The sequence below is a fragment of the Hypanus sabinus genome, chromosome 15, assembly GCF_030144855.1.
Source record: "Hypanus sabinus isolate sHypSab1 chromosome 15, sHypSab1.hap1, whole genome shotgun sequence".
Taxonomy (NCBI): Eukaryota; Metazoa; Chordata; class Chondrichthyes; order Myliobatiformes; family Dasyatidae; genus Hypanus; species Hypanus sabinus.
In genome coordinates this window covers 68,456,166-68,600,344 of record NC_082720.1, presented here as the reverse complement: position 1 = coordinate 68,600,344, position 144,179 = coordinate 68,456,166, and the positions used below count along the sequence as shown (strand labels likewise).

Here is a 144,179-nt window from a genome sequence, read left to right as displayed (position 1 = left end):
GTTAAATGTAAGCTCTGAAATACGCATCTGTGGGACCCCAAGCTACTGATCACTACTGCACACTGCTCTTTGAGATCTAAGAGTCAGCCAGATATGCAATATGTCCCTCACTTTCTTTAAAGCTATATAAGGCTATACAGGGGCAGCAAGTTAGCGAGGCAGTTTGTACAATCACTTTACAGCGTCGGCAGTCACCAATGGGGATTTGATTTCTGCCGCTGCCTGTAAGGAATTTGTATATAGTTTTCTTCTGAGTACTCTGTTTCCCCCCCCATGTTCCGAAAGCCGGCAGATTGGGGTTAGTGAGTCGTGGGCGTGCCATGCTGGCACCTGAAGTGCGGTGACACATGGGGGCTGCCCCTAACACAGTCCTCGATCTGCATTGATTGTTGACACAAAGCAATGCATACCACCGGACATTTTGATCTTTCGATGTACATGTTACAAATAATGCTCATCTTTCATCTTTAATCCTGAATCTTTTAACCCAGTAGAAATAAATACCACATCTATTGCTTTACTATTTGCATTTTCTTTGCCAATCCCCAACTGGCAAGACATCCCATTCATGAGCCCACAAAGCTATCTTTAATGTACTTATGTACAATTAGAGTTTAAATAACCTTACCCAAAATGAACACTTAAATCAATGGCTGGAGTTATTTTCCCCCTACTTTAAAAATAGCAGTACCATCTGTCTTTCTGCAGTCCCCAGACAACTCTCTGGTATTCAGTGGTTCTGGAAGATCCGTGCCAGAGTCCTTGGAATTTCCTCTCTTATTTCCTTAAGGATCCTCAGATGCATCTTATCCGGCCAGTGAGATTTATTTACCTTAAGGTTGCAAAACTGTTCAGCAAACACATTGGGTAGTGATGTGAATAGTGCCACAACCTACTTCTGCAAAACCCCTTAGTTCCCTTTCCAGATCAAATAGGTTGCCTTTGCCCTTGGTAAAAGCTGAAGTAAAGACCTTCTTTAGTGCTTTCACAGCCTGTTGCATTATTTATCATTGCACTCAGCTTTTCTCACCTCAGGATTCTGAGTCAAACCTTCAGTTTTTCTTTTTGTTGTATAAACATAAAGCAAAAGTAGTGGTAATCCCATCCTGTGGCGGTGAGGGTTGTCAGATGAATGGGAGGTAACTACATCATGCGGAAGGTAGCAAATTGTTGGAGTTCCCCATTCACAAGACGTGTGGAGGTTCAGTGACTGAGTACACCAGGGTGGATGGGAAACAGAAATGTGTGGTTGTGCGCAAGTCCTTGAGTTTAAGTAAGGGGTGTAAATTGTGCACAAGCTCATGTGTATGTGTGCATGTATGTGTGTACGGGGATTTGCACTTAGTGCGTGTGTGTTTTTGTGTTAGTATATGCGTATGTGAATGTTTGTGCATGATGTTTTGTGTGTGTGTGTGTGTGTGTGTGTGTAAGTAACCAGGGTGTGCCTGTCTGAATGTGTGTGTCCACGTGTAGAATGTAATGTCCAAGCTTATCAAGCCTCACCCTCGCAACACACACAGAACGCTGGAGGAGCTCAGCAGGTCAGGCAGCATCTACGGAGAAGAGTTATGGGCTGAGACTCTGCATCATGAGTCTAGGCCTGTTTGTTCTTCTTTGCATCTCCTTCCCCTTCCACCAAGTTCAACGGTCTCTGCGAGTTAAGGGAATTCATACACAAGCCCCTTCCATCCCTCAGAAATGGAGATATTATCCTTGACCCCAATGCACTGCCCATGAACACAAAGCAGTTCTGGCCTTTGGTACAAGTCACAATGACAACAGACATGCTTTGTATATACTGAACACCCCAGGACGATTCACAAGGGCATTATCAAAACCAATTGTTGCCAAGCCACAGTGGGAGATTTCCTGAGCCTGCGATCCTGGACTCTACACATCTGCCTATGTCTCCTCAGCAATATGTTCCAAAGCATGGCACCATTTCCATAGGAATACTCTTAACTTTCAGAGTTACCTCACTATCTACTCTCTCAGGCAAACATCTATAGAGGGAAATAAACAGTTGATGTTTCAGGCCAAAATCCTTCGTGAAGAAGGGTCCTGATGAAGGGTTTTGGCCCAAAGTGTCAAATGCTTCTTCCTCTCCATAGATGCTGTCTGACCTGATGAGTTTCTCCAGCATTTTGTGTGTATTGCTTGGAATCTAAATTGCAAGGTGGGTGGAAGGGAGGAAAAGGGCCTGTTTTGCTGCTTGTTGTGCTCTGTTTTAACACTTTAGTACATGGGAGCAGAATAAGGCCATTCAGCCCATCGAGTCTGCTCTGCTACTCAATCAACTCTCTCAACCCCATTCTCCTGCCTTCTCCATGTAACTTTTGACACCTTGATTAATCATGAACCAATCAACCTTTGCTTCAAATAAACCCAATGACTTGGCCTGCACAGGTGCCTGTCACAATGAATTCCACAGATTCACCACCCTTTGGCAAAAGAAATTTCTCCTCATCTCTGTTCTAAATGGATGCCTCACAATTCTGAGTCTGTGCCTTTTGGTCCTGGACTCTCCAGCTATAGGGAATATCGACTATATCCAGACCTTTCAATATTTGATAGGTTTCAATGAGATCCCCCCTTATTCTTCTAAACTCCAGTGAGTATGGACCAAGGGCTATCAAAGGCTCCCCACATGTTAACTCTTTCATTCCTGGGATCATTCTCATGAACCTCCTCTGGACTCTTTCCAATGCCAGCACACCTATTCTTTAGATAAAGGACTCAAAACTGCTCATAATAGTCCAAGCGAGGGATGATGAGAGCCTAATAAGGCTGAAGTTTTTATTCTAGTCCTCTCAAAGTGAATGCTAACATTGCATCTGCCTTCCTCACCACCAACTTATCCTGCAAATTAACCTTTGCAGGAATCCTGCATGAAAACTCCTAAGTCTGTTCGCACCACTGAAATTAGAATTTTGTCCCAGTTTAGAAAATAGTCTACACCTTTATTCCTTGTGCCAAATTGTATAACCGTCCGCTTCCCAACGTTATATTCCATTTGCCTCTTCTTTGTCCATTCTCTCAATCTCTCTAAGTCCTGCAGACAACCTACTTCTCACCACTGCCTGCCTCTCCGCCTATTTTTATATTGTCCACAAACCTGGTCACAAAATCATCAATTCCTTCATCCAAATCATTGACATACAACATAAAAAGAAGTGGTTCCAACACTGACCCCTGAGGAACACCACTGGTTATTGGCAGCCAACCAGAAAAGGTCCCCTTTATTCCTGTTCTTCGCCTCATGCCAGTCAGCCAATCTTCTATCCATGCTAGTACCTTTCCTGCAATACCATGGGTTATTTTGTTAAAAAGCCTCATGTCAAAGACCTTATGAAAATCCAAATAAACAACATCCACCCTTTGTCTACCCTGCTTGTTATTTCCTCAAAGAATTCCATCAGAGTTGTCAGGAAAGGTTTCCCTTTTAGTAAACCATACTGACTTTGGCCAGTTTTATCATGTGCCTCCTAATACCCCAAAACCTCATCCTCAATAGTAGACTCCAACATCTTTCCGATCACTGATGTCAGGCTAGCTGGCTTCTGCCTCTTTCAACTCTCTTCTGCCTCTCTCTCTTCTTAAAGAGTGGAGTAACATTTGCAATTTTTCCATTACCCAGGAACCATTTCAAAATCTAGTGATTCTTGAAAGATCATTACTAATGCCTCCACAATCTCTTGAGCTGCTTCTTTCAGAACCCTGGGATGTAGTCCATCTGGTCTAGGTGACTTACCATGGTTGCCTGTTGCTTCCTTTAGAATATTTCATCTTTGGGATGCATCAATCCTGCACCATCCAAATTGTCGCAGAAATTCCAGCCATTAGTCTTCTGCTGTTTTTGCTGCGAGTGTCCCCTTCCAATCAACTTTGCCCAACTTCTCTCTCATGCCTCTGCAGTTCCCTTTACTCCACTGTAATAATGATGCATCTGATTTTAGCTTCTCCTTCTCAAACTGTAGGGTGAATCCTATCATATTATGATCATTGCCTTCTAAGGGTTCCTTTACCTTAAGCTTCCTAATCAGACGCAGGTCATTACATAACACCCAATGAAGAATTATTGTTCTCTTAGTGGGGTCAACCACAAACTGCTCTAAAAGTTCATGCCATAGGTATTCTACAAATTCCCTCTCTTGGGATCTATCTGCATATTGAAGTTCCCCCATGATCATTGCATCACTGCCCTTTTTACTTGCCTCTCCTAAACAAATAATTTGAAACCCACGTCCTCACTACTGTATAAAACTCCCATCAGGGTCTTTTTACCCTTGCAGTTTCTTAACTCTACCCACAGGGGTTCTACATCTTCCAATCCTACATCACCTCTTTCTGATGATTTAATTTTTTAGCAACAGAGCCACTCACCGCCTACCTGCCTGTCCTTGCAATACTATGTGTATCCATAGATGTTCCCAACTATGATCTTCCTTCAACCATGACTCAGTGATGCCCACGATGTCATGCCTGCCAATCTCTAACTGCACCACAAGATCATCTACCTTATTCCACGTACTGTGTGCATTCAAATATAACAGCATCAGTCCTGTATTCATTGCCAGTTTTTTTATCTTGATCTCGTTACACTTTATCTCATCCCAGTGACTTCAGTTTTGCCCTATTATTTGCCTCCTTCCTGACAGTCTCACTACACACTGCATCTACTTGTATAACAACTGCTCCATCCTCAGCTCTATTACTCCAGTTCCCATCCCCTTGACAAAACCTTCCCTTACAGCTCTAGCAGACCTGCCCACAAGGGTATTGGTCCCCCTCTGGTTTAGGTGTACCCAATCCTTTATGTACAGGTCATACCTTCCCCAGAAGAGATCCCAATGATCCAGAAATCTGAAACCCTGTCTTCTGCACCAATTTGTCAGCCTCACATTCATCCCCCAAATCATCCTAGTCTTGCCCTCACTGGCACGTAGCATAGGCAGTAGTCCAGAGATTATTACCCTGAAGGTCCTGCTTTTCAGCTTTCTGCCTAACTCCCTATATTCTCTCCTCAGGACCTTCTCCTGTTTCCTACCTATGTCACTGGTACCATTATGCACCACAACTGTTCACCCTCACCCTTTGGAATGCTGTGACTTGACCTCTGACCCTGGCACCTGGGATTCCACATACTTTCAAGGTGTGTCTTTTGCATCCACGGAATCTGCTTTCTGCTCCTCTAATTATGGAATCCCTTATCACTATTGACTCCTCTTTTCTCTGCATCCCTTCAGAGCCAAACTCAGTGCCAGAGATCTGGTTGCTGTGGCTTCCCGCTGAGAAATCATCTCCCCCAACAGTATGCAAAGCAATACACTTATTAAGGGGAATGGCACAGTACTCTTGTACTAGTGCCGATTCCCTTTCCTTCCCCTGACAGTCAGTAAGGTACCTGTCTCCTGAAACTTAGGGCTGCCCACCTCCCTGTAGCTCCTATGTATCACCACCTTTTTTTCCTGTATGAGCTGAAGGTCATCCAATTGCAGCTCCAGTTCCTTAAGAGCACCCCACGCAGATGTGGTTTTCAGGGAGACTGGATTTCCCACATCTCACACAAGGAACGTTCTCAGTGCACTAGCTATGTACTAACAGGGGAAATAAAACTGATCAGATCCTTCCTTACTTACTTGCTTAGAACCTCTGCCTGAGCCTGCTCAAGCCTGTTGAGCCAAAGGCAGACCACTCCAAAAGTGGACACTTCGCTTACATTTGCATTCCTTTTATTGGCCCTGTGCTCCTCCATGACCTGAACCAACACGCTGACGTCATGTGGAGGCTGGCCTGCTTCAAGCACTCCATCAGGTGATTCCAGCTCAGGACCCCCCATGTTGGAACGGCTGTGGACAAGATGCCAGACAAAGACTGATCCAACCCCGGCTCCCGAACGAACAGACTCGCAACTGCCCCTCCCGGGCCACACTTCATCATAAACCCCAGCTTGCCTCTGTGGTGCCACAACTCAGGACGGTCTCCACCTGGTCCAAACATGCCCTCTCACTGAGGTGCAAGATGGCTTTGCTGCGGTGCACCGAGGTGGCCACAAGCTGGAGGAGCGGCTTGACAAAAACCATCCAGAGAAAAACACCTATCATACGAAACAACATTGGCCCCATTCTAATGTCAACCCACTGACAAGAAGTTGCAAGCTCCCGAGCTCTTATTAAACCTCACATTGCTTCATCAACAAACAACCTCTCATTGATTTTAGCCCGCTGACAAAAAGTTGAAAGCTCTCGAACTCTTTTTAAACCTTGCACTGCATTACCAACGAATGGCCTCTCACACTGATGTCAGTCCATTGACCATTTTTGTTATGTTCTGTGTTTTCTGACGAGAATTATGCATATGCTATGTTGGTGTCGGCAGGCAACACCCAGTACAGACTTGGGAGTGTTGGTTGTTAATGCAAATGGCACATTTTTCTGTGTGTTTCAATGTATATGTGATAAATAAATTTGAATCCAGTATTGGAAGAGGAGAAACGTCCTCTACCAGAATACAGGGAACATCATAGTCATCATCATTGGTGTCTTCTTTCACAACCAAACCATCTTTCTCCCTGGCACCAATCTGAAATTGAACCAGACTGTTCACAATCTTGGTATAATGAGTAACTCAGTTGAATGCTGAACCACATATCATTACTGCTTTCACTAAACCATTATTAATTCCATAATATTGCCTCACTCCACTTCTTCCTCAGGTTAGTTCATATACCTATGGAGTCATACAGTGCAGATCGAGTCCTTTTCCTGTGTACTGCCATCAGATATCAATCTGTACTATTCTCAGTTTTCGACACATAGCCCATGGATTTCTATGCCATGGCATTTCAAGTGGTCATCTAAGTACTCTCAAATGTTGTAAGAATTACATCCTTCTCCACACCCTCAGAAACTGCATTTCATATTTCAGCCACCCTCTGGACAAAATATTTCTTCCTCAAATCCATTCTAATTTCCTACCATTTACCTCTCACCTTAAGCTTATGTCCTTTGGTTATAAACACCTCTTCTCAGGGGAAGTGTTTCTCAATATCTATTTATCTCCCTCAGGGTTTAGGATACTTCAGTAAAATGTTCCCTTATTTGATTGTGTGGGAGGCATTGATCATGTGGATAGTCAGACTTCTTCCCCCAAGGCTGAAATGGCTAACCCAAGAGGGCACAGTATTAAGGTGCTTGGAAGTAGGTACAGAGGAGATGTCAGGGGTAAGATTTTGATGCAGAGAATGGTGAGTGCGTGGAATAGGCTGCCAGTGATGGTGGGGGAGGCGGATACAATAGGGTCTTTTAAGAGACTCTTGGAGTACATAGAGCTTAGAAAAATAGAGGGCTATGGGTAACTACAGGTAATTTCTAAAGTTCGGCACAGTATTGTGGGCTGAAGGGCCTGTATTATGCTGTAGGCTTTCTACGTTTAAATTTCTCCATTCCAAGGAAAATAAAGCCTGCCTATCCAGACTCTTCTTATAGCCGAAATGCTCCAAGACAGCAACTTCCCAGTGGATCTCCTCTGCACTCTTTCCACTCTTTCCTTTGCAAAGTGTGGTGACCAGAACTGTACTCCAACTGTAGCCTAACTAATGTTTGATATAGAATCCCTGCCGTTACATTTCAATGTTCTGGCTAAAAAAAAAGCAAATACCTTCAAAGTCAAGGGAAAGTCAAAGTAAATTTATTATCAAAGTACATCTATGTCACCCTACACCACCTTGAGATTCACTGAACTGTTCCCACAACCTTTGGGCTCACTTTCAATGACTCTTCACCTCATGTTCTTGATATTGATTGCTTATTTATTCATTATTATTATTAATTTCTTTTTATACTTGTACAGTTTCGTTTGGCTCCTTAAAGTCATTATAGCCAGGGATGGTAGTGGGGATAAGTTCCCACTTCCTATTAAATGCTCCCAATTACAAGAATCTCTAATAGCCTCTGACAACCCAGTGCAGATCCTGGCCTTCACATGTGGCTTAGCTACGAAGCCTATTTCTACTGACAGGAGGGGGAGCAAAATCATGCTACTGGTACCTTAAAAGCAGTCACTTGGGGCAATTGGGTTTCGTCAGCAGTGGTCGGCAGCTCATCTAGGAGAAGGATAACTGATCTCAAAACCTCCACTGCCTTGTGGCTATACCCACTCATGGGGAAGGCCTCGCCAGTAATGAATCTCTTGACGTCAGTCCTCCCGCACTTGTGCACGCACCCGGTGCTGGCAAGTAAAGCCGACTCCACCCTCGTGCCCTTTCCCACCAGCCCCTCAGAATGGTTATTTCTGTTATTTCTGTGAGGGAATAGAGAGCTGCTGGCATGTGCCCAACTGAACCCTGTCGGAGGTCAAGAGGGCAGAAGAGGGGGAAGACAAACAACTGAACTGTAAAATACAATTTTATAAAGCTTCTAAATTATATTGGCACTGCAGCATAAAATCTGGCAAATGAGTGACAGTATTTAGTGTCTGAACTCTGAAAACCAGATAACTGGGGAATATTTGGGGCTTGGATCAGGAATTTTCTGTTTAAATATTATGGTTGGAGGAGAAATTTTATACAATGGAAATGAATGGGAAGTGGTCTAGAACATTGCTGTTCCTGGTCCAGGAATGTGCTTGGATTAACTGTGCACTGATTTGGAGCTGTTTCTAATAGTTAAGCAGGATGCTATATTTTTCCTTTCTTTCTGCCATAAGGGACAGATGTTACTTTTGCCTTCCGTTGTCATCCCTTCTAGTCCAAAGGCATGGATTCCTCCCTCTGAAAAGTTGTGCAATGGTCAGCTCCAGTAGCTCACTCATTCTCCCTCAGTCCTCAAGGATGCATGCTTAGCCCACTGCTCTGCACTCTCCACATTTATAACTAACTGTGTGGCTAGGCACAGCTCAAACACCATGTATAAATTCACCAACAATGCAATTGCAGTTGTAGAAACCCAGATGGCATTGAAGTGGTAGACAGGAGTGAGATACTGGTCGAGTGGTGTCACCAGAGCATCAGGAAGACCAAGGAACTGCTAATGCACTTCAGGAAGGGCAAGTTGGGAGAACACATGGTAGTCCTGATTGAGATGACAGCGGGGGAAAAGGTGAGCAGGTTCATGTCCCAGGGCATCAACATCTCAGAGAATCCACCATATTGATGCAATCATGACCAAGGCATGCCAGTGGCTGCACTATATTAGGAGTCTGAGGGGATTTGGTATGTTCCGAAGAATCTAACACATTTCTACAGATCTTCTGTGAAGAGCATTCCGATTGGTTGTATCTGACATGGAGGAGTCAATGCACAGGGTCATACGAGGCTTCTGAAGGTTGTAGACTTAGTCTGTGTCATTAAGGGCATAAGCCTCCCCCACCATCAAGGACATCTTCAAGAGGGGTGCCTCCATCATTATGGATCCTCACTATAGAGGACATGCCCTCTACTCATTGCTACCATCAGGGAGAAGATACAGCAGTCTGAAGTTGCACATTCAACATTGTAGGAATAGCTTCTTCCCCTCCACCATCAGATTACATCATGACCCATGAATGCAACCTCACAATTCCTCTTTTGCACCATTTCTTTTTTATTGAAACTTACAGTAATTTGTTCTGCCTACACTGTATTACTGCTACAAAACAACAAGTTTCACAGCTGATGTCAGTGGCAATAAGCCTACTTCTGATTCCAATTTGATCTGATTCAAGGACTTTACAGTTCATGTTCTCATTATTCATTTTACTTACACAATTTGTCTTCTTTCGCACATTGGTTGTTTGTCCAGTTTTTCTTTATGAACAGCTTTTCATACAGTAAATTCAATTGTATTTCTTTATTTTCCTGTAAATACCTTCAAGAAAAAGAATCTTAAGGCAGGATACTGTGACATACCGTGTCAAAAAAAATTTATTCACCCCTCCCCCCCGGAAGTTTTATTGTTTTATTGTCTTACAACATTGAATCACACTGGATTTAATCTGGCTTTTTTTACATTGATCAACAGAAAAGGACTCTTTTGTGTCAAAGTGAAAACAGTTCTCTACAAAGTGATCTAAATTAATTACAAATATAAAATACTGTACAAAATAATTGATTGCATAAGTATTTGCCTCCTTTAATATGACATACCAACTCATCACTGATGTAGCCAATTGGTTTGAGAAGTCACATAGTCAATTAAATGGAGATCACCACTTCATGAACTTTGCCTCCAACTTCCACCCTGCCCTCAAATTTACCTGGGCCTTTTCCAACATCGCCCTCCCCTATCTCAATCTATCTCTATAATTGATGACTATTATAAATCCACTGACTCTCACAGCTACCTCGATTGCACCTCTTCCCATCCTGCGCCTTGTAAAAATGCTGTCCCCTTCTCTCAATTCCTGTCTTCACCGCATCTGCTCTCAGGATGAGGTTTTTCATTCCAGAATGAAGGGGATGAAAGGGGCTTCCCTTCCTCCACCATGAATGCTGTCCTCAACCACATTTCTTCCATTTCATGCATATCTGCCCTCACCCCATCCTCCCACCACCCCACCAGGTATAGGATTCCTCTTGTTCTCACCTACCACCCCACCAGCCTCTGTGTCCAACACATAATTCTTTGTAACTTCCATCATCTCCAACACCAAGCTCATCTTGCCCTCCTGCTCACTTCCTGCTTTCTACAGGATGGTTCCCTACACAACTCCTTTGTCCATTCATCCCTCCACACTGATTTCCCTCCTGGCACTTTTCCTTACAGGTGGAACAAGTGCTACACCTGCCCCCACACCCCCTGCCTCACTACCATTCAGGGTCCCAATCACCCCTTTCAGGTGAGCTGACACTTCACCCATGAGGGGGTCATCTACTATATCTGGTGCTCTCAGCGTGGCCTCCTGTACATCAGTGAGACCCGACATAGATTGGGAGACTGCTTCGCCAAGCACCTATGCTCCATCCACCAGGAAAAGCGGGATCTCCCAGTGGCCACCCATTTCAATTCTGCTGCCCATTCCCATTCCGATATGTCAATCCATGGCCTCCTCTACTGCCGTTATGAGGTCACACTCTGGCTGTAGGAGCAAGACTCTATATTCCACCTGGGTAGCCTCCAACCTGATAGCATGAGATCGATTTCTCAAGCTTCCAGTAATGGCCACGCCCCCTCCCCCACTCCACACCCCATCATTCCCCATTCCTCTCTCTCACCTTATCTGCTTGCCTCTCTCTGATGCTCTCCCCCGTTTTCTTTCCTCCATGGCCTTCTGTCCTCTCCTATCAGATTCCCCCTTCTCCAGCCCTGTGTCTCTTTCACCAACTTCCCAGCTCTTTACTTCAACGCTCTTGGTTTCACGAATCACCTTGTGCTTCTTCCTCCCCTCCCCCACCTTCTTACTCTGACCCCTCATCTTTCTTCACCAGTCCTGCTGTGTCGACTGTTTACTCTTTTCCACAGATCCTGCCTGGCCAGCTGAGTTCCTCTAGCATCTTGTGTGTGTTGCTGGTATATATACACCTAGGGTGGCTAAGACTTTGCCACAGCATTGTACTGATCTTATGTTTTGCACTTTACCTCTGCCACAAAAAAAAATCATGTCACATATGAGTGATGATAAACCTGATTCTGATATGGACTGAGAGTGGGAAGGTGACAGGGAGAGGGGAATCATGGTTGGGGAAAAAGGGAAGGAAGAGGGAAGAGAGTGGGAAGCACCAGAGAGACATTCTCAAATGACCAATAAACCAATTTTCTGGAATCAAATGACCTTCCCTGGTGTCTCAGGGCTGGGTTTGTCTGTTCCTCACCACCCTTCACCCCAGCAACCCTTTTCTGCCACCTGTTCCACACCCCTCCATCTGTGCTCTACCCTCGCCATTCCCAACATCCTTTGCTCCTGCCAGATTTACAAACTCACTCCCCGCTTCATGTTGACAATTACAGTACTGTGCAAATATCTTAGGTACCCTAGATGTATAAATGTAGCAGAGTACTATATTTGTGAAAGTATAGTGCACAGGTTTAGTTACTAATATAGGGTACATGGAAAAAGCAGGTTAGGTTGTGGCTCAGCCAGAGTGTTTAACGCAAGTAGGATGTTTAGGTTTTGAACTGCGTGAAGATGATGTTTATTGGAATGGAACCAGGCATGAGGCACTTAGTTACAAGGAGGCACTGGAGAAGTGAGGGTTATTCACCTCAAAACAGAAGTGTTTAAGAGGATATTTGATTGAAGTGTTCAAATGATTAATGGGTTTGATAGAAGGACAGATTTAAGGAGCTCAGTTAAAGGTGCAGAAGTGACACAAAGAAACCTTTTTTTCTGTGCAGCTTGTTTATGATCTGGAATTCTGTCCATAACTGTAATGGAAATAGATTCAATGAAGATTATTGATTGATTCTAAATGATATGCAAGATATGGAAATACATGAGGAGAGGTGAGAGTATTTGGAGAGTTTTACCAAAAAGCTGGAAAATGGATGAAGGGCTGAATGTCTTTTGGGCTCAATCGTTTGAGTGAAAATCATTGAATACTTTCAGGAGCAGGAAGCTTAACTAACCTAAGCCTGACTGATAAGGTTCTAACTGCTACCCTCACTGTGACCAGTTGGTTTGGGACAGGTGGGTACATACCTCAGGATTTTACTGATCACAGGGGCTCAGTTCCAAACTAGTGGCTGAACTTGCACTGAACTCCTATCGCATAGATTTTATATAAACAATAATTAATACAAATTATACTCTTTTCATTTATTTATGTGACAGGGCTTGTGCCTGCCATGGCTCAGTGGTAGCACACTTGGAAGGCTGGAGGTGTCAGAGGACCCAGCCTCAGAATAGAAGGCTGTCCCTTTAGAACAGAGATGAGGAGGAATTTCTTTAGCCAGAGGGTGGTGAATCAGTAGCGTTATTTCCACAGACAATTATGTTCGCCAGGTCATTGGGTATTGAAACCCAAAGCTCAATTGGAAGAGTGGAAGTTGAAACCCAGTGGTTGAGGCCTGGAGACTGAAGGCTGGAGGCTGGTCCTGGAGTTAGAGCACTGTCCTTGTGTGGGTCTGGGTGGGAGGAAAGGAAGTTTTGCTGTTGTTGTTTTGTTGCCTGTTGAGTTCTGTTTTGTTTTGTGTAGTTCTGCCAAGCATTGAGGGCATGTTACGTTGGTGCCAGAATTCATAGCGACTCTTGTGGGCTGTCTCCAGCACATCCTTGGGTGCGTTGATTGTTATGCCAAGCAACCCACTTCTCTGTATTTTTTAAAAAATGTGATAAATAAAGCTGAAATGTATGTTTAAAGTGGGGGTTGATAATTAGTGTGGCTGCTGAAGGTTATGAGGAGAAGACAGGAGAATGGGGACAAGAAGGAAAATAAATCAGCCATGGTTGTATGTCAGAGCAGATTTGATGGGCCAAATGGTCTAATTCTGCATCAAGAGATAAGTTGTACATTTGGGGATGTTGGATTTCTGTCAAAGCATTAAATAGAAGCCACTCTCTGCCTTTTCAGTTGAGTTGAAAGTTATTATAAAAATAAGTAGACCATCTACAACCTTGGGATTCATCTTTTGCAGGCAGCCACAAAACAAAGAAACAATAGAATCCACAAAAAAACAAATAGCGAAGACCGCCATAAATCCAACGTGCAAAAGAGGGCAGATCTCGCAAATAGTAAACAAAAGTAAACAAATAACACCTAGAACTTGCTGCAGAGTGCCTGAAAGTGAGACTACAGGTTGCAGAGTCAGTCCAGTGCTGAGGTGGGTGAAGCCAGTCTAAGAGCTCGATGAGCACTGTGCAACAATTGCTCCCTACCCAGCAGCATGGGACCAGAGCCCAAATGCAGCAGCCAGCAGGAAGGAAAAGCGTAGTTCATCTCTCAAAAAAAAATTATCTCAAGATCAGAGGAGTTCATTCCAGTGTCATGGCCAATGTTTATCCCTCAACCAGCATCACCAGAGCAGGTGTTGCAATCATTTATAATAGTCATATACACAGTGGCCACTACATTAAGTACATCATATATCTAATAAAGTGCCAATGAGTGCATGTTCATGGTCTTCTGCTGCTGTAGGCCGTACACTTCAAGGCTCAATGTGTTGTGCATCAGAAATGCTCTTCTGCACACCACTGGTGTGATATGTGGTTATTTGAGTCAGGTTAACCCAGTCTGGTCATTCTCCTCTGATCTCTCTCATTAACACAGCTGTTTCACCCACAGAACTGCTGCTCTCTGGAAGTTTTTTTTCTGTTTTCTTCTTCCTCGGTAAACTCTAGAGACTGTTGTGTGTGGAAAACCCCAGGAGATCTGCAGTTCCTGAGATACTCGAACCACCCCATCTGGCACCAACAATTCTTCCATGGTCAAAGTCACTTAGATCACATTTCTTCTCCATTCTTATGTTTAAACTGAACCACTTGACCACATCTGCATGCTTTTATGCATTGCTGCCTCTTGATTGGTTGATTAGATATTTGCATTGACGAGCAGTTGCACCTAAAGTGGCTATTGATTGTATAGAAGATATGAATGTATATACTGTAAAGGATTACACATCACATGTAGCGCATGTTCCTTAATATTAAAAAAAACAAAAAGATCTGGAAGTACTTAGCAGCTTCGGCAGTATGTGGGGAAAGAGAAATATTTAACCTTTCAGATCCTGGGTATTTTATCTGCATAGCAATGCAACAGAATTTGGTTGTAGCTCATTACTGCAGGCCTTTTACAAGTTCCCGGCTAGTGGACAATGTGTACACGTGAACGAGTGGCTGGGAGACCAGTGAGATGGATCTGCCCATTGCTATGGAGCGGCAGGCATTTTCTGCTGTATGGGAATTCTGTTTGCAGCAGCATATAAGTGAAAAGTCCTGGTTTAACTACACGTTGCTCTAGTTCGGCCCATGTTATTCGTTTCATTGCTGGGCAGACGCATCGCCGACTTGTGAACCGTTCAGGTTACAGGCTGTTATCAGGAATGAAACTCTGTCAAACTGTGGTGACTGACCTGTATATGAGGTTAAATCCTGCACAGAGATCATTCAGACTGTAACAAACAAGATGCTTATTAGATCAAAGTGACATTGCCACCAAGCTGGAACAGAAACACCTGATCGTTAAAGACGGCACCATATTGTGGAGATGAAATGTAATAAAATTCACCTGAGCAGTTTGAAGAGCAATCTGACTGGTTGCATCTCCATCTGGTGTGGAGGGGCCACTGTACAGGATAGGGAAAAGCTGCGGGGCATTGTAAATTCAGCCATCATGGGCACTTGTCTCCTCACCATCAAGTACATCCTCAAAACACAATGCCTCAAAAAGGCAGCATCCATCATTAAGGACCCCTCATCACATAAGATATGCTCTCTTCTTGTTACGGGAGCCTGAAGACACAAATTTAATGTTTTAGGGACAGCTTCTTCCCCACCACCATCAGATTTCTGAACAGGAAATGAACCAACCCATAGTTACTACCTCACTATTTTTGCTATATTTAATTTTTAATGTATATTTTGAAGTGCAATTTATGGTATTTTTATGTCTCGCACTGCTGCCACAAAACAACAAATTTCATGACATAGATCAGTGACATTAAACTGACTCTGATGCTATCAGGCTCCTGAATCAGAGTGCACTTTCAAGGAATCTTTACAACTCATCTTCTCAGTAGCTTTTTTTTCTCAGTCATGGTTTATAGATTTTTTAACATAAAATTCTACTGCATTTATTTTTTCCTTATAATTGCCCACAAGAGAGGTGAATGCCGAAGTAGTATATAGAACATATACAAACTTTGATAATAAATTTGCTTTGAGCTTTGAAGGTGTTTTATGTTCAGATCTGTCCTTGGTGCCTGCCTTATTGTGAAGCAAGTCAATAGAGTTTAAGTACAGTGCAGGTATTAAGTGAGAACTTGCTGGGCCTGTTGAATTAACTATGATGCAGCAATAGCATAAATTCATTACGGCTCTATTGATTTTAAAGTGCTCTGGATGTGCTGTGATCTTAGGCTCAGTGAGATAGGGAGAGATACAGGACAGAAAAGGGCCTCTTGGCCCACAACTTCCTCACCGACCATCTACCACCCACTTACACTAATCCTACACTAATCCCAACGTCTTGAACGGTGGCTTTTCTTTGTTAACTTATTAGTCATTTTACGGCTTGTTCTTGTGCAGCTCAGCTCATGCAGAACGATACTTTTTCCTATAGTCGCAGAGTGAGTTTCATCAAACTTGATCCACTTGATACTGAAATCAGTTCAAAACTGGATTGTGCTGTATCAGTCAGTCATGAGTTGGTAAGCTTTTAAAATGCGTGATTGGGAATGATAGAGATATGTGTTACTCGAAAGCATTTTAGGTTGATAATGAATGTAATAAAAACCAAGAAAAATTAAATCCTAACCATGACCACTTTTATTTTTATCAGGCAAAAAACAAAAATGAGCTAAGGTTTGGAATATTTTAACCTCAAAGTCACTATCAGATTGGAAAAGGGATGTAGAGAGCTGGCCTTCAAAGTGTTAATGTTGTATTGTGACACGCTAAAAGCATTCTTCTATTAGAAGGAGGTTGCTGTGCATTTAATATATGCACAAGTTTGAACAGAGAGACAGCGAGAGAGTTTGTTCCATTGCTTCCCCTGACAGTCCCTCACAGAAGTGTTATCACATTACATGTATTGTATAAATAGGAAGCCTGATTTCCGTTGGCAGATAGAAAATGCAGGTATCTTTTTACAAAGCTTCTACTTCAGTCACCCCTCTTGCCTTTTGCAGTGCCTCCGAAATCCCACACTCTAATCCCCAACTAACAAAGATCTGTTTCTTTGCTTTGCAGAAACCACACTGCAGAGGTTGTGTGCACCTCGGCCTGTAGGCCAGAAGCAGCCTGTTTACAATTTCCCTGTTCCTGTTTTTAATGTTGCTCTAAGAGCAGTCACAAAGGGCCAGTTTTGTCCTTCAGGAACAAGGGAGCTATTAGAGACAGACTGAGGAAGGAAGGAAGGGAGATCCAAGGAGAAAAGCCCTGGAGGGATTAATGTACATTGGCATTCCCTGAGGGGCAGTGTGTTATAGTTTGTTTTCTTACCTATTTTATTCTCTCTTCTAATCACAAATCTATTATTTTTTCCATATGTTATTCTTTGTGGTGTTTTCCTGTCAGTCATTTGTGGAAAATAAACAAGGTTTTCTCACTTTTCATTATCTTTTCCTCTTTGCTTTCTAAGGGCCTTGGATCCTTATTGTCGGACCATCACAGCAGCCCTCCCGGTGCCTCCTATTGTTTATGTGGCAACCCTTGGCAGTGAGGGCAATGCCCTCCTCAACTAACGAAGACATAGGAATTGTACCTCACTCCTCTCTCACTACCACCATTGGGTGAGAGGTACAAGAGCTTTAGGACCCACACTACCAGTTTCAGGAACAGTTCTTACCCTGCAACCAGCAGGCTCTTAAACCACGGTGGATAACAATAACTTCACTCATCTCAACTCTGAATGGATTCTACAAAACTACAGACTCACTTTCAAGGACACTGCTCCTCATGTTCTCAGCATTATTTATAATTTTCTTTGCACAATTTGCCCTCTTTTGTACATTGCTTATCAGTATTTATGTATTGTTTTTCATAAATTCTATTGTAGTTCTTTATTTTCCTGTAAATGCCTGCAAGAAAATGAATAAAGGTTGCTTATGGGGACATACGTAGTTTGATAATAAATTTACATTGAACTTTGACTGTGGGTTTTTTATCTTCCCTTGACAATTACATACTGCATACACTTCCAGCAGGTGTCATCAGATAGTCAGGAAGAGAGGGCGTCTTTGACAGATTTCTCCTTCCTAAACCAGGGGTGCTACAGCCAAAAGGAGGAGCCACTGCCAAAATCAGCTAACTCCCTGGAGAACTGAGTTTGAACTTGGATCCTTTCTGGTCTGGGTGGTTCTTTGCCTACTGGATAAATGTGGCAAGTCCTCAAAGAGGCTAGTCATGTTACTTCGAATCTTGCTCACGGCTGCAAAATTCCAATTTGTCTATTGTGTTTCTATATTTCTTTAACCGTGCCATTATATTTCCTTCTCCAAGAAACCCCCAAAGTTTCTATTTTTTCCCACAGATTTATGTGTGGAAGTTTAAACCATAATGTTCAGAAATCTGGTTGACAGTAGAGGCATCAGTTACTGTATTGATCTGATAACTTCCCACCGAGATTCACTGAGCACTGACAGTCAATAGAAAGCTGGATTGGTATTTACTCAGGAAGAACATGAGGGGGAACTTCTTCATTCAGAGGGTGGTGAGAGTGTGGAACGAGCTGCCAGCAGAAGTGCTGGATGTGGGTTCATTTTCAACACTTGGATAAGTCCATGAATAGGAGGGCGAAGCGGGCCATCGTCCAGATTCAGGTTGATGGGACTAGGCAGAATAATAGTTTGGTGTGGACTAGATGGGCCGAAAGGCCTTTTTTGTGCTGTAGTGTTCTATAGTTCTGACTCTCTACATCCTACAAGGCTAATGGGGTAATTGAAAAAAATTGGCAATCTTCCTGAGTGGCTCATTAATACTTTAAGCTTTAATATTATTTTTCATTTAATATTTATTTTTTTATTTAGAGATACGGTGCTGATCAGACCCTTCCAGCCGAATGAGCTGCACCACTCAGGAACCCACGCTAGCCCAATCACAGGGCAATTTACAATGACCAATTAACCTACGAACCGGTACGTCTTCAGACTGCGGGGGAAACCGAGACACCGAGAGGAACCCCACATGGTCACAGGGAGAATGTACTAACTCCATACAGCTGGAGCCAGAATTAAACTCCAAACTCCGATGCCTCGAGCTGTAATAGTGTCGTGTTGATCACTGGTGTCACAGAGCCCCATTTCTTCATCTTTTTCATCCAACCATGCCTGAGGCCAAAGGTCCAAACAGATATCTCTGTTTAATCCCAGTTTGACAACTCTTCAACAGGGAGAACTCTCTAGAGCCAGACCCCCACACTAGATGTTCTTCCAGTGGGTGTTTGACAGAAAGCCAACACCATTTGGTAAACTCATCCAGACTTTCTGCAATAAAAAACCTTCCTTCCTGCAACCCAGAAACGCTTCAAAGTGGCAAATGAAAATAAGTTATGAACCCTTTTCAGTAATTTTACTGAAATAATCCCCAGATGGATAAATGAACAACATTGTAGGAAGAACAAGTGCAATTAAGTTAGATTTAACTGCAAGTTGTCAGAGATTAGAGTTTGTTTTACTTTATATTCCAGCTATGTACTCTTCTTCATTTAAAAAAAATTCAGAACTAAACTTGTGACACTGCAAATCCAATCAGAGGCCTCTAATAATTTCACTTCCTCTCAAAGATCAATAAATTTGCAGTTGCTGCAGTCTTTTGGGTGATTTCCTAAATTTGCTGTCTCCAGTGTACTCCATTTTAGAACTTAACAATTCTGCCATACCTCTCAGAGCTGTGCCACGAGGAATTTCCCCATTATAAAACCATCTCCTGTTTCCTACATTAGAGCACTGACCGCACTTCAGAAGAACTTCTACAGTCTTGAAGTGCTTTAGGGCTTCCTGAGGTTACAACAAGGTGGAGAGTACAAGCCCTCCCCACCATTGAGCACATCAGCACAGAGCTTTGTCGCAGGAAAGCAGCATCCATCATCAGAGACCCCACCACCCAGACCATGCTCGCTTCTCACTGCTGCCATCAGGAAGCAGGTACAGGACCCTCAGGACCTCCAGATTCAGGAACAGCAATTATCCCTCAACTATCAGACTCTTAAAGCAGAGGGGATAACTTCACTCACCCATCACTGAACTGTTCCCATAACCAGCAGTCCAACTTTCAATGCTCTTCATCTCATATTCTCGATATTTATTGCTTATTTATTTAATATTATTTATTTATTCTTGTATATGTATAGTTTGTTATCTTTTTGTACTTTGGTAGAGCACCAGTTGGTGCGGTATTTCACAGATTCCATTATGGTTATTATTCTAGCAACGCACACAAAATGCTGGTGGAATGCAGCAGGCCAGGCAGCATTTGTAGGGAGAAGCACTGTCGACGTTATTATTCTGTACAAATTTATTGAGTATGCCCGCAAGGAAATGAATCTCAGGGTTGTAAATGGTAACATATGTACTTTGACAATAAATTTACTTTGAACCAGTCTTTCTGTTTAACAGAGACAGAAAAGCCACTAGGCGAAGACTTGTAAACTCTGATACCCACAGGAAAACATCAATATGAGAAACTCACATATATACAGCAGCGTGCAAAAGTCTTAGGCACATTTATACAGTATTATGCAAAAGATGCATATATATATATATATACATACACATGTGTGTATATACAGCTAGGGTGCCCAAGACTTTAGCATGGTACTGTGGTAATTTTATGTGTTGCACTGTACTGCTGGGACAAAAGTAAACAAATTTCATGATGTACCTAATTGACAATAAACCTGATTCTGATATGGGTCTCTATTGAGAGTGGGAAGGGGGCAGGGAGAAAGGAATCATGGTTGGGAAAAAGAGAGGGAGTGGGAAGCACCAGAGAGACATTCTATAATAATCAATAAATCTATTGTTTGGAATCAGGTGACTCTGCCTGGTGACACAGGGCTGGGTGTGTCTGCAACTGTGCCACCCACCGCCCCTGGCACTCTGCCACCCATCCCACACCCCTCCCACAGCACCCACCTTTGCCATTCACAACATCCTTTGCTCCCGCCAGATTTACAAACTTGCTCCCTGCTCTACATTGACAGTGCTGAATTTAAAATAGCTTTATCTTCCAGCCAATGCTCAAATCTCAAACATACACTTTTCAGTAACCTTACACACCTGATCCACTCCGCATCCTCCAACTGTTACCATCTAGTTAGCATCCCGCCCTATGGGGTTAAACTCGTCACCTTTTCTTATCAGATTTCATCATTTGCAACACTCTGATTTGTCTGCTAATCAGCCTCTCTTGCCATCTTAAGCCAAAGTTGCAAGTGGAGTTTATCGCCGGTAAGTAGATACACAGGTGTAATGAAAAACCTTATTCGCAGCAGCATCACGCAGCATCAGATAAACAACATTTGCAAGAAAAATATAAATTAACAGAAATTTTACTCAATTTTTAAATGTAAGAACACAAACAAAAATTCAGAGTGTAGTGTAGTGCAAAATGCTCATACATTTGCTCTACAGTGGCAGTGATTAGAGTTGCACATGTCAGTTCAAGAACTAAATGGTTGAAGTGAAGTTCTTGAACCTGGTGGTGCGGCACTACAGATTTCTACATCCCCTGCCTGCCTGATGGCAGCTGTGAAATGCAATGGCCCAAGTGGTGAGGATCTTTGATGATGGATATTGCTTACTTGGGGCAGCACCTGCTGTAGATAATACCAACGGCAGGGACTAATGCAAACTACTATATGACTTAACGATTAGGATCCTAACTGGACTGATTTCATGTGCTCAAAGTTGTTATAATTAGCCCTGTAGCATTATACATTTCTATACATTATAAATCCTGGAACTATAATTTCTAATACAAATATTTAGGGACTGAGTTGGACAAGTTAATAACTTTCTTATCATGGAATGAGTGGAACAATTGTGGCATGGTACTTACTTCCTGAAGAATTTCAATTCCATCTGGAGTACAGATAATGGAAGGCTTGCTCCCCTTTATGGAATGAGTCAGCTCTAGTATTGTACTGTGAACTCTTTCTGTGCACTGTTTTATTTGCAAATGAGTAGAAACTTGTCATGAATGTTGACTTTCATTAGTCAGAGGTAATGTTGCAGCTCGGTAAAACCCTAATTAGACCACACTTGGCATATTGTGTTCAGTTCTGGTTGCCTTATTATAGAAAAGTAATGGAAGCTTTAGAGAGGCTGAAGAGAATGCTGCCTGGATTAGAGAGAATGCCTGATGAAGATAGGTTGAGTGAGCTAGGGTGTCTCTTTTTGGAGCTAAGGAGGATGAGAGGTAACTTGATAGAAATGTACAAGAGGCAGGAACTTTTTTTTCCCCAGGGTGGAAATGGCTAATGCAAGAGGCCACAATTTTAAGGTGATTGGAGGAAAGTATGGGAGGAATGTCAGAGGTAAGTTTTTTTACAGTTGAATGTCCTGTCTGGGGTGGTAGTTGAGCAAAGATACTAGGGACATTTAGTAAACTCTTTGATAGGCACATGAATGATAGAAGAATGGAGGGCTATGTAGGAGTTAGATTGATTTTAGGGTAGTTCATAAGGTTGACATAGCACTGTGGGCCAAAGGGCCTGAACTATGCTGTAGTATTCTTTGTTCTATGTTATAAATGCAGGCAAATGGAATCAACTTAAAAATTCTGGATGACCATTTGGGCCTTCGGGCCTGTTCTGTGCTGTATGATTAAATATATTGCTGGTACTCATTGTCAGGTCCTCTACTAATGAATTGCCAGAGAGTATTTAGTAGCAATTGACACAAGGGATCAGCTGCCTAGAGAGAAGCTTGAGGCAAATTAGGTTGGTGGCAATTTCAAACTCTGCTGAAATAAGCCTGTTAAAATCAGATGCATTCCAATCCATATTTTCTAGCTATCATACTATCTTTAGATTGTTTTGGGCATACAGTCCGCGGCCACTTCATTAGGTGCATCTGTTAATCTGCTTGTTAATGCAACTAACTAATCAGACATTCATGTGGCAGTAACTCAATGCATAAAAGCATGCGGACATGACATGCTCAGGAGTTCAGTGGATGTCCAGACCAAACATCAGAATGGGGAAGAAATCTATTCTTTGTGACTTAGACCGTGAAATGATCGTTGATGCCGGACAGGGTAGTTTCAGCATCTCAGAAACTGCTGGGTTTTTCCACGTACAACAGTTTCTAGAGTTCACAGAGCATAGTGTGAAAACCAGAAACAAATTAGCCTGTGAACGGTGTTTGGTGGGCGAAGACACCCTGTTAATGAGAGAGGTCAGCGGAGAGTGGGAGGATTGGCTCAAGCCAACGGAAAGATGAGAGTAACCCAAATAACCATGCATGACAACAGTTGTGTGCACATGAGCATCTCTGAACGCACATGTTGGACCTTGAAGTGGATGGTCTACAGCAGCAGCAGACCACAAACATGCACTCAGCAGTTACTTTATTAGGTACAGGAGGAAACTTCTAAAGTGGACACTGTGCGTATGTTCCAAGATTTCATTAACATGAAATTGCTCAAAAAATATTCTAGATGCAGAACTAAATGTGACCATATTCTGAGGCTTAAACACTCATATCAGTTTAGCACAGAATCCTAATGCCATGGTTCTCATTTATATTCAGTGGTAATACAACAGGGAGATTACTGTTCTGTAGTGCATGACGTATTACAGAAATCACCCTGGGTTATACTTAAAATAACAGATAGCGAAGAACGAATTGGAACATTTTAACCTAATCTAGGGCTTTAAGTAACATGGATTGTGTGTTAAATTTATTGTTCTGAAACATTAAGATTAGCTTTTAACCTTGAAATCAAATGCAGCTGTTAGAATATTGAATAATATTCATTAAACACATTCAGTTTTATAATTCATGTTGCTTGCAGTGAAGTTTAATTCTTTATCAGGCTTTGAGTTAAATTGAGGGCAGTACAGTTCCATTACACTGATACAGAACTGTGGAGAGTCCTCTGGGAAGCAGGCGATTAGCACTGGCTCTTCCCAATTTCCTCACAGCTCTTCATTGCAAAGCCAGCTTTTATCCCCTGGTACATCCTGATATATGCTATTACAAAAGGCAATCTGTTCAAGAAACTGTGTTAAGTCCACTTGGAGAGGGGGGCTCAAGTTTCCTGTCCTGTTCAGGCATGTGTGTGGGGAGAAATCAGGGACTTGAATCTAAGTCTTGATTTAACCCTTTTCTACCTAGCGGAATAAAGCATGGTAATGGTTGAAATGTGAAAACTCTGCCTCCCTGACTTTCATTTGAACCCCACAAAGCCTTCCTTTTCCTGGCCCATTCTCACCCATGCAGACTGCCTGGCACCATACTCGGTTTCCTTCCCACAGCCTGGGCAATCAGATGGTAGTCAGGCAAAGTGATGATTAAATGAGGCCTGACCGTCCACTGTGGTCTGCAAATCTCTTGCCTTGGTCGTGGTCTACAACTGCTCATCTTCACAATTCTTGTACTGCAGAGTTTGTTGCTCTCTGCTTCTTCTGAAACCAAGATTAGGGTATTTATGAAGTCATATAACCATATAAACCATATTACAACTACAGCACCGAAACAGGCTATCTCAGCCCTTCTAGTCCATGCCAAACATTTACTCACCCAGTCCCACCGACCTGCACTCAGCCCATAACCCTCCTGCACTCAGCCCATAACCCTCCATTCCTTTCCTGTCCATATACCTATTCAATTTTACTTTAAATGACAATATCGAACCAGCCTCTACTACTTCTACTGGAAGCTCAAGCCCAAAGCTTCCACTCTCTGAGTAAAGAAGTTTCCCCTCGTGTTACTCCTGAACTTCTCCCCCTTAACTCTCAACTCATGTCCTCCTGTTTGAATCTCCCCTACTCTCAATGGAAAAAGCCTATCCATGTCAACCCTATCTATCCCCCTCATAATTTTAAATACCTCTATCAAGTCCCCCCTCAACCTTCTACGCTCTAAAGAATAAAGACCTAACGTTCAACCTTTCTCTATAATTTAGGTGCTGAAACCCAGGCAACATTCTAGTAAGGCAAACACGAGGAGATCTGCAGATGCTGGAAATTCAAGCAACACACATAAAATGCTGATGGAACACAGCAGGTCAGGCAGCATCTATAGGGAGAAGTGCTGTCGACGTTTTGGGCCGAGACCCTTCATCAGGACCGTTCTAGTAAATATAACATTCTAGTAAATCTTCTCTGTACTCTCTCTATTTTGTTGACATCTTTCCTATAATTCGGTGACCAGAACTGTACACAATACTCCAAGTTTGGCCTCACCAATACCTTGTACAATTTTAACATTACATCCCAACTCCTATACTCAATGCTCTGATTTATAAAGGCCGGCATACCAAAAGCTTTCTTCACCACCCTATCCACATGAGATTCCACCTTCAGGGAACTATGCACCATTATTCCTAGATCACTCTGTTCTACTGCATTCTTCAATGCCCTACCATTTACCATGCATGTCCTATTTTGATTAGTCCTACTAAAATGTAGCACCTCACACTTCTCAGCATTAAACTCCATCTGCCATCTTTCAGCCCACTCTTCTAACTGGCCTAAATCTCTCTGCAAGCTTTGAAAGCCTACTTCATTATCCACAACACCACCTACCTTAGTATCATCTGCATATTTACTAATCCAACTTACCACCCCATCATCCAGATCATTAATGTATATGACAAACAACATTGGACACAGTACAGATCTCTGAGGCACACCACTAGTAACCGACCTCCAACCTGACAAAGTTATCCAGCACTGCTCTCTGGCATCTCCCATCCAGCCACTGTTGAAACCATTTTAACTACTTCAATATTAATACCTAATGATCGAACCTTCCTAACTAACCTTCTGTGTGGAACCTTGTCAAAGTCGGTGATGTTTTTTGAGAACTACTAAGAAGTGGGTAATTAATTACAATTTCTATCTGGACTACACTTTATTAGGCAATATTCTACTGTTCAGAGCTAGAAAAATGAGCTTATTGTCAATGAATGGCCTGAGAAAAACTTTCAGGATCAGAATCAGGTTTATTATCATATATACATGCCATGAAATTGGCTATTTTGTGGCAGCGCTGCAGAGTAGGTCACAAAAAAAGTAAACAAATAAATAGTGCAAAATAGGAATAACGAGGTAGTGTTCCAAAATCTGATTGTGGAGGGGAAGAATCTACACCCAAAACACTGAGTGTAGGTTTATACTATGCAGCCTCTTTTGATCCTGCGCATTACAGCCTCAGGGAGGTGATGCAAACCAGTTAAAATGCTCTCCATCATACATCTGTAGAAATTTGCTAGAGTCTTTGGTGACTTACCAAATTCCTAATCAATGAGTTGGGTCTAGGTTAGATCCTCCAAGATTATGACGCTCAGGAACTTGAAGCTGCTCACCCTTTCCACTGGCAACCCCTCAGTGAGGCCTGGTGTGTGTTCTCCTTCCTGACTTCCCCTTCCTGAAGTCCACAATCAGTTTCCTGGTCTTGCTGATGTTGTCTGCAAGGTGGAAGTGCTAATTTAAAGAGTTAACTGTTGTTCTGCTACTGAGCTTAGTTATAAATAATGACTTTAAGGCAACAATCTGATGTGAATGCTGCAGCTTTTGTAGCTAACGACTCCGAAACCATAATGAAATATTGTTCTGCAACTGAGAGATTAGTGACAGCAAGGCAGTAATCATCAACCAGTGTGAACTGCTTCCCATCTCGTAGAAAGCGTGCTCCACAGGAGTGAAGCAGTTAGCATGACGCTTTAACACCCCGGGGCGTCGGAGTTCAGAGTGGAATTTCCGACGTCATCTGTAAGGAGTTTGTATGTCCTCCCTGTGGAGTGCACAGGTTTCCTCCCACATTCGAATGACGTACAGGTTAGTAGGTTAGTTGGTTTTTGCAAATTGTTCTGAGATTACGCTAGGGTTTAGTTGGGGGTTCCTGAGCAGCACGGCTCAAAGTGCTCGAAGAGCCTATTCTACACTGTATCGCAATAAATAAATAAAAATACTTATTGCCGTCATACTGTGACAACATCCTAAATGCTTATCAACCAAGTAATTCTGAAATGTGACAGTGAATTGGTGCATACATGGAATACTGAAGTGAAGGGATAATGTTGCCAGTACTAGGAGCCGATTGAATAACAAACACTGGTCAAGATACTGAGAGCTTTTACCCAAACCATTCCTGAGTAGCACCGTCATGCACACCAGCCTTTGCAGCATCCAGGACATCTTCAAGGACCAATACCCTCTGCTCATTGCTGCCACTGAGGAGGTGGTACAGGAGATTGAAGGTACACACCCAATGATTCAGGAACAGCTCCTTCCACTCTGCCATCAGATTTCTCAATGGACATTGAACCCATGAATGCTACCTCATTACTTTTTCTCCTTTTTTCTCTCTTTTTGCATTACTTATTTAACTTTTTAAAATATATACACACACTTCTTACTTGGGTGACGGGGCAGAGATACAAAGGTTTAAGGCACTCCTTTTCTCTGCTAGCCTGCAGATCACCCTTGGACAAGGTGCAGCACCTGCTTAGCCTCCCTATCAGGGTCTCATGAAGCAATGAGAGCAGGTGGAGGATGATCATATAAGCAGCTGGTGCATATCAATAGTCCTGTTTGCAACACAGATGCCAGGCAGACAATCTCTGAAGATGATGGCTGTGGTCACCAGTCTTGTAAGGACACTGCCCAGAAGACAACAATGGCAAATCATTTCTGTAGAAAAATTGGGCAAGAATAATCACAGTTATGAGACTATGATTATCTACATCATACGACACAAGGCGTAATGATGATGATACTTACTGCAATTTAGTTTTTAATGTTATGTATTACAATGTACTGCTGCCTCATAACAAAAAAATCCTCAGCATATGCCAGTGATATTAAACCTGATTCTGATTCTGAGATCTTTTATACTACCTGAGAGGACAAAGCCTCAGTCTGATGTCTCACCTGAAAGATAGCATTTACAGCAGAATAGCACAGTAATGAAGCACACAGTCTAAATCATCTAGAGTGAAACTTATTTGAACTGAATTTGAACTCACAGCTTCTGACTCAGAAATTAAGAGTGCTAACACACAAACTGACATGTTGTACAGTCACTAGGCATTTTGATGATCCTTGGGATTGAACAATTAGCATTATGGCTTGATTCCGTACATGAGAAATGGCTTGTGGGCTGCATGGAGTCTGAAAGTCTGTTTATCTGAAAAGGCAACCAACTGGGTCTTAACTGCTTGCAGTTCAGTTCAGAATCACAATCAAGTTTATTTATCACTGATGTATGTCATGTTATTTCTTGTATTATTCAAAGTAAATTTATCATCAAAGTACAGATTTCACCATATACAACCCAAAGATTCGTTTTCTTGTGGCATACTTAGTAAATCCAAGAAATATAATAGAATCAATGAAAGAGTGCACCAAACAGGACAAACAAGCAACATGCAGAAGACAACAAACCGTGCAAATATAAAAGAAAAATAAATAAGTAATAATAAATAAGCAATAGAAATTGAGATGAAAACTCCTTGAAAGTGAGTCCATAGATTCATGATTGAACTATGAATCTCTGCTAATTACAGACTATGATAGTTGGCAGCAGTTTAGTGTGAGGCATGAAAATTACAGAAAGTTACAAAAATAAATTAGTATAAAAGATGAATAACTAGGTAGCTGCCAATGATCCATCAAAAAAAAACTGGACTGGTGCTCCATTGTGAGAATTGGGGAATGCTAGATTGTTGCGAGGTTGTCTTTTGCATAAGAAATTAAACTAAAAACCTCTCCATTCTCATGGCTGCACATACAGCACCCAAGACATTCTTTTGGTAAAGAACACTAGAGACAGATTGATCCAAAATGATGCATTTCACCATATATTTGAATGTACATGTGACAAATAAAGCTAATCTTTTCTTATAATAAAGCTAATAAATAAAATAAAATAATAAATAAAGCTAATCTTAGTCCTGACGATGGGTCTTGGCCCGAAACGTCGACAGTGCTTCTCCTTATAGATGCTGCCTGGCCTGCTGTGTTCCACCAGCATTTTGTGTGTGTTGTTTTAATCTTTTCTTTCTTTATCTTTACTTCCCTGGTGTCCTGGCAACATTTATCCCTCAGTTGATGAAAAGGCAATACTTGTTTATTATCACCTTACAAACTGTGGAAGCTGAGCTGGCACTCAATGACCTTAGCTCTGTCTGGATGGCAAATAGCTAATACTTGCCCAGAATCTCAGTGCATCTTAATCAGGTTATCCCTGACCCCAGACCCATCTCCGAGCTAATTTAAAAAATGGTACGAGCAGGTGCCAGACACAAACACAGCGTTGAATGTAGTGTGAGACCATGAGCTCTCAACAAAAGGTGAAACAAGTTTCAGAATGACTCACAGACCAGACACAGGAAAAATGTGCTAATAACCAGAGGTTTTGCATCATTTCTGCTGTTTTTCTCTCATAAAGTAGCGGTGGAGCAGTGTGCTGATTATATATTACCTCATATTTGTTGCCCTCAGCCACTGGACTCTTAAGCCAAGGGGGATCACCTCACTCAGCTTCACTTGCCCCACCCACAACCTATGGACTCTCTTTCAAGGACTCTTCATCTCATGTTCTCAGTATTTATTGCTTTTTCATTTATTATTTCTTTTTTTTAGTATTTGTATAGTTTGTTGTCTTTTGCACACTAGCTGAATGCCCAAGTTGGTGTGGTCTTTCATTGATTCTATTATGGTTATTATTTTATTGTGGATTTATTGAGTATGCCTGCAAGAAAATGAATCTCAGGGTTGTATACAGTGACATATTTGCATGTAGATAATAACCTTACTTTGAACTATGAGTAAGATCTTGGATCAGGGGTGGCAAACCTTTTTGTTAGCATGCGTCCAAATTGGCTTTAAGAAATCTTTAAGAAACTCTCTGATGGCATGGCAATCCTGAGCAGAGATTGTCATCGATTAATGAATAAGTATATGGTGACGTATACATATTGTACATTGGTAATAAATTTATTTTGAAATCTTTCTATTAGTACTAAAAGATAAAACGGCAACTTACGTAAGATTTTACATGCATTAATTTGCTTTCCAATTTCGGGGTATCTATAACTGGGGTAGATGTTCCAGGCTAAATTATGTTAAAATAAATATTTTTAATCACTGATAGAGAAACAAAGTTTCTAAATACTATTGCTTCTCTTTTATTTTATTTTCCTTTTTGTGTTTTAAATATCTAGTAAACTTGCCCTTTGAGATCATTACTCACTTTGTTAAATCTCATCACGATGAGCTGGCAGTAGATTTATGTAAGTTGTGACATCTTCAGAGATGTGACTTCTTCTCATCAGTTAATGTGAAAGATTTCATGACCCTGTCTTGCACTCTGTAAAAGCTATGTAAAGGGTTAACCTGGGGCCTTCATATGTCAGCACTTCCAGTAGGCAAACCTACAATAAAGATTTCATTCATTCATTCATTCACAAATTTCTCCTTCCCCTTCCATTATCCTCCCTGTTGTCTCTGGAATTCCTGTGGGTTTCCAAAATTTCCCTGAAGAGGTGCCAACTATCACCTTACATTCAGCCAAGCAAATTTCTGAAAAGGAAAGAAAGCAGACAAATTGCTTAACGAGCAGGTGAACTGTGCCCTGGGAACACTGGGCTTCTTTAAAATCACCCGGCCACGCCATCCATATGCACCTGGGGCTAGAGCTCACTCACCTCCACTGCTAAAACGTTGGTCTGTGTTTAAGACTCCCCTGCACAGCAGCCAGTCTGTGCTCTATGTGTAGTGAATGGTCACTGTTGCTGTGTTCACTAATTTTAATGGCCCGGTTTGAAGGAATGTTTCTCCACCCGTAACATTAAACTGTCCTTTTCAGGTGCTGAAGGACCTGTTCTGTACTCCTAACGTTTTTCTGTTTGTGTTTCTGGTTTTTGATAGCTTTAAGGTTTCCTACTCATTTCTCCCCTCCTAAAGCTGGCTAGTTATAAGCACATATACATTCACACCTATCAGGTCATCGTTTATACGGGTGTCCTAAGCAGTGGGTGTTGACATAAGTAATGGGGTAGACCACTCAGCCCGTTGAACCTATTGCAGACCATTCAGCTAATCAAGATCTAAAAAAATTATATATATACACATACATATGCTGGAAAGCTTTGTGAAAATGCTCAGCAGATTTGGCAGTATTGTGGTACAATACTAAAGACACTTACACATTTCTATAGATCTACGGTGGAGAGCATTATGATGGGTTGCATCACAGCATGCTACAGGAGCTCAAATGTGCAGGATCACATGAGATTGCAGAGAGTTGTACACAGCCAACTCCATCATGGGCACAACCTGCCCCACCATCAAGGGCATCTTCAAAAGATGGTGCTTCAAGAAGGTGGCATTCATCAGTTAAGAACCATCACCATTGGGACATAGCCTCTTCTCATTACAACTATCCTGAACCAGATATAGAAGCTTGCAAACACACAATCAATGATTCAACCATCAGATCTCTCAATCATCTGGCCATGAGTCTATGGACACTATCTCATTATTCTTTTCTTTTTTTGTTGCACTATTTCTTGATTTTGTAGTTTATAGTAATTTAGGTCTTTGTACTGTATTGCTGCCATTAAACAAATTTCATGTCACATATTGCAAGTCAGTGAAAATAAATCTGATCCTGATCATTAATGAAAAAAGAAACAGCTAATGTTTAATGTCCAGGACCCATCATCAGAACTTAAAATGTAAATAAACTTTAAAATTAAACAAAATTCCTCGGTGTTATTATCTTGGAGGATCCGTCCTGTGCCCAGCTCGCAAGCACAAACATAAAGAAAGCACTTCTACTTGCTTAGAAGTTTATGAACATTCAGTGTAACATCTAAAACTTTGATAAACTTCTAAGTAGAGAGTATACTGGCAGGCTGCATCACAGCCTGGTACGAAAACAGCAATGCCCTGGAACAGAAAATTCTACAAAAAATAGTGGATATGGCCCAATCTGTCATGGGTAAAGCCCATTGAACACATCTACATGTGGCCTCACAGGAAAACAGTGTCCATCACCAGGGACCCCCACTACCTACATCATGCTCTCTTCACATTGCTGCCACCGGAAAGGTGGTACAGGATCCTCAGGACTCACATGAACAAGTTCACGAACAGTTATTATCCCTTAACCATCAGGTAATTGAATCAATGGGGATAACTCCACTTGCCCCTTCACCGAACTGTTCCCACAACTTATGGACTCACTTTCAGGGATTGTTCATCTTAGGTTCTCAATACTTTTTTGCTGATTTATTTATTATTATTTATTTCTCTTTGTATTTGCAGTTTATTGTCTCTTGCACATTGGTTGTCTGCCCTGTTGCCACAGTCTTTCAATGATTCTATTATAGTTATTGAATTTATTGAATATTCCCATATGAAAATGAATCCCATGGTTGTATATGGTAACATATGTACTTTGATAATAAATTTACTTTGAATTTCAGAAAAAGAAAAAAAGCTAGTTTACAGTAGCAGAAGAGGTTGGGGAAGAATGAGTAAGATAAACAGAATTTCTGATCTGATTACTTCCATCATTTTGATAATTAAGAACATACTGATGGGATGTTAACTGACAATTGGATTTGCAAAACTGTCTGTGAATGGGGCAGATCTGGGCAGTTTTTCACTTTACAGATTACTGATATGTACAATGGAACTGGTGACATTATGGCCAAGTTTGCAGGTAACACCATGACAGCTGGAAGAACAGGTAGTGTTGCAGAAGGACCTGGACAGGTTAGAAGTGTGGGTAAAGAAGCAGTGGATGGAATTGGGAAGGGTAGGTTGATGTACTTTGTTTAGAATAAAGGTGTAGACTATTTTCTAAATGGGGTAAGTCATCAGAAATTGGAGGTGCAAATAGATTTGTAAGTCCTAGTTCAGGATTCCCGTAAGGTTAACTTGTGTGCTAAGTCAGCAGAAAAGGTGGTAAATGCAATGTTATATTTTAGTTTGAAAGGTTTAGATAATAAAGGCAAGGATGTAATGCTGAGACTTTAGTTTAAGTGTTGGTCAGACTGCATGAGGAACATAGAGTAATTTTGGGTCCTGTATCTGAAAAACCAAATGCTGCCATTGGCGAGTGTCCAGAAGCAGATTTAAACAAGAATGTTCCCAGAAATGAAAACCTTGACATATGAGGAACATTGGATGTCTCTGGGCCCACTGAATATGCTGCCGTGGGCGGCATGGTAGTGTAGCCATTAATGTGATGCTATTACAGCTCTATGGTGTCAGAGTTTGGAGTTTAATTACTGTACCGCCTGTAAGGAGTCTGCACATCCTCCCTGCGGAATGTGTAGGTATTCTTTAGGTGCTCCAGTTCCCCCCCACCAGTCCAAAAACATACTGGGTATATTAACTGCCCTGTGATTAGGCTAGAATTAATTGGGGTTGATGGGGAATGACAGGATGGTGTTACTCCAAGGGCTGTACCACAAAATAATAAAACAAATAGTTACTGAAAGGCCTTGATAGAGTGAGTGTGGAGAGGAAGTTCCTTTAGAATGGGGATGGAAAGAAAAGTTGGCCATGGTTGAATGGCAGAGCTGTCTCAGTGAGTTCTCTATCTTATGGTCTTAAGCACCTTATGATTGTACACCATTTATTTCATTAGATCACTCTTCATCTTCCACAGTCACAGTGGAATCGAACACTGAGCACAATTAACAAAAATGCCAAATAGACAGAGGACCTGAAAATAACACACACAAATGCTGGAAGAACTCAGAATGACTTTCCATAGATGCTGCCTGACCTGCTGAGTTCCTCCAGCATTTTGAATTATTCTGGATTCCCAGCATCTACTGTTTATGAACTGAGGACCCCAAAATACTAGTTTAAAGTGCAAACAGTCTGCGTCTTCCTCATTATTAATCCCTCGATTTAAACTGTGGTTATTACTTGCTGTTTATGCAAGCTTGAACACAAATTGGCTGCCATGTTCCTCTGCCTTATAACGGCTACACTTTGGTAAAACTTAAATTTGTTGCGAAGCACTTTGAGAAAACATGAGGTTGTGAAAATTTTATACATGTAAGGCATCTTTTAAATCAGTGGTTGTCATACCTACTGAAGGATTATTTGTTCCATTGCCCAAGAGGTCAAGAAAAGGTGGATTAAGAACTACACAGCATTTTTACACAGAACGCAGAATAAATTCAGTCAATACATTATGGATTTCTAAAATTACCTTTCTTGTTATTTGTTGGGGGTCTCTTTGTGCTTGTTTTTGTTCAGTTAGAAGGATTTGTAGCTATCACCATTATTTTCCCAGTGCATTATATCCCATTCCATTACCTTGGGCAAATAGTTAATCTTGTGTGATACAGGTCTGAACTTCAGCAGGACACTTCCCCTAGAAAAACACCACAGCAAATTTTAATGTTCTGAGTAGCAGCACCTCAGGGTAATATTGTTTCCCTTTTGAAATCAGAAACCAAAATGTACTAACAAGAAGAACCATTAGGTCTGGTAATTCAGGATGACCCAAGGTTCCAATGCAGGCCCTTCTTACCCTTTTATTTGCTAGCACCATATTATTAAACGCAAAGATTCATGAAGAAACTAAATACAATACTATTCCTTTTGTCTCTTTAATTAATGCAACTATCATAGTAAACTCCTAGTCTTTATGGTATCATATTCCTGAGAGATGCACTGAGGTGTGATATACCTGGATTAACCATATTTACCTGGGGGATTAGAATTCAATTTGCATACTACAGTTTGGGCTAACTATACTATTGCTTCCATGATTTAGGACACCTTATAGTCTGATGTGAGTCATTAATTATTGATTTACATAAGAGAACGGTTCAAGCCACATCAATTTGAAATGACTTTTTAAACTCTACCCACTTTCTTCCCCTGCAACTCTACTCTTATCAACCTTTCAAGGATGTGTTCCCCAAATTACCACTGTACACATTTTAAGTAGAACATTACAGCACAATATAGGCCTTTCGGCCCATGTTGTACTGACTTTGTAACCTATTCTGACATCCATTTATCCTTCCCTCCCACATAGCCCTCCATATATCTAATAGTCTCTTAAGTGGCCCTAATGTATATGCCTTACCATCACCCCAGGCAGCTTGTTCCATACCCTCCCCGCTATACTTACCTCCAATACGTTAAAGTTATGCCCTATCGTATTAGCTATTTCTACCCTGAGTGCCCACTTGATCTATGCCTTTTACCATCTTTTACATCTCTATCAAGTCATTCTCGCACCTTCACTCCAAAGAGAAAAGCCCTAACTCACTCAACCAATCGCTTTACAATGCCAGTGATCACAGATAGGGGTTCGATTCCTGCCACTGCTGCAAGGAGTTTGTATGTCCACTCATGGATTTCCACTGGGTGTTCAGTTAGGGTGAGTGATTTGTGGGCACGCTATGGTGGCACTGAAAACATGTTGACACTTGAGGGGCACTCAGCACATCTACGATACATTTCACTGTATTTTTTGATGTACATGTGACAAATAAAGCTAATCTTTAAAGTATTTCTTCTTTTAGAGGTCACAAATTCTGGATGCTGACTGACAATGTATTTCAAGGGTAGGACAAATGTTTGGGCTGCAGAGGAACTAGCAGTCATAAGGAATGGTCTGGTAAAAGGAACAGAGGCAAAGGAGAAGCATGCACTACAAACCATATTACCTGCTTCATTTAAAAAAAAAGTTTTTTTTAAATGAGGAAGTTAATGCCGAACAGTGATCATTTTGATCAGATGTCGGGTTAAGTTTTTTTTAAAACAGAGAGTGGTGAGTGTGTGGAATGGGCTGCTGGCAGCAGTGGTGGAGGCGGAAACAATAGGGTCTTTTAAGAGACTCCTGGATGGCTACATGGAGCTTAGAAAAATAGAGAAAAATGGTTCTCCTAAGGTAAGAACATGTTTGGCACAGCTTTGTGGGCCGAAGGGCTTGTATTGTGCTGTAGGTTTTCCGTGTTTCTGTTAACTTCAAGACAAAGTAAGCCGAGCAGAGCTTGTTCTTAAACATTTTTCATTTGTCATATTCAAATTTGGGGAGCCAAGTATTAAATGCCCTTATTATACTCAAATTCTGCACACCAAGGTGCGAACCTTTCCACCTCACAACCACTACCTGACACTCCAGCTCAATATCCTTCACAAAGGTAATATCCTTTGTATTCAGGTTAAATAATTAGCTATAGTTTCAGTCAGATTTATTTTCTTCCAGTGCTAACAGACCAAAATAAGCAGCTTAGGCTACTCTGTCGTACAGACCTACAGAAACACATGCTTCCAATAAAGCTTTTTATTCTCCACAGAGACGGTTATTATCCCAACAGGTGCACTTTGTGCTTCTCATCACTCTATCTCACTTAAGTAAAAGCTTTCTCTCACTGTTTACATGGTGTTGATAACATGGGCTTCTCCCTAGCTATCCAGATAAGCACAAATTGTTTTAACTCCTGGGCCAGAGAATAAAACGTAAAACCATTGGTGCACAGGGGCACAAGCAGAGAACAAAAACTCCATTATCACAACTGAGCTCATACAGCATTGAAATCATCCTAAAACACTGTCATGCATGTGCACAGCCAGATTAAAAAATAATCAGCAATACTTTCATTTTTTTGCTGTTTATTATTAATCCAATCCATACAACCAAAAGAGCAGCGCTTCAGTGTCCTGAAGAAGGGACTCAGCCCAAAATGTCAACTAATTCTTTTCCATAGATGCTGCCTGAGTTCCTTCAGCGTTTCATGTGTGTTGCTTTAGATTTCCAGCATCTCAAGACTTTCATGTGTTATTTATTAAAATATTTAATTCTTAAAGAGTGCCTCTATAATCCATAATTTTATGTGATTTTCTTCCATGAAATTTACCACATTCAGGTTTGGTAGTGGCATCATTGGCAGAACAAGAGGAGAAGCATTGAAATGTACTGGAGTTTCTTCTGCAAACTTTGCTGCTTTCTGAAGAAGGCATCTTGCCAGGTGGCATGCGACCATGATTCTGGCACCTTTAGTGAGGATATTCCACAGTAGGCAAGAGCCACTGTATAAACAATCATTATTAATCAAGAACCAAGCAACCTTCACTTTAAATGTACCCAATGACTTGGCCTTTACAGCCGTCTGTGGCAATGAATTCGACAGCTTCACCATGTGCTGGCTAAAAGAAATTCCTCATCTTGATTCTAAATGGATGTCCCTCTGTTTTGAGGTTTGTGACCTCTGGTCCTGACTTCTGCTCCACATCCACTCTATCTAGGTCTTTCAACATTCCATAGGTCTCATTGAGATCCCTCTCTTATTCTTCTAAACTCTAGCATGTACAGGCCAGGTGCCATCAAACTCTTTCATACATTAATCCTTTCACCCCCAGGATAATTCTCGTCAACCTTCTCTGGATCCTCTCCTTCCTTAGATGAGGGTCCCCAAAACTGCTCACCAAATTTCAAGTGTGAATTATTCTTTATTAATTGTCAAAGTTTACTTCTAGGAAGGTGGCAGAAGAAGAACAGGTTAACCATGGAGAGGCTTCAATGAGCAGCATAAATTTTGCAGTAGTTAGCAAATTTGGGTTTTTGTTTGTTTTGAAAACATGTTTTTCCAGAAGTAGTAAAGGCAGAAGCTACAAAAAAATACTGACATGCTACTAGCCCATCAGAGTGAGTTTCAGGACAGGGTAATACTAGATCTGAGCTGCACACCAGACTTACTTTATTTATTTTGCAATACAGCATGCAGTAGGCCCTTCTAGCCTCTTGACCCACGTTGCCCCAGCAACTCCGATTAACCCTAACCTAATCACGGGACAACTTACAATGATCAATTAACATACCCACTACGTCTTTGGATTCTAGCTCAACCACACACTTGCAGTCCTCTTCATTCTCAATATCCAATTTAACACAACTATCAGAGCAGTAAATAGGGGCAGCAATGTTTCAGAATATTGAACTCACTTTCATTCAATTGAATGGGCCAGATTCAACAGGTACTGGTTTTTCTCCTCACTCTTGTCCAAAGTATTCTTGCTCAAACCTTGATATTGAGGGTCTTCCTTTGTGCCATAGTGATGTCAAGATGCTCGATATAAATACTGGTAAGTTGTTCCACTCTGCAAACAATGAGAGAAATCAAACCAACAAGGCTTCACACATGCAGTTAGTCATGATGGATCAGTCAGTCCGATCCCCACACTAATTTTCCTTTTATAGTTCTGAGTGGGGTGGATAAAAGGTCTCAAGATTAATCTCAGCCATTGCGTCAACTTCGCAAAGCAGGAAATTGGAGTAGCCACACTACTCGACAAAGTCTTGTAGATCCAGTTAAAGTAAAAGTGAAACTTGTCAGGATTTGCCAAATCCACTGTTGGGAATATCTGGTAAATAGAATTTAAAAAAAAAACAATCAGGATAAGAAATAAATTAATGTTGAAATGTATAAGAATAGAATTCTGTGTAAAAGCCGGATAATGGTGCTGGAATCCTGGGTCTTGGGCAAGGTTTAATCGACATGGCTTGTGGATTGGACTCTGTAGTACATGTTATAATGTGTTTTTGGTTGTTCCTGTTTTTTCTGCTGCTATCTTCTGCAATTTAGATGGAGCAGACTGGCTCTGTGGTCTGAAATTAATGAATGTCACAGTGGTAGATTAACCTGAACAGAACATGTCTGGGCTGTTTCGATGATTTGTGGTTTGCAGTTTTACATTGTGTTTTCGCTCTCTTTTGTTGCTATTTGTGCGATTTGTGCTTTTTTTTTGCGCATTTGGGGTTTGATGTTTTTTCTTTGAACAGGTTCCATGGTTTTCTTTTTCTTTCTTTGTTCCGTGGCAATCTGTAGAAAGATGAATCTCAGTGTTGTATACTTTGATAATAAATGTACTTTGAAGCTTTGAAGACTTTGTTTCACTGAACAAGCACTGATTCTGAAAGCGCCTATATAAGTCACATTTATTAGATCTTCTGATTTATTTACAGTCATATTTTAGAATATAATAAAACCCAAAGGTACAGTCTAATACCCCTTGACAGAAAGAACAGAAAGTGCTTTAATCTGTTCTTAAATTGCAGAAGAGCCTTTCTGCAAACAATAACACATCATCTTACCATTTTACAGAGATTGTAAGCTTCAAGAAGTACATTATTTTCAACATATCATGACCAGCATCATTTCTATGCTATGTTGTCTTTTCTTTAAAATCCACTGATGATAAAACCTTGAGGGAATAGTAAAGCAATTTTGCCCTCTATTGACCAGAAGGGCAAAGTGCATGCTAGGTAATGACTACAAATGAATAAGGCATTGTTAATACATCACAGACCAGTTGCGATAGCACTTCAACAGAAGCCACTAGAACAGTTTAATGATTACAAGTCTTCAGCATTCACTATTAAAATTGTACATCTAAAAACATAGATATGAAACACTGCCCTCACTTTCCTTTTTAATGCAGTGAAATTTCTCCCGCCCAGCCCACCCCCACGTCCCTCCTTCTGTGTCCCAGTTGTGTCCACTTCCTGCAGGTGTCAGTTGCTAGTGAACGAGCTGCTCAACCTACGGATGCAGGAAATCACTCTCCAGGAAACCATCTGCAGCGGGGAAGAAAAAAAAATTCCAAACTATAATGAGACCATTCTATTTTCAGTCAAAACAGGAAAAAAAAACTGCAAGAAGATTACAGCAATACCGTCAGACATGGAAGTATCCGATGCTATATAAAACAACGGAGTGAATAATCTAATACTATGAATAGATGAATGTACAACTCTCCTCCTTCCAGTCGATTGGTGGTCTTTCAGCTTAAAGCTGGCATCATTCAACATGGCATTTGATTTCAATCGCAATCAACACAACAGTTGCATTAATATAAGAAAATTCAGTACCTCATATTTATTGCTTGAACTCAAAGCAAGCACACTTCATTTCTGAAAACTGGATAGAATACATAGCATATTGCAACTGAAGAAACTGAGAAGTTTTAAAAGTGAACAGACAAAATTTCTTTCCAAATAAAATTTAAAAAAGGATGCCAAATTTCATTTAATAAGACCACAGAAAAAAAATTTAAAGTGAAGTTTAAAATTAAAATACTGCGGATCTTGAAAATCTAAAATAAAAGCAGGAAACAGTGGCAGACCTCAACAGGTCGCACATCTGAACAGAAAAACACTGTTAATGTTTCAGTTTGATGACCTTTCATTTTGTCAGCAATTTGAAAGCAAATCCCAAGAACCTTGGGACTGAATTCTCTTCAAATTTCTAATGCAGAGCTTTTTGATAAAATACCACTGAAATCCAAATTCATTCAACTCTGCATGTTCACTGGTGTTTAATTTAACCACCATATGTTTAGCACATATACAGTTCCCCATTCTTCATGTGTTCTTCGGGTTAAAATTGTAATGCAATTTTCAATACAATGAAAAGGCATCCATTTTAAAACTTAACACACCCAAAATGCTGAAGGAACCCAACAAGTCAGATGGCATTGATGCAGAGAATGAACAACCAACGTTTCAAAAGAAAATTACTCAGGAGTCCTGATGAAGGATCTCGGCCTAAAACGTTGACTGTTAACTGAATCTCCATAGATGCTGCCCGATCTGCTGAGTTCCTTAAGCATTTTTTGTGTATTACTCTGGATTTCCAGCATCTGCAGGATTTCATATTTATATTTTGCAACCCAAGAGGTGGATAATAGTGCAAAGTTTTTACTGAATATTTATAAGTCACAGAACATTACCCTTAATAGATGAAAAGGACCCGAGTCCTTGGCAGAGAAGCAAAAGTATCTGGCATTTTCCGAACTTTTGCATAATTAATGAATCCGCGGAGGAAAAGCAGAAATCCTGTAAGATAAAAAGACATTAGAACGCTTGAAAAAATAACAAAACCTATGTCATTATTATTCAATGCATAATGTTATTATTGCCAAACCCTTCATTAATGTACCATTTAGCCAGTAAGTCTTCAGCTTGTACACTATTAACAAGACCCTCTATATAAATGCTGATAATTCAGAGGGCTCAAAATAATATTAGACACAATTCGTAATAACATGCAAATACTAAGTTCACAATTTCTTCAAACGCCAAATTTTCTTTAAAATTCTAAGAAACAAATTTACAGAAATTAGATACAAAATTGCAACTGCAAGAAATACAATGGGGAACCTTATTTAAGCAGAAGGTGGTGGGTGTATGGAACAAAATCCCAGAGGAAGTGTTTTAAGCAAGTACAATTAAAATATTTAAAAGACATTTTGACAGGTATATGAATGACAAGTTTAGAAGAATTTGGAGCAAATGAGACTAATTACATGGGCATGTTGGTCAGCATGAAGAGTTGGGCTGATCTATGCTGGCTTACTTGATGTATCTGCACCCAGATACTGAATCAGAGGACATTACAAGCTGACTCATCCATTGGAACTGACACAATAGCTAATTAAGCAACAATTAGTTATGATTCAGGAGATTTTTGCCTGATAAAGCACCTCAGCTTATTGGATGTCATTACGTAATGGAAGGTCCTAAAAGACAATTATTTGGACTTGGTGGCAAAGTTCAAAATAAAAGACTGGTAACAAACACCTTCCTTGTGCTTCATAAGTTTCTAACCAAACAAAAAATTTAAACTTAAGGTCAACATGAAACAATTAATAAAAAGGATAAGTAAATGTGGATCTGAGGTACAAGTACCACATAGTTCAGTATTTTGCTTCATTGATGCATTGAAAGCTTATAAAATCTACCAACAAAACAGCAGGAAGCAGCAACAACTCGCACTTAGTACATACTTATAATTAAGAAAACACCTCAAAGGGACAAAAGTATAGTATAAACAATTGACACCAAGATATTTAGAAATGGTGCCCAGTATTTGCCCTTTAAGATATATTCGAGAATGTTTATGACAGAAACATTTAAGGAAGGTATTCTGGAGAATAGGGAAATAATAGATTAATGTTCTCATGCGAGTGGAGCAGATTTTTTAAAAAGTCAGTACAGCATATTATCTGATAGGAGATTAGGCCCAAAGATGGTTGCAGAAAAGGGCTGGACCAGGCCTTGGAAGGAATGAGGATTTAGTATTTAATACTGAGTGACAGATAACCAATATAAATCAGCAAGAACAGGTGGCAGGATATAAGCTGTTAAGATGATCTCACAGGAGTAGTAGTAATGAAGAGGCCTGAAGAGGCAACTGTGGATTACAGGTTTCAGCTGTAACAAGATGGAAGTTGGAGCCAGGTGCTACAACAAAAATGGATATAAGCTACTTTATTGAGATTACAGAGCTCAGATAATCAGTACCAGGTTAAATCACCAAGTTTTAACCTAACAGCTTGACTGAGTAGTGAGACAGAGCTATGGTAAAATCTGAATATGACAGGTTTCTATAGGGATGGAAAATGAAACTGAGATTAGGATCCAACAGGGGCTAATAACTTTTATCACTGACAAGAACATTCTGCACTGAAAGGGATTAAGAAACTAAATTCAAACAAGGTAGAAGAATTAGCATAAACAGATCTTAAAAAGGAGCTTGAACTATGGCAAGTTTACAACTTTCAGTGAAATTAATGACATGACAAAGGTATAAATGTGGAACATAAATCACTTCAGAGGAAATAGAGGTTTTAGTACATTACTTGGAAAGCTGTCTACAGTTCTGATTTTAATGAGAAGAATGATGTCTTCAATGCGGCAAACGAGATAACATAAAAGGTCAAGGAAATCTTTTTTTTGACAGATAACCAGAAACAGTACTATTAAAGCTAATCAGACCAGTGGAACCTAGAAAACACAGTAATCTTCAAGGGGAAAAAATCATCAGCAGGTAAGATAGTTAAATACCTTCTGTAATTCAGTTGGTGACTTACTCACTTCAGGAGCAGATTGCATCTTCAAACACCAGTCTAAAAGACCTGGGCACTAATTTTAGGCTGAGACTGCATTATTGTACTATAAGCCATGTTGCAGATAGAGATCTTTCGGGTACGGTATTAACACCCAGGCTTGTGTTCTTAAAATACCTCATGCATTTATGAAAGAGCAGCAGACTTCCACTATTTCGCTTGTTTCTCTTATGTCACAAAAGGTATTATATGGATGCAAACTGATTTCATTTTAGAGTATAGGATTATAAGGTGCAAGTGGATTAAAAGACATTGGTACAGTTGGATGATTGGCAGGGATAGTTGAAATACTGAGGCGTGAATTAACTGAGAGGAATTATTTCTTTTCTTTCCTATTATACGGCCTTCATCAAACATGGGATTGCGTTTAGGAGCTGAGACAAAATGTTGCAGCTATATAGGACCCTAGTCAGACCCCACGGAGTACTGTGCTCGGTTCTGGTCGCCTTACTGCATGAAGGATGTAGAAGCCATAGAAAGGGTGCAGAGGAGATTTACAAGGATGTTGCCTGGATTGGGGAGCATGCCTTATGAGAATAGGTTAAGTGAACTCGGCCTTTTCTCCTTGGAGTGACGGAGGATGAGTGGTAACCTGATAGAGGAGTACAAGATGGGAAGAGGCATTAATCATGTGGTTAGTCAAGAGGCTTTTTCCCAGGACTGAAATGGCTAGCGCAAGGCCGCACAGTTTTAAGGTGCTTGGAAGTAGGTACAGAGGAGATGTCAGGGGTAAGTTGTAGTTTTTTTTTAAAAAACGCAGAGTGGTGAGTGCATGGATTGGGCTGCCGATGATGGTGGTGGAAGCGGCTACGATAGGGTCTTTTAAGAGACTCCTGGACAGGTACATGGAGCTTAGAAAAATAGAGGGCTATAGGTAACCCTAGGTAATTTCTAAGGTAAGGACATGTTTGGCTCAGCTTTGTGGGCTGAAGGGCCTGTATTGTGCTGTAGGTTTTCTATGTTTCTATTAACTTAGGCAGAGTAGAATTACAATAATAAGGAAGACAGTAAGCCAAACCCCTTGGCAGCCTGATCAATAAATTAATTCATGGCTCAAATTCATCAGTGGTGCATAATCTTGAACTTTAAGAGATGGAGTCTAGTGAACCACCAAGTTCCAGCAACTATACTGTGAAATCTGTGTATCAAAACTCTTTTTGGGGGACGAGGGCTTAGTAAATCTACCCAATAAAGAGGAAAAGTTTAAAAGGGACAGATACAAGTTTAAGGTAATTATCTTAAGAAAATGCACATTGCATTCATAAATTTTTATTAAATTGTCTTAAAATATTTTTTTTAGGGAATTATGATTTAACTCTTAATATGTTATGATTTTTTTTTAAATTGGCTGTGAATGCCGATATCAATGCAGATGCAGTTATAGAAAGGATTTTGGCCACTGCAGTGGCATGGCTGGAAGTGAATTCTTAGAAATGGGTTTGCAACTACCAGCAGGAAGGTTTTCTGTTGATGCTCTGGGAACAAAGATGCCTCTTTAAAGGAATCCAACAGAGTAAATGGAACAATGGAGATCCACGGTGTGCACCATGGATCTACGGCACTGCCGCTTTAGCATTCACACCTGATATCCTTTGACTTTCTTTATGTCCAAGGATTTAAAGAAAGCAGTCTTCAACATACAGTACTTCAAGACTGCAAAATCGTAGCTCTCTGGTAATTTGCATTCAACTGCACCTTTTCACTTTTCTTTTGCAGATTTGCAACAGTATCCTACTTGCGCAACCATTAGATAGCACAATTTTGCAAGTTCAACTCAGCTACTTCTGGTATTTTTCATTTTCTTCCCTGAAAATTTATGTTTGGGATCATGTTCAGGATAATGTAATGTATTTTAGTAAATAAGATTGTAAGATATAGGAGCAGAGTTACACCACTCAGCCCAATGAATCAGCTACATCATTACATCATGCCTGATTTATTCTCTCTCTTAGCCCCATTGTCTTCTCCCTCTAACCTTTTTTTAAAAATTTATTTATTAAATTTTAGAAAATTACAAAGAATAAATGTGATGATAAAATAATGAGAAAAATAATATTAATCCTCCCCCCTCCCCTTAACCCTTATCTAAAGAAAGAAAAAAAAGAGAAAGATTGCCTGGATATCGGAGGATCCCCACATGCTCCATGGAGTTCAAAATAATTTTAATATTTATTTTCTCCCTCTAACCTTTGACACCCTTACTAAACAAGAACCTATCAACTTGCACTTTAAATATACCCAAATGACTTGGCCTCTACAGCCATCTGTGACAATAAGTTCTAGTTTCACTACCTTCTGGCTAAAGAAAATGCTCATTTCTGTTCTAAATGCATTGCCCCTCTATTTGGAGTCTCTGCCCTCTAGTCACTAGATGAAATATCCTCTCTACATCCACTTGATCCAGGCCTTTCAATATTCAATAGGTTTCAATGAGATGTCTCCTTCTTTCTTCTAAACTCCACTGAGTATAGACCCAAAGCCATCAAACAAAGGGTACAGAGGAGATTTACCAAGATGCTGCCAGGTTTAGAGAGTATGCATTATGATCAGAGATTAAGGGAGCTAGGGCTTTACTCTTTGGAGAGGAGACATGAAAGAGGTGTACGAGATATTAAGAACAGATAAGAGTGGATAGCCAGCACCTCTTCCCCAGGGCACCACTGCTCAATACAAGAGGACATGGCTTTAAGTTAAGGGATGGGAACTCAAGGGGGATATTAGAGGAAGGTTTTTTACTCAGAGAGTGGTTGGTATGTGGAATGCACTGCCTGAGTCAGTGGTGGAGGCAGATACACTAATGAAATTTAAGAGACTACTAGACAGGTATATGTAGGAATTTAAGCTGGAGGATTATATGGTAGGCAGGGTTTAAGGGTCGGCACAACATTGTGGGCCAAAGGGCCTGTACTGTGCTGTACTATTCTATGTTCTGTGTAAACACTTCTCATATGTTAACCCATTCATTCCCAGGATCATTTTCACTAACCTCTTATGGACCCTCTCCAAAGCCGGCACATCCTTTCTAAAAGATGGGGTCCAAAGCTGCTCACAATACTTCAAGTGTGATCTGACCATTGTCTTTTAAACCCTCAGCATTAGACACCTTGCTTTTATATTCTAGTCCTTTGGAAATGAATGTTAACTTTGCATCTGCCTTCCTTCCCAATGCCTCAAACCCACGTTAAACTTTAGAGAGTCCAGAACTAGGACCCCTAAGTCCCTTTGCACTTCCAGTTTCTGAATTTGCTCCAAGTTTATTAAATAATTTACACTTTTATTCCTTCTATCAAAGTAGATGGCCACACACTTCCTAACACAGATCATTAAAGTTGGTTAGCAACATATTTTTGGCATTTATATCACTGTCAGATGGAACTATAATCTAGGAAAGTGTATGGACTTTGAAAGTAGCCTTCAGTTCCATTCATTTTAATTTGCACTACCCCAATAAATTTATTGAAACTTAAATTCAGAAAGTACCATTTTTCAGAAGACCAGGGTTGCAAACACAATTTTTAGTAAAAGTCAGAACTGCTTGTAGCATTAAGTCTTGACACGTGTTTATGTTATTATGTTTTATTTTGCAAACTAAATTATTGCCATGTTCTCAACGTAGACAAAGCCTACTGGAATATATTAAAACCATAAATCATTAGGAATAATTGAATTGATCTTTGCCCTTTTCCTCCTTAATCCTAGCTTTGGTACATTCCACGAACATCATCTCAGATGTTGCTAAAGTAATTTAAAATGTAGATACAAAGGAGGACATAACAACTGAGCAAAATCCCAACCTACTCACCACTCACACAGGTGGGCTTCCAACATGGTTGTTATATAATAAACAAAATCAAGATGCCAAACTCTGCTCTCAACACAAATGTCAATAAAGGAGACAATCTGAAACCTACTGCTAACATAACCATTTCTTCTGCTTTAATTAATTCACCAAAGATCATTGACAGGGTGCACAATAACTAGGTGTTCTAGATAAAGTTGCTCGGCCAATGGATAATTCTGTAATTTTCTAACAAGTTTTTGAAGCAAAGTTCACAGGAATAAAGTTCTCCCTACACAGTTCAAAGATATACTAAACAGTTATAAATAGTAAACAGTGCATGAAAGTACTCAAGGCAGATGAGAGTCTATCGGAGTAACATGCATTTTTCATGTATTTCACAAAAACTTTTGGTCATACTCATCATGCTGAACGTCACTTGCCGAGCTTTTCATTAAAAAATATTCAAAATGTTCAAACCAATCTGAATGACTGCTATCTTACTGTCACTATATTTTGAATAAATAGTATAATAAGCCATTATAAACCTAACTGTAGAATTTATTGGCCTTCCACTACAGAACCAAAGGAAGTCCGCCTCTTTTGAGAACAAGAAATAGTTCAATATTAAGATTAATATTAATGTTATGAGTGTAAACACTTTCTGTACAGCTAACAACCTCCAGATTTTTAAAAAATTATAATGTTAAAAATGCAATAGATTATTAACCAGGAGCAGGAGACCAGCAGCATAACACTGAAGACAACATTTTAAATAGAAGTAATGCTGAGCTCAACACTGACATCAAACTGCAATGGTCAGTATCTAATGTGCACATCTCCGTTTAATCACGTCACATATGGGAACAAATCTGTGGCTCAAAATGTTGCTCTATATTTATTTAGAGATGTCGTGCGGAACAGGATCTTCCGGCCCACTGAGCCATGCTGCCCAGCAACCCACCAATTTAACCCCTGGCCTAATTACGGGACGACTTACAATGACAAATTAACCCAGTAACCAGTATGTCTATGGACTGTTGAAGGAAAGCGAAGCATCTGTAGGAAACCCACATGCAATACGAAGAACATACAAACTTTCTTACAAAGGTTGCCACAACTGAATTCCGAACTTCGACACCCAAGCTATTATAGCGCTGCAGTAACCACTACACAACCATAGCATCAGTTGAAATATATTAAAAATTGAAATATTACAACCTGGAGCATACAGAAATAACACTGTTTAGGAATTTTACAAATCCTTCCTGCTAATTACCAACTAAAGGGCCAAACAGACACATCAGTGTCATTGAAAGGAGACAGCAACTAAATCACTTCATCCCACTTGGGTATTTTTGTGCAGGTTTGTTTCCTTGTTGCCACCCACTCTGCACACATCACTGGCAAGACCACTATTTATTCTTCATCTCTCGTTGTCCTTCCCTGAACCGAATACAACTCTTTTACCATTTCAGATTGTGTTGAAGGCACTTATTATTTCAACAACAATAATTTAACTGGAATTAGACTGGGAAACGTTGGCAGATTTCTTTCCTCAACATTAGTGAACAGGTTGGTTTTTAGCATTAATGTTAAAACTTTGTTCATTGATATTACTCTTTATTATTCCAAATTTAATTACATTAATTTAAAATGACAACTGTCATGATGCAATTTAAACTTAGAACTTCAAAAATCTAAGCTCAATATCAGTACAACAACAAAAACAGTTTATAAACATTCTCATGCTATGCTTTATGGATTCAGGTGGAACACTAAAGTATATCATTCTGGAATTAATCTAGTTCCTTAGTTCTGCAGATATATTTCACTCATCGCCCTAGACAATCCACCACATGATTTTGTACACAGTATTCTCTGGGAAATTGATCTGTGGACTTAATGTTACCATCTTGTATCGAGTATTCATCCTATGTACTGCACTCCCAGACTCATTAACATTTCTTGATTCCTCAATGTGGTTAAGATCCTCAACTTTCCTGCTAATATTACAGTAATTCTGGATGCAATTGTTAAAAGCACTGAATCAGTTCCTTCAGCTGATGCATGCTAACATCAACTTAACCTTTCTACATGCCAATGAACTGGCTTAAACCTCAAGATGTATCTCCTCCCTCGTCACACTCCTGGACCGTATCTCCTCTTGTTCGTTTTTAATCCATACAATACACTCGAGTGGTTCATCACACAGAAGTTACTAAACTAGGGAGAATTATTGTTCTGAAGGCAAAGGAACTTATTTTTGCCATGGGAAATTTCAAGTGCACCACAGTGATTTCTAATGTAGAAAAAATGTTAACAAGCTAATGCGATATCAGTATCTTCCAAACCTTGCAATGCCTGTGTTTACAAATGATCAAAGTATTATTTTCTTCTTAAAATAAAGGGAAATCAGACACTTACCCAGCACCAGGAAAACCCACCAGAGCCAGTACTGACCATCAAAGTATCCAGGAAAGTAAGTAGAGAACTGAAAATAAAAGTTTATTTTTACACAGTGGCCACAGATGTAACAGAATATGTTAATTTATACCTTTAATTATAGTTCTGCTGATTTTAAATGAACACATCAATAATAATTTGAGGGATCAAATAGCCACCTCATTATCTTCAACAGGACAAGTAGAAAAGTGAGAGACTATTCAACACACTAAGCTCATTCCTCTATAGAAATCAAGCTCTTCTCAAGTCGCATTGATTTTCTACACCACAGTAATAACTGCACTATAAAGAGCTTTGGAAGTTTTCTTTAGCATTTACCCAGAAATTCTGACTATTTCAAAGACTACAAGGACACTTAAGCCTCTTAAGACTTCAGATAGAGAAGGAGCAAGGGAAACTTTTAGAACCATGCCAGCACAGGAACCTGTATGGCACAGAACCACAATGTGAGCTGGAACATATTAAAGACTGTCAAGAAACAGACTAGTTATACTCAATGCTACCAGAGCAGTATAGCTTTAACAGTTCTGATCTTCAACTTGTTAATTTTTTATATTTTGCTTTATGGCGTAAGTTATTTTATTTCAGGAAATCTAACTGTTAATAATCTAAGATCCATTTAAGCACTAGAATTACCTGCAACAGAAATATTGCGCAATAAATAACCTAATACCGTGAAACCCTTGAAGATCTTGTATCTGCCAGAGGACAAATTCTCTCCTCATTCCTACATCAGAGAGGTACACACTCAATATATCAGAAATATCTTGCCCTCTGCCATCAGATTTCTGAATGCACAATGAACTAATCCATGAACACTACCTCACAAATTTTGCTCTCTTTTTGCACTATCTTTTTCTTACTGCAATTTTTTGTATTTTTTAATTATTGTATTGTTCTAGCCAGGGGAGACCGCATTGGGCTGGAGGCTGTTCCCCATGGAAGGCTACATCTCAGTGCATGCGTTCAACCTGTTGCTCTCCTTGATGCTGACAGAGGAAGTTTTCAAAATTCCTAGACATATGTGAACATTGAAGTGGACCATAGCTTTTATTGGCCTCCTTTTTTGTGCTTTCTTTCTTACTGCTAACTGGGAGGTGGGCATTATGTTACTTTTTTGGGTGAGAGAGGGGTTGGGTGTTTGATGTTACTGCTGCTGTCACTGTTTTTCGTGCGAGTGAAAGTTTGATTAAAAGGATGTCAGAAGTCTGAATCAATTCCTGCCTGGTATGGAAACATCAATGCCTTTGAACAGAAAATCCTACAAAAAGGTAGGGGATACAGCCCAGTCCATCACGGGTAAAGCCCTCTCCATGGAGCACTGTCACAGGAAAGTAGCATCTGTCATCAGGGACTCCAGCACCCATGTCATGCTCTCTTCTCACTCATGCCATCAGGAAAATACAGGAGCCTCAAGACCTACACAAACACCCCCCACCCCCAACTAGGTTCAAGAAGAGTTATTACCCCTCAACCAATAGGCTCTTCACTCCAGAGAGGATAACTTCACTCAGCTTCACTTGCACCATCACTGAACTGTTCCCACAATCTATGGACTCACTTTCAACGACTTTTCATCTCATGTTCTTGATATTTATTGCTTTCTTTTATATATATATAAAATCTATTTCTACATATCTATATATATATATATCTAAAAAAATATATTAAAAAATTAATTATTGTTACTTTCTTTTTGTATTGGCACTGTTTGTTGTCTTTCCAAAAGTGGTTGAATGACCAAATTGTTACAATCTTTCATTGATTCGATTATAGTTATTATTCTATCCTGGATTTATTCATTATATTTTCTTCTTTTTGTATTTGCAGTTTGTTGTCTTTGCATACTGGTACCCACACTGTTGCTGTGGTCTTTCTTTGATTCTATTATAGTTATTGGATTTACAGAGTATGTCCATAAATCTTAGGGTTGAAAATGGTGACTTACATGTACTTTGACAATAAATTTGAGTTTTGAACTTTGAAATGAAGACTGAATGCTGTACACACACATCTAGTCAAGCAGCATCTGTGAAAGTGCATCTATGAAAAAGAGTATAGTTGACATTTGGGGCTGAAACCCTTTATCATGATTAGAACAAAAGATGAGGAGTCAGAGTAAGAAAGTGAGGGGAGGGGAGGAAGAACCACAAGGTGATTGGTGAAACCGGAAAGGGGGTGGGGGAAGAGGTGAAGTAAAGAGCTTAAGGTGATTGGTGAGAGAGATACAGGACTGGAGAAGGGAGAATCTGATAGGTGAAGTGAGAAAGCCATGGAAGAAAGAAATGGGAGAGGAGCACTCAATTCCTCCGTCTCTGCCACATCTCCTCTCAGGATGAGGCTTTTCATTCCAGAATCAAGATGGCCTCCTTCTTCAAAGAAAGGGGTTTTCCTTCCTTCATCAACGCTGCCTTAAACTGCATCGCTTCCGTTTCGCGCAGATCTGCCCTCAACCCATCCTCACACCATCGCACCACCTCACCAGGGACAGGGTTCCTCTTGCTCTCACCTATCACCCTACCAGCCTCTGCATCCAGCACACGATTCTCTGTAATTTCTGTCATCTTCAGCGGGATCCCACTACCAAGCACATCTTTCCTCCCCCCTCCCCCCAACTTTCTGCTTTTGGCAGGGATCACTCCCTGGGTGATTCCTTTGCCCATTTGTCCCTTCCCACTGATCTATCACCTGGCACTTAGCCTTGCAAGCGGAACAATTATTACATCTGCCCCTACACCTCCTCCCTCACTACCATTCAGGGCCCCAAACAGTCCTTCCAGGTGAGGTGACACTTCACCTTTGAGTCTGTATGGGTCACCTACTCTGTCTGGTGCTCCCAGTGTGGCCTATATATTGGTGAGACCTGACACAGATTGGGAGACCAAGCAACGCACACAAAATGCTGGAGGAACTCAGTAGGCCAGGCAGCATCTAAGGGAAAAAAACAGCTAACGTTTTAGGCCGAGACCTTTTGGCAGGACTGGAGGAAAAAAAAGATGGTGAAACCGGGAGGAGGAGAGATGAAGTAAAGGGCTCCCGGTTTCACTTATCACCTTGTGGAAACAGGTATGACAGCAACATTTCAGAGGCACTTTGACACATGAAGAGACGGGCGAGAAGGACATAGGCCACGCACTGGTAAATGGAATTTATTTAACTTGGCATCATAGTCAGTACAGACATTGTGGGGCGAAGGGTTGATTCTAGCTGTACTGTTCTTTGTTCTATGTTTTTAAGTACTTTTTAGGCTGCACGCAAGGTTTCAGTCATAAAAATAGTTCAAGTACTGGAACATTATTTTGAAATAATGCAACTTTGATTGTGATTTCTTCTTGTGAAAGCATTTCTTTCAAAGAAATTGGCATTTCATTGTGCCAAGGCTGAAATTTTCCAACTGAATGGGAAATGGCATTCATAGTGTGAACGTCATAACACTGTGCAAACATACATCAAACTCAGTTAGGTGCCATGATTTGGCAACAAGAAGCTGATTTATAACACTTTATAAAATACTGGATGGTCACAAAAACACAAGATGTGAATGTAATTTAAAGAACATCTTGCTAAGATTCTATTATATCTTCAGTAACAACATTGGAAAATACAACATGGGGAATCATTTCACCTACCCGAACAATGAGGATCCACTTAATCAGGGAGAGACCAAATCCAGAGATGGCCCCATACCTGCCAGCAGCTGAAGTGGTCAAGCAAAATGATAAGAAGAAACCAATCCAGTTGAAGAGGAATGCCACTAGAACAGAATGGAAAAGGAAGACGAATGTCATAACATTTGATTTTGCTTCTTGTGACTTCTCTGGTCTTCATAGACTGCACTCCATAATCTATCCTCCCCAAGGTGAATACACCAAGTTCTGGTACCAAGACTTTTAAATGCCTTGAGACCCATTCAAAACATTAAACAATGCTGACCACAGGTCTACTTTAATTTGACCCTGAACCACCAGAAACAACTTGATGCACAACTTGGAAACCAGCCCCCTATAGTGGGCGAAGTCTAGAACCAGAAGGTACAGCCTCAGAACAGGATGTCCCTTTAGAACAGAGATGAGGAGAAATTTCTTTATCCAGAGCGTAGCATATCTGTGGAATTCACTGTCACAGACTGCTGAGGAGCACTGGTCATTGGGTATATTTAAAGCGGAGGTTGATAGGTTCTTGATTAGTAAGCGTGTCAAGGGTGACAAGGGAAAGGCTGTAGATTGGGGTTGAAAAGGATAATAAATCAGCCATGATAGAATGGTGGAGTAGAGTCAATGGACTGAATGGCTTAATTCTGCTCTTGGGTCTTATGAAACAGAGTCACCAACAAAAGTAAAAGGGTGACTGTGGCATTTTCTGCAATCCTTATGCATCCACTATATATTGAAGTTGGAATTATAGTGTGGCCATTTCGTCACTTGGAAAAGGGACATCTAATTCTTTCCATGATTTTAGGGAATTAATACATGATGCAGAAACCACAGAAACTGCCACTGACTGCTGTTAAGAATTAAGTGGTGTTAAGTGGTGACCCACTTGTGCTGATGCTTTTGGATTCAAGACAATGTAGGTGACCCATACTGTCATTAATGCACAATAATTTACCCTATCCATTTTCTCCTATGAAATGAGAAAGGAGATTTTACAGGAGAGAGAACTTACTGATGAAATCAATGAAAAGGGAAGGAGTATACCAATGTTGACTGAGAAATTGGTTATTGATTGGAAAGCCAAGAGTGAAAGTAAATTGATCATTCTTGGATTAGTAGGCAGTGAGTTGTGCTTGGGTTGATTTGGTCACAATTATCTCAGTAATTTGGCTGGGACCAAATTTTGAACTTAGGTAGTGATACAAAATTAGGTGCGATAAAACACAAGGGGCTTCAAGGGGATAAATATCATCTCCAGCTTATGAGCGCTCGAATTATGCACAGTTGGAGACCAACTGCTGCAGGTATCCTCTGTTGGGAACTCTATGTACATATTCAAAATGTTTTGTAACCACCTTATGAATTCTTTGTAACCTGAACTGTTCACAGGAACAGAACCCCACCATAACCTGGGAAGGACCTTTAAGATGACAGAGTTGAACAAAGATTCCCAAGGCTGGCACCAGCAGGCTGGGTTAGGTTTGTGGTAGGAATGAATGAGTATACTAGGTCTGTATTTCCCAGAGATTAGAAGAATGAAAGAAGATCGTTGAAACAAATTCTCACAAAGCTTGCCAGACTTGATACAAAAAGAATCCCTAACAAAGGAGTCTGCAACCAGGTATCAGTCTCAAAATAAGGAACAGGCTGTTTAGGACTGAAAAGAGGAGGAATGCAAAGTGTAATGAATATTTGGACTTTTTCAGATGACTGTGGGGGCTCACTTCCTGAGGTAATTCAAAATATTAAGGGAATCAGAGAATATGAGGAGAATGCATGAAAATGGCATTGAGATGGAAGATGAGCCATGATTTTTATGCAAGATGGAGCAAATTCAAAGGATCAGATGGCCCTTTATGCTGTTATGTTGATCAGATCTGGGTTTGATCTGTGATTCAAAGCAACTTCACGTCTGTTTCACCTATATGTGTGCAGGAATTCAAGTCTCTGATGTTAAACCACTTCAATAACTTGCACATGATGGTGAAAGACTACTTTACAGATCTCTTCTATTCCAGACCCAAAAAAACATTCATCCAGGGATACTGGTAAAAGAGTACAGTATCAAAAACCTGCAATGTCAAATAAAATTCACACAAATATTAATTTCTTAATGAATGCAACTAATTAATAGGGCTCTAATTCATTATCAGTATAATTGCAAAGAGTTTTTTTGGCAATTATTCTATCAAATTGCAGAAGTACCATTAAAGTATTATGTGACAATGCACAATGCATTTGACATAATGCACTGTCCACTCTGTATGGGGAATACCCCTTGCTGGCAAATAACTTAAAACTTTCAGACGTTTAGTTTTGTATAAATATAAATCAAAATCATCCTTACTGAAAAATGTCAGCATGAATATACCATCATTCCCTATCCTCAGCTGGTCTGCATCATCAAAGTCATCCCTTCCTGAAAAATCATCATCCTGTTCGGCAAAAAAAAAAACATTTTTAGGTTTGTCCTCTTTTTGGAGGATTCAAAATTTGCAAACAATAACCACACGATAAATTTAATCAAGAATCTCACATCTGAAGTGTTAAACATTTCTCTTTCCATAGATGCTGTCTGATTTACAGAGTATTTCCAGCATTTTCTGTTTACAATAACATAATAATGGGCACCATGGTAGCACAGCAGTTAGCATGACGTTAGTGCAGCTCAGGGAGTTCCAGAGTTCAGAGTTCAATTCTGGCATGGTTCTGTACAGAGTCTCTTAAGTCCTTCCCATGGAATACATGGGTTTTCTCAGGGTGCTCCGGTTTCCTTCCGCAGTCCAAGGATGTACCCGGTAGGCTAAATGGCTGTTGCAAATTGTCCCCTGATTAGATTAGGGTTAATTGGGGTAGTGGGGTTGTTGGGGAGGTGAGGCTCAAAGGGCCAGAGGGGCCTACTCCACGCTGTATCACAAAACAAATAAAAATGCAGAAATTTCACCATCATTCTACTTGGTATAACTTCTTGACCTGACATCAATTCTCTGACCAACACCTGCTGCTTGTTCTCTTTCAGGCATTTGCCCTCTTTCAGCCAATTAACCTGCCAACCTGTCCATCTTTGACGGACGGGAGGAAACAAGAGCACCTGGCAGAAGCCCACGCAGTTATGTGAAGAGCACGAAAACTTCACACAAAGAGCACTGGAGGTCAGTACTGTACTGCGACTGTATCTCTCAGACAGGAGCTCCATAAACCACGCCGCTTTCTCAATAAGTCATTTGGATACCCACCAAGAAACCTTATGGCCCAGCAGCAGTTTGATTTCCTCATACAGGCCTCTTGGAAAACAATATAAAAAGGACTCCCCAACACACGCGGAACTCATCTTATTACAATCAAGAAGAATAATCGAGGATCTACCCCTTTGAGACAGGGTTTGTAACCTTTTATCAGGGTCCTTTAATATACTTTACATATTGAACAATTAATTCAAGTTGTGTACCCATTATTGATGCAAGATCATTTATAGTTCTTTTGGTGTGTATTTTTGAGCCATTTTTCCAACAATAGCTCAGCTAAAAGGTGGCAATGGCATAATTAGTAGAGTTGTTGTCTTGCAGCTCCAGTGACCTGGTTCAGTCTTCACCTCAGTGCTGTCTTTGTGGAGTTTGTACATTTTTCCTGTGATTGCACTGGTTTCCACCAAGTGTTCCCATTTTTTCCGTTTGACAAAGATGTACAGGTTGGTAGGTTAACTGGTCACCAACAGCTCTCCACGGGCGACAGGGTCGAGGTACATCTCTACCAAAGAAGGTGCAAGTCCTTCCGCTAACCTGCAAGTCACCCTTGGGCAAGGTGTAGCACCTACTTAGCCACCACCTCCCCAATCAGGGCCACGTGAAGCCATGGCAGTAGGCGGTAAATGGTCGTATGAGTAGCTGATGCATGTCACAAGCACTGAAGCCAGGTTCTATGAAGAATATTGTTAATGGTCCATGTCACCCACCTTGTGAAGATACTGCCCAGCGGCAATGGCAAAGTACTTCTGTAGAAAAAAATGCCAAGAATAATCATGGTCATGACCATGACTGTCCATGTAATAAAACATGGCACATAATGAATGAAAAGCTGCCCATAGCGCCAGTCAGATGGGAACTAGGGACAAATTAGTGGGGAAATGTGGTTGTTCTAGTATAGCCAGCATAGATTCAATGGGATAAATAGCCTCCATGTATATCAAAAGGAAATATGAAATATGTATGCATTCACTAAATTTTTCATGGTGACTGCCAACATTTCTGAAAAAATAGTTTCATATCTTTCACCTCGAACTTCCATGCAACTGAAGCTATGTTATTTATAGGTAACACTTATCGGAAGTGACCAATTAGGTTCAATAAAAACAGAAAATTCCAGAAATACTCAACAGGTCATTTATGTTTTTGTAACAATTATATTCATTACTTTTGACTTCGATCTTCTTCTGAATGTTATATTACCTTTCTGCAGTGTGCTACAGGGCACTTCTTTAATACATGTCACATTAGTCCTTATCAGGCAACAACATTAACATTTACATACTTAAATGGACAAAAAATATTGGAAGGATTGCAAGAACATGCAGTCATGGATAACAGGAGATGTCAAGTTGCTGAATACTGCTTGTACATATAAAACCCACAGAGATTAAACTTGTTTGGAGCTGGAGATACTAGGGAAGATTAGACAATGTCACAATTGCTGATAGCTTTTTTAAAAAAGTGATTCTGGGTAAAATTTACTACTGTGAATTCACATTGATTCCCCAGTCTATAAAATGATTTAAATAAAGCTCTTGCCACAAGTTGTGCCAAAAAGCAGAAATAAAAATTTGGAAAATTATTGATAGATTTCAAATGGCACAGAAAACAAATGTTAAAAGTGTACACAAAATATGTTGGGCTGTGCTTGAATGTTAAATCCTCATCTGAAACAGTACAGTGAAAAACTCAGATGATTGCATTTCTGGAAGTTCTTGGAATTGAATATTTAAGTTGCTACTGAAATTTGACTTAAGGGAAAGAACTGTAAGATTCCTGATTATGGGGTTTACAGAGGAGCCACAGTAAGAGATGAAATCAGGAATGAAATTGACAATATGAGCTAAAGAAACAGATAGGAGAGAGGATTTAATGATCAGTAAATGAGAATTTATGGTTTGAACTAAAGAATAAACAAAAGATACAATCACATTTTGGGATTATATTATAGACCAAACAATCTGAAGGAGATAGACGACAAACTGGATATAGATTAAGACAAGCACAAAGCATACGGGAAGTAATGGAGGAAGATTTCAATAACCCAAATGTTAATTAGAAATTGTGCAAAAAATGATAAGATTTGTAAATTGTATGCGAGGAAGCCATTTTTTCCAGATAGTATGTAGCAAGTACACAACAGGTGTTATTCAGACTTAGTTTTGGGGAATGAAGCTGAATAGGTTGACAGCATATTAGTGCAAATTGTTGTTCCCTGGTAGGGTTCATAATTCAGTAAGATTTACCATAGTTTGTTTGAAAAAAAACACTACTCACACAAACTAGGCTCTCACTAGTGACTCTGTACATTTGCTACCTTGGGAAAACAGCCAATGTTTTTTTCCCTGCCATCTCATTGGTCCAAGGATATAAAAGCTTTAGAGTACAGACCACCAGGACAACTTCTATCCTGCTCTTATCAGACTCCACATGCTCAATGATGAATTCAATCTCACAGTTTACCTCATGGAAGGATGTGGGCTGGTTGCAGGTCAGTGGGACTAGACAGAAAAATGGTTCAGCACAGCCAAAGAGGGCCAAAAGGCCTGTTTCTGTGCTGTAATGTTCTGTGGTTCATTGCAGCCCTTACACATCATTCCTCTAACTGCATTGCTTAATTCTCTGCAATTGTAATATTATATTCCGCATTCTACTTTCTTTAAATACCTTGATGTACTTATGCATGGAATGATCTGTCTGGATAGTATACAAACCTCTTCACTGTATTTCAGTACATGTGACAATAATAAATTAATTACAAAAGGACAAAACTAAAGCAGGTTCTCAAATAAAGCAAAGCCAACTTTACTATACTGAGAAGTGATTTAGCCAAAGTAGTTAGGCATTGTTAATCAGATTTTTGCAAAACTTTTGATCGGGTCCTATACGCAAACCAGTTTAAAAAGTTAAAATCACAAGCGATCCATGGGAGGGAGAGTAGCAAGTTTTACTCTGATAAGGAAACAGAACAGGTGTTGTTTGGAAAAACATTACAAAAGGGATTCCAGAGGTCATCACTCAAATCTTCGAAAGACTCCATTCCTTCTTATCTTCCCTTTGCATAATTTCCATTCTATTATAATTGAGAGGGCTCGTAACTGCATCAGCTTCACTTCCCATGTTTTCACACCCCCCTTACCCATAAGGATAAAATTTCCCTCATCCTCACCTTCCACTCCCGTAGCCTCCATATTCCACAAATCATCCTCTAATCTGCCAGCTAACATATCTTCCTTTCTTTTTCAACATTCCAAAGGGATTGTTACTGCTAACTCTCAGATTCTTGCTTCCATTCATTACCAACCTTTCTGTTGACATTTTTCCCCCCATAGAACCGTAAGGAATGCAGCATCTGCTCTTTTATCTTTTCACTTTCCACCCTGGGACCAAAGCTCTAATTTCCAGGTGAAACAGCTATTTACTTGTTCTTCTTTCAACTTAGTATACGGCTTGTGCTGTTCACAATGTAATCTTCATGAAAATGAAGAATCTACATGCAGACCGATGAATACTTGGCAAAACATCCCTGCTCTGTGCACATGGGTGGTCAAGTTATGCTTACTTTCACTTCAGTTTTCCATCGCAGTTCTCTGTCTTTGACTTCCTACACTGTACAAATGAAGCCCAACTTAAAAATCAAATAACAGCACCTCATCCACTGTCTAGACTTATTGAGGCCTTTGAAACATCATGCTAAATTCAAAGAGTACAATGTTAGGGAAATTTAAATTCAATTTTAGGAGCTCAAGAGGATGATTTAAATGGTAGTCACAAAAATAAAGTCAATACGGAATCAATCACCTATGAATCAATAAAACAGTAATGAGGCTGACTCTTGTATACATTGACTCACTACCTCATTTCAAGATGGCCATAACTAATTCATGGAACTTACTGTGTGCAGAAAAGGCTAGAGCCAAGGTAAAATGAATTCATCCCACTATTGTTTTCTAAATAAACTTACATACTTATGTAAGTTATGATAGGATGCTTCAAAATTTAATTGCTTCTCGTCAAAAGACAAACTAAACTTTAATTAGAAGATAGAGCATGGGCGACTGTCCCCTACAATCTTCTGGGAAAGATGACTATTTCCCTGTAGCATCATATATTGAAGTTCAATATGCAAAGGTAAAATATTTCTGAGCCCCCTCCAAAAATAACATTCTAGATACTGTCAGTAAAAGAAGAATGCCCAAGGAAAATCCAGTTTTTAAAACACCAGTATAGACAGGGACAGGTCCATTCATTTGAGTTCTTCACAAATGCAGATTAAAGTTCTAACATGTACAAGAGCTGGAGAAACTATAACTTGCATTTCCTAAAGCTTATATAAATCATACCGAAAAAGGAAGAAATATCAACTTGAACCTAGTGACTAAGTATTTAAAAATTGTTACTGGAATGGAATTAAAATATCTGATTCCATGATCAGTGAAATCAGATTTAAATGATGTCCTTTATTATTGTCCCCAAAATTGTTACGTATCATTTAATCTTGCACTGACAAATAGATTTTGGTTGGCTTGCCAATGCTGTCCACGTTATCATATTAGAGAAGTATAAATGGTACCTTCTCTTCAAAGGGCAGAGTGATGAAGTTACAGATGGTATAAATCAAGCATCAGATTAGAGATCAGTATATCAGGTTTTACTTTTCAGAGAAAGACATCAGTGGAGAGCTAATGCATTAGGCCAAAGTACATACATTATTTGACCAAGTCAGCTAACCAGTGATATATTTGCACACATTAGATACTCACCCTTCCAGAGACAAGAGGCACGGTTGCTTCAACTTTCGTTCTTTCAGCCTCATCATATGAAGGAAGAGTAGTTGCCACACTGTAGGATGGGGGCTTTGGAAATGCAGAATCCTCTTTGTAATCAAAGTAGGCTGGAGAAAAAAAACCATGAAAAATATACATTAGGCAATGCAGTCCCAGAGCAAGATTTTGTCCCATTTTCATTTTGCAGCACCTTCTGCATACTTCGTTGAATGAATTGTTGAACTTCTGAACAGTGTGTTGCAGGAAATAAAATTGAAGTATCTTGATAGTGTGACCTTTCTACCGATATGAAATATACCTTAATTATAAGGTATTATAATTAAGCCCCTAGCCAAAGGCATAATGCAGCAGGCTATTGTGATCAAGAATTCTCCACAGGCATTGCCACTGTCATGTTACCTGGCACTTCCTAAACTCAATTATATTCAATTTGCATTCTCTTGTAACTCTAGCTTAATGCAGAAATGTACCATGTTGCTTCACGTCTTTAATATGTACTAGCCACCGCTGGGTTGCAAAGACACATTTTATGCTCAACACACGTTAATGACATTATGAAACACATCAGCTCCACTTTTCATAACCATACCGAATGTTGAAAGGATTAGATAAGGTGGATGTGGAGAGGATGTTTCCTATGGTGGGGGTGTCCAGAACTAGAAGGCAGCTTCAAATTTGAGGGGCGACCATTTACGAATGGAGATAAGGAGTTATTTTTGGAATCTGTGGAAGGCACTGCCTCAGACTGTGGTGGAGGCCAAGTCCACGTGCATATTCAAAATAAAAGTTGATAGGTTCCTGATTGGTCAGGGCATCAAAGTTTATGGTGAGAAGGTAGGTATATAGGGTTGAGTGAGATCTGGGATCACCCATGATGGAATGGTGGAACAGACTTGATGGGCTGAATGGCCTAATGCTGCTCCCATGTCTTTTGGTATTATACACAGGTGCCAAAATCCTTTTATTTAGACACTTCGACTTCTAAGAGTCCACATATGATTGCAGTCCTGCAACACTATGTTTCCACCTTAAGAGGGCCTCAAAGAACTGTGAAATAAGACACAAACTTTCAGAACATTTTCAAATTTAAACAGAGCTCTGTGGCTTTGAGAGCTTTGACAACCAATGAAGAGGACTGGAAATTAAAGATCTCTGGTTTACATGGCATCTATCATACTGTGTGGGGTCTGGATTTACTTGCAGGACAATGGGTGCAGATTCATCAGATGGTAAAGAAATTAAGGTATATTTCATATAAGTAGAAAGGTCACACTATCAAGATACTTCAATTTTATTTCCTGCAACACACTGTTCAGAAATATTTAATAAGATTTAAAGTGCTCAAGGTCATTGGGAATTTCTGATATTCATCATATAAACACGTATCTTTGAAAAATCTTTCAGCAAAATCAAAAATCAAGATTCCCACATTGCAAGTAATATGTACTTTGTCAAAGCCTCACCCAGAAGCACCACTAGAATTAAAATCTACAGGAGATTCAGAGTTAGCTCCACAGTGTGATTAAAAGAAATTGGACCAAACACCAGAGGAATATAGATGGCAGAGCTTTGAAGTCAACCTCCAAAACTGGAGCAAGGAATTACCTTGACAACATGTACTTGGAGCCTCTGCTCTTTTGCTATCAAATACCTGGCCAGAGAAATGAATTGCAGGTCTGATACATCTGCATATGATAATCGACAGGAAAGGAGGAAATTATAGTTTTGCAGCAAGATTTTAACTTTACACATGCCACCAATTGTAAGTGAAGTTTGATAACTGAAATGATCATTAATATAAAACAGAAGTAACAAAATTATAAACATAACTGCTCTGAAGAAACAAAAGAAATGCAGTTTTGCTTTGCTTAAAAATAAGGTAAACAAATTAGAGTAAAACAAAACCAAACTGACAATCTAAAGCTTAGTCATAGGCTTTACAAATGATCTAAATATACATAATTTAGAAATAATTGTGTATTTCTGGTTCATGTAGTTCAAAAGGAATACATAAAAACACTGAAAACAAAAAGCATCTTTAAAGTCATGTAAGTATGAGCAATGAAAATTAGAGGTGAAGATTTTACAATTTAAGAGGAGCCTTGAAGAACATAAACCATTCAAAAGGTATATTGTATATAATGTATAATCAGAAGATAACCCAGTTTAGTAATAAAAATATTTCAATAATCTGAATTAAATGATATTAATCATATCACTGGTTAATAAATTAAGGAACTGAATTCAGAATAGTAAATATATTTTATCAAATCAGGTTAATGAAATTAGAAAGCTCCAGGCTATATGAACGATGAGCAAAATAACTGTGTAGATGAGGTCATCTTTAATAAAGGGTAGAGCAGGAAAAGGTACTAGAGGAGTTCAAGATCCAATTACATGCTGGACTGCTAAGTTCAGCTTTGAAGGAATTTACATGGTTAGTCTGGAGTTTTTCCTCATGCACATTCTATTTGGTCATTCTGGTTTGTTTATTTTTTGACCTAAAGCTGCTTTGTTTGGAAAGTTAACAATGGATAAAAATATCCTAATAAGATTTAAAAAAAGCAAATTCAAAGCAGATGGGCAAATATTTAGCATGTGATCAAGTATTGGCTAAGTCCTAGAATTTTCATCACTTCTGCAGTCTTGTGTGACTGACGATGACTTCCTTCTACTTCATCCACCTAAAGTGGCAAATATTTCACATATGGGCATCTTTATGTGTGGCTGCCATTGCACACCACCTACCCTGTAGTCTTGATTCAATTACAAGTGAGTTCACAGAAATTAGAAATACGCTTTGCTGCACAGATGTGTATTTGCGTGTGAATGTACTTTGCCCTCTGACATCTCCTTCATCTCTTCACCATGAGTAGGTGATGGACCACTGCAGTCCAGAAAATTTGACTGTTTCCTTTCTGAAACCATGTTTCTACACCTCACCTTCAACTAGCTTACCATTGGTGTGCAAATATTCTACAGAACCAATGGAAAACTATTGGTTTTCACATCAAAATCAATGTCACCCTAATCTCAGTAGTTGACAGCAGTAATGAAGTGACTTCTGCTTATACACTTGGAGCCTGCTCTCCAATCTTTGCAGCCTACTAGGGGGAGGGGTGCTTTGATTTTTCTAACATTCATTCTTTGGGTTCTTGTTTTGTGAAGAAAGAAAGAATTTCAGGTTGTATTCTGTATTCTCTGATATTAAAATGAACATTTGAACCTCTGTAGAACAAAGCTCTTTATCAACCTAATCCTCCATCATGCAGAGATCCTGGAAAATATTGACTACTTCTCATTTCTCATCAGCAACATTCTATTACACCAAGCATCCGAGGAAAAGCAGTTCTGAAGCTCAAGGCCTGAAATATTGTACTATTTTGGAATAAATCAAGATCAGATGCCATTACAATTTGTTGAAGTTTTACTGATTTTAAAAACTAATTTCCATGATTTGACAACAACCCAGTAATTTTACGGTGTAATGGTAGAAGGTAAACTATCTTCAACCATCACAATAATTACATGAAGTTATTGGGCCGTTTGCAAATCTCATATGGACAATCCTTCAACATCATAACTAGCTAGATGTTGCTAGATCCTTTTAAGACTGATGGAAATTTATGAAAATGGGCAAGATGCGTCCTATATTTAAACTTAGGAATTTTAGACAACAAAAGTTTATCAATTTTGTTTACCTTTTTTGGATCTGAATGTTCAATTCTTAGATAGACTTATTTTCTTTGCAGCTTAACAATTAATTGTTTGTATTTTTAGTTTTTATATGTATATAGCAATTTAATACGTCTCTAGTGGCTATATAAAGTATAATTCCGGAAAACGAAGTTTCTTTGTACTGAATAGGTGCTTTCTAATTGGTTAATTATTTACTTTAGATTTGAATGAAATTTATTCTCATCTCTGTGGTATAAAAATAGCTTTTCTATGCTAAGCACCATCTTTGCTCCTCTGTCTCCCTTGTGTTCTATCACTGTCTTTTCAACTTTCCTCTGCCCCATCAATTCTTAATGAAACTATTCTGAAGCAACAAGTTGTGTGACTGTGTTGCCTTTATAGCAGTTATTTAGTTTATAATATTTTCGCTTAGTAATTCATTTGTTAGCATTCTAGTTAAAGTTAGGATTGTTTAAAGTTGTCTGTGAGATATCGCGGCATGCGATGACATCACACCTGGTTTGGCCGCGTCCTGCGGAAAAATACTGGTTTGGAGAAACGGGAAGGTCGGGGGGGGGTCGAGACATGTGCGAGCGCAGCGCCAGCAAAGTTTTCTCTCTATGCACCAGAAACATTGTGAAAGCAACGCTGTGAGTTATGAGATAATCGATATGTTGAATTAAAATGTTAACGCCGATCCTGTTAAAAGTAACGACGGTCGATAATGTTTATGTTTTCGTTAGTTAAAGAGTTGCGGATAGTTTGCATTGAAGTGTATTTAAAGCAGTCAATGGCGTACGTAGATTCTGACTATATGCTGCACTTTAATGTAATGTAGTTGTTGGTAGTTTTACGTTTGCAAGTATTTACGATGTAAATGTAATATGAAGGAAACAAATGCTGTACAAATCTTGTATTGTTTTATCAACAGTTTTCACCGTACGTCAATGTGGAAGAGTGAACAGTAAACGGTTAATCTTACTGTGATCCTGTCGTTATTGACAAAGGTTTATCTTGGTGTTTAGTTCCGCGTTATCTTACATGCCGAGCGAGAACACTACAATGACTCTTTCCTGATTTCTGAAGAACCTTGGATTAAAACACCAGAATCCTACACCTTCTACCATCCCAACAACTACATGATGAAATTACATCATGGAAATTTTTTTAAATCCATAAAACTTCAAAAGACCCAGCTATGTAAGGTCACCTGCCCCTTCCAAACTTGTCGTAATTACCATACCTTGCACTCATATTTGTCTGACTTCTAGCATGCAAACACATTTTTGGATTATCAGGCCTATAATAATTCAACCCTACTCATGAGCCCCAAAAAGCTGAACTAACCTTAAGACTGCACAAAAATCATTATCTTGTCCTGAAATTATTGCTTGCTGTCTGTGCTGCACCCTAACCACATTACTGAGATGTTTAAAGTACTTCATTACATTGCAAACTCTAACTGGCATGAAATTGCAACTTGCTGCAAATAAATATTACTAGAGTTTGTACTGTGTAAAAAGTTGTAAACAAATGCTTCTAATCAGGTTTTAATGTTTACCTTCAGATCTTAGTATCTCATTTATAACATATTTTTCAGATACAAATCTAAAAACAAAAACCAGCAAACATAAAAGCAATTGATAGAAAATAAAGACATTCCTGCTCGAGTTTCATAAATGAACCCTTCCATCTTGACCATATTACTGAAATGCAGGGTCACATGATACTTGCACAACCTCATGAACAAATTTGCAAGGATTCTTTCCAAAAAAAATTACTATGGTGCTTTGACCTTTTAAGCACCACATAATATTTGAATTGTGTTCTTGGATACAGAGGATGTCCTTGGACTAGCACATACGTGTCTTCAAAGTTTACACAGACTTGTCATGTAACCAACCACATTGGTGAGTATCCAGACTGGCCAGGTATGGAAACACCAAAGCCCAGGAATGGAAAAGGTACAGAAAGTAGTGGATACAGCCCAATCCATCACAGGTAAAGCACTCCCCACCATCTAGGCCACACCATCTCGCTACTACCATTTGCCAGGAGGTACAGAAGCCTTAGGTCCCACAACATCAGGGGCTCAAGAACAGTTTCTAAACAACTTCAGGCTTCTGAACCAGCAAGGATAATTTCATTCACCACTATTTCAAACTGATTCAAACTGTTATGGATTCTATAACAATAGACACACTTTCAAGGACATCTTACAATTCATGTTCTCAGGTATTTTGATAATAAATTCACTTTGGACAACTATCCTAAACAGTATTTTTAAGCAAATAGTCCTGAGTACAATGAAACATTATGAACAGTTCATTAGACAGTATACTACAATGATCATAACAAAATAAAATCTGCAATATTTTTCTCTCCCTTCATTATATACATGTATTCATTTATATTGAAAACATGAAGGCACGCACCGTAGATATTGTTACAGCACATGGCACCTTTTACTGATACTTGGTTGTTCAATTCAGATTGTGCAGCAAATTTAAGAGTTAAAATTTAAACTCAATTCTCAGAATGTTAGTCAAGAATTACTAGCACAACAACGTAAGGTACCAAAAGAATATTCTGTTTTTCTGTATAATAAAGTAATCATTGGTATCACATTTCACTCCATGGTTAGCACAATAAAAAGTGTGCTAACCATGGAGTGAAATGTGATACAAATCATTTCCTATTAGGTTCAAAAGGATTTTTAGAGAACTAACTCAGATTCTCAAGTTTTGTCAAGTTAATGATAAATGCCTGAGACAAATAGATAATTGGACTAAAGCCATTTAATTCATAAACTCATAAATGGACACCAAGGTAGTGTAGTGCTTAACACAACACTATTACAGCTTAGGGTGTCAGAGTTCTGAGTTCAATTCTGATGCTGTCTGTTAGGAGTTTGTATGTCCTCCCCTTGAATATGTGGGTTTCTTCCAGGAGCTCCAGTTTTCTCCTGCATTACAAAGACGTATTGGTGATAAACACAAAAGATTCTGCAAATGCTGGATATCTGGAGCAACACACAAAATGCTGGAGGAACATAGCAGGTAAGGCAGCATCGACCCTTTGGGCCAAGACCCATCATCAGGATTGGAAAGGGAAGAGTACAAAGCCAGAATAAGGTGGGGACGGGGAGGAGAGGAAGGAGTACAAGCTAGAAGGGCACAGGTGAAGCCAGTTAGGTGGGAGAGGAGGGATGAAGTAGAAAAGCTAGGTGATAGGTGGTAAACGACAGGAGAAGGAATCTGATTGAGAGAGAGTGGACCATGCAAGGAAGGGAAGGAGGAGGGGCACCAGTGGGAGCAGACAAACAGATGAGAAGAGGTAAGAGGGGGTCAGACTGCAGATTGAAAGAGGGAAAGCGGAGGGGGGAAAATTACCACAAACTGGAGAAATCTATATTCATACCATCATGTTGGAGGCTACCAAGATGGAATATGGACCGACATGTTATAATGAGAATGGGGATTGGAATTTAAGTTGTCAGCCAGTGGGAAATTCTGCCTTTTGTAGATGGACAAAGCTGCCCCTCAATCTATGACGAGTCTCACCAACGTATTGGAAGCTGTATCACGAGCACCGGACAACCTTAACAGATTTGTAGGTGAAGTGTTGCCTCATCTAGAAGGATTATATGGGGCCCTGAATGCAGTGGTGAATAGGCAGGTATAGCACTTCTTCTGCATGCAGGGCTAAGTGCCAGGAAGGCCAGGCAACAACAAAAGGAGCAATCTCTGTGGAAAGTGAAGAGTGGGAGGGAGTGGGGTGGAGAGGCAAAGATGTGTTTGGTGGTAGAGTCCTGTTGAAAATGGTGGAAATTGCAGAGAATGATGTGTTGGCTGTGGCGGGTCATGGGGTTGTTGGAACTGTTTTTTTTGTAATACTACATAAAAAGATTTGTACTTTTAACAAACTCATGTATTTTTCACAGCATGTGGTGGTGAATCATCTCCACTTACTGGCAGAAAGTGGTATAGCAGTTAAACTAATGGTTTATCACCTTTCTCGTTTTTCATTGGCTAAGTGTTAGCATATTACCCATGTGATGCAGTTGCTTTAATTATGTAGCCTATTAACTTATTCATTCCTATCTTAGGAATTTCCCTTTATGTTATCTATAGAAGTGAGGAGGGATTTTTCAGAAACACCTTCTTGGCTTCTTAGTTTCTGTATTCCTTTGTCTTATAGCGCTTAGCATTGTTCCTCAACTCTTTATTTAGTTTTCTTAGTATGAGTACCGTAAATTCCGGACTATAAACCACTACTTTTTTCCCACGCTTTAAACACTGCAGCAACACTGCAGCCTATATTACGGTGCGGCTAATGCATGTTTTTTTTTCATGCCGCCAAAAACATTTTGCCTCGTAACAGTAGACTGTTATGAATCCCGTAACTGGAGAACTTACCAGCAAAGATAGAGAGGTCCGTTGAAGTCTGATGTCACTATTTTCAAACGTTTTATTTATAAAGGGACACAAAAGTAGGGTTAATACATACATTCAGATAGTGCACATCGTCAACACTCAATCTAAAGCGCAGGTATAGTAATAATCATCATTAGTGAGCTCTGCTGTTGTCTAGGGGTTAATAGATTGTCCATTGGAAATATAAAAGTCACTCAGAAAGTCTGCAGGCCTCAGCCCTTTGAAAATCGCTGGGTTTCACGTGGGGCGACCGAGAGAGAGAGATTGGTGGAGAAGAGAAAGAACTTGCCGAGTCTTGATGAATCTTCCGTGAAATCGGGGGAGCGTTGGTTTCCTCGCCCCGATGTTAGTTAACAGCGGTTTTCTGTGATTCCAGCCACAAATTCCAATCCCGGAATCTAACGCACGTGGCTTCCTTCAGAATGACTTCCCGCTGCTGCGGGAACACTCTCTCGTGTCTTCTTGGTGCGTCTGAGGGGTCTGTCCCCCTGAGACCCTCCTTTATACTTCCTCACGGGGTCGCAGGTGTCAATCAGGTTGTGATGATGCAATCTCTCTCTCAACCAGCCCACCTTGCCCGAGGGCTTTTCACGTGGTCTCCATGAGACAATAGTCGCTGTCGTCCCGGGTGGGACGTGCAATTTGGCACCTTTCTCTCTCTCTCTCTCCTACTGGGTCTACTGACCCCCCCCCCTCTTTCTTTCTTTTTCAATCTTTTTATTGATTTTCACATATACACAAAAAAAAATAACATAATAATAAGTAAATTATAAATACAATAGACTTGAAATCACATTGATAATAAGATAATAATATCCTACTAAACATCAACAAAAGAAAGTACCTTAATCAAGTCCACATGATTATATGAAAAAAAAACAAATAACCATTAAAAAAGAAAAAAAATATTAAAAAATATGTGAGAAAAAATATATATTAAAAAAAATAAAACACTAAACTAAACTAACATAGGCAATAACAACAGTTTACAAGTATAAGATAGTGTCAAAGAACTCCGGAACTCCATACCTGAACATGAATAAGCAGAAAGGTCCGGAAAAGGCCAAATTAATTCATATGAAAATGTCGAATAAACGGTCTCCAAGTTTCTTCAAATTTAATTGATGAGTCAAAAATAGTGCTTCTAATTTTTTCCAAACTCAGATAAGACATAGTTTGAGAAAGCCACTGAAATGTAGTAGGAGGATTTACTTCTTTCCAATTTTGTAGTATAGACCTTCTGGCCATTAATGTTACAAAAGCAATCATTCGTCTGATTGAGGGGGAAAACTGATTGCCATCTTCATTTGGTATGCCAAAAATTGCAGTAATAAAATGAGGTTGTAAATCTATATTCCAAATTGAGGAAATAGTAGTAAATATATCCTTCCAATAATTATGTAAAGTGGGACATGACCAAAACATATGGGTCAATGAGGCCACTGCTAAATGACATCTGTCACATAGAGGGTTAATATGAGAATAGAATCGAGCAAGTTTATCTTTAGACATATGAGCTCTATGTACAATTTTAAATTGTATTAAAGCATGTTTAGCACATATAGAAGAAGAATTAACCATTTGCAAAATTTTTTCCCATTTATCTGTTGATATGTTGTATTGAAGTTCTTTTTCCCATTCTTGTTTAATTCTAACTGATATTTCTGGTTGTATCTTCATAATCATATTATAAATAAAAGCTACTAATCCCTTCTGACAAGGATTTAAGATAAAGATCAAATCTGTAGTGTCCATCAAAGTTGAATTAGGAAAAGATGGTAAAACTTTATGTAAAAAATTTCTAATTTGTAAATATCTGAAAAAATTAGATTTAGGTAATTCAAATTTATTAGAAAATTGATCAAATGACATCAAAGTATCTTCAAAAAAGAGATCACGAAAACATTTTATACCTTTCCTTTTCCATATGTTAAAAGCTTGATCTGTCCAGGAAGGTTTGAAAAAGAAATTAAATAAGATAGGGCTATCAAGAACAAAGTTTTTCAAAATAAAGAACTTACGAAATTGAAACCAAATTCGTAATGTATGTTTAATAACAGGATTAAATATTTGTTTATTAAATTTAACTAAATCCGCAGGAAGACAAGAACCAAGAACAGAGAATAGAGAATATCCCTTTACCTCATTACATTCCAAATTTACCCACTGTGGGCACAGTGGTGAATCCAAATCTAATTTCCAATACAATAAATTACGAATATTATTTGCCCAATAATAAAATCTAAAATTAGGTAAAGCTAAACCACCATCTTTTTTTGATTTTTGTAATTGCTTTTTACTTAACCTAGGGTTTTTATTTTGCCACACAAATGAAGAAATTTTTGAATCAATGCTATCAAAAAAAGACTTAGGAATAAAAACTGGTAGGGCTTGAAATAAATATAAAAATTTCGGTAAAATCATCATTTTGACAGCATTAATCCGACCAATTAATGATAAAAACAAGGGAGACCATCTTGTAGTAAGTTGATGAATTTGATGGAGCATAGGTAAAAAATTCATTCTAAATAAATCTTTATATTTCTTGGTAATTTTTATACCTAGATAAGTGAAGTTATCAGTAACAACTTTAAATGGTGTCCTATCAGTCAATAAAGTTTGTGCATTTAAAGGAAATAATTCACTCTTATCTAAATTTAGTTTATAACCAGAAAAAGTACCAAATTGAACCAACAAGGATAAAATAGCAGGAATAGACCTATCAGGGTCAGAAATATATAACAGCAAATCATCAGCATAAAGAGATAATTTATATAACTTCTCATTACGGGTAATACCAAAAATATTAGGAGATTCACGAATAGCAATAGCTAAAGGTTCTAATGCAATATTAAATAATAAAGGACTTAAGGGACAACCCTGTCTCGTACCACGAGATAATTGAAAAAAAGAGGATCTGTGGTTATTCGTAAAAACAGAAGCAACAGGTTTATGATATATTAATTTAATCCATGATATAAAATTAGGACTAAAATTAAAATTTCTCAATGTATTAAATAAATATATCCATTCAACTCTATCAAAAGCTTTTTCAGCATCTAATGAAATAACACATTCTGGGATTGTGGGTGGTGAAGTATGAATTATATTAATCAATTTTCTAACATTAAAAAAGGAATACCGATTCCTCATAAAACCAGTTTGATCTTCTGAAATAATCTGAGACAGTACTTTTTCTAATCTAATAGCTAAAATTTTTGTAAGAATCTTAGAATCTACATTTAATAATGATATAGGGCGATAAGATGTACATAAAGTAGGATCTTTATCTTTTTTAAGAATTAGAGAAATATTAGCTTCATAAAAAGATTGAGGTAATCTCTTCTTAGCAAACGCATCATTAAAAATTTCACATAACCAAGGAGAAAGCAAAGAAGAAAAAGTTTTAAAAAATTCTACTATATAACCATCAGGACCAGGAGCTTTCCCTGAATTCATTGATGAAATAGCCTCTCCTATTTCCACTATAGAAATAGGAGCATCTAACAGACTATGATCTTCATCAGTCAGTTTAGGAATGTTCAAATTGTTAAAAAAATTATCTATCATGGACTGGTCACCATCAAATTCTGAATGATATAAAGATTTATAAAAATCTTGAAAGGTGTTATTAATTTCTTTATGATCAGTAGTTAAATTACCGTCTGATTTGCGAATTTTAATAATTTGTCGCTTAGTCGAGATAGCCTTTAATTGATTAGCTAACAGTTTACCAGTACGGTCACTATGAATATAAAATTGAGCCCTGGTCCTAATTAATTGATTTTCAATTGAAGAAGATAATAATAAACTATGTTCCATTTGAAGCTCAACTCTCTTCTTATAAAGTTCTTTGGTAGGAGTCACGGAATATCCCCCCCCCCCCCCCCCTCGATGGGTGCTCTTGCGATTCTCACAAAGGAGGGGGCTGGGATCATAGCAAGACCAATAAAATTGATGAGTATTTCACAGAGGTCCAATGAAATTGTACGATAAATCAAGCGCACTTTCACAATTAAATTATTGTAAATCAGTCATTTGTACTCACCCTCATCAACATGGAAAACACTCGAAGAAAAGCATATGATGCAGCTTTTAAGTTAAAGGCAATCAATAACTTTTCCTGGTAGGCTGCAGTATATATATTTTTTTACCAGTCGCTAGGAGATATTGGAATGTTGTTCGTGCACTGTTCAGTAAAAAAGTATATGCAACGTAATTTGTGTGTTACCGATACGTATGTATATTTAAAAGTAGCTGTGTTACAGGCACTGTTCGAAAAAAAGCATTTGCAATATGTATTTGTTTATGTTACCATACGGATTTAATTAAAAGTTAAAAAATCCTCAAGTGTAATATCTTTCTGTGTAAATATCTCATATTACAACGTGGGACACCTGCGGCTTAAAATCCGGTACGGCCTGTACAAGTACAAAATTGATTTTCTTTCTAAAATTAGAGTGTGCGGCTTTTAATCAGGTGCGCTCTGTAGTCCGGAATCTACGGTATGTTTGTTTGTACCCTAAAATGAGCTGAAATCTTAGAATTAAGACTACTCATCATTCTTGACTCCTGGAAGAACCCCAAGAATCAGAAATTAAATCAGGGTGGTAGGTGAGGACAAGATGTTGCTTTCATCTGCATCTCCTCCATTTTTCAAACATCTACACTCACCCCATCTTCCCACTGCCTTAACAGGGATAGCGTTAAAGTGACAGGAAAATGCAGGATTTCCCAGTGGCCATCCCCATTGCAATAAGTCGGTCCTTAGCCACCTATACAGCCATGAGGCTGGCATGAACATGGATTTCTCCATCTTCTAATTAATTCCCCACTCTGACACCCCTCTTACCTCTTCTCTTCGCTTATCACCTCCCCGGTGCCTCTCCTCCGTTCCTTTTTCCCATGGTCCACTTTCTTTCCTATTAGATTCCTTCTCCACCCTTTAATTTTTCCACCTATCACCTCCAGCTTCTTTCTTCATTCTTTTCCCCCAACCACATGGCTTCACTTATCACATTCTAGTTTATACTCCTCCCCCTTCTTCCCCAGTCCTGATGAAGGGTCTCAGCCTGAAATAGCGACAGTTTATTCATTTTCATTGATGCTAACTGACCTGCTGAGTTCCTCCAGCATTTTGTGGTGTTGCTCTGATTAGTAGGTTAATTGGTCCTCTGATTCAAGCTCAAAGTACATTTATTATCAAGGTATGTATACATTATATAACGTTGAGATTCATCTCCTTACAGATAGTTGACAAAACAAAGGAACCCAAAAAAACCCATTAAAAAAGACTGTCAAACACCAATGTGCAAAGGAAAAAAAACCATGTAAACAATAGATGTCAGCAAATAGTATACTGAACTGAAGTCCAAAGAGAATCTATCCAGGCCCTTAGTTCAGCACAGTGCTGAGTAAACCTCATGAACAAGCCCATCCCTCGTCTTGGGCCCCAACACCCTGCTCTGTTCAATCTGGCCCAGTGCCCAAGTTGTCGTCCAAACTTTGGGTTCTGTCGCTTCAATATGCTCTGGGGCTTGGATCCCGCCACCTAGATTCGGCCTGTACCCGACCTTTCCAATTTGGCCTGTATCTTAAATCAATCTTTCTCACACTTGGCAACAGGCCTGCTGCCTTGCTTTGGTTCTGCCACATCAAATTGCCCCCAAGACCAAAGGAAATCACATGCTACTGTTTGCAATGATAATTTATTACCAGAAAAAGTGTGATTAACAATGTATTTAGTTGTTTTCTTTGTTTCACTGGCCACTAGCCAGAAGTCGCTGAGGCTCACCAGCCTTAAACCGCAAGTTAAATGGTGGGGTCGCTGGATGGTGCGCTTTGTTCAGCCAGAAGGGCTTGTTCAGTGCTGTAAATAAATTATAGGAGGCCACATTTCATTATACAGAATGCGCCTTCCCAGTTCTAGCAATGCACAATAACAGCACAGATTGAAATTAAGTTGTTGTTCCTCTCATTTATTTGCTATACAAAGTAATATGTTTTATATTATTGTTCTAGGGTGAAGTAACTGCAGGGCTCAGATTAGAAAAAAAAAGGATGATTTGGTATTTGATATTTGGTCTCACCCAAGATTAAGAAGCACTTAGATTAGACGTTCTCAATCTGCGATCCACAGACCACTTGCTTAATGGTATTGGTCCATGGCATAAAGTGGGTTGATGACCCCTGACTTAGATAGATGCCGCCTGACCAGCTGAGTTCTTCCACCATTTTGCATGTGTAGCACTTAGTGGTTTTAGTATCCACAGGCTTTGAAATATGCGGAAAGATAACCCACGAGCATCCAATTACTGACTGAATTTATTGTCTCCTGCTGCAAAGTATATTTAGCAGAATGCTTATTAAGCACAGCAAAGCTCTGTTCACATGCACAGACTGCTAAAATGTGCCAAGTCAGATTGTGGTAATGTGGCAACCCATTTCCTGGCACATCCGAACTGGCTCACAATTAGATAGCCTACGGGGGTTTGCGAGCACAGAGCTTTGGAGCCTCTGCGCCACGGGGGACAGGTCGAGAGAGGCTTAAAAGTGAGGCTGAGGATTTCAAATAAAGTTTTTCCTTCGGCTGCAGTTACCGACTCCGTGTCGTAATTTTAGCGCTGCGTGTAGCACACCGCTACAGTAAATTGTTATTTGAACAATTATAGACAGCTGCATTACATATGTATCCGAATCCCAGCAAAAACTATGAACTTTAGGACAGCAACACAAACTGTCAAAAATCTGAAAATGTCCATCTCAGGAAAATAAATTGCTATAAACTCCTAACACTATATCATGATGTAGTGGAGTGGCTCTAAATTTCATAATGCTCTTTCAAATCAACTACCTTCTACCAGCATAATTGACCTCAGAATATTTATTGGGACAATGCAATATTGTCCCCTACAAGTTCCATAAAGTAAAACGTCAACATCGGAGCAATAGTTCATTAATTCCAACAGAGATTCATTTTCTTGCAGGTGTACTCAGTAAATCCAAGTACCATAATGGAATCAAAGACCACACCCAGTGGACGAACAACTGCTGGAGTTTCAACCTGACACATTGACTGTACTCTCCTCCTAGATGCTGCCTGGCCTGCTGATTTTCTTCAGCATGTGTAATGCGCCATAAGGTTTCACTGCCAATATAATGGTTTCTCTGTAGCAGTAATGTTTGGGTTATGAATAGAGATTGGGGGCTTTGGAATGTGGGACTATCCAATGAAAGGATAGTTGTTCTTTCTTGTGGGTCTGGGAGCAGGGATTTCGCAGTCTTTTGCCGGGGAAAGATGAGAGAAGATGTGAATGGAGAGAGTTGGTAGACCGCCAGATGGAGTGGACTTGGAGTAAGAGTCCGAAGGTCAGCGACGATTGTAGGAGGTCACTGGTGGACGAACAGCCCACCAGTGAGCTCTGACATTTGCGCATTAGACTGTTTCATGAGAATGGGCCCCTTTTCTTTATTTGTTTCTTAACTAACCATATAGTCAAATTAAGAATTATAAAGCTCAATCGTTTAATTACATATTGTGTACTGTTTGTTATTTCACGGTACTGATTCGTAACAGGGAACACATCCCGCAGCATCCACCAAAACGAGATTTCGTAAGTTTGGCTGGGCTGGGGGCCATCAACCCCTAGATTAAGCCGCTAGCCAAACTGAGGGTTACAATTGTGAGGCTATCGTTCCAGGATTGATTTCGCTGGATGCTTGCGATTACCCTGAGCATTGAACCAGGGAGGTAGATATTCATACTCCAGATGAATTGATAGTTCGCCTGTTAAGTTTGATAAAGTGGTGGACACAGCTCTCATTTTAATGTAGACCAGCACTGACTTAGTGGTAGCTGGGAATGGAGATTTCAAAGATACTGTTCTCTCGTTTCTGAGGCAGAGGGAAAGGAGGGGCAGGATCAAGTGGTGGATCAGTTGGGAGCTTCAGATGATGCCATTCCCCAAGTTCATTGTAACCTGACTCTCTGAAGACAAATATTACAGTTGAGTTCTGGGGAAGTGGCAGCTGCTCAGTGAGATGATCCGAGTATTGGAACCATTTGGGCAGCAGTTGAAAAGGGAGACATGGCTTCGGTTAGAGTTGAAGAACCAGATCTTACACTGGGTCATGCCACCCCTGGACCGACCTCAGCGTTGCCAGCTTGTTCTGCCCGAGAAGTATCAGAGGATTGTGCTGAAGTGACTCCATTATGATTCTAGACATTTGAAGGTGGAAAAGACCTATGGATTGCTCAGAGACCAGTTTTACAGGCCATGGATGAAATTGGAGGTTGAAGAATACTGCAAGTTGTGCATGTGATGCATACGGCGAAGACACTGTCTACACGGGCAGTTCCCTTGTCCAACTTGCAGATGGCCTCTGGACCTGTGGTGTATGGATTTCCTGTGAATAGGACCTGATGCCAGCAACACGGCGAATACATAAACTGTGAGGTCGACCCCACAAGTTGAAAAGCCTGTTGGTTGCTGCTTTCCTGCTCCATGTAAATGTGCTCAGTTGCAGGGAGGGTTTTACCCATGGACTGAGCCATATCTCAAAATTGTATTTTTTCCAATCGGGGCACTGGCTGTGATGCAACCAGTAAATATACTCTCCACCACACATCTATAGAGATTTGTCAAAGAACTAGATGTCATGCTGAACCTTCGCAAATTTCTAAGTAGGGGTGCTACCATGTCTCCTTTATGATTGCACTTGTGTGCTGGGCTCAGGACAGGTCCTCTGAAATGAAAACATCAAGGAATTTAAAGTTGCTGACCCTCTCCCACCTTTGATCTTCAGATGAAGATTGGCTCATGGACCTTCCATTTCCTACTCCTAAAGTCAATAATCAGCTCTTTGGTCTTGTTGACATTGAGTGAAAGGTGGTTGTTGTGGCACGACTCAGCAGGATTTTCAACCTCCCTTCCATATCCTGTCTCATCACCATCCTTGATTTGGCCTACGGCACAGGCACTGTCAGCAAACTTAAATGTAGCATTGGAGCAGTCATCGGTGCAAAGTGAGTAGATAGGGAGCTAAGCACACAGCCTTGTGGTGCACCTGTACTGATGGAGACTGTGGAGAAGACGTTGTTGCTAATTTCAACTGTCTGGGGTCTGCACGTGACGAAATCGAGGACCCAGTTGCACAAGGAGATACTGAGGCCAAGTCTTGGAACTTATTGATTAATTTTGAGGAGATGATGGTATTGAATGCTGATAAAGAGCAGCCTGATGTATGCATCTTTGCTGTCCATATGCTCCAGGGTTGAGTGAAGAGCCAATGAAATAGCATCTGCTGTGGATCTGTTGTGCCGGTAGGCAAACTGGAGCAGATCCAAGTTGCTGCTCAGCCAGGAAAAGGCATATATTGCAACTCACAAAGCAATCAGAACATAGAGCTTTGTTTTCATCTTAAGATTATATTTTAAGAAATATTTATGTCTTTTTCCTGAATCACTCACACTTTACAAAAAAGAGTTACTAGGATGCATTGATTCAGTGTTGTTGCATTCAGAATACTTCTGTTTTAACAAACAGGTTACAACTTATGAAAAAAGTGATTGCAATGATTACCAGATACCTGAAAGCAATTCATTATCAAAAGGAATGTCTTCACATAATTCCAATCAGAGGAGCAGTTGCAAACTCAAGTATTAATCACTTATTGCAAAGACCACTGAAAGAGCACATAATCAAGGAATTAATTCCCTCTTCAATATTTCTCTTATTGAAATTTAGCTGCACCAACTTTTCAAATACTTTGGAAATAACAACAGCTGGAAATCTAAAACAGAAAATGCTATAAGCACTTATTGGGTTCGGCCAACATCCATGGAAAGACAGTTAACGTCTCAAGTAGTCATTACCGGTAAACTCTGTTTCTCTTTCCACATATTCTGTCTACCATAGTATATGCTTTTTTTGCTTTCATCACAGCCTTCATCTTTTTGACTGAAAGAATGGTTTCTATCTAGGCTGCTGGTCTGCAAGAGAGATGAAATAGTAACATTTTGCTCAGCATTTTAAAGTCACAATTATTTTTATCCATGCACAGAAAATGCAATAAAAGCCCAAAACGCACAATAAACTCCAAATCAGAAGAGAAAAAAAATCAGATTACAGATGTCAGGAGCCATTATACGTGAGCTGGGAGCTGCATGAGAAATACTAACATGACTGGTGAGATAGATACTGTACTTCATGGTTATGTGGCATTAAATAGGATGATCAACAAAGAACTGGAACAGTAAGATCTCAACATATTTAAGCCAGGTTTTAAGGTCTCAACATGATGTTACAGGGATGACAGTACCCCATCTTTATAAGGGGGAAAACATGGAGTCAGAAACTTTGTTGCAAGCAGTGGAAAGTTTGAAACACAGTACACAAAAATAACGTAATTACACAATCTAACAGGAGAAAACTGTCATAGACTTTTCAATACTTGAGTTTCATTTACCTATTCTGGGTCAAGATGTGGATTTTGCTCACAGTATCAACTTTCATTGCTATTCTCCAAAAGACAGTAAACTGTGGGGGCTGTTACAACATTGCTGAATGAATCACATATTCATTACATATACGCCTAACCAAGTAGGAATGGCAGAAATCTTACCTAAAGGAGTTTAAACAACTGGATTTTCTATTTAACAACCCAGAAATTTCATAGTAGTATTTCTGAAACTTAAATTTTAAATTTCCAGATTGAATTACATGGAGAATAATTCCCCATATTGTCATTGCGGGGTTTAAGCTCATGGCACAGTAGTGTCAAGATTAACTGAATGCTAGCCTAGCGGCTTAACCACTATTCTACCACACTCACAATACATACTTAAGTCTGACAAGTGATGGCTAACCATAGTAGAAATGACCAACCAAGGTGGAACTGAGGTTAAATTAGGCTTTATCAGTTTATATGCAAGACCTGACATTATCTCTGAAAACTTCACCAAAAAATTAGAAGAGAAAGCCTGAATTAGAGGAATAGATCTACAGTAGGTGACAGTAGGACTACATGGACACAAAGAAATTTTACTGTATGGACATTTTCATGAAAATTTATTGAGAAATTTTGGGAGGTGAAGGTATAACATAAGCCTGTGGTTTAATTGAATATGAAAAAATAGAGGTTTAAAGGAACATTTAATAAATTAGACTAGTTCTCAGTTTATGGTGAGCAAATATTTCCCAAATTTATTTATTTTTTTCTTTTTCAATCTTTTTATTCTTCTTATTATTAATATCAACAAAATAAAATTGATACATAGATAATGGGATTACAAACATACACATTTCAACTGAACATGAAAGAATACATAAGTATAAGAAAAAAGAAAAAAAAAGAAAAAGAAGAAAAAGAAAAAAAATTATGCAAAAAACCTAACCTAATAATCTAATAAGGAAAAAAACGAAAAAAGCAAAAAGAGAAAAAGAAAAAAAGGAAAAAAAGGGCTGTTTATAATATCTAACATTAATACAAAATCATCAGTGTCGTCAACTCTGATCCTCTCAACATATATAAAATCGAAACTGGAAAAGCAAATAGGCTTGGAACAGGGTCATATTATATCATATGAAAATATTGAATAAATGGTCTCCATATCTTTTCAAATTTAATAGAAGTATCAAATTTTTTCTAAATTTAGACATAACAGAGTTTGAGAAAACCAATGAAATACAGTAGGATTAATTTCTTTCCAATTCAACAAAATAGATCTTCTAGCCATTAATGTAAGAAATGCAATCATTTGACAAGCAGAAGAGGATAAGTGGAGTGAGTCCATCATTGGTAAACCAAAAATTGCAGTAATAGGATGAGGTTGTAAATCAATGTTTAATACCGTAGAAATAATATCAAAAATGTCTTTCCAATATTTTTTTCAAAAGTGGACACGACCAGAACATATGAGTTAAAGACGCTATCTCAGAATGACATCCATCATAAATAGGATTTATATAGGAATAAAAATGAGCCAATTTATCCTTGGACATATGAGCCCTGTGCACAACTTTAAACTGTATTAATGAATGTTTAGCACATATAGATGATGTATTAACTAATTGAAGAATTTTATCCCAATTCTCAATAGGGATAGTAAGGTTAAGTTCTCTTTCCCAATCATTTTTAATCTTATAGAAGGGCTCTGAATGTATCTACGTAATTATATTGTAAAGTTTTGATATTAGCCCTTTCTGAGAAGGATTTAGTTCAAACAAATTCTCCAAATACCTGAAGACACAAAATTTGGAAAAGTAGGAAGTACAGTATTTAAGAAATTCCTCATCTGTAAATATCTAAAAAAATGAAATCTAGGCAAATTATATTTATTAGATAATTGTTCAAAAGACATAAAACAATTATCCAAAAATAAATCGGGAAATCGTAGTAATCCTTTAGTCTTCCAAGCTGAATAAGCTTGGTCTATAATAGAAGGTTAAAAAAAGCAGTTGGATACAATAGGAATATTTAAAACAAACTGAGTCAACCCAAAAAATTTCCAAAATTGAAACCATATTCGTAAAGTATGTTTAACTATCGGATTGTCAATTCGTTTCGGCAACTTAGAAAGAGCAAAGGGAAGAGAAGACCCTAAAATAGAACCCAACGAAAATCCTTGTACAGATTTAATTTCCAGGTTCACCCAATGAGGGATAAAAGATAAATCCCAATCCTTTAACCAACATATCAAATATCGGATATTAACTGCACAATAATAAAATCTAAAATTAGGCAATGCCAATCCACCTTCCCCCAAAATTTTAAAGCATCATTCTGAAGCTTAAGAAAAAGCTGTTGAGTTATTTCATGCCCATTGTGAAGAAAGTATTTTCCTTTCAATTCCTATGCATTCCACATACCTGCACTTTCGACTGCAATGCTGCTATATGGTGGAGGAGCAGCCTCGGCACCAGATTCTGACACGTCCAAAGGCTCTTCCTCATTCTGCAACTACATGGACAAAATAGCAGATATAAATTAAAATTCACCTTTAACAACATAACTCTAAAATACAGAATTTTAAAACAAACCAGGAAATACTTATGTGGCAAAATCAATTTGAATACATACTTTCAATGCAATACATTTTCTTAGAACCACCTCCTTTCCTCCCCCCTTTAGTAATGTGGATGCCAATTTACTTGAATCAAATTGCAAGATTAACATTATCCCTTCCCTTTCTTGATGTTACATGTAGTACTAAATAGAAATTGTGATTGATACAGGCACAATATGTCCTCTATCAATCATGTTGTCAGGTAGATGAAGATCTTAGTTAAGTTCATCCTCTCATTCTCACAATTGAGCTGAAATAGCAATCAAAACTATGGTTAATTTTAATTTGTTCAATCAAATATGTCAGATCAACTGCACTCCATCTCCATGCCAACTGAAAACAACCCATGATCCACTGAGTTTGCACGCAGGTAGCACTTTTTGACAAATTTGTATGCAAGCCGTTTTGGACAGAAATTATTTCTGCAAATATTGCTTATGCCATTTTTGACTTCCTAGCAACAGGATTTTGATATTACTCATTAAGCAATGGGAGGAGGAACATATAACAGGTAGTTTAACATTTCCATACCAATAGATGTGGATGGCATGCAAGTGTGGCAGTTAATACATCGCTCTGCAGGACCAGCCTGTGTTAACCAATCAGGGTTCAATTCCAGCTGCTGCCTGTGAAGAGTTTGTATATTCTTCACATGACCACCTGGATTTCCTCCAAGTGCTCTGGTTTCCACCCACGTTCCAAAGATGTACAATTAGAGAGTGAGTTTGGGGGATTCCTACAAAATCCTAAGACCGCAAGGTATAGGAGCAGACTTCGGCCATTTAGCCCATTAAGTCTGCTTCGCCATTTCATTATGGCTGATCCATTTCCCCTCTCAGTCCCAATTTCCTGCATTCTCCACATATCCCTTCATGGCCTGACCAATCAAGAATCCATCAACCTCTGCCTTAAATATACCCAATGACCTTGGCCTCCACAGCCACCTGTTGCAACGAATTCCACAGATTCACCATTCTCTGGCTATGTCGGTGCTGGAAGCGTGACAACACTTACAATCCTCACTGGTTTGATTTGATGCAAACGACACACAAGTTTCAATGTACATGCAACAAATGAGCTAATTTTATTTGTTTTTTTTAAATAGACTATTACCTTCTCAGGACTGTTCAGCCAGGGATATCAACACAGGGCAGATTTTGGCTTGTCAGCAACATCACTGAATTTCAATCAGTTTGTGGTATTTCACCAAAGCTCACATCAAAAAATGTTGTCTTAAAAAAAGTCTAAAGGAGACTAATGGACAACAGCTTCAGCAAGGTAAAGAAAGATGTGCAGGGGAAAAAAATCATAATTTTTTTGACTACTAACAAATTTAGGAGTCCTTTTAGCAGTATTTCGGTTTTGAAACATTTATTTGGTGGTTCTCTAGGAATGCACAATTATAATACTTGTTGCCCATCTCTAGTTGCCATGAGACGATAACAACATGTGGCCTTCTTGAGACTGCACAGTCCTTCTGGAGATGATTCTTTCCTCTCAACATCACATGAACAAAGATTTTCTCTGGAAACATTCAGGAACAGTAACAGGGAGGGAACATCAAGGTGATTTTACTCACACAAGGTGGCTGCCGGTTTTATTGAGGCAGACTTGAGACCTTATTGAACTGCAAATGTGCAGCCTGCAGAATATATGCTATTGCAAATACGGTGTAATACTGGACAATTTGTGATTATTAAGCCCAGTGGCAACAAAATTACCCCACACCAATTCTTTCAATTGAAATTTTATGCATTTTGTCCCAAAATACTGTTCAGGCCTTTTATTTACAAGTAAACTTAATTGGAATTGTGCCATTGGTGGTTGTTGTATTATCAAATTGTTCCTTTGACTGACTCATGTTAAATTATTTTTATCAAACGGTGTATTAACAATGATGCTCAACAAAATGTACAACAGCTGGCTGAAAGAATGGTGCTTAATTCCTCTCCAGACATTTAAGCAAATTTCATTTTTTGTCATATAAGCTGATTCTGAACAAAACCAAGAAATGCATCCTTGTCCCACGCTTTGTTTTGAAATTTACAGAGTATATGTGAAAGAAAGTCACAGGACAATTAAAACTACTGGTTTCACACGTAGTTACTCTGGCACACAAGGAAGCCAACCAGTTAAGTTCACACAGACTCCCAACAAAACAACCCCATCAGTAGCATTCTTCCTTTCCATTTCTCTTTATGCTGTCAATTATTCTCCCACTCATCAATCAGCTCCCCTCTGAATTTTGTGTTAATTACCTATTCTAACAGGCAACTTAGTATCCAATTCAAATAGCAGTACAGCTTTAGGATGTAGAGGAAACCAGGGCACCACAGCACCTCAACATGATCATGAAAACATGCATACAGTGGCAACATCTATAATAGGGATCAAACCAAGGTCTCTAAAACAGTGAGAGAACAATGCTAACTGCTGTTCCACTGTGCAACCCAGCACAAATGCAGTCAAGATACTCATTAGAACTGACGCCTGCTGTCAGATTACTCATTAGGACCGTACTGTGCTTTTGTAATACAAATGCAATTTTCATTTGCCATGCAAGGAAAAACCCAATCCAAAAAAATTATGCAACTGCACATGTTGAAAAATGTGGGAATAACTATTAATAAAGTTCTTCAGATTTCTTCTTAAGAGAAATGCTTGTAGGCGTTCTGAGAGGCATTAGTGCCTCACAATTTGAAGTTCAAATCACCAGGATTATTAAAAAAATTATCCTGTTCCATATAGCAAAACATCTATAATAACAAATCAAAGAAATGAAAATGTCTTGGCTAGGGGAGGGGGAGTGCAGGTAGAAGAGGGGAAACTTTTCTAGGAAATTGAATGCTACTTTTCTGTGAACCACACACACACACAAAGTTGGAGATCTCAGCAGGTCAGCCAGCATCTATGGAGAAAATAAACAGTTGCTGTTTCAGGCTGAAATCCTTCAAAAGGACGCAGTTGTCTTTGTGGATAATTTCAATTTCAATAGATGCTGCCTGACCTGCTGAGTTCCTCCAGTGTTTTGTGTGTGTTGCTTTGGATTTTCAACATCTGCTGAATTTCTTGCTTTTGAGTAATTACACAGTCTACAAATCAATGTGAAAAAAGAAAAAAAATCTTAAATTTCCAGTACAGAATGCAATGCAAACGCCTACCAGCTTAAGACATATTCATCTTTGACCAAAACAAAAATACCACATTTAGTAACTGACTTGTTCTGAAACACTAAATATAAAATAATAGGGTCTTTGAGAAGGCATGCAATGGCAAAGACTGGTGGGGTGCACTTCATCATCCTTTAATGTAGAGAAGACGTCAATACTGCAATATGCAAAGGTTATACTGATGAGAGCTATGAAAACAATGACAAAGAAACAGTAGGCTGTGTTAACCTAACGCCAGCTATGGCCAGTGCAAAACCAACGCAAAAATAAAGCTATGGGAATGACATGCTCTTGTGTGCAACCAAAGCTCTGGAGCAACCTAGCAAGTGAACAACATCAATGAGAGATAATGTTCAGGCCTTTACCTTTCACCTGATGTTGCACTCATTCAGTGCCCTTGATTGCTACAGTGTACTGGTGTCCTCAAACCATATTTTATTCATCCCTATTCCTTAAAAATTATAATCAACTGGGGCACAATGCTCCGCAGTATTGATGACATCTGCTAGAGGTGATTCCTCAGGAAGGCAGTATCAATTATAAAGGATCTTCATTGTCTGGGACATGCCCTCTTCTGATTACTACCATCAGGGAGGAGGCACAGGAGCCTGAAAAACCACACTCAGCAATTCAGAAACAGCATCTCCTCCTCTGCCATCAGATTTCTGAATAGTCTATGAATATTACCTTGTTAGACTTTTTTTTAAATTTTGGCACTATTTATTGTTACTTATCATACTTTTATGTCTTTGCACTGCTCCAAAACAATGAATACAAGATGGATCATGTTACTAAGTATAGAAGCTCATCTATAATTGCGACCAATTATACTCTACCTTTGCATTTAGTGAAGAATTGTAATCTCAAATCTAAACTAACAAGTTAGAAAAAATCCTTCAGTTCACCTGCCAAACTGGCTAAGTGTTAAAGGTCTTTGGGTCAGTAGTTTGGAAATCCCTGTTGGACTTGTCCACTAGAGTATTACCCAACAAACAATCTACATTTATAAGGCAATTTAAGAAAAAAAACACCCCAAGATGGGATACAAAAATACAGCAAAAAGTTGGGGGACTAAATCACTTGAGGTCAAGAAGGAGAGTGGTCAAGACAAAGTTTTAAATATCATCTTAAAGGCTGTAAAGTGAAAAGTTAAAAGCATTTAGTGGAGGATTTCCAATGATACGAATCTAAGATTCTGGGCAGAGGAGAGTGGATGAAATTCTTCTCTCAAATGTTAAATTATTGCCTTCTTAGGCAATGGTATGTGTATCATTTCTGAAATTCTAATAATATGAGAATTGCTTCTGTTTGCATTTATTACAATTAAGAATAAGATTACTGAATAAGCAATGAAATTTCTCTACTCACACAGCAAAATCTATATTCTCTGCAACAGGGACAAGCAGTAAGCAGAAAATGCTGGTTTCCCCAGGGGTACCTTTTCTAATTGTGAACTAATCTTACAGTCCATTATCTATCAAAATAAGTTGAGTTGCCAACCACTAATGGAGTGGATGTTTCAGGAAATAGATCAGTGCAATAACAGAAGCACTTAAACATTTTTAAGTACTATGATAGGAGTAGAAGTAGGCATACAAAAATCTCTGAATGTCCAGTATCTCACCTTTTTATTGCTCTATTTTTGCACTACTTATTTTATATACACACAAATTACAATACATAATAAAAAAAGTTAAAGTACTGTTGCCACAAAACAAATTTCATAACATATACTAGTGATATTAAACCTGATTGTGATATTTCCAAGCAGATTTCTATCATCTTCCAGCTTGTAATCTTTCTCCTCCCCCCACCTTCTTATTCTGGTCTTGGCCCAAAATGCCAAATGCTTATTTTTGACCTCAAGTTCCTCCAGCATTTTGTGTGCGTTACTCTGGATTTTCATCATCTGCAGAATCTCATACATTTAAGATTTCTATTATACTACCTTGAAATTTGTAGAATTTCAAGCATCATGAAATTGCTTCCCTATCCCAATCATTCTTTTCATGCATTTACATGCTCATTTCTTTTCATGCATTTACAGATGTTGACAATAAAGAACTTCTCCTTTGCACTGGGTGGTATTCATGTCATTTACATTTAACAGCAAGTTTCCAACAAAAAAAAAGCACAACTGGTCACAAGCTTGCACCAAAGCTGCAGAATCAGCAACAGAAATGAATCATGTGACTCTTTCCCACCCCCCCATCTCAGAAATAAGTGCATGCTGTACTTACAGCAAAGGTCAGATGTTTACTTTGCTAACATCTCTGAAATTCTTCTCAGATGATTAAAACGTTGAACTCTTTCAACTTTAAAGATTTTAAATCTAAGCTCTTTAAAGGGCAACTCATTTTCCAGTTTTAGCACTTTCTGCAGCTGTGACAATTTGTCCAGGAGTAATTGTTGGTCTAGAGCCAAAATAAACTAAATCCTTTTCTACTCAACCTCTAATTTTAAGTTTCAGAAGTCACAACAGCTTTTACCAATGACAGGATTCACAGTTAACTCAATTTTACCAAATCTCTTCTTTTGTTAATATATACATCCTAACAACTTACAAGTTTCTTAAAAATAAATTGTGCAACACAAGTGAAGCCATACTAGTAAAGGAAGTTCTTGATGTTTGGAAAGTTCTTCATTGCTAAGGAACTATCTTTTTCTAAAAAAGTATCTTTATCAAAATGAAACAACCCAAAGCATTTCATCTTGAAAGATGGAGTAGCAATATCACACAAGTGTCATCAGCCTAACGACCATATACAATTGTGCTGACAGTATTCATTTTATTGTTCTGTGCTACCTAGCAGCAGTGAGTGTTTGCTATAAATTTGCTGTTACAGATTTCCTTAAGATAACTCATGGGTTGGGTTCATTTCTTACAGGGGAAAGTGCAGCTATTACACTAACGTTGGTCCTTGTCACTCAAAAAAGTAATCTAATGAGATGTTAATTATTATAACACAGGTAAATGAACAACCTTTTATTGGACGTCTCTGATCAGCATTTGCCTTTTCACCAAAAACTATATTATTGTTTCTTTCGTTCAAAGCAGTTTGTTAAAAAAAATCAAATTTACACTTAGTCACATCTCTTAACATCACATTCTATTTAGATAGTAATAGACAATCAATGGTAGTGATAAGCAGGTTTTCAGTCAGAAATGCACCTCGTGTGCCAACCACCCGATATGCACTATCTTAATGTAGGTCACCCTCAAATGTAAAATCTATTTTTTTTTAAAACAATTTCAAACCGCTTTCCTGATTCTCAGCGACATTCTTCTCAGTGCCCTCCGATGTTGACACCACGTTCAGTCCCGCTGAATTTAACGAAACCTTGATTCGGCCCTGTCAACTGAAAATAGGGCTCACGTCTCGGAAAGATAAGACCTCATCTATAAAGGGGCCTTCAAGAATACCATGAGCTATTCTACAAACAAATCGTACGACTGTAACTTCCAACGATGAATGTTGCCTGTAACAGAAAAGGGCTCAGTCCATTTCTTTGTTTCTGATACATAATCTAACAAATGTAGTCAGTTTGATTCCTATCATTTTACATTAGTAATTGACAACTGGCTATTAAACCCGATGCCACGACTGGTGTTAGTCTTTTCCAGTCCCAGCTTAATTATTCAGCTCCAATCTATTTTAGAAGAGGATGAGGCCCGGGCCCAGCGAACGACGTAAGAGCCTCGGGGTTGCTGGGCAACCTCGCTGGTGCCTTCCCTCCACGCTCGGGGCCACAGACCCAACCCTCCTCGGGCACCGTTCACTGGGCCGGATGACCACTCACCGCCTGATATCGGCTGCCGTTGTCCGCCATGGTGCGGAGAGCAAGCGAGCGATCCTGCTGCTGGCACCGGGAGGTGGAGGGCTGAAGGCTTCCGCTCGGTTATCCTACCGTTGATCTCACCCTCCGATCGATAAATGGAGCCCGTCGCAGCCGCAGCGGATGTGAGCGCCGGACGCCGGAGATACGCGACGCAGCGCCAACTAGCTTGGCGACAGCGCCACTGCAAGCGACGAGCACAACCGAGAGACGGGCGCCCCGAGCGCTGCAGGAACTCAAAAGCCAATTTATTATTCAAGTACAAAAACAACTGCCAAGGAAAGCACTACCTCTAGATTCATTTTCCTGCAGACATTTACCGACAAATAAAGAAATACAATATAATTTATGAAAGCCTATGCACAAACATTGACATCAATGAGGAAAATGAGACAAAGTGTGCAAATGAAAAAAAAAATAGTCCTGAGAAGATGGCCATAGGTTGTGGAATCAGTTCAGAATTGAGGTTATCCAGGCCGGTTCAGGAGCCTGATGGTGATAGAGTAGTAATTGTTCCTGTATTTCCTGCTTCAGAAGGCAAGGCAGCATCTATGGAGATAAATGAACAGTCAGCCCAAAATGTCAAGGGTTTATACTGCTCCTTAGATGATGTCCGATGTGCCAAGTTTCTCCAGGGTCTGTCTGTCCTCACCCCCCCCCCCCCACCGTCCTTCTTGTCTGTAAGTCCGTTTGTGTCTCACAAATAAAAGCAGTCTGCTGGAGGAACTCAAGAGTCAGGCCATTCATTTCCCTGCCCGACCTTCTGCATTTCTCCAGGGTTTCGTGTAGAGGGAAATGGACAGTTGATGTTTTGAGTCAAGACTCTACACACAGTCTGAAAGATGGCAGATAACCAGTATCCGACGAGGAGGGGAAGGGTGGAGGAAGAGTTGCCAAGTGACAGAATATTTATAGGTGGGGAAGGAAATGGTGATAGAGGCTATAAGGTGAAAGGCAGAGGCAGCAAAGGGCTGTAGATGGAGTCTGACAGGTAAGGAAAGTGGAACATGGAACCAAGTATGGCAGATTGGGGGAAGGCGGATGGGAACAGCAGGGCGAGGAATGTGTGGGTGATGGGCAGATGGAGTGAGTTGAGGGAGAAACAGGATGATGGGGAGGGGCAAGTTAGGTGTAGGAGGATCAGGGTTAGGGAGAAATTGAAGATGGAGGTGGGACACTTTAGAAATGGACCTGAAATTAGAACTGGATTCTCATTTATTTGGCTTGAAATCAAAATGTGACGTTTCCACCAAAGAGAGGTGGTAGGCTTCCACGTGACCTTGTAATGTGGGATAACTATCACATACTCTAGAGGGAGGTCTTGGATCAATGCCAAGGAGGCCCAAGGCAACTGGAGACCAGGCATTGCTATATACTCAGTAGGCACACAGATATGCTCTGAACACTCACTCTTGATGAATACAGACACATGATCTTGCACATGGTCATTTCCTCTGCTTCCCTACCGCACTCAATCCACCTCCAATTCCTTTGTCTGCCTCAACCTCTCTATTGGTCCCTATTCACCTCAGCTCCATTGCTCACCTCTCTCCCAGTTAGCCCATTCAACTGTCCATGTGCTTTCTCTACACCTCTTAAATCCTCGGCACCCATTTTATCCCTGTTGCTGCTCATTCTCCAGTTCATCTCTCCCTTTTGTGTGTAGTTCTAGTCACCACTCTGCAGGAGGAATCGGGAGGCTGTGCAGAGGATGCTGAAGAGTTTCAGGGAATGGAGCATATTAACAATGAGGAGATACTAGAAAAGCTTGGATGGTTTTCTGTGGAGCATTGAGGCAAAGGGATGAGCTGATAAAAATGAGAGGCACAAATAGTAGTAGGTAATTAGAGAATATTTCTTCAGATTAGAAATATAAAATAATAGATGACACATGTTTAAGGTGATGGGGGGGGGGGGGAGTTTAGAGATTTATGAAGCAAGAGGAAGTACAGAGAAGGTTCACCAGATTGATTCCTGAGATGGCAGGACTTTCATATGAAGAAAGACTGGATCGACTAGGCTTATACTCACTGGAATTTAGAAGATTGGGGGGGGGGGGGATCTTATTGAAACGTATAAAATTCTTAAGGGATTGGACAGGCTAGATGCAGGAAGATTGTTTCTGATGTTGGGGAAGTCCAGAACGAGGGGTCACAGTTTAAGGATAAAGGGGAAGCCTTTTAAGACCGAGATGAGGAAAAACTTCTTCACACAGAGAGTGGTGAATCTGTGGAATTCTCTGCCACAGGAAACAGTTGAGGCCGGTTCATTGGCTATATTTAAGAGGAAGTTAGATATGGCCCTTGTGGCTAAAGGGATCGGGGGTATGGAGAGAAAACAGGTACAGGGTTCTGAGTTGGATGATCAGCCATGATCATACTGAATGGCGGTACAGGCTCGAAGGGCCAAATGGCCTACTCCTGCACCTATTTTCTATGTTTCTAAGATTTTATAAAAAAAACACAATGTGCAGTAAGCAACTACACTAGGTCAGGGTAGGTAATAGAAGCAGATATGATCGCAATATTTAAAAGACATTTAGACAGAAACATGATCAATGTAAGTTTATTACCAAAGTATGAGTATAAAGTACATGTATAAATCCATATACAGTAGTCCTAAAATTAATTTTCTTGCAGGCATACTCAATAAATCCAATAACCATAATAGAATCAAAGATCGCACCAATGTGCAAATACAAAGAAAAAAAGATAATAATTAATTAATAAATAAATAACGAGACTATGAAATGAAGAGTCCTTGAAAGTAAGTCCATAGTTTGTGGGAACATTTCAGTGATGAAGCAAGAGAAGTTATCCCCTTTGGTTCAAGAGACTCATGGTTGAAAGGTAATTATTTCCTGAACCTGGTGACATGAGTCCTGAAGCTCCTGTACCTTATTCCTGATAGCAGCAGCGATAAGAGAGCATGCCTTGGGTGGTGCGGTCCTTGATAATGAATGCTGCTTTCCTGCATCTGCACTCTGTGTAGATGTACTCAATGGTGAGGAGGGCTTTACCAGTGATGGATTGGGACGGATCCACTACTTTTTGTATGATTTTCTGTTCAAGGGCTTAGGTTTTCCATATCAGGCTGTGATGCAGCCAGTCAATATACTCTCGAACACACATCTATAAAGGTTTGTCAGTTTTAGACGTCATGCTGAATCTTTGCAAACTCCTAAGGAAGTAGAGGCGCTGCTGTGCTTTCTTCATAATTGCACTCACGTGCTGGGCCCCGGACAGTTTTCTGAAATAACACAGAGGAATTTAAAGTTGCCAACCCTCTCAACCTCTGACCCTTGCTGATGAGGACTGGCTCATGGACTTCTGGTTTCCTTCTCCACAAGTTAATAATCAGCTCCTTGGTCTTGTTGATATTGAGTAAGAAGTTGTTGTGACAGGGAACATAGATGGACTACATGTGGGTAGATAGGGTTAGTTTGATTCATATTAAGTTTGTAACGGACTTGGTACACTGAAGGATTTGGTCTTGCTCTGTATTGTTCTGTTCTTATACGAGGCTGTGCCCATTAGTTCTTGTCTGTTTAGCTAAGGAAATCATTCCTCCTGAATCTACAGTGAAGCACTTTAACAATTTGGTAATTTTCAAATGAGGTCACTTGTAATTTTTCTAAACTCTAGAGAAGAAACCTTGTCTCTCTAATTTCTGCTCACATGACAGACCTACCTTCTGAAGAATGAGTTTGCAGAATTTTTACTACACTTCCTTTACAACAAGTATACATCTTAAGCAAGGCTGTCAGTATTATATACAATACTGCTGTTTATATTTCATCATGGCCCCACATGTTTGCAGTATGACAATGACAAATGTTTACTATAGTGGCTCTATATAAATAACTCAGGCTTGTTGAAACATTCAAATTTCAGGTACACCAAAGATTTTTGAACATTGGATCACAAGATGTGGTTGCTAATGGCAAGATCACCAATTATTATCTATCTCAAATTAACTGTAAGCAGTTCAGAATCAGAATCAGGTTTATTTTCACTGACACACACTCAGTGGCCACTTTTTTTTTTAAAAAAAGGTATCTCCTGCACCTAATAAAGTGGATACTGCGTTATATTCATGGTCTTCTGCTGTAGTCCATCCACTTCAAGGTTCAACACATTTTGCATTTAGAGGCGCTCTTCTGCACACTATTTCTGTAATGTGTGTTTACTTGAGTTACTGTTGTCAGCTTGAACTAGTCTGGCCATTCTCCTCTGACCTCCCTCATTAAAAAGATGGTTTTATCCACAGAACTGTGAACCACTTAACCATGTCTGCATGCTTTTATGCATTGATTTGCTGCCACTTGATTGGTTGATTAGATATTTGCATTAACAAGCAGGTGTACAGATATACCAAATAAAGTGGCCACTGACTTTTTTCCCCTTTAATTCCATATTTATTAAATTCCTTCATTCTACTTACCTTGGCTGCAGAGGTGTGAGTTGAGCTCATTGGTGGGGTAAAGATCTAGACTTCCATTCATTAGTCCTGTAGCTTACCAATCATGATGTTGTATCCACACCTACCTGGGCAGCATCATTCAGCAGGATGGCGGGACCAAGGATGGCACCTAGTGCAGACTCAAAGCTAGAGACATCTTCAAATTAATGAGCAACATATGGCGATCAACCAAGTACATCATCCACACCAAGATGAAGCTGTACTCTGGTCCACGTGACAGAGAGGGTCCTTGCCAAGTTGTCGTCATTCCACACCACAAGCCTCCGGAAGATCCCCATATTATCTGGACAAGAAAGATCTCCAACCACTCCCTACTCCTTCATGGCCACAAAGATCATGAGGAAATGCTGGAGATGGATTGGGCACATGATAGGTAGTGAGACCAACTCCATCATCAAAACAGCACTTCACTGGACCACTAAAGGGTGGAGGAAATGTGGGAGACGAAAGACAACCTGGCACTGTACTGGAGATCTTGGGCAGAAAATATGGAGGATCTTCTAGAGGCTCGTACTGTAGGGGGCAAAAATGAGGACCCTGAACCACAACAGCTAAGATGACCAAGCGCAGACAGAGATGGAGGACCTTCAATGCTGCCCTAAACATTGGTGGCATAATGGGCAGTAAGTATCCACAGGATTTGGCAGTGCAGATTTCCAAGTACTCTACAGACAGTACAGGCCTGACAGCGCTTCATCCCATTTTCAGTTTGCTGAAGTAACCAATGCCATGAAGGTTACCATGAAAAGTATACCCAAGGGCATTCTGGTTACCTATTATTCCTTACCATTTATATCAGGCATTACATGTAAATAGTGAAAAAAAAACAGATGTCCCCAGCAGCAAGCATTGCAAGCCTATCCATGCCCAGAGAGCCAGTATTTGAGTATGGGTATTCAAGATGGTTTAATGTCATTTCCAGTACACAAGTATAAAGAACAACAAAATAATTGTTCCTCTGGATCCGATGCAGCGCGAAAAAAACCCACACAATAATATAAAGAACCCAATAATGAAGAAAACAATAAATCTAAATACGCAAGATTACATGCATAAACTATTTGTAAGTATATAAAGTGATCCAGGCAGAGATTGTCTGTACATAAGGTGACTGTCAGGAAATAATAAAGCAGTGGTGGTGGGTGAGTACGTGCACCTCTATGGGACAAGTTTCTCATGTATGAACACAACAAAGCTGTGTGGCAGTGTAGCTATTATCATAACAGTATTACAGCGTCAGCAACCCAGGTTCAATTTCATGGCTGGAAAGAGCTTGTATGTTCTCCCTGTGACCACATGTGTTTCCTCTGGGTGCTTCAATGGGTTAGCCGGTTCATTAGTCACAAGGGTATAATCAGGCAACACAAGCTCATTGGGCTAAAAGCCCCTCTCTGAGGTCAATTATGTTTAGTTGAGAGCAGCTTATTCTGGAATAAGTATGTATTTAATATGGGCATTCAGGCACCTGTAATAATGCCGTATCTATAAAATAAAAAAATAAAATCCCATATATTTAACATATCGTTCATTCTTTCAATGACCATGATTGTTCTTGACAAATGGTTTGCCACTGCCTTCTTCTGGGCAGCGTCTTTACAAGACTGGTGACACCAGCCATTATTAATACTTCAGAGATCGTCTGCCTGGAGCCAGTGGTTGCACAAACAGGACTTGTCATATACATCAGCTGCTCATATGACCATCCAATACTTACTTAACATATAGGTTAGTATGACTGAAACACCAAGAAAAGTAGAACAATGGAACGTGTTAGAACTTGTTAGGCCAGTACAAATTCCATTCCTTTTCCTTTCAACTGTGCACTGCTATTTTTAGCATTTTGCATTTATTATTAAAATATGTACAGTGAGGTTGCCTGAATGTTGAGATTATTATGATGATGATTTTAATTACATACAGACCAAAATAGTTCTGCTTTAATCAATTATTTATTCCAGAATAAGCTGCTCCCGAAGAAAAATAATTGACCTTAATGATTTTTGACGATGAGGAACAAAAATAAACTGCGCATCACTTCTGGTCATGATTAAGTAACTACACTTGCAGTATTTATAGTTGCAGAGAATAAATTGAAGATGGCATAAACCTAAGGTACAGTCATTCTCCTCAGTCAATTAGATTTTGTATCAACATTCATTGTACAAACTCAATGATTGATCTTCATTGATTGAAAATCATTTGAATCTAAAGAATAATTCCTATTAAGGAGTAAATGACTTCTGGAAAGTGAAATAGGTGAAAATATCTTCCATATGAAGGCTAAAATCTTAATATCTGTTTATTTCTGTATAAAATAAACACAATACACATACTTCAATGAAAACATATCCTAAGCATTTCTGATTTTCCATGGTTATTATTTAATACCTAGAAGATGTGTTCCATGTTGAAATCAGCTTGGATTTTAAAATTTCCATGACAAAGCTTTTCTGCAGAATATATGAAAGCAAAGCTTACACTGGGAACTTTTCAGCTTGAAAGTTCAAAGTAAATTTATTATTAATGTACATCTATGTCATTGTTTGCTACTCTGAAAGTCATTTTCTTGCAGGCATTCACAGTAGAAGGAATATAATAGAATAAGTGAAAGACTTCTCAAAACGGACTGACAAACCTATGTGCAAAAGACAAACTGTGCAAATACATAAGTCGCATCACCAATCATTAGTTTATTAGCCTATTTTGCGGTTAATCATCTATCCTTGGGCAAATGATGGCCTAAGTGAGAGCAGCTTGCTGCTTCTATGCTTGAGTCATGAAGTTCATGCAGAAAACTAACTGCAAACGGAGGAGAAAGCAGCTCTTAATGTGGTAACAAAAGATTTTAAGTACCCGCTGCAGAGGTACATAATGATGAACTTCATGATCAAACGAAATGAGTTGCTAGGGAAATAGAACAAGATTAATAGGATAAATTCATCTTGAAAAAAAGCAATGTATTTATCCACACACTATTTTTTTCTGAGAGATTTAACACAAACCACGAAGTTTGAATGGCTCAGTTTTTGCCAAGCATAAACATCATGGTCATAATCAAAACCATGATAACAACCAATTTTCTGAAAAAGACTTAATACTTTTGATTCATCAAATGATACTTCTTACTGAGGGATTAATTCAAAGCTTTTTCACCTGATGAGCTTTCTGTTTTAAAATGTCAATGAAGGCATATATTTCAAAGAAAAAATCATCAGTTTTATAACACTAACAATCCTCAAATGAGAACTGATGTTCAAAACTATTACAAATATAAAGCAGAGAAAATTACATTCCTTTTTAATCCATTTCAGATATGCATTCAATAATATTTAACATTTCTCATAGCCAAAACATGCTCAACTCCCTCAGCATTTCCTTCAAGTAGAGGAGGCTCTGAATAACACAATGAGTGCTGGTCTAGGGCAAAGAAGCTTCAAGTTTGGCCCACAGTTCAGTTGACTTGTCTAATATCAAAACCGCTGATAATTCACAACATGGCTCAATTAAGAAAAGAAAGAAAACTTAATCCATTTATTTACAAAACATTCTTCCTCAAACCTGGGTACAATAGTGTAGTAATTATTGTACCCAGGTGCAATAATTACTACACTATTGTAGAGGAGAAAATGGGAGCTGAATTTCAAAATAGGCAAGTCTGCAGTATTGTGCAAAAGTCATGGGCACATACAAGACCACACGATATGGAAGCAGAATTAGGCCATTCAGCCCATCAAGTCTGCTCTGCAATTCCATCATGGCAGATCCCAGACCCCACTCAACCCTATACACCTACCTTCTCGCCATAAACTTTGATGCCCTGACCAATCAGGGAACTATCAACTTTGGCTTTGAATATACCCATGGACTTGGCCTCCACCACAGTCTGAGGCAGTGCATTCCAGATTCCAAAAAATTTCTCCTCATCTCCGTTCTAAACGGTCACCCCTCAAATCTGAAGCTATGCCTTCTAGTTCCGGACAACCCCACCCACATCCTCCCCACATTCACCTTATCTAATTCTTTCAACATTCAGTAGGTTTCAAAGAGATCCCCATGCATTCTTCTAAATTCCAGTAAGTACAGGCCCAAAGCTGACAAACTATCCTCATATGTTAGCACCTTCATTCCCAGAGTCATCGTTGTGAACCCCCTCTGGACTCTCTCCAAGGAGAACATATCCTTTCTGAGCTACGGATATCAAACTATGACAATATCCAAGTGTGGCCTGATTAGTGCATTATCTCCTTCATTTTATATTCTATTCTCCTTGAAATAAATGCCAATGTTGCACTTGCCTTCTTTATCGCAGACCCAAACTGTGAATTGAACTTCTAGGAGTCTTACACAAGGGCTCCCAAGTCTCTTTGTACTTCTGATGTTTGAATTTTCTCCCCATTTAGATAATATCCTGCACTTCTGTTCCTTTTACTAAAATGCATTATACATTTCTCAATTCCACATTCCATCTGCCATTTTTTGCCCATTCTTCCATTTTGTCTGATTCCTTCTGCAATGGCATTGCTTCCTCAGCACTACCTACCCCTACACCTAACTTTATATCATCTGCAAATTTTGCCACAAAGCCTATAGCTAGGATTTTTGCACAGTACTGTAGGAATTTTATGTATTGCACTGTACAGCTGCCACAATAATATAACAAATTTCATGACATATGTGAGTGGTGTTATGGAAGCTACAAGTTACAGACCACAGATCCTACAGAGGATCAGCAGGGTCTTCACCGTTTCCCACCCCCATTTCTGACATTCACCCGGAGCATTGCAGACAAAGTGCCCAATAACGTTCTCGAGGATCACCATCACCCATCCCACAATCCGTTTGTGGGATGGATGTACAGGAGTGTCAGGACTAGGACTGACAGACTGGGTAACAGCTACTTCACCAGGTTGTGAGATTAATGAATACCCTCCCACTGAGGTCTCATCACTAGATCAGCGTGCTGTTTACTATTTACCTTTGTTGAATGCATTTTGAATTGTATGAGTTTATTATAGCAATATTTTGATTTGTGTGCTGTGTGTGATATATGTTTTGTGGATGCACCATGGTCCGGAGGAATGTTGTTTCATTTGGTTGCATATCTACAGTAGTGGGCTTCACAGCTGAACAGGTGAGAAAACAGCTGAAACGTCTCCACCCAAGCAAGGCTGCAGGCCCAGATGGTGTCAGCCCCAGGGTGCTCAAAGCCTGTGCTCCCCAGCTACTTCATGGAGTACTTCACCATATCTTGAACCTGAGTCTGGGTCTCCAAAGGGTACCTGTGCTGTGGAAGACGTCCTGCCTTGTCCCTGTACCAAAGATGCCACGCCCCAGTGGCTCCAATGACTACAGACCGGTGGCATTGACCACCCACGTCATGAAGACTTTGGAGAGACTTGTTCTAGAGCAGCTCCGGTCTATGGTTAGGCCACACTTAGACACCTCCAGTTCACCTACCAGCCCCGACTAGGAGTTGAGGATGCCATCGTCTACCTGCTGAACTGTGTCTACGCCCACCTGGACAAGCTGGCGAGCACTGTGAGGGTCATTTTTTTAACTTCTCCAGTGCATTCAACACCATCCACCCTGCTCTGCTGGGTGAGAAGCTGACAATGATGCAAGTGGATGCTTCCCTAGTGTCATGGATTATTGATTACCTGACTGGCAGACCACAGTACATGCGCTTGCAACACTGTGTCAGACAGAGTGGTCAGCAGCACTGGGGCGCCACAGGGGACTGTCCTGTCTCCCTTTCTCTTCACCATCTACACCTCGGACTTCAACTACTGCACAGAGTCTTGCCATCTTCAGAAGTTTTCTGATGAGTCTGCCATAGTTGGATGCATCAGCAAAGGAGATGAGGCTGAGTACAGGGCTACAGTGGGAAACTTTATCACATGGTGTGAGCAGAATAATCCACAGTTTAATGTGAAAAAGACTAAGGAGCTGGTGGTGGACCTGAGCAGGGCTAAGGCACCGGTGACCCCTGATTCCATCCAAGGGGTCAGTGTCGACATGGTGGAGGATTACAAACACCTGGGGATACGAATTGACAATAAACTGGACTGGTCAAAGAACACTGAGGCTGACTACAAGAAGGGTCAGAGCCATCTCTACTCCCCGAGGAGACTGAGGTCCTTTGACATCTGCCGGACGATGCTGAGGATGTTCTACGAGTCTGTGGTGGCCAGTGCTATCATGTTTGCTGTTGTGAATGTCAGAAATGGGGGTGGAAAACAGTGAAGACCCTGCTGATCCTCTGTAGGATCTGTGGTCTGTAACTTGTAGCTTCCATAACACATGAAGATGCGGCCACACAGGACCCTCTCAAAGTTGAAGAGGAGGTAGCCCCAATAAAAAAGGTGGAGTGAAGATCAAGAAAGAGCCAGCAAAGAGTAGGTGGTTCGAGATGAAGAGAGTTGATAAGGCTGAGGCGGAAGGGGGGAGGGCATGCCAAAGACATTTCAGAAGATGGGAAACAATACATAGTAGAGACAAGGAGCTGAAGGTCATGGAATCTGATGGAAGTACAGAAACAAAGGAGAGAGGTGGAGAGGGCAGATCTGAACAGTGGGGGTGGGTAATCAGTGGGAAGAGTACGTGGGTGATGAAGAGGTTGAAGAAAGACAGATGTACAGGGATTAGGTGCATCTGGAGTCAGAAGGACAGAGAAAAGACGGGGGGGGGGAGGGGGGAGTAATTTACCAGAAAATTCCATGCTCATGTCACTGAGTAGACTGCCTAGATGGAATACACAATGCTGAGAAAGTCCCCACCACTCTCACCATTAGACATCCCCTGTACCTAATAAAGCGGCTTTTGAGTATGTGATTACGATCTTCTGCTACGGTCACCCATCCACGTCAAAGTTCAACATGTTATGTGTTCAGAGATGCTCTTCTCCACACCACTGCAGAAGTACCTCCCTCTATCACAGGACCCTGCAGAGAATGGTGCAGACAGCCCTGCGCATCTGTAGATGTGAACTTCCCACTATTCAGGACATCTACAAGGACAGGTGTGTAAAAAGGGCCTGAAGAATCACTGGGGACCCGAGTCACCCCAACCACAAACTGTTCCAGCTGCTGCCATCCCGGAAATGGTACTGCAGCATAAAAGCCAAGACCAACAGACTCTGGGACAGCTTCTTTCATCATATCATCAGACTGATTAACTCATGCTGATTTTTACTCCTCATGTATATGAAGGATGTGAGACAGGGGTGGCCAACCTTTTACATTCCATGTGTCAATTTTTTCATGCACGAGTTCAGATTAGCATACAACTCTTGTACCCCCTTTCAATTCTTGTAAAAATGTTAATTTTATAAAATGATATATTGATTTAATATAAAAACAAAATAAACATTACATACCTTAAGGAGACTTTCAACAAATATAATTTGTCCTCTTTTGGTTTCTTCCTTTTTCTTAATCACATATTCTTTCCATAACTCAGAGCCAAGCACTACCTTCGGATTTCCTTCTATTTCAGTCTGATGTTATGTTTTATAGTGTCTATTAAGATCATGTCTTCTACTATGCGAGAAAGTGTTTTCACAAACAATGCGGAATGGTTGTCCCTCGCTATAAATAACTAATTTTCCCATTGTTCATTGAATCCATGCTTATTATCACTTTATGCTTTTCTTTTGCTCATTTTCTTTTGCGCTGTGATGGGTAACTTAATGTAAAAACAAGGCTTAATTTTCACAAAAGTACAAAACTGCAAACGTTCACAAAGGATGAACAAAGCACAACTCTGTAGCGCACGAGTGTCAACTGTAAACTGACCGGCAAAAACCTGCGACACACCACTGGTGCATATACCCATGAGAATGTGAAGAGGGTAAGGGTTACGTGTAGAAGGGGTGGGCGAGGGGCAAGTGTAGCAAAATATGTAGACCGGACCAGGGAGAGGATACGTCATTGGGGAAGTGTAGGAGGACATGGAAGAGGTAGCTAAAACAGAATGCCAGGCAGCATGTGGCAACCACAAAGAAGAGGAACCTTGCGACCACAAGACAATGTGTTTGGCAAAGTATTTTGAGCTATATACCTATTTCGAGTGTTTTGCTTGCGTCCATACCCATTCCAAGTATTACTCTTGCGCCTATGCTTATTCTGAGTATTTCACGTGCTTAGCTTTGCAATAGCCAATCAATTGATGAATTTGAATCAGTAACCATATTTGTGAATGTAGTACCCTGCTTTTGGGTATAAGTGTGACCTTTGTAATCCGACAAATTGGGAGTTGGCTACCTTACGCCCCATGTGCGTGGGGCTGCAACCTCCTCTCTGAATAAAAACCTTTTCAGAGGTTATTTCGTGTCTCTGGTGTTTTTCCTCAACTGAGCAGGTTAATAATTTCAGATTGACACCTGGCGTCTGAGGATCAAACAAATGTGTATTGAACAGTTATGGAACGACTGAAGAACAAAAGTCCTTCTTTCCTGGTTTGACTCATTGAACATTTTTTTAAAATTGAGAACAGATTAATGTGAAAGAAGATAACATTCGCCAAAAAATGTGCATGAAATAATAAAATTGTTAAAAATAATTGCTAAGTTTTAGATTCATTCTCAGTAAAAACCCATTTCCAGCTCTAAGCTACTTGAATTCCTGTTATAGATTTTTTCCTACAATTCGGTTTTCGGTTAATACTTTTTGCATGAGTAGGCTTACTTTTGTTTTATTAACACTGGGGTGCAATCCAATGTGCGACTTTTGGTGCATGTGCCATAGGTTGGCCATCCCTGCTGTAAGTAATAAAGTCAATTCAATTCAGAATCAGGTTTGTTATCACCAGCATGTGACGTAAAATTTGTTAACTTAGCAGAAGCAGTTCGAAGTAATACATAATCTGGCAGAGAGGGGAAAAAAATAAAACATAATAATAAACAAGTAAATCAATTACATGTTTTGAATAGATCTTTTAAAATGTGGAAAAAAACAGAAGTACTGTATATTAAAAAAAGTGAGGTAGTGTCCAAAGCTTCAATGTCCATTTAGGAATCAGATGGCAAAGGGGAAGAAGCTGTTCCTGAATTGCTGAGTGTGTGCCTTCAGGCTTCTGTACCTCCTACCTGATGGGAACAGTGAGAAAAGGGCACGCCCATAATAATGAACGCTGCCTTTCTCAGACGTTCTAACGATGTCCTGGGTACTTTGTAGGCTAGTGCCCAAGATGGAGCTGACTGGAGTTACAACATTCTGCAGCTTCTTTTGGTCCTGTTCAGTAGCCCCTCCATATCAGACAGTGATGCAGCCTGTCAGAATGTTCTCCATGGTACAACTATAGAAGTTTTTGAGTGTATTTGTTGACATGCCAAATTGCTTCAAACTCCTAATAAAGTATAGCTGCTGTCTTGCCTTCTTTATGACTACATCTATATGTTAAGACCAGGTTAGATCTTCAGAGATCTTGACACCGAGGAACTTGAAGCTGCTCACTCTCTCCACTTCTGATCCCTCTATGAGGATTGGTATGTGTTCCTTCGTCTTATCCTTCCTGAAGTCCATAATCAGCTCTTTCATCTTACTGATGTTGAGTTCTTGCTGCGGCACCATTCCACTAGTTAGCATATCTCACTCATGTACGCCCTCTTGTCACCACCTGAAACTCTACCAACAATCACTGTTGTAACATGTGGTTATTTCAGTTACTGTCACCTTCCTGTCCGCTTGAACCAGCCTGTTCATTCTCCTCTGACCTCTCTCGTTAACAAGGCATTCTTGCACACAAAACTACCACTCACTGGCGGTATTTTGTTTATCACAGCATTCTCTGTAAATTCTGGAGAATCGCAGGAGATCAGCATTTTCTGAGATACTCAAACTATCCAGTCTGGCACCAACAATCAGATTCAAAGTCATTTAGATCATGTTTCTTCACCATTCTGAGGTCTCTTGACCATGTCTGCATGCTCTTACGCATTGAGTAGCGACCATATGATTGGCAGATTAGATATTTGCATTAATAAACAGCTATACAGGTGTACCTAATAAAGTGGCTCCTGAGTGTATATGTGAAAACATATAATTTAAATTTATATGTTGTGTAACTCCCTGGGTCGCCTCAGGCTCGCTCAGCTCGTTCTCGTCTAGGGGGAGCAGCCTTTGGCCCCGCCAAACTGGGTAATCAGCTGGTGTGGATGCTGTGTGATGTCCCCGCCTCGCCCAAAAACAGACAGTACACCATATGCGATTAAATGAGTACAATTTATAAAGGTTACTATAACCAAGTGATTAATAACGATACAGTATATATGAAGAGAAAATTAAAGAAAAGGCGCCAATCTTATCAAAGTCCAAACCACTTCGTGCACAGCCATTGGAGCTCAATTTCTAAAGTCTTCTGGCCACCATTCGATCCCCTCCGAACTCAACTCGCAGCTCAGGACCCTCCGAACTCCTCGACTCCAAACAGCTCAGGACCCTCCGAGTGGTCAACCAAGCACATCTAGCTTCATCCCCCCCCCGGAGAATCTCCCGGCCTCGGACCCCCCTTTGGGGTCCGATCCTCGCCCAGCTTAGAGCATTGCGACCTCTCTCTCTCTCGACCCCCTCGCGCCGATCTGCCTAAAAGCCCGTCAACAAAAGCTTACAGACTCAGAAGAAAGAACATTAATCCCCATTAATGTAATTAAGGAATACCATTCTCGTTATCAGTAAATTAGCATTCCTGCTAGTTAACAAGAGGAAACCCTTTCCCAACAGTAACAAAGAAAAAAAACCCTTTACAGTTGTGTTTACAATATATGATTCAGCAGGACATGGAAAACCAAGGAACTTCTGGAAACTCATGACGCCTTTTGGGGGAAATCCTGCATGCAGAAGCATTTGAATTTTGGATGTATTCAGAGTACAGATAGACAAGCTGAAGAACAATAGGCCCATGTGGTAATAAATTTAAAAATCCTGTTCATCATCTTTGTTTTTAGTTAAGTACAGATTAATTTCAGCACTATATTTGCTTATTATTTCTATCATTTGTACAGATGTAGCATGGAGAGCATTTTAACTGGCTGCATTACCACTTGGGACGGGGAGTGGGCGGGGGCAAATGCACGTGATTAAAATAAGCTGCAGAAAGTTGTAAATTCAGTTAGCTTCATCATGTGCACTAGCCTCCAATATCCACAACGTCTTCAAGAAGCGATGCCTCATAAAGGCCGTATCCATCACCCAGAGCATGCCTTGTCCTCATTGCTACCAACAGGGAGGAGGTACAGAAGCCTCAAGGCACACATTCAAATGATTCAGCAACAGCTTCTTCCCCTCCGCCATCTGATACCTGAATGGACATTGAACCCATGAAGACTACCTCATTCTCACTACTTTTTAAATTTCTATTTTTGCTATATATATGTTTTATATTTTTGCTATATACACGCATAAACATACATATAGGGATGGTAGAGGCCGAATTGCGCATTACATTTACTTGCACATGTCCAAAAGAGCTGATCATGAATTATAGGAGGAACAGAGACAGTCTTGCCCTGATCGTGGAGCAGTTGAGAGGATGAGTAGTTTCAAATTCCTCCATGAAAACATCACCGAAGATCTCACCTGGACAAGACACACTGGCTGAGTGGCAAAGAAAGTACAACAGCGTCTCTTCCACCGCAGGTGACTGTGGCCCCAAATCCTTAAGACCTTTTACAGGGGCACAATTGACAGCATCTTGACTGGCTGTATCACCGCCTGGTATGGGAACTGCACCAACCTTGACTGCTGGGCACTGCACTACTGAGTGGTACAGAGAGGCTAGCACATCTGTGAATGAGAACTTCCCTTCATCAAGGGCATTTACAGGAGCAGGTACGTAAAGAAACTCTGGGAAATTGTCAGGGACACTAGTCACCCCAACCATAAACTGTTTCAACTGCTTGTCTGGCAAACTGTACCACAGCATTAATGCCAGGATCAACAGGCTATGGGACAGCTTCCTTCCATAAGCCATTGGACTCAAATTAACTTGTCTGTACATTGCAACGGAGTCATAATGCAAAGATCTCTACTCCCTCACGTTCTGGGACAGATGTAAGATTTAAATAATTTCAAATTTGCAGGTAACAGAGATTTGGATGGTGGAATTAGGCTGACAGTACTTTCTGACTGGCATGAAGATGGGCTGAATGATTTCCTGTGTCATAAACTTTCTGTAATTTTATTTAACAGTCCAGTGACCCGAACTGAACAAAATACTATAGATAAATTCCAGATTAATAGATCAGAGTTGCTTCGACTCTGCCACCATAAGAAACATCCGCTCCACATCTAGCCCAACAAGGCCTTTTTTCACCATTTGATAGGTTTCAATTAGGTCACCCCTCTAAATTCTTCTAAATTCCTGTGAATATAGGAATTAAATGCTCTTCATATGACAAGCCATTTTTGTGAACCTCATTTGAACCCTCCCCAGTTTCAGCGCATCGTTTCTAAGAGACACAAATTGCTAACAATACTCCAAATGAAACCTCACCAGTGTTTTACGAAGCCTCAACATTGCATCATTGCTTTTATAGTCTAGTCCTCTTGAAATGAATGTTAACATCACATTTGCCTTCCTCAACCTGCGAATTAACCTTCAGGGAATCCTGCACAAGAGCCTTTGCATCTTAGTTTTTCTGTATATTCTCTCCATTTAGAAAATAGTGAACCTTTTCACTTCTTCTACCAGAGTACATGACCATACACTTCCCGACACTGTATTCTGCTACTTCTTTGCCTATTCTCCGAACCCAAATCCGTCTGCAGCCTCTCTACTTCCTCAAAACTACCTGCCCCTCCACCTATCTTCCTATCATCCGCAAACCTTGCAACAAAGTCATCAATTCCTTCATCCAATTCATTGACATGACATAAAAGGAATCAGTCCCAATAGAGATCCCTGTGGAACATTACTACTCCCAGCACCCAACCAGAAAAGGCTCCCTTTATGCCCATTCTTTGCTTCCTGCCAATCAACCACTGCCTGATCTATGCTAGAATCCTTCCTGTAACACCATGGGCTCATAGCTTGTTAAGCAGCCTCATATGTGGTACTTTGCCAAAGACCTTCTGAAAATCTAAGTACACAATATCAACTGAATCTCCTTTGCCTTTTCTGCTTGTTGTTTTTTCAAAGAATTCCAACAAATTTGACAGGCAAGCTATTCGCTTGAGGAAATTATGCTGACTGCAGCCTACTTTTATCATGTGCCTCCAAGTACCCCGAAACCACATACTTAACAACCGATTCCAACATCTTCCCAACCACTGAGATGAGACTATCTGACCTGTGATTTCTTTTCTTCAGCCGCTCTTCCTTCTTGGACTGACATTTGTGATTTTCAGTCTTCCAGAACCATTCCAGAATCTAGTGATTCTAAGATCATTACTAATGCCACCACAATTGCTTCAGCTGCCTTTTTCAGAATCCTGCAGTGTACACCACCTGGTCCAGGTGACTTATCTATCTTCAGAACTTTCAGTTTCCAAAGAACCTTCCCTCTACTTATGATAACTTAACACACTTCATGCTCCTTAACAGCTGGAACTTCCGCCATACTACTAGTGTCTTCCCCAGTGAAGACTGATGCAAACACTTATTCAGTTCGTCCAGTATTCTAGCTTCATTCTCCAGCAGTCCGATATCCACTCTTTTACACTATGTATTTGAAGAAACTTTTGGTATCCTCTTAAATATTATTGGCTAGCTTCCTTTCATATTCCATCTTTACCTTCTTAATGACTTTTTTTAGTTTCTTCTGTTGGTTTTTACAAGTTTCCTAACCCTCACAGTTAGAAGTAATTTTTGCTCTATTATATGCCCTCTCTTTTGCTTTTCTGTTGGCTTTGACGTCTCTCGTTAGCCATGGTTGTGTCATCTTTCCTTTAGAATACTTCTTCCTCTTTGGGATGTATATATCGTGTGCCTTCCGAATTCCTTCCAGAAATTCCAGCCATTGCTGCTCTGCTGTCATCTCTGCCAGTCTGTCCTGCCCAAGGGCTTCAGCCCGAAATGTCAGTTTGCTGAGGTCCTCCAGTATTTTATATGTGTAACTCGGATTTCCAGCATTTGCAGATTTTCATCACTGCCAGTGTTCTTTTCCAATCAATTTTAGTCAACTCCTCTCTCATGCTTCTGTAATTCTCCTTACTCCACTGTAATACTGATACATCTGTCTTTAGCTTCACCTTCTCAAATTTCAGGGTGAATTCAATTATATTACAATCACTTGTCCTTAAGGGTTCTTTTTAACATAAGGTCTCCAATCAAATCAGCTTCTTTGCACAATACCCAATCCAGAGTAGCTGATCCCTCAGTGCGCTCAACCATGAGCTGCTCTGAAAGGCCAACTCACAGGCATTCTAGAAATTCTCCCTCCTGGAATCAAGCACCAACTTGATTTTCCCAATCTAACTGCATATTGAAATCCCCCATGACTATAATAACATTTCCCTTTTGGCATGCATTTTCGATCTGCCATTGTAATTTGTCAACCGCATCCTTACTACTGTTTAGGGGCCTATATACGACTCCCATTAAAAGGGTCTTTTTACCCTTGCAGTTCATTCTCGCTATCCACAATGATTCAAAACCTTCTGATCCAGTGTCATCTCTTTCTAATGACTTAAATTCATTTTCTACCAACAAAGCCATGCTCCCCCACTCCCCGTGCCTTCCAGTCTGTCCATAAGACACAAGGCATAGGAGCAGAATTCAGCCATTTAGCCCGTCGAGTTCACACCACCATTTCATCATGTCTGATCCCAGTTCCTATTCAACCCCATACACCTACTCTCATCATATCCCTTGATATCCTGACCAGTCAGGAATCTATCAACTTCAGTAAACAAAATTATCAGGGGTATAAAAAAAACCATGGGAAAATATAAGTATTAGTCACGGTAAAAAAGGAAATACAGATAAGGAAAATCAATAAGTAAAACAACATATACTCACGGGTGCAAAAAAAGAGTAAAGAAACAAATAGAAGATGATCAAAAAGGGAAGCGGTTTAGATAGCTTCCTACATAACACTGAGAGAATAACATATTGTTTAAAAAGAGCTGCGAAAAACAGCAAAAGAGAAAATGGATGCAGTCTGCCTGCATGTTTTGCATAGTTTGAAAGATAAAGTTAAACAAGCAAATGATTAAGACTTTGCAAAACCAAGAAACCTTGTTATCAACAAAACGCCAATTACTTGATTGAACACGTGAAATTAAAACATTTAACACAAAACAACTCAAAGTTGAATTTAAGGATGGAGACTTTGTAAAAGTTTCTTAGCTTCTTCAGGCTTCGTAAACCAAGAAAACTTATTATCAGAAGTAGTAACCTTGAGTTTACACAGATCTCTGAGAAAAAGGCGACAGCCAAGCTTAAAAAGATCAGACATGACCTCCTTAAAAGCCTGTCTAGCTCTTAAAACTTCCGGTGGATAATCTTGAACGATCCGAAACGGTTGATCACGAAATTGTAATATACATTTCTTCCTTGATTCACGAAGGATCTGTTCTTTAATCTGATAGTCATAAAAGCAAATGATAATAGAGCGAGGTTTGGCAGGATCCCAGTTAGGCAGGGTAACTCAGTGAACGTGCTCAAATTTTGGTAGTTCCGATAATATATCAGGGAATAAATATTTCAACATTTGAGCACAAAAATCAATAGGTTGATTACCCTCCAATTTTTCAGTAAGCCCAAGAATTCTGACATTGCACCTTCGGTTTCTGGTCTCCAAATCTGTAAGTTTCTTCAGTAGCGTGTTGTATTTTTAAAGTTGTTCCTTAGAAATTTTCTTGAAACCTTCGATATCCTTCTGCAACACCGGCAGAGATTCTTCATGTAGCTTAATACGAATTTCGTGGTCCTTCACAGTCTGCTGTAGACTTCCAAGTTTCCGATTAAGCGTTTTCAGTTCAGATTTAACCAGGTCGAAGGAATTCTGTAACAAATCAAACTTAGATTCCAAGTCATCCAGTTTATCCAATTTTTCGAGTTTCTCTGACATTTGTTGAATCATTTCAAAGTCTTTAGTCTCTTTTTTTGACGGCTTTCTACTCATGGTTCTCTCACCGAGATAGGTTTAAACAGCAAAGTAAACAAATAATTTCGGAGCACGTAGCTAGTGCAACCTACTCCATTACAACCACCAGAAGTCTCCCCGTGATATTATGTCGTATTTAAATTTAGAAAAGATCCGCTGCTCAGTCTTAAATTCGAAACAATATTTTTATATTTGGGGTCCTTTCCTAAATTACTTTTCCAATTTATAAAGTTTAACAGTGCACAGACTTTTATGTATATTTTTATCTTCTCTTCTTAAGTGAATATGTTTTTTTTCCTAATTATCTATCGTCATCCATCAGCTTTTTTCTTTGGTAGTTGGTAGTGGGTTGACTTCTTTTTTTTATATATATATATAAAATTTCTTTTATGATGTATGACCTATCTTTAAATTTTTGATTACAGAGTGGTATACCTTTGTGTTATGCTGTAACATTTTGATCAATTTTATTACAATATATGAATGTACACAAGTTATGTTGAGATGTATCTGTGTGTTGCACTCTGTAAATCTTTTTTTTTCTGAATAAAAATATTGTAAAAAGAAAAGAAAGGGGTATAGATAGGCTTTTCCCACTGAGGTTGGGCGAGACTAGCACCGGAGATCATAGATTAAGGTTGAAGGCTGAAAAGTTCAACTCCAATTTTACAGAGAACTTCTTTATTCAGAGGGTGCTGAGAATGTAAAATGAGCTGCTGGTGGAAATGGCGGACACAGGTTCGATTTCAGCCCATACAACAGAAATTTACATTTAAAGCTACGTGAATGTGAGGGGTATGGAAGGCTGTGGTCTGGGTGCAGCTTGATGGGACAAGGCAGCATAATTCTGCACAGACTAGATGGGCTGAAGGAGCTACCTCTGTGCTGTAATGACAATTCTTTCCTTACTGCATTCTAACTAAATTTGTTTTACTTAGAGATACAGTACAGTAACCATAACCATATAACAATTACAGCACAGAAACAGGCCACCTCAGCCCTTCTAGTCCATGCCGAATGCTTACTCTCACCTAGCAGGCCCTTTCAAACAAACATGCACCACCCAATTACAACCCGTGTGACTAACTAACCTACTAACCCTTTTTGTCTTTGCAAAGTGGGAGGAAATCTGTGTTTACTGAAGTAGTTTTCAAGGCAAACTTCTGGTGATCACTCAGCTCTCAGTACCAAGGCATGACCCAGGATCTTTGGTGTTGCCTGACCACGTTCAGTGATTCATCCTTAGAACTGAAGGGATATGCCACCTCTGTCACTGACTTTGTCAATACCTGTGTGGGTGAGTGTGTTCCTTCAAGAACATACTGAGTCTTCCAAGTCCAGGAGATGAAGGTGGCACCTGAGGATTTTTGCAGACCTGGGTGACTTCTTCCAGTTCAGATTTGAAACAGCTCAATTCTCCTGTTCTCATGTCTTGCGTTTCCTTTTCAAGATGGCTGGGGCCCTGTTGGAGTCCATGATCTACAGCTGCACTCGAACTGCATTCTTCATGGGCAGTGGGTTCTCACTCTTTGGATCTCGCCGAGTGACCTGTGTTTCAGGATCTTCAGGAATGGCATGAAGGATGTACACCTTTGGGGTGCAGCCCTGTGGACAACCCGATTCCTTGCTAGTGTTGTTGACTGAAGCATCATGGGAGATCAAAACATAGAGATGATGGGCACTGCTGTTGGAAGCCTCTGCACTCAGACGATCTCTCTCCAGTCCAAGGAACCTGAGTAAGTGAGGCTACAGATTGTAAAACTGAAACAGTGGGCTGTTGGCCTCACCTCTCGCTGTGGCAGGAGTGGTATCTCTCTCTCCTGCGTTAGTGGGCCTGGTTGAGATGTTGAAGAGTTGGGATGGACTGTAGTTTTTGATGAACTCTAGATCAAGGTGTCTTTAGGGGCTTGCTATTGCTTGCATGGTGGGTGGTGGGGGGGGGGTGGTTTGATGCTTTTGCTGGAGCAAGTGGGCGGGGGGGGGGGAGTGTTAATGCTTTTGCGGCTACATGTGTGCTGAGGGGAAGGTTTTAAGGTTCCAGTGTTTTTCTATCATTCATTCTTTGGGTTTTTTTCTCTGTTTCAGGAATGTCTGTGAAAAGTAAGAATTTCAGGTTGCATACTGTATACGTTCTCTGAAATTAAACTGAACCATTGGACCGTGAAATTCGCAGTCTGCTGAGGGAGTTTGACATCAGCAGTACAGAATCCTACAATAAGCTCAGGTACAACCCACGGAAGGTCATTGCAAGAGTGAAAAGGCAACTGAGTGAAAGTAGAGAGAGAATCAAATGCACAACAGTTCCGACAGGGGTTACAACCCACTACTTGCTGCGAGGCAAAGCCCAGCTGTGTAACTGGAAGTGATGCTTCACTCTGTGATGACCTCACCACCTTTTTGGACACCTCAAAAGGGAGAATAACACCATGCCTGTGCAAACTGCCACAGCTTTTGGTGATCCTGTGATCTCTGTCACTGAGGGCAACGTCAGAACATCCTTCATGAGGGCAAACCCTCACAAGGCGTCAGGCCCCGATGGCTGGGTACTAAATGCCTGTGCCAACCAAGTGGCTTGAGTATTCCAGGACGCCTTCAACCTGTCTGAGGTACCCACCTGCATCAGAAGGGCAGCAACTGTACCAATGCCCAAGAAGAGCAGGGCGAGTTTCCTCCATGCCAATTGTCAGGCAGCAGTCAGATCTACCATAACGAAGTGCTTCGTGTGGGTGGTTATGGCTCAAATTAACTGCTGCCCGAGCACGGACTTGGACATGAGTTCTACAGCAGACTGAGAACTTTCTACAGTGCTGAGCCTTTATGAGATACTAGTCAGGGTGCACTTGCAGTATTGTCAAAGGATATTTTGCATTGGAGAGAGTCCAGAGGAGGTTCAGGAGGATGATTCCAGAACAAAGGGGTTAACATATGAGGAGTGTTTGGCAGCTTTGGGTCCGTACTCACTGAAATTTAGAAGAATGTGTGTAGCATTGAAACCCACAGAATGCTGAAAGGACTAGATAGAGTGGACGTGGAAAGGGTGTTTCCTACGGTGGGGGTATCCAGAAATGAAGAGCACAGCCTCAAAATTGAGGTGACCCTTTAGAACAGAGGTAAGGAGGAATTTTTTTTAGCCAGGGAGTAGTGAATCTGTGGAATGCTCTGCCACAGACTGCAGTGGAGGCCAAGTCTGTGGGTATATTTAAGGCAGAAGTTCATAGTTTCCTGTTCGGTCAGGGCATCAAGGGATATGGCCAGAAGGCAGGTTGAGGGGGTCTGGGATCAGCCATCATGGAATGGCAGAGCAGACTTGAAGGGCTGAATGACCTCAATTTGCTTCCATGTCTTTGTGTCCATAAGAGACCATATCTCACTGGCTTTCCACTCTGCTTTGGAGAACCTAGACAACTGCAAAGACATACATCTGGTTACCTCTTATCAATCCCAACTTGGCATTCAACTCCATTATTCCCTCAGTACTAATAATAGACCTTCAAACCCTGGGGCTCTGTTAACTCCTTCTGCAACTGTTGTCCTTGACTTCCTTATTTGGAGACTGTAGTCAGTACAGGTTGGTTGTAACAGCTCTCCCTCAAGGAAATCAACACAGGCACAACTCTAGGATGTATGCTTAGCTTACTACTCTACTCTGTTGACATTTTTGACCACGTGGCTAAGCACAGCCAGAGGCCACATCTTAAATTTGCTGATGACCCACTGTTGTTGGTAGAATCTCAGATGGCAATGAGGCGGCTTAAAGGAATGCGCTTTATCGGCAGTTTGACTAGTGTCACAACCACCTCACACTCAAAATCACCGAGTCTAAGGAGCTGATGGTATGCTTCAGCAAGGGGAGGTTAAGAGAACACGCAACAATGTCAGCCACGGAAAGGGTCAGCAGTTTCAAGTTCCTGTGTGTCAGCATCTCTGAGGATCTATCTAGGACCCAACATCACAATGCAATCACAAAGGTGCACCAACAGCCCCACTTCATTAGGAGCTTGAGGAGATCTAGTACGTCAGAGACCTTTCGAAGTTTCTATAGATGGACGGCGAAGAGTAATCTGTGGTTACATCACAATTCATTTCATATGATAGTGATAATAAATCTGATTCTGATTCAGATTCCGCACTGGCGGCTGAATATTTTCAAAAGCTCAACAATAGCCGGGGAAGCCCCAGCTCTGGGCTTTGCTGTCAAAGCGCTCCGTGAGATCAGCCTTTCTATGTTTATCAGCACAGTGACAATCCAAATATTCAGTTTAAACTAAGTCAAGATACTATTAACATGGTAATTTTACATTTTAAAATCAAGTCTATAAATGAAGATTTAAAAGTAATACAAACTAACAAACGAACAATAGAAAATGACTTACTTCTCTCCCTGAAGGCAGCTGCTTCTCATTCACTTGAAAGGACTGCCGCTCGTTTCGGGTTAAATTCGGCACTTGCTCCTGGGCAAATTTCCTAGCAAAACTGCAGACCACTGTACTGACATTACGCGCTCTACGAGGAGCCCACCAGAACAGCACGTATACAGCTACAGCCGGCGAGGATTCACTCGTTACCGTCCACTTCAGTTCGCAACAACACGATCACTCGACTCGGGGAGGGAGATGCCCTTTGCCTTTTCCAACATTGTAATATTTCATACAACACGACTTGCCGGAACACCGGTGCAAACAAACATCGCGTGTGTAATGCACCTGTTTTTTCTGACTCAGGTCTCTGAACAGTACCACATCGTATTCCCAAGCGGCAATATGCATTAACGTAATGTAGACTTCAAAAGAGATCCTTAATCACATATAAGTTGGGTTTATTTACGATCTCCCGTTCGTTCCATTGTGCCCGTCGCTTGCCTTAATTTGAAGTAACAATGGTCCACACCCCAAAAGGACGAACAAATGCAGCAAAAAGCACTCTCACAACAATTCCGGCTTCCCCATACAATAGAAGATGAACGACAAAATCACAGTCTGCACTCAGCTGCTACCTGTTCCTGCGGACACGTTTGCAACAGCCACCGGAGTTCAGCTTTCTGGGAGGAGTTACGGACAAGCTGCTACAACTGGAGCTGGATGCACGTGGCGCCAGGAGATGAAAATTATCTCGCGAGATGTCATTGAGCAAGAGGCGTGGCTTACATTGTGTCAATCAAAGTACGTCAGACTATTTTTGTGACGTGCCCTCTTGCGTTTTTGCGGGATATGCTAGTATTTCATTAAACATATCCGGCGCATTGCCTAAAAAATATACTACACGGCCACTTTTGATGCTTCTCAAATTTTCTCTACGGTTCTCTTTCGGTCGTGCTCAGTCGTCAGGTGTCCAGCTACTACCGAACGTCCCACCTTCTTGTGAATAATCAACCAATGCAAAAGAAGAAAAACTCGTAACAAATACGGTGATTGGACAAAAAGACTGCCTATCACAAAGTACGTGACTGCACGACGTTTTCAGGTTTGATTGAGCAGTGTGACCTATCCAGTTTTCCCCTGAGCCATGTCTAAGTAAACGCTTAGCATTTTTGTCAAATATGTTTTAAAAATATTCTCTTCTGTTATTTATGTGTATTTAATTGAGCGCGGGAGAAATTCCAAATTTGGACTGATCGATTGCTCATCTCCACAGGCCGTTAACTAGAGTCTAACTCGCTCCTGCTATTTGTCCCGCCCCATTCTGCGTTTGATTGGTTTGTTTCGCAGAGGGAGCGTGGTAATTGGAGCTTGGCTCCGTCAGTCGGTTGGTGTGGGTGTCGGTGTTTGGTGCGCGGGGCGCTGCGGCCTGTTCTGGTTTGTTGTCATGTAGCTTGTGGACTTTTCACTGAGACTGAGCTTCTGATGGTGAACCTGGGACTGGGTGAGAGACCTTGGGAAGATGATCATAGAGAATCTGGACGCTTTCAGATCTTGGTTGTCAAGGGCATTGGACCCTATGTGAGTATTATTCTAAGCTCATTCAAATATTCTGGGGGGGCGTGTGCAGTCTTTTTTGGGAGGGGGCGGTGATTGGGGGCGCGGTGGGTACTTTTTTTAGGCCCTGCGTCTGCCACATGAGGCAGGCTTGCAAGGCCACACGTTTCTTCTGCTTGGTTACCTCGATTAAAACCAGACAGAATAATATCGCCTATTGCGATCTCTTTGAAGACTTTTTCCTCTGATGTATTAACTCCTTGGAAACAGATATTCTGCATTACTTCTATGAATCAAAACTCTTTCAACTTTCTACTTAAGAATATAACTCGCCTTGTAAATTAGACTTAGAAGTCAGTTTACTTTCCTCAATTTGTGGATAAATCGATTTAACTGACTTTGCTTGGGTTTTCTAAGTGTCTTTCGCTTTGTTTTCTAACATTTCCTTTTCTGGAGTGTATTTTAAGTGCAGGCTTCTTGTCATAATAACCAAAAGTTGAATATAGGGATTTGAAGAACTGACCGAAGCCATGAATAAAATCAATATTCTGCAATTGATAGCTTTGGAATAAATAGAATGTAATTGTTAATCATTGTCTGCAGGATAGGCCTTCAATACCTCTTTATTCATCTTCTGGTCAAGTAGCTGTGTTTGAGCACGTCAATAACACATGCATGCATGCATCTTTGTCACCAATGTCGTTAAATCAATTATCTTGTCACTAAAGGTGGGATTTTGCAGTATCTTAAATTTCATATGGAGAGTGATTAAATTTTTGAGATGTACTTATTTATTCGTGTGATGTTCTAAAATTGCCATTTCAACAAAAAGTATGACTAGTTCTTACAGTTTCTTCAAATATTAGGCTAACTACAATATATATTTGGATGAATTTATAGTATTAAATGTGTGTCTGCTTTTATCAGAGTATTTGTCACACAAACTGTAATATGCAATCTGGAAGGTTATCTGAGCATTATTTTTTTCAATTGTGAAGATGGGAAATTCACAGTGCCTTTATCTATTAACTACTTTTACCTTCTCAGCTGAATTCCAATAAAAGCCAGACTGTTTATTTACTGTAAGTATGGATGATGCGAAGGTTAATGGAATAGATGAATGGAAATAGGGAATTGTACACCTAATTTTGTGAACTTATGCAAAAATTCTAATGTTATTTCAGTATAAGCTTATTGGGAACAGTGGCATAGGAAATCTGCTATTATATGTTAGTGTTTGTGGATCTTCATACACATTTTCAGTGATTAGTTTTATAATAATTGTCTCTCTAGTATGTTTTTTGAGCAACAAAAGTAATTAGTTTTAATTCCTATTGTTTGATATTATCAAAATTCAACAACAACGACAACTTTTGTATGATACATTTAACACAGTAAATATATCCCAGGTACTTTGAGAAAGCAATAACCAGTTAATTTGCCTTGCAGAGAAAGATTGAGGTTAATGAGCACAATCTAGTCAAAACGTATAAGATGAGGAATTTCTTAAATGATTGAAGAGATTAGACTTTGGTAACTGACATCTTAAGAGTATCAAGAGGTCAGCTTTTTCACGGGAGCACTTGAGTAGATGTGCAAGTGGAGGATGCTACCAGAGGCACTGGATGTAATTTGACAACACATGATTTTGTAATCACCCTGATCTCACCTAACGCTGATGAGTGAAAGCCAGTCCAAACACTGGCACACACAGACTAACAAAACTCCAGTTATTTTCCTGGGCACCTTGATGGCACTTTCATATCTCAACACAATACTGGAGTTTGATGTAATGTCAAAGCTGCTGTCCTAATATGCCAAGCTGTCAGGTGATCATTACAATATCTTTTTGTACTGGACAACTAATCTGGAGATGATGAGTTTAATTCTTGCCATAGCTTGGTACTGGGGTGGGGTTGGGGCTTGTCAGTAAAATGCCACAAAATTGCAGCTTGCTTTAAAGTGCACACAGAAAGAAAAAAAATTCAGATACTTCCCATTGTCCTTTACTTTTTATGATGAATATTGATACATTTGTGGAAAATTGAACTGGGAATTGTCGTTTAGTTATGCATTTTATTAGTCTTTCATTAAAAGATGTGCACTTGTACCGAAGTATACGGATTACTTTCAATTTGACTTTTACTCTCTGACAGTGTAATACAGGTGTTGTTATGGTTAATTTGTTTTTATATAGCTTAGACTATATTCTGATTGCTATTCGGTCATTCTCACTGCATAGAATGTGTGTGGATGGAATGAGGTGAGAATTATGTTGGGTTTTTTTGACTATCTTGCGGAATTGCTAATTGATAGGTTCTGGTCAAGCACAATCATTGGGTACTAGATGAAATTGTTCAACAGTTGTCATACGTAGAAGGCCATTCCAGGTTTGTAAGGTTAACTAAACTTCAAATTGTAAACTCAATTTTTTTTATCACTGTTTTACTCAGAGAATTTTTTTTTTGTAGTTATACCTGCATGTGAAGTTTGAATATTCCATATTGTTTAGTTAGGACATGCTGCTATTCAGGATTATAAACATTCTCATTCTAATTGTTAATTATTTCAATTTTGAAAATGTTGTAGAGTAACGTCCTATCTAAATTATGATATATCTTGGATCTCAATATTCCATATAGAAAATATTCAATGTTGCATATTTGTATCTATACTATTCTGAAGTTTGTTTTGCTGTACTTTCAGTGTTTTCCTTATTGTTTATCAGAGTTTGTGGGGTTTATATTAATGTGGCTTTATTATAGGAATTGTATTCCAAAAAAAGCTGTGGATTTAAAAGAACATCTGAAACCTGACCAGGAAGAGGCTAGTCAGCACTTTAGACCTACTCTGCCTTTCAATCATGGTTGATCTAATCTTGCCCTCAAAGTGACTTTACCACTCTCTTCCTTTTGCCTTTTGGCTTCCTTATTGTTCGGATGTGTGTCAGTTTCTCCCTTGAATTTATTCCATGACTATGCCTCCACAATTGTGTGGGGTTGCGATTCTCAGACAATTGTAGTCCTCTGAGAGCAGAAATATTTGCTCATCTTTGTCTTAAATTTGCAAACCCTTGCCCAAAAACAGTGCCCTTAGGTTCTGGAAACTTATGCCATCTCCAACGGGATCCCACCACCAAGCACGTCATTCCCTCCCCCTCCCACTTTCTGCTTTCTGCAGGGATTGCTCCATATGCGACTCCCCTGTTCATTCGTCCCTCTCCACTGATCTCCCTTCTGGCACTTATCCTTGCAAGCCGAACAAGTGCTTCACGTGCCCTGCACCTCCTCCCTCGCTACCATTCAGGGCTTCAAACACTCCTTCCAGGTGAGGTAACACTTCACCTGTGAGTCTGTTGGGGTCATATACTGTGTCCAGTGCTCCCTGTGTGGCCCCCTGTATATTGGTGAGACTGACGTAGATTGAGAGACTGCTTCACCGAGCACCTATGCTCCATCCACTAGAAAAAGCGTGGTCTCCCAGTGGCCACCCATTTTGATTCCACTCTCCTTTCCAATTCTGACATGTCCATCCATGCTCTCCTCCAGTGTCATGACGAGGCCACACTTGGGTTGGAGGAACAACACCTAGGTAGCCTCCAACCTGATGGCAAGAACATAGATTTCTTGAACTTCCGGTAATGCACCCTCCCTCTCCACCATTCCCATACCCTTTTCTCTTTCTCACCTTATTTCCTTGCCCACCCATCACCTCCCTCTGGTGCTCCTTTTCTTTCTTTCTTCCATGGCCTTCTGTCCTCTTCTATAATACTCCCCCTTCTCCAACCCTTTCACCAATCACCTTCCCAGCTCTTTAATTTATCCCTCCCCCTTCAGGTTTCACCTATCACCTTGTGTTCCTCTCTCCCTTCCAACCTGTCTTTTAAATCTACTCAGCTTTTTTTTCTCCTCTCCTGTCCCTTCACCGTCGAGTGTACTCTTTTTCATAGATGCTGCCTGGCCTGCTGAGTTCCTCCAGCATTTTGTGTGTGTTGCCATTGTAAATATTGTATATTTGAATAAGATAATCTCTCATTGTTTTAAATTACACTTTCGCTCAGATCCAACTTGCTCAAGTATATCAGTCCTAATTCTGGTAATCTAAGATAAGTATTATACAGTGGAGTGTAAAGTTGCATCAAAGTTGTCTAACCTTTATATTCCATATCCCTCACACTAAAAGCCAACGTTCTATTCATCTTCCTTATTGCTGTCTCTGCAAGTTGTCCCTTTGTGTTTCATTCATTAGGATTCCCAGATTTCCTCTGCAGCATGACATAGTCCCATGTCAAATGTATCTTTCTTTCTCCAGAGTGGTGAACCACATTTCCCCCACTATTGTTTACATTCTGCTAAATCCTCAACTGAGCATTTTACTGATCCGTATCCCCTTGCAAGCACTTACAGCTTGCTAACCAACTTGTCTATGTTGTCAGCAAATTCTTTTACAGAAGACTTGGCTCCTTCATCCAAGTCACTGATATATATTGTAAATAGATGAGGCCCCAGCACTGATCCTTCTAGAACCTCCCTGGTTACTGATTGACAAGCTGAAAATGACCTATTATCTTTGTCTTCTGTTAGCCAGTTGTCTGACTCTGCCAATATTTTACCCCAACCCCAATACAAAACAACAAATATATAAATGAAAGCATTGAACTTGTAAAGAATTTCCGTGATGTAGTTAAACTGTTGTCAAAAACTTATTTTATGATGTATTTCAGAGAACAAAATCTACTATTGTTTGTGTAGTCCAAATTTCTATGCAATTTCCACTCTGCATTGAATATTGACACTTATTTGCCTTGAAGTGCTGGGCAAATCACTTTGTATCTCAACAAAGTGAGGCATTTCAAAATTACCTCAGCACCTTTGCAGAAATTCAGGCATGGGAAATAGATGCTTGCCTTGTCAAAAATGGTATCGGCTGAAATGAGTAAAAGATGCCAGTGACTTTGAATTTATGGAATTTCATTGTCCTCTTGGGTGATGGACTTCAGATTATAGCCTTTTTTTAGGAAAAAGTCACGTTACCATTAGTTCTCCTGGTAACCATTTTAAATCCATGACTGCAGGGTACTAATCTCCCTGAGCAGTTAATGAGGATGGATGCCGTATATGCAAAAAAAAATTCCTGTATGGATGTTACTCTAGATATTCAAATAGAAATGAATGCATTAATAGAAGTTCTAATATCAAAATAGCCTTCCGTTTGCAACGATGATAAAAGTGAGGTTGAGGGGATGGTGCTAGTAGCTGATTGCAGGCTTAATATTACAAAGTGCTTGAGGCGTTGATGATTTAAGCTTGAATGTTTTGTTCAACATGTATAGAAGAAAGAGTAGTTCAAGTATGAACCTTTATCTTGTGTTTAAGGAAGGAACTATGAACTAAAAATCTTGATCGCTCAGTGAAATTTTATTCGAGGAAGTGAAGTTCAGCTATTATGTAAAAAGTGAAGAACTAGGTACAGAATGCTTCTATAAGCAGTGATGCAATTTTTGTTTTGCAGCAAGGGCCAGGTCGAAAGTATAAATTTAGAAAATAAATTTCTAAACAGCATCTTGTTTCTATTATTCCAGTTGCAGTCCAATTTTGTGCAGTTTTGTTTGGAATTTTGCCTACTTGTTCAGTGACTCCACTCATCTCAGTGTAGAGAAAATGGTCAAGTTTCAGACATGTATCCGATTATTTAATGTGTAGAATTATTTAGTTAAGTTTTTTTCACTTTTTTTTTATTATTGATTTAATAGTAACAATGTTTAGTTGTGTTTGTCAATGTATGAGAGTGTTGGAGAGTTTTTTGGTGAGTGGTAAGCCTTTAAGGGATTAGAAGTGGGGGGGGGGGGAGGTATGTGGCTAGCTGAGCTGTCATAGATGTATGGGTTCAAGTTTTAATATTAAAGGTGGCCAGGACAGGCAACAAAAATTGCCCTTCATTGCCCAAGTGGATTTTTTTTTTGGGGTGGGGGAGAGTTCTAGAAGAATATTACTTTTAATGTGCTGTTTTGACCTGCATCTCTGCACTCTTTGGAGAGTAGCAAATGCAAGCAGCTTATTGAAGTAGGCTGTGCCAATCTGTCTTAATGGAAGTTGTTCAGTTTGAATATAGTATGTTATAGTTTAAGGCTCAGTCATTAGAATGGAACTTTTAATGTTCATATGGAGAATGGGAAGACTAATCATTCCAGTTTGCACTTTGTATCTTGGCTTTTAAATCTTGCTTGTTTCTGTATTTGGAGGCAAATGGTACATAATTTAAGGTAATTCATAAGATCAGAAGGTATAAAAAAACAATTGAAATCCCTTTAGTAAATTAAGCCATTGATTCCACGTATTAATTAAGAACGCAATGGAAAATTCAATAGGTTCTTTTGTGTGCATATGGGAGGTGGAGAGAACAGCATACAGTGTTTCTGTCAAGGGGTGATGCTGTTTCTGGCTTGGGTTCGTCAAAGCTTGTAAGTTACTTTGTTGGCTGGAAAGTTATTACATTTTCTTGTTAATGTGGATTAAACTGTGGCTTTATCCTCCATAAGCAGTATGCGGCAGAGGTGACATTGTAATCATTGCTGGCTGGACAATTTTATAAATTTTGTGACACCCACTTATATTGAGAATCTAGAATATCTGTTTCATTGGAACTTTGCTCTACACTCAGTGTTCACTTTATTAGGTACACCTGTACACCTGCTTGTTAATGCAAATATCTAATCAGCCAATCATGTGTCAGCAACTCAATGTATTAAAGCAAGGAGACCTGGTCAAGAGCAACACACAAAAAATGCTGGAGGATGGAAAAGGGTAAACAGTGGACATTTTGGGCCAAGACCCCGCAACAGGACTGCGGGGGAAGGGGACATGAGAAGTCTCTAAGAATGTGGGTGGAGGGGAGGAAGAAGTACAAGGTGATAAGTGATTCTAGGAGGGGAAGGGGGTGAAGTAATGAGCTGGAAAGTTGATTGGTGAAAGTGTCACCTCACATGGAAGGACTTTCGGACACTACATGAGGGAGGGGTTGTAGGGGCATATGTGGCACTTGTTTCACTTGCAAGTATCAGGAGGTAGATCGATGGGGAGGAGTGAGTGGATAAGTGAGTTGAGTAGGGAGGGAACCCTGTGAAAAGTGGGAAGAAGGAAACTTGTGCTCGGTGGTGGGATCCTGTTAGTGCGGAAGTTACAGAGAATTATGTACTGTGTGTGGAAGCTTGTGGGGTGGTAGGTGAGGACACAAACCCTTTTCCTAGTGTGGTGGCAGAAGGATGGAGTGAGGGCAGACATGCGTGAAATGGAAATGTAGGTGAGGGCAGTGTTGATAGTGGAAGAAAGAAGGAAGAGGATGTGTCATTAGTTCTGGAATGATGCAGTTGAAATGGAGGAACGGAGAGAAGGTGATGACATTTTTTCCAATTGACAGCATGGGAAGAAGAGGTATAGTAGCTGTGAAAATCAGTGGGTTTATTAATGTAGGAAAAGTAGGGGAGCAATACTGGTGTAGTCTTGGAATATGGATTGTTCCACGTAGCTTACAAAAAGGCAAACATAGCTGGGACCCATGCAAGTGCCCATAGCTCCACCTTTCCAGCATCTGTAGGTTTTCTTGTGTTTGTATTTTTCTTGTCTTCTTGTAGTTCAGACCAAGTATCAGAATGGGGAAGAAATGTGACCTAAGTGACTTTGACCATCAAATAATTGTTGGTGCCACAAGAGCTGGTTTGCATATCTCTGAAACTGCTGATCTCCTGGGATTTTCACACACAACAGTCCCTAGAATTCACAGAGAATAGCGCAAAAAACAAAAAAACAAAAAAATCCAGTGAGCAGCAATTCAATGGATGAAAATGCCTTCTTAATGAAATAGATCAGGGAAGAATGGCCATACTAGTTCAATCTGACAGGAAGGCAACATGCTTTCTGGCAAAGGTGTACTTTGAATGTGGGAGGCCTTCTAAAATGAAAATTTGAGAGTAGAAAGCTTGTATATGCCTGTCAGAACAAAAGATAAAGATAGGAAGTGTAGGGAACCGAGTTATTGAGGTCCTGGTTAAGAGAAAAAAAAGATGCATCACAGGTATAGGCAAGTAGGAACAAATGAGGTGCTTATGGAGTATAAGAAGTGCAAGAGAACACTTAAAGTAATCAGGAAGGCTAAAAGAAGGCATGAAGTTGTTCTAGCAGACAATGTGAAGGAGAATTCTAATGGATTCTACAGGTATGGTAAGAGCAAAAGGATTGTGAGGGACAAAATTAGTCCTCTGGAAGACCAGAATGGTAATCCCTTTGTGGAGCCAAAGCAGATGGAATGCATTCTTTCATTCTGTATTTACTATGGAGACTGATGCATGGTTTTTAGAAGTGAGGCAAAGCAGCATCATCTTCATAGACCCTGGAGAGGAGGAGGTGTTTGCTACCTTGAGGCAAATCAGGGTGGATAAATCCCCAGGGCCTGTCGTGGTGTTCACTCGGATCCTGCTAGAGGCAAGTGTAGAGATTGCCGGAGTGCTAGAAGAGATATTTTAAACAATACTTGGCAACAGGAGGGGAACCAGAGGGTTGGAGGATAGCTAATGCTGTTGCACTATTTTAAAATAAGGGCTCTAAACAAAAACCAGGAAATTGTAGGCTAGTGAGTCTGATGTCAGTAGTGGAAAAGTTATTGCAAGATATTCTAAGGGACCTGCCTGATGTGAGTATTTGGATAGACGTGGACTGATTAAGGTTAGTCAGCATGGCTTTGTGTGTGGTAGGCCATGTCCAACCAATTTGACAAAATTTACCGAGGAAGTTACCCGGAAAGTGGATGAAGGCAAGGCAGTAGATGTTGTCTACATAGACTGTAGAAAGGCTCTTGGCAAAGTCCTGCTTGGGAGGGTGACAGAGAAAGTTCATTACTCAGCATTCAGGATGAGGTAGTGAATTGAATTAGACTGCAGCTTTGTGGGAGAAATCAGTGTAGTAGTAGAGGTTTGCCTCTCTGACTGGAGGTCTGTGACTAGTGGTATACTGCAGTGATCAGTTCTGGGTCTTTGTTGTTTGTCATCTATATCAGTGATCTAGATGATAATGTGGTTAACTGGGTTAGCAAATTTGCTGATGCCACCAAGGTTAGAGGTGTAGTGGACAGTGAGGAAGGCTTGTGGAAGGATCTACATCAGCTGAAAAATGGCAAGTGTGAGATTTTGCATTTCAGTAGGACCAGCTAGGGTAGGTTGTACATAGTGAATGGTGGAGCACTGAGGAGAATAAAGGGATATGGGAATACAGGTACATAATTCATTGAAATTGGTGTCAGGGGTAGATAGACACATAAAGAAAGCTTTTGGCACATTGGCCTTCATAAATTAATGTATTGAGTACAGAAGATGAGATGTTATGTTGAAGTACAAGATGTTGGTGAGGTCTCATTTGAAGTATTGCGTGCAGTTTCGGTCACCTACCTACAGGAAAGATGAAAACAAGGTTGGAAGAGTACAGAGAAAATTTACAAGGATGTTGCTGGATCTTGAGGACATGAGTTGTAAGGAAAGATTGAATAGGTTAGAATGTGGGAGATTGGAGATTTGATAGAGGTATGCAAAGTTGAGGGGTATAGATAGGATAAATGCAAGCAGGCTTTTCCCACTGAGGTTGGCTGGGGCTACAATCAGATGTCATGGGTTAAGGGTGAAAGGTGAAAAGTTTAAGGGGAACATGAGGGTCCTTCTTCACTCAGAGGATTGTGAGAGTGTAGAATGAGCTGGCAGCATTAATGGTGTATATGAGCTTGATTTCAACTTCTAAGAGAATTCTGGATAGGTACATGGATATGGAGGGCTGTTGTCCAGGTGCAGATCGTTGGGAGCAGACAGTTTTAATGGTTTTGGCATGGACTGGATGGGCTAACGGGTCTGTTTCTGTGCTGTACTTCTCTATGACTCTATAAAGGTAGTGTGTGGAAGAGCATCTCTGACCATACAACAGGTCCTACAGCAGCAGACAATCACAACGGGTTCTAATCTGTACCTAATAAAGTAGCCACTGACTATATATCGCATTTATGAGTTTAAGTATTTGTATAATTGTTACAGTCAGCAAATTAACATGTATATTTCTCACAAAGTTCCTGAATTTTCTGGCAGAGATTCTAATTTTTATTCATTCAGCAATTGGGGGCCTTTTAGTCTGAGGTACTGAGGTGAAGGAATAAAAAGTAAAATGGTTATATACTTCAAAAATTGAAGATCCTTGTATTTGTTCTGAAGGGCTTTGTAACTGTGTATGCAAGTGCAATGTGCACCTGGAAATACGTATACAAGAGAGCTTGTCTTTGAACTTAAAATCTGGTATAGTATCGGAAGGATAGCCACAAATGTCACCAGGCTATTGGTGATGCTTTGGTCTTTGAAATCTTTCTGAACTAAATTGGTGAAGATTATTTTTGTGAAGTTACTGTATACTAAGTAAATGAGATTTTAATGAACTATTTCAAGGCAGCTGGGGCTGTGCTTTAATTTTAAGAACATTTAAACTTATTTCATCTTAATGATTTATGATTAGTTTGAATGAAGTTTGTTTTAGCATTACATTTGTTAAATTTTATTATCCTGTTGTTGGAAACAAATTATCATTGCTACAAAAATGGGAATTACAGGAAACTATTGAGGAAGGTACATCTGTAGTCATAGAATTGCAAATAGAAGGGAAATAAAAAGTTGCGAAATGCTGGGAATATTTGAAATTCGAAGTACTTTTTAATAAATATACAACCTTGAGATTTATCTTTTTGCTGGCAGCCACAAAACCATGAAACACAATAGAACCTATTCGAAGAACCTCCCCCCCCCCCCCACAAAAAGACCATCAAACAGCCAATGAGTGGGGGGAGAAAAGAACAAAACAGAGAGTGGTTGGTACGTGGAATGCACTGCAGGTGACGGTGGTGGAGGTGGATACAGTAGGGTCTTTTAAGAGACTCTCAGGTACATGGAGCTTAGAAAAATAGAGGGCTATGCAGTAGGGTAATTCTGGGTTGTTTGTAGAGAAGGTTACATGGTCAGCACAACATTTTGGGCTAAAGAGCCTGTAATGTGCTGTAGATTTCTATGCGCTAAATGATCAAATAATAAAAAAACATTAACCACAGAGCCCCCAAAAGTGAGTCCTCAGAGCTGCACCAATGGCCACAGCTACATTGTTAGTTCATGCTGAAGTACCCCAATCAAATCAAGCAAATAGTACAAAAAATAAACAAACACGAGGAACATGAATTGCAGAGTCCTTGAATTGAGTCCACAACTGCGGAGCGTGTTCGGCGCTGAGGCAAGACCAAAGCCCAATGGTTGTAGGCAACAGCTGCTCCACAATCCAGTGACATGGGCCGAAGACCTGCTCCTTCTGCCTGTCAACAGCAGCAAGACAGTTCAGTCAAATGCAGGCAGACTATGCTGAACACCTGTTCGTTTTCTGCTCTCATCTTAATGATTTTAATCTTGCTGGATGCTTTATTGGCGCAGAGCAATGGAGCTGACCAGGGGTTTGTGTTCCACCATTACAAACTGACACAGAATCTGATCTACACCGAATCCCCCAAGAGATTGCAGAGGTGCCAAATTGTTCAGTGGGCTCTTAAATACATTTTTAAAAGGGGAAAATTGCAGGCTGTAATTGATCATAGTTCAGAATAGGGAAAAAGAAATATATTTAGAAGAAGTGTATCCAGTAGTTTTGTAAGCTGTCTGCTAGACGTAGCCACTGGTTACTAATGCAGTCTTACCAGAAGTTCCCCCACTGCAGGGCAGGCAGAATATGGTTAAGAGAAACAGAGTTAACAGTTCAGGTCTGAGACCCTTCATCTAGTTTTCTTTCCAAAGATCTGTCGATTGTCTCCAGCATTTGTTGTTACAGAATTGTGACATCTTTTTGATTTTCAGAAGTGAATATAATTGGACTTTGTGGTTTCTCATGTTGAGGATTTGTGCAGCCAGTTTAAGCCACTGCAGCTAATCTGTATCTTGTGTATTTTGTGGCAGGATGAATTCTGTTTCAAGTTTTTGGAAGTGTAGGTTTAGCATTTTACCTTTGTTTTTAGTTGACAGATGCACAATGCTAACAGATTTGGCTTCATCCACTTGGATCATCTGTGCCATGGAATCTGAAAGATTATGGAGTATGTCTTTTGAGCTCCAAAATGTTTCATTGGTCTATCATGATACTTTCTGAAACTATTAGGCACAGTGTGATCCTTTCTCATTTCTTTAGTTTGATCGTAGTTTAGCTATGGTATTTTTTTCATTCTAAAGAAAGTAACTACAAGTTTCCCCAAATTTTTAGCACATTTTTTTTTAGCAACACCTATTGATTTCCCCCCAAAAGAATGGGACCTCTTGATCTAAGCTTGTACAGCAGCCATTCTTCAAGAACTTTATTAAAGGTGTTCTTGTGTGTCTTTGTGAACTGAGTTTCTAATTCTTGATTTGATTCCTCAGTGCTAAGGGAAAAAAATGCCAAGTTGGATGGGAGGTCAGTCTTCCAAAAAGACCTGTGTTATAGTTCACACTATGTTCTATAATATAATTCTCACTTTTAATGTAATACATGTGGATAGGCTTCCACATACAGGTTTGCCCCGCTATTCGAACGTAGAGTATTCCTATGAAATGGTTCGTAAACCAGAATGTTGTAAAGTGAAGAAGCAATTACCATTTATTTATATGGGAAAAATCTGTGAGCGTTCGCAGACCCAAAAAATAACCTTACCAAATCATGCCAAATAATACATAAAACCTAAAATAACAGTAATATATAGTAAAAGCAGGAATGATCTGATAAATACACAGCCTATATAAAGTAGGAATACTTTTTTGCAATTATTGCAGCACTATCCACTGTAAAGAAAATCTCACGCAAGCGCTCTCGGCAGCACTCGCGGCAAAAACACTGGGTGCAAGTGCTCTCGGCAGAAGCACTCTTTCCGATAACCTTTAAACTATGAAGCTGCCAAATAATACCAAATAACACATAAAAATACACAACCGATATAAAGTAGAAAAAATGTACGTCCAGTGTAGTTTCACTTACTGGAATCGAGAGGACAATGAGCACACTGATGATGGTATGTTAGATGGGAGATAGAGGAGACTGGGGTGTCATCTCATCATCGTCTTTTTCCATCAGGGCAGGCACCTTCTTCTATGTCTGCCTGCCTCGATGTCAAAGGTTGAGTTTCGTCTTATGCTTTGGCTGATGTGGAATGCTTGAAAAACGACAGTATGCTTGAATGCTTAGCCTCGCGCATTTTTCTATCATACAATTCTTTGTAAGCACTCAAACCATCCTGCAAATATGCCCTAAGCCTACGTACCCTTTCAAAATTAAAGTCATACTTTTCTGCAATCATTGCAGTGCTGTCAATCGCAGCGAAAATCTCATGCAATTGCTTCCTGTTCAGTTCCTGGACGACTTCACTTTCAGACTGTTCGCTTCTGCATTCGGCTTCAATTGTTATCCTTTCCTCTTCATCAGCTCTTCATCTGTCAGTTCTTGGTCATGGGATGCCAAAACCTCTTCATCTTCGTCAGCTTCCACAAACCCAGCCTCCTTAGCCAAACTCACTATATCCTTACTTTGTTCACCACGATCAACACGCTTAAATTATGTCTAGTTTTACGCTACGTGTAACACCCTTACGAGCTCTTTTAGGTGTTTCCGATATCTTAGAACTCAGCTTGCTAACGGATGTACAAAATAAATCGACATAAAACCCAGATGCTCACAGGCACATATTTAAGCAATGCCAGCTAGAATGCAGTTCCGGTGGAGGAGCTTGGTTGCCCAGTGCACATGCTGCCTTTTTTCTTAACAGTGAAAACACCTGTTAGTGAAAACAGGTAACTAATGTAGGTCTTTCGTAACAGCGAGGTGTCATAAAGTTAACATTTGAAAAACGGGGGACGCCTGTACAGCTCTTCTATGTGGACCTCCACTATATTGGTCAGCTCTTTCATTCACCATTGTCACAATGGAAATAATTTGTAGTCCTGGTTTCTTTTTAAAAAAAAGAGTCTGGAATTTAAATAAAATAAGCTGCTATCATTAAAGGTGCCCATGCCGGACTTCAAATTTTTCGGGGATCTGGGTACAGTCGGCCCTCCTTATCCGCGAGTTCCGCATGCGCGAATTCAACCAACCACGAATTGAGAAAACCTGGAAGTGCTCTTCCAGTACTTACTGTTCGAGCATGTACAGACTTCTTTTTTCTTGTCATTATTTCCTAAACAATACAGTATAACAATTATTTTACATAGCATTTACATTGTATTAGATATTATAAGTAATCCAGAGATGATTTAAAGTATACGGGAGGATGTGTGTGGGTTATTGTGGATCGGAATCGAAAAAATAAGTTCTCTTACTAAGTAAGCGGAACAGGTACATCTGGTATTATTTAGTGTCAGTTAATCAAACATTTGTCTTAGTATGTAGTGTATATTTTACCTTTCTTTGCATATAAAACATTTAAGAACATATGTTTCCGCGCTGGGCTCGGGAATCGAAATTCCTGAGTTCGATCTAGTGACAGACCTCTCCCGAGTGTGCTCTCTATCCGTGCCGGGTTGATGTGGAGGATCAAACACCCAAAACCCCAAAGCCCAATACCACCGCATTGCTTAGTAATAATTGTAGCTTTCATCGGGGCAGGGCCTTTCTCATTTTATCTTTTAAAATTGTTCCGATCATTGACCAATGCAGCCTAACGCTTTTCCAATGGCCAATGGCGTTTCACCTCTTTCCGATTGCTTTATTATTTCCACTTTATTTTCAATCGTGATTGTGATTGTTTTCGTGAACAGAAACACTACGAATTCAGAGCTGCGCCACCAGGTCCTAATGTCCATGGCACTGAAAAAGGTTAAATAAGGTCTGGGGTTCCGTTGGGTCCTAAGGTCCACCGCATTGACACAGATTGAATAAGGGACTTGAGCATCCACGTTTTTTGGTATCCGTGAGGGGTCCTGGAACCAATCTCTTGCGGATAAGGACTGTACACTGCTGACCCAGGCATTTATTGCTCATTCCAGTGGCCCTTGATGATATTGAATTTAATCTATTGCAGTCCTTGCATTCTAGGTACTTCCTCAGTACTGTAGGGAGTTCCAGGTCGGCATGTGAGAATGTTTCTTCCCCCCTCTCCCCCTTTTGCAAATAGCTGAGCCAGCCAATAAGACAGTGGTGCATGAATAGAACTGCTGTTTTGTGGCACCAGAGACCCAGGTTCAGTCAGGGTGCTATCTGCCTGCAGTTTATATGTTTACCCTCTACCTATTTGGGTTTCTGGATATACTGGTTTCCTCCCACTGCACAAAAGTATGCAGGTTACCAGGTTATTTGGCTGCTGTAAATTGCCTCTAATGTGTTAGTGAGTGGTAATCTCGGGAGAGTTGATGAGAATGTTGAGAATAAAATGGGATAATGTAGGATCAGTCAAATAGGTGGATGATACTTGCCATAGTCTTGGTGGGCCAAATGGCCTGTTTCAATGCTGTATTTCTCTTTAGCTTAACAACTCTTGAGGTCTTGGACACAGTGGCAATGAGGGAACTTTGTTCCCAGCCCATAACGTTGTGTAGGATGGAGAGGAACCTGCAGAGGGCAGTGTCTCCTTGGATTTGTTGCGTTTCTACTTCAGTACTAGTACTGGAATATTTAGGGCTGTAGATGGGGACCAACTAAATCGGCTGTGTTCTGTTGAATACTGTGGAGTTTAAGTGCTATTGGAGTAGCAACCTTCCAGCACTTATGCCTTGTTGATGGTGTGAAGACTCTGTGTTGTGAGACGTGTTACAGTGTACCCAGCCTCCAGTTTGTAACTGCAGTATTTGCAGGGTTGTGCAATTTTTGTTGTAGATGAGGGGAGTCAATATATAGTAATTCCATTGAATATCAAGGGTAGATTGTTTGATAGTCTTTTTGGTGATGGTCACTGCTTTGTATTTTGGTATTGTAAAGGTTACTTTCCCAGGCTAGAATTCTTTCTGACTTATCTGGAGCCAACCCTGAACTGCTTCAGTTGCCAAGAAGATGCAAATGAAATTGAGCATTGTGCAGTCATCAATGAATGTTTTTTCTTATGTGTTTCTGACATTAGGAAGATTATTGATGAAGCAGCTGAAGATAATTGGGAGTAGGACATAGCCCTTCGGAATTGATTTATAAGGCTCAGATAAATAATTTCCAACAGCTACAACCACATTCCTTTTATGCACATCCAACTCCAAATGTGGGAATGTTTTCCTAGCAGTGACCAACAATTTTACAAACAATTCTGTTTTCTCAGACTAAACGTTGTATTGATATTAAAGCAATCTCTCTCATCTCTACATTGCATTTAAGCTCTATGGTCCATATCTGGACCAGGCTGTTTGAGGTCTGGACCCAAGTGGTTCTAACAGGCTAGGTGAAGTTTTGTAAGTTCATGATGAGTAAGTGACCAGTTGAGAGCAGTGATGACAACTTTTTGCTGATGAATGAAATTAGATTAGATTAGCTTTTAATTTGCTTAGTCTTTCCACTGCTCGACCCCACAATGAGAATTGGTGTGGGTTCTTCCAACTTCCATATCATTATTGGCTGTGGTAGAATTTAAAATTATATTTTTGAATAGCTTCTCTGTTACTAGTTCAAAACTTTAACTCCATCACCACCATCTCTTCAAAGAAAACTTCTAAAAATTCATGTAATTTATTAATACCCTTCAAAGAAGATCTCTCCAACATAACCATTCTGACTTGTGAAGATCAATTTGTAGATATTTCAATGAACATTCCAATATAAGTAAAGATTAAAAAAAATAATAAAAATATAACTCAATGAAAACTATATTGTGTAGCATCCATAACATTATTAAAGGATAAAATGGGTTTTTGCCAGTGAGTTTTGAATCCCCATTTTCTCTACACCAGAAAGGTCTTCTATAATAAGTGGATATAATTTAATATAAATTGTAAAATGTTTATGGTTTTATGATGAGTTAGAATATCAACCGTCGGTTTCTGCAGTTGGAAAATTTGTGCACTGAATGTGGAAATGAGGTCTGACCAAATAAAGATGATATAAGCTGAAATACAAAAAAAACTGTTGATGCTAGAAATATAAACAGGAAATGTTGGAAATAATGGGTCAGGACGTCCTCTAAAGAGAGACACAGAGTAAATGTTTGAGTTTGATGATGAATAGGAGATAATAAAATACCACTGGCTCAAAATATTAACATAGATGCAGCCACCTCTTTTGTGTTGAAACCCTGCATCAGAATTTCGCTGCAGGGTTTCCACCAGAAATGTGTATCTTTCCTTTCATCCCACAGATATAGCTTGGCCTGCTGTGGACCTGCAGCAGGCCAGCTGAAGCAGGTTGCTTGAGGTTCCAGAATCTGCAGTCTCTTGTGCCTTCACTACAACTCTTAAAAGTATGTCTTTGATCTGTAGAATTAAACATCATGGAAATAGCCCCTTTGGCCCAACTGCTTCATGCTGACCAAATGCCCATTTAATCTCCTCATTTGCTTGGGTTTGACCCACATCCTTCTAAACTTTTCTTGTCCATGTACCTATCCAAACTGTCTTTTGTACATTGTTGTACCTGTTTTAATTGTTACATCTGGCAACTCATTGAATATACACTCAAAGGTTCAAAGGTCCAGTTTATTGTCAGAAATGTATACAATATACATCCTGAAATGGTTTTTCTTCGCAAACATCCACGAAAACAGAGAAGTGCCCCAAAGAATGAACAACAGTTAAATGTAAGAACCCCAAAGTCCCCCCCCCCCCCCCCACTTCCCTCCCTTCCACTTGGAAGCAGCAGCAAGCAACAATCACCCCTCCCCCCAATGGCAAAAAAAAGCAAACATCGGCACCGCCACTGGGCACTCAATCGTGAACAAAGCAATAGCAAAGACACAACCTTGCAGTTACACCAAAGACTCGCGTTTCACCTGGCATTCGACATACCACAGGTTTTCTCTCTCTCCTTAATAAGGGAGAAGGAGGTGTCTCCATTTTCCCAACTCACTGGTTTATGATATTAAAAGTCCATCATGTTGCTTTTTTTTCGAGCTCTGTGCCTGAAGTTCTCAAAGATCCTGGGTCTTTGGACACTCAGCAGTAGATTTTCTGACTCCCCGACGACACATGGGTCTCCTGCCTTGACACAGACCCTGGATCCGTCCACCTCTGGAGCCCTGAGATCTTAGGCTTCCAAATCCGAGCTGGACTCTCAGGCCATACTGTTGGCGTGCCAGACAACGGCCAGTCTTGAAACCCTGAGAACAGGTCCCGTTCCCGCAAGGTACCAAAGTCAGCATGTAACTCCAGGTCAGGGTCTTCAAAAGAACCCTGAAAAGAAAAAAATAAAGATATTAAAGATGGAAATAGAGCTGTTTCCGAAGATGCAAGCAAAGAAGTCGCCGTTTAGCACCTTCTTAACTTCATTCCACCTCCATTCTCTTGTGTATGTTTTTTAAAAGTTTGCCCCTCAGGTTTCTATCTTTCCTGTCACATCTTAAACTTAGTTCTTGATATCCCTTACCCTGGGAAAAGAGTGCATTCACTCTATCCAAGCCTGTTAATACACCACAGTAAGATCACCCCCTCAGGTTTCTGTGCTGCAAGGAAAATGACCTAACCTGTCCAACTTCTTGTCACTCAGTCCCTGTGCGTTATTTGTATGTCCCTGTCTAAGCTTCTTCAAACTAAAAGTTTTTAAAACAAGGAGTGGGGGGGGGGGGGGGGTGGTCAGTGAGCAGAGAGGCAAAGCCCTAATGCTATTATGTGGTGGTCTGCTTTGTCAAGTGAATTTTTTTTGCAGTGCTTTTAGGTCCGACACACCACATCTGAATTTGGTATTATAGTGAATAATTATGTATATTTCTGTTCTGTATACTGTAATATATATTCAAAATATTACTGTATTTATAAACAATACTTTGGGGGAACATACATATTGTTTATAAATACAGTAATATCTTGAATTCTAAGATTAAAAATACTGAAATGTGGATGAAAGACAGTTTATGTGAAGAAATATGTCTCTCCTAAGCTCTACTCATGCCTTTTAATTCTGTTGAAATGTTAGATGCTGGTTTAAAGAGTTTAACTTTTAGCTGCTTTTGAGTAATTTCATTAGTTATCTATTTTAATTATTTCCTCTATACGGGTTTGTAACTGAGTTTGTTTACTTTGTACCTGTTTTATTGGTATTTCAGTTCATTTGATACAAGTGTGAGCACTTTGACTGGGAATATTTAATAACAATAATGTGCGATATTTCAATGCGTGATTCATGCATTCATACAGAATATTATTATCACATACCTACAGTACTGTGCAAAAGTCTTGGGCGTATGTATAGCTAGGGTGCCTAAGACTTCTGCACAGTACTGTAGTAATTTTATGTATTGTACTATACTGCTGCCATAAAATAAAATTTCATGACGACTGTGAATGATGATAATCCTGATTCTGATATGGGTCTCTGTTGTGGACTGAGAGTGGGAAGGGAGCAGGGAGAGGGACCAGGGAAACATTTTGTAATGGTCAACAAACCAGTTGTTGGGAATCAAATAACCTTGCCTGGTATCTCAGGGCTGGGTGTTTCTGCACCTGCACCACTGCTGTCCCTGACACTTCTCTGCTACCTGTCCCACACTCCTTTCATGTTGCTGCACCCTCACCATTTCCGACATCCTTTTGCTCCCACTCGCTCTCTGCTCCGCACTGACAAATACTGTGCAAAAATCATAGGGACCCGAGGAATCTATATGTGCCTAAGACTTTTCCACAGTATTGTACATTGTGAAATTTGTTGTTTTGTGGCAGCTGTTCAGTGCAAAACAATTTTAAAAATTGCCCCAAGTTACAATAAGGATATAAATAGTGCAGAAAGAGAGGATAATAGTGAAGTAGTGTTCATGGACTGTTCAGAAGTCTGGGAGTTGAGGGGAAGAAACTGTCCCTAAAATGTTGAGTGTGATTACTTGGGTTTCTATACCTCTTCACTGATGGTAGTAATGAGAAGAGGTTATGTCCTGGATGGTGGATAAGATTTTAAAAGTTTTATCTTCTGCAAAGATGGCCCTGGTGACATACAGCAACATTTTGTGGGCAGCTCACTAAAGTACATGATGTATTTCTGAACTGTGATCACGGCCGTCTACAGACTGTAATATTTTAAGAAATGTAATTTTGAACCATTTAAACAAACAGCTTATTTACAATTTCCTGCAGGATTTGGAAAACTTGACTCTTGAGAATGCAGGTTCAGTAGTTGCTGGGGCAACCATTTCTGGGACCGGATGCTGTGTTGAGGCCTGAGAGTGGAAAATGAACGCGTGCTCAGTCTTGTTGCTTTTTGCCAATTAATGTGTTGAGCTAGATTAAAGGCCTGAGAGCGGAATAGTAACTGGTGTTCTGCGTTGTCTGCCTTTTGTTTGGCCCATTTCCCTCTCCTGTACTACCATCGGGCAGGATGTGCAGGAGTGTTGGGTCCCATGCCACCAGTTTTAGGAGCAGTTGTTGCCTTGTGGCCATCAGGCTCCTGAACGAGGTTCACTCACCTCAGGTCTGATTGAGTTTGCAGCTCACGTTCTTTGTTTTTTTTTGTTTACCTCTTTTAAACTCTTTGCATGATTTGTTCTCTCTTGCACATTGTATGTTTTTCAGTCTTTATTGTGTGTGTATTTTTGTGGATTCTATTGTGTTTTTTTGTTTTGTGAATGCCTGCAAGAAAATGAATCTCAAGGTTGTTCATGGTATACATTGATAATAAATTTAAACTTTGTATTTAAGTTATGGAGTTGTTGTAGTCTGTCCTCCAACAATAATGGTTCATGAGACCTTGGAAAACATGGATTGCTTTCTGTATCCTGTGTGGGCATTCATAGGTCAGCATCTCAAACCTGGTGCAAAACATTTAGTCAACAAAAAGTGATGAACTCTGCCTTGCCATATGCTTCTGAGAACTCTTCTACTTACAAAAGCTACTTCAAGGCATGAGAAGGATACTGCTGGCACTAATTCTTCTAAATTCACTGAAAAGGTGATTAAGTCAGTGTTCTATCTCAGTTTAGTATCCCAAACATTTTTCAACTTGGTTTTGGGCCTGATGGGCAGGCATGCCCTGTTCTTAATATGCTCAACACAATATAAGGAGGTATTCTATCCTGAACTGTATCATGGGAAGAGAATGCTAGGTTGTTTCCTAAGATTCCAAAGATTTCTTAGGAGAATGGAGCTTCAGCACTGATTCTGGAGATTCCTTGCCCAATGACTGTTCAAAAGTGAAGGACAATTCAGATGGCTTTGTTAACTTCAGAGCCATCTGTGGAGGGTACACAGAAGTCCAGCTTAAATGGCAGAAGGATTGTTCTGCCACATGGACTACCTACCCTCTTACTCACTTTGGTGATGAGGTGCCTTCTGGAACAATTATAGTCTGTGTGCAATTTACAGCCAAGTACTTCATGATTTTGAGACAAAACTATCAAGTTTTGGGGGAGGAGTAATGCCAAAGAGGCCATTGCGAGGTGTTTCCAGGTTTTTGGTAGATTCCAGAAGGAATGTATTGAAGGCAGTTGGTTAGTAAAGGAGCTGCTTTGTCTGAATATTTGCCTGGTCTCCTGTGAATAGTGTTGTAATTACAGTTTATCCAGGTAATTGCAGCAAAATCCATTGAACCCCTGATAGGAATCTTTGTAGTTGTATTAAATGTTTGGAAAAAGTGTCACAAAATAACCAACTGGTGGTCTGTTCATTTAGCCGTCGTATTTGTGATGTTTATATTGTTCACTAAGCTAAAATAAGTGATATGGTCCTTATTATTTTGCTGTTTGTGGAAGATTACAGTGCACCGATTAGAGTGAGTGAGTGTGTGTGTGCGTGCACACGCACCTTAATATTTTACTTTGAATTTATAACTTGTACCCAAACAAGGGGGGAAAAATTTAATTTGTGGTTACCTTTTCTTGCACACTGACCCAAAAGTCTAAACAGAAGGAAATGTTAATTGAGGCCTAGAAGTGGGCAGTACTTGCCATAAACATCACGAAAAAAAATAAACAAAGTCAAAACCAGAATTCAGATGCTGGAAATTTAAAATCAACCCATAAAATGTTGAAAATTCTCAGCAGATCGTCATATCTGTGGGAAGTGAAACAGAGTTGTCTTAGTTCAACAATTGGAAGGGAAAATAATATGTTGGCCTTTTATTGTAAGGAGACCGCTTTCTCCAATTTTATAGAGCTTTGTAAATCATTACTGGGTTATTTTAAAAGGATTTGGTCTCTCAGTCACATGAAAGCTATACTTGCTACGGTGAGATGCTGTGTTGGTTTAGTAGAATGATTCCCTGGAGGGGAGATTTGTCATGTGAGGAGAGATTTAACAAACCATGCCTGAACTCTCCTGAGTTTAGAAGTTTGAGAGCTGATCTAATAGAACCATATGTCTAATTGTCAGAAGGGGAGATGAGTAGTTGCTATTTTTGCTGCCTGGTATGTCTAAAATTCTGTCAGATTTAAAGTGGATGGACCATTCAGGACAAAGATGAGAAATTTCTTCAAGTGGGAGGTACGAGTGGGAGACTGATGTTTCTTTTAGATGTATAGGGAATCAAAGGACATAGGAGTTGTGGAAGAAAATGTCCGTGATGATTCTATTGAATGGTAAGGCCGTCTTAGGCCTGCAGAAGAAAGAGCAAGGCCTATACCTTTATGCTGATCGACAGATATTTCTGTAGATAAGGTTGGAAAAATTATATGAGGATGAAAACTACATTTTTTTTTAAGTGTGTTTTTTTAAAATTCTTTTTGCAAACGAAGATCTACATATCGTACTTGTCACTTAAGTGAAAATGTGTGAAGTCCACATGAAAAGTTATGTTCTTCAGATGTCTTTTTTGTGACAGTAAATTGAATGATTTTCTTAAAAAAATCTCTTTGCAGTTGTGATGCTGATCCTTCAGCTTTAGCAAAATATGTTGTGGCTTTAGTTAAGAAAGACAAGCCAGAAAAGGAACTCAAGGCTTTGTGCGTTGATCAACTGGACGTCTTTCTGCAAAAAGGTAAAAGTTCATGTTTCGTTTCCTGGCATTTATATAATATTAAAAAGATAAGATGCAACTGTAACTCAATAATCTAAATCTTAGACTGCATATTTGAATTTGTGATGATTAGGAAACTTGTATTTTCGATGTCATATCTGAAAGCCAAAGTTACTTTTTCTAGTAGCAGCTAAATAGTGTGAACACCTATAGAAAATACTACTGAGATAAATTGCTGTCCCCCAAAAGTTTATTTGATTGAGATAATCCAATTTAATTCATTGTACAATTTAAAAATTATGACTCTTTTAATATGTATGGCCCAGTTTCACATTAACTTTCAACAGAATCAGAACTTCATTTTTTTTACCTTAAGTTTCCAGCCATTTATGCAAAATATCTTGAATACAAGTAACTTTTCCATAGTTATTAGGATCTGGTTATTAACTCTGTTAGAATTAGATCTAGCCATTTGATTGTAATATTTTCTTCGGATGTACGTTTACTGTTACGAACAGTATAGAGACTTTTAATTGAGCCGATACAAATTATGTAGGTTTTATCATTTAATCACCTATTATTCTATATAATTGTACCTTTTCTGTTTAAAGATTCAGAAAATCATATCTAGGTACATACTCAAGATATTCGAAAGTACTTGACTAATGTAATATGTGTGAATTTTAATATCAGTGCTTGTTAAATTTCTATCTTTAATATATACATGTCTTATTATTTGGTTAAGATATAACAATTCCGCAAAGTCTTGAATGATTAGTACTGTTCGTATGCACATTATGGCTTTTAATGATTGAATTTTTAATGGTGTTGGTTGGGGTGGTGAATAGTACTGTCTTAAATGTGTACGTAATGATTTGGTCTCCGAGTTTGTTACTTTTTTTTGAGTAGCTTGGTTCCTACCTTTTTTTGTCATGTAATACTTATATGAGATTTCATTTTTGTAGCTTTCCAATTTCACCCAAATTCATTTCATCCAATACAAAGGTTTATATTTTGGGAGTGCATGCATAGCTCTCAAACTCAGCATTGTAGAACGTGCAGGTGTGGAAGAAGCACAGTTGTTGACAGTGGTATGTGTCATTGAGTGATGTTTAGTGATCCCGAAGTAACATTTGGGAAAGTTATGGATGAAGTATGCTTCATTTGGAGTTCAGCTCTGGTTCAGGAATTGCATTCTAAGTTAAAATGTTTTTGTAACCATTTTATTTTCACCTTTTCTTTAGATGCATACCTTTTGTTTAATAATATAGAAACTTCTCAATGCAAAATTTGTGAAATCATTCAAAAAAGAATTTAGCACAAAATCTAGTTTGATGTCTTTTCATTGTTGTGTTTCACTATTGGAGATGCTGTCTAGTCAGTGGTGAGACATTGAACAGCAGTCTGAGTGGTATGGTCTACCCTATCAGGTAGCTGTAATAGAATTGTTACAGCATTGAAAGAAACAATTTTTCTCTTTTTTTAAAACACTCATCATGTCAGTCCTTGTTGGGCAACTTGTTTGATTTCCTATTACCCTGTGCATTTCCTGTAGCTTTGCAAGTTTTCTTTTTGTGTTTGTCCAATTTCCTTTAGAAAGTCTGAATTGACTTGTTCTTCTCCACTGCTTTTGCAGGAGTGATCAAAAGTACACTTTATTTATTTAGAAGATTTCCCCCTGCCCCTACATATACCATGCCAGCTGTCATCACTTTGAAGTTGATAGATGATCTCAGAACTATGAGCATCTCTCCCCTCTTTATAGTCCTGTTGTGGACAACTTGTTTTTGTTTTGATATTTATTTTGATTTCTGAGATAGTTTGTGGATGCTGTATATTGAAGGGGTAGGTTATGTGAGTTGATTAGATTGCTCTGTATTTATGTTGTTTATTCTTGACATATATCATGGTATTCTCCAGTGCTTTGAAGGTACTGACTGTACATTGTCCATTCCTATATTTTAGGATGCATGTCAAGAAGAGCAGGAAATCTGCATGTTAGACCACAAGGTTATGCTGGGTTTCACATCTTTGTCTTTAAGTGGGGTTTGTCAACATTGTCTATTCTTTGAGAGTTATTTTCTGACATCCTGAGAAGTGCGACATGTCGATTGGGATCTTGACACAGAACTTCCCTGTCAGAGTAGAGAGATATGTATATCGTATGGCTGGTTTGTAAAGGCCTCACTCATTTTGCTGGATGTTTAACTTGGCCAATTCTCCAATATCACTCAATGAAGAAATTAAAGGTTTTGAGCACATATGGCAACATAGTCTATATACTGCAGCTCTTAATGAAGATAAAAGTAACCTTTGTTCTGGAGTAGAGACCACAAAATTTTACTGCAGTGATGTACTCACTAAGAATGATGGGTTGTGAGGAAGATAAAGAGTAGGGTATAATGGTATTTGGGGGAAAATGGTCAAAGCATTCATAGTTTGGTGTTGGATTCTACTGAGTTTAATGTGACAATAATTAAAATGAATCATTAATTCACTATTACTATTGTCAAATATTCTCCATCATTTTAGTGTGTTCAAAAGCTAAGAGGCTAGATAATTAAAGAAACTAAAGTTTCACTATCCAACATTTTGGTTCAATTTGTGAGCAAACCATTCAGTCTTTGTTTTTAACCTTTATTTCCTCCTATCCCTTTCTTCTGACTTTGCTAAAAATAAACCTGTTTAATGTAAATTAACAATTCAGATGAGAATTATTTAAACTAACTCTCATATTTGAGAGGTAGGTTATGGCTCTTATTTTCCTAGAGGGCTGTGAGTGAACTATTCATTCACACTCTACTGGATGATATGCAGGGAAATTTTATTTTGCAAAATCAAACAATGCATCATTTTACAATTTGTCCTTTGGTTTGATTTCCTTCTGACCCTAGAGTAGGCAGAAATATCAGAACTTTGAGTTTTGTCACTAATGATCAGCAAGATTCTGTACATGCAGTTATGTCCTCTGTGTGTAAAATATGTTTACGTGTAGATTGCAATTAAATTATCAATGTTAAATTATTTAATTTCCCTATGCCGCATTTTCACCATTGATTTGTAATTGGTAGAAACTGTTGGTTTTGTGGACAAACTTTTTGATGCTTTAAGCACAAAGAACTACGTGCCACGACCAGAACAGCTTGTCCAGGAGACATTGAAACAGGACATGCAGCCTACGTGGCAAGAGAGGGAGGACAAAAAAGAAGTGAGTAATGATAAGTTTTTGTAATAGTCCATGTCATTAATGTCCTTTAGGAAAAAGATCTGTAGTTATAAAACAACCTTGCCAATGCTACCTATGTCTCAAGTCAAAAATTATTTATTTAAAAAAACATACTGGCTCAGAACGAAGTTAAATGTGCACTATGCTTTTTTCTTGATATTAAGTTAATTTGCTTGGGTATAAGCAGTTGGTTTTATCACTGACATCATGAAATTTGTTGTTTTGCAGCAGCAATACAGTGAAAGAAGTTAAAATAAGTATAAATTTTAAATAAATTGTGCAACAAAAGTTAGTGCTCATGGACCTTCCTGAAACCTGATGGCAGAGTGGAAGATGCTGTTCCTAAGACGTTGAATGTGGATCTTTAGGTTTCAGTACCTCCTCTTCCGTGGTAGTAATGAGAAGAGGGCATGTATTGGATGGTGAGGGCCCTTCATGATGGATGTCACCTTCTTGAGGTACTCTCACTTGGAGATGTCCTCATCGGTAACACTAATGTTTCTGTACGGTATTGGTTTACCAGTCATTGTGACTAAATTTGCATGGGTAGTAAAAGCTTAAGGGATGTACGGTGCTCTTTTATAGGTGATAGAGAGGCAATAGATGGGAAAAGAATTCCCAAATGAGGAATATATACAGTATACTCCAGTAAGAATCAAGGGCCTTAAAACTTCAGTGGGGAAAAATGTCTTGCACTATTGTTAGCTGAAATTGTATCTTGCGATGTTGAAAATCTGCTAATTATAAATCAGCAAAAAAAATTTGGTTATTTCAGAGAAAACTTGACAGAAACTTTGACAAATTTCAGGTGATATAGTTAATGGATTATAGAGTTTTCTCTGTAAGTGGTTATTAAAGGCTGATTTTTGATTATCAGCTCTAATTTACATGTGTGAATGTGCAGGTAGACACTGACACAAAATATGTTGCACAAGTGGATGCACTGTATTTTATATACAATAATCTATGGAACTATTTATGTGTATCATTATTTCCAATTTATTATTCTGCCTTTCTCTGTTTTGTGTTCTCAGCTGCATTTGATATTACTGAAATCAAAACAGTTTTAATTGTACTAAGTGATAAGTATAGAGTATTGACAATAATTTCCGAGTTACAGATTTGAACGTCTATTAGGTTGCTCAGAGTTTATGATTGAAATGAGGGCTGAGTTCTAGTGTCATACTTGAGATGACAAAAACACTGACAAGTTTCAAAGTGGTACACATATAGAGATATAGTCATCAATTTTTTCATATAAATTTTTGTGGAGATAAATGAGTTTCATTGAGTTTCTCACTTGTATTTTATGAAGTTGTGACTGTAATAAACATTTTGGTTTGCATTATTTTCATCAATTGCTACCTGCTTTACAGGTTCCCCTCTATGATGAGGACCAAGATGGTAGAAAACCCTCATTAAAGAAAAGTCACAGTCCTTTTAAACCTCTTTTAGGACCCATTGATACAAGGTATGACATTTGACTAATTATTTTAAGTTTCATTTTTAATAATTTGTGCTTGACTTGATTTCATACACCACAGATTTGTTAAATGCTTGACTTGTGTAGTCAAATATTTGTTAATGTTAAGGAATGTAGAATAAAGTTTAAAGTAAGTTTCATGACATTATAGTTTTGTTTTGGAAATTAGTCTCAGGAAAAATATTTTTAAAAAAACAAATCTATTAGCTGTAGTCAAAGAAAAATTGCTTTAAATAGACAATAGACAATATGTTGCTACGTAAATGACATGCAAATATATACAGGTAGTCCCTGACTTACAAACGTCCGACTTACGGACAACTCGTACTTACAAACCAAGGAAGTAGAACACTGTCAGCCATTCTAAGTCAGATTGCAACGCCGTCTGCCATTTTAAGTCGTTGTCGTTGACACTGTGTTGAGTGTTTAGCTTTGAGTTGAGTGTATTTGGCTTAAATTTTTATTAGTAAGATTCACCCTGATCCCGCCCCACACCCGTTCCTGTCAGCTGGTGGCGCAGTGAGATCAGCGCTGGGCTGGAGAATGAAGGTTTCCGAGTTCGATCCAGTGACGGACTGCTCCCATGCCGGGTTGATGTCGATCTAGTGACTCCTGTACCGTCCGTGCCGGGTTGACGTCGAGCTTGCAACTCGACCTCGTAATAAAAAAACACTGCCACCTCCAGTTTAAATTCCCACGCGGAATATTGTGGAGGATCAAATACCCAAACCCAGCACAGCCCCCACTTGTCCCATTTAGCCTGTTTCAGTGCAGTGATCCTTAGGACCCAGCAGACCTCGGGAGCTGGCGGAGGTTGGGACCTGCCGCCCGCAGTGTTTCTGTTTCATTGACGGGAAGCGATCGCGATTGAAAATAAAATGGAAATAATAAAGCATTTAGAAAGAGCTGAAATGCCATCGGTGATTAGAAAAGCGTTAGGCTACAGTCGGTCAATGATCGGAACAATTTTAAAGGATAACGTTTAAAGTGAGAATAATGGAGCATCTGAAAGGCACTGCCCCGATGGAAAGCTACAATTATTACTAAGCAATGCAATGATTTAATTATTGGAAATCATACATTTCTTTTTTCAATCTTTTTATTATTGTTATTAATATCAACAAAATACAATTGATTACATAG

At 39.7% G+C, this 144,179-nt stretch overlaps 2 protein-coding genes and 1 long non-coding RNA gene across 4 annotated transcripts in view; 1 reads left to right on the top strand and 2 right to left on the bottom strand.

Annotated features, from left to right (window-relative positions):
- Positions 1-38,712: 38,712 nt before the first annotated feature.
- LOC132405574 (NEDD4 family-interacting protein 1) lies at positions 38,713-88,962 on the bottom strand. The gene is made up of 8 exons (XM_059990489.1): positions 88,781-88,962; positions 81,613-81,703; positions 60,606-60,736; positions 54,945-55,032; positions 52,574-52,698; positions 48,906-48,972; positions 40,523-40,628; positions 38,713-39,368 (listed from the first exon to the last, which is right to left on the bottom strand). Exons 1-7 carry the CDS (start codon positions 88,808-88,810, stop codon positions 40,525-40,527), a joined length of 636 nt encoding a protein of 211 aa, XP_059846472.1. The 5' UTR covers positions 88,811-88,962; the 3' UTR covers positions 38,713-39,368; positions 40,523-40,524.
- Positions 71,496-79,943, bottom strand: LOC132405575 (uncharacterized). Its single transcript, XR_009515919.1, has 2 exons — positions 78,618-79,943; positions 71,496-74,612 (listed from the first exon to the last, which is right to left on the bottom strand). It is a non-coding gene; the product is annotated as an uncharacterized LOC132405575 (long non-coding RNA).
- A 25,856-nt stretch (positions 88,963-114,818) lies between the features above and the next one.
- rbm27 (RNA binding motif protein 27) overlaps positions 114,819-144,179 on the top strand; it is a 139,869-nt gene continuing 110,508 nt past the window's right edge. The window contains exons 1-4 of one of the 2 annotated variants that reach the window (XM_059990488.1): positions 114,819-115,279; positions 138,230-138,348; positions 141,399-141,535; positions 142,930-143,024. In XM_059990488.1, the coding sequence (XP_059846471.1) occupies positions 115,221-115,279; positions 138,230-138,348; positions 141,399-141,535; positions 142,930-143,024 (410 nt within the window). In that variant the 5' untranslated portion in view covers positions 114,819-115,220. The remainder of the gene's footprint in view (positions 115,280-138,229; positions 138,349-141,398; positions 141,536-142,929; positions 143,025-144,179) is intronic. The other variant, XM_059990487.1, reaches the window with a different exon arrangement.

Excerpts from the sequence above, each read along its gene's own strand:
- LOC132405574 (XM_059990489.1), bottom strand. The coding sequence starts at position 88,810 with ATGGCGGACAACGGCAGCCGATATCAGGCG. Across the intron at positions 81,704-88,780 it reads ACGGCAGCCGATATCAGGCG|TTGCAGAATGAGGAAGAGCC; the intron begins GTGAGTGGTCAT and ends TTGTCCATGTAG. Across the intron at positions 60,737-81,612 it reads CATTGCAGTCGAAAGTGCAG|CCTACTTTGATTACAAAGAG; the intron begins GTATGTGGAATG and ends TTTTTTCTCCAG.